Raw genomic sequence first — 144179 nt, forward strand, 5'->3', positions numbered from 1 at the left:
TGGTAGATCAGGGAAACATTATTGTCATTTATACCTTGATCTCAGGATGGCAATGGACAAAGTCCCCCATTCTATTTCTTTAGGTAAAGTGGAGACATGTGGGCTATTTAAATAGAACAGTTTAATGAAGCTGATTGAATATCCATACCCAAAGAGTAGCCATTACTGAGCTGATATCATCTTGGAAAAAGTCTCTATTAGAATGTTTCAGGAAACGCTGCTCCATCCTATACAGTTTAGAATTTTTATCAATGATTTTGATATAAATCTAGATGGCAAACTTGTCAAACTTTTGAATAAATTAGGAGGGATAGCCAACATTCTGGAAGACAAAATCAGAGTCCAAAAAGACTACTAGGGGCTAGGACATTGGAACAAATCTAAACATTTCAAAAGCAATAGGGATAAATGTAAGTCCAGAGGGTCATTGATCTTAAGCTTTTGGGGACATCAAATAGACCAACTCCTTTATTTTATAGATGAGGAAAATGATGTTTAGAAAGGTTAAGTGACTTAACCAAGATAATAGTAGGATAACTGGGGTCAATTCAAATTATCTGATTCCAAACATGGCTCATTCTATCATAATGACAACTTGCACTTGGATTCCAAAGGCAAACTTCACAAATACAAAAAGGGAAAACCTGTATAAATAGCAATTTGCCTTTAAAAAGAGCTGTGAGTTTGGGTGGGTTTCAAGGTCATATAAGACAATGGTGTGGTTTGATAGCCAAAAAAAAAAAAAAAAAAACCCAAAAACCATCCTACTTTAGGCTTACTTAAGAGAAAAGGAGTAGAATGCTTCCTGCTGGGGTTGTTACTCTCCAGACTCTCTGTCAATCTCATTACTTAGTCTGATTCAGATGCCTTCAAAGCTCTCAGTTCCACTCCTGCCTACCCAATCTCAGTTTCAGTGTTGTTTTCTTAAGACATAAGAGTCATGTCCAGAGAAAATGCCAATTAGTCACAAATCAAGTGTCATTTCTGGATTTGTTATTTATTTTCTTTGTAGAACTTCCTCCTACCTCTTTAAGCAATACTTTCTCAGAGACTAGCCTAGTACAAAATTCCCAAAAATAATTCCCAACCACCAATCCCTCAGGCATAACTCATTGGTCAAAACTCTCAGATATGATTAGCTGTCATACTGTCAAATAATCCCTTTGGCGTTAATGTTAGTGACTTTAATTGTACACTCTCCCAACTCTTTCACATTTCTACCCAATATTCTTCAAATATCCTCTGCTCCCAATATTAGAATACCTTTACAGAACCTTTCATGTTTTAATATAAGACAAGACCATTTAGCTGCCTCAGATCCTTATCAATATTCATCTGGGACCACAGGAATCTAACCCTGTGGAGATGGAGCCTGACAATTGCCTTTCCAAGGTGCTATGACCCCAGCTACCAATGACAAAGAATGGAAAATTCTTGCCAACAAAGTTCCTGGCCCCATCAAATGGGAACTAATATGATTTATCAGTGGAAATGGCTTTTAAAAAGAGCATTACCATCTCCTTCACAGCTCCCTAAGGATCATAGAACTTTGCTATCTGACTTAGAGCACTGAACCTGGAAGCAGGAAGAAGTGTTCAAATCTGACCTCAGGTCCTTATTAGTTGTATGACAAGCCACTTATCCTCTACCAGCCTCAATTTCCTCATCTGTAAAATGGATATAATAGCATGTCCCTCATAGGGTAGTTATGAAGATAAAATTCAGTATTTGTAAAACACTTTGCAAAGCTTAAAGTTCTGTATAAATGCTGCTTATTGTCTGAATTGCATCTGAAGGCTTCCATATATGTTTTCTCCTCCCGAGACTTAAAACTCAAGAGCAAAGATAGTTTTGCTTTTCTATTTGTAGGGAACAGTGCTTTGCCAATAGTAAGTACTTAATAAATGATTCATTCATTCCTTTTCATATTTTTAGATTTATTCATGTGTACCAATATTAATATATAAATATTAATGCAAACAATACATGTACCGCATTGTAGCAACACTGCTACATTGGATTAATATGCTGTGCTTAAACAACACCATAGCACAGCAACAGGCAATTTCAAATCATGAACACAGTGCCAGTGACTTTCTCATGTATCAAAATATTGTGAGGAATTAACTGAGTGAAGACTAAGAGTCTAATCCTCATTCTAAATCCTCCTAGCAATGGGAAAAAAGGCCAGTGGGAGTGGGGAGGGGGGATTGGTTCAGGGGCTTCTGCATTTTGGCTATTTAATTTGGTGTTTTACAATTTATGCTTTGCACTTTCTTTACTGACAAACACTTTGTCAAATGGGAGATACCCTTTCTTGGTAGAATATAATAAACTTCTTTTTGCTTTTCTTATTCTGAGGGTCTGATTTTTTTGTGGTTTGTCCCCCACAGTTTTGGGATGCGTTATGAGATAGTTCCTGTCCTTGAGGGGTATCTCCTGTACAGAATTCTTGGGGAGATGCCATCCAGAGAATTCTCTAGAGGTCCTTGGACTTGGCCCAAGAACTCCTGCTCCAATCAGATAAACCCCAGAAGAGAAACTCTTGAAGAAAGCAAAAAGAGAAGTGGGCTAGCAAAGGTAAAGGATTAATTCACCCAAGGAGATAAGCCAGCTGAGAAAAATTTGAAAGCAATCCTGTGACCCAAGTAAAGCCTAAAATTGGTGAAGGGAGGAGTCTCTGCCAAGAACTGGTAAAATATCTGAGTGACTGGGATTGAGATTGGGAGAATTTAGGCAGTTGAGGCTCCCATTTCCTTTTGATATTGGAGAAAATCCTAGATGGTTCAAGTCCATAAGGATTCTCCTATTTCTCTTTGGTAAGGTCAGGTGAATCCTCGAGAGGATAAGATACTGTGAATCATGGGAAAGGAGCAATCTAAAGTAGCTGGCTCTAAGGAGCTGTATAGTATACCTGAAGATAGCCCTGTGGATAATAGACTTGAGAACTGGGAGTAAGTATCAAACAGGGAATGACAAAAAGAAAATGATGAAATACTGTTGTTTGATTTGGGCAGGCACCCCACTCAGAAGAGATGTTTCTGGCCAAAGTACAGATCTTCCAAGGTCTGGGAGTGCCAAAAATTGAATCAGTATGTAAATTCAAAGGAGTCTATTAATTCTGAGGAGAGTGAATATGCCTTCTGGAACAATCTGTTTTGAAGGAGGAGGGAGAGGAGCCAGAAAAATTCTATCCTTGGGACTCCCCTCTCAGTACTGCCTCCTCCCTATGCCCCCCAGCCAGCCACCAACAGGAATTGGTAAGATCAGGTGAGCTTCAGAACTCCCCTCTTTGATTCCACCCTAGGGAGGAGCTGAAGAAAAGGAGCTCAATTGATTTAAAATCATTAACTATTTCCTCTCCTCCTGGCCTTCTTCAGAGGGAACATAAGCAAATATTAGAGGATCAACAAAATTTTCCACTCTCCACAAAGATTAGCTTGTTAACTTGTTTCAATTGTGAATTAGAAGGGCATATGAAGAGGGACTGCCCACAGGGGAAGAGGGAACAAAAGGTCTACTCCCCCATGGAAAAGGAGAAGTGTTGTCAGGGGCTCATTGAAAGAACCCACCCAGAGTCCTTCTTGATAAATTAAAGGGTGGGATGAAAGAGGAATTGGTTTTCTGGATAGATACCAGGGCTAGCTACTAGATCCTCTGTAACTCAATTGCCCTGGGGATCCAGATTGTCCAAAGAAACGCTCCATTTCAGGTGTAAAGAGAAAATTGGTTTTACTAAAGCTAATCTGTTAGGAAGAGATTTAATTACCAAATTGTCAATCCATTTGATACCATAAGGAAATCAGATTATACCAATTAGAAGAATGTTGTTATTGAGAAAGGAGGAAAAAAAAAATAGAATCAATCCTGAGGTTTGGGTTTGGCCCCATAATAGAGACCAAGCAAATATAATCCCCATAAAAATTAGATTGAAGGACCCAAATATGGTGATTAGGGTCAGAAAATACCCCATTCCTTTGGAAGGAAAAAGAGAACTACAACCAATAATCCAAGAATTAGTAAAGATGGATTATCAGAACTCTACATATCTCCCTTTAATACTCCAATATTACCAGTTAAGAAGGGAGACAAATCCTATAGGCTGGTGCAGGATTTCAGGGAATTTGATAAAATAGTCCTCCTTTCTCATCCAGTAGTGCCATATCCATATAAAATAATAAGAAAGATTGGCATCCCAGAGAAGTGAAAAGATGATAAAATTTTTCTAGGAACTTTGCTGAAAATTACAAGAATTTCCAAGCCTGGGTCCCCAGTCAAGGAAAATTTGCTGATCATAGAGCGCATGATGAGCCAGACAAGCCTTCTCCCAGGAGCTTGGGGTGTCCCAACTATAGGATAGAGTAAAAAAAAAAAAAATTGGGGGGGGCTTATTGTGTCAAAGAGGGAAATCAAGGCAGGAGTGGCCAGACACTCTCTGTATGGGCCATCAAATGTTGAGGTTGGGAAGGAACCCCAAAAGGTTGGGGGTCACAGATCACTGTGTCGCAAAAGAATTTGCAGGCTTGAACCTATATCCTACATGGATACCCTACAATTATTATGTGGGTAATAGATTCTTTCCAGCAAGAAAATAGGAGGTAGTCAAGAGGTGAAGTTTATTGTAATTGTAATGCCAATTGAAGTAGGCTAAAGTCCACAGATTTTAGCAAGAAACCTGAAGCAAGGAGACATGTTTATGCAGTTCATATCATTGATATGCTAATTTTATCACCTAGAGGCAGAACCAAGGAGTGGTCTCAAAAATTTGGTTATCACTGACCAACAGACAGTAATGTTTGTAGGACTATTTTAAGACTAGAATTCTTAAAATCATTGACAATCAGATTGTTAGAACAATAATCTTAAGATAACTACTATATCTTCCCTAAAGCCTAAGGGAAGAAATATTATTCTATATTATAAACTGACTACCTCCTGTTTTCTTGCTGGAAAGTATCTCTTACCCACTTAATAATTGTAGGATATCCATTCCAAAATTATTCTGGCAAATTCACTCATAATGCTTCTTCACCACCTTCCTTGAAGCTTCTTCATAACCTCCTGAGAACTAACATTTCTAGTGGTAGATCTGTTTCCTCCAGACTCCAAGCTATGAACTTCCAACTATTTGCTCATCCTGAATATCATTGGCTAACTGATTCTGACACTCAGCACCCTCTGAATACTGCTACTGCCATCTCCAAGTCAGGTGCCACCCCCTCAGTCTGGACCCAATTAGGCAGGGACAGTTCTATACCCCTTATCAGCATGAAGTAGCTCCAGAAGATAAGAACTCTGTCCCTTTGTCCCAAATGAATTTGGGCAGCAAATTGCTTGAGAGAGGAAACGGTGTAATATAGCTTCCAGGGAAGATAGCAATCATTTTAAGGTTCTCTGATCTTAGGGGCTTCTGTTCTAACAATCTGTCAGTGATTCTACAACTTCTAGCTTTGGAATCTGTGATCCTGAGGCCCTCTGATTTAAGAATGCTATTGTTCTGTCAATGATTATAAAAGTCCTCTGGTCTAGGAATATAATAATATTTCTTCCCTTAGACTTTAGGGAAGATATATTAGTAATTCTGAGACTATTGTTCTAACAATCTGTCTGTTAGTGATTTCAAATCTTCTGGCTTTAGAATAGTACTAGAGACATTACTCTCTGTGGGTCAATGATAACCAAATTCTTGAGACCACTCCTTGGTTCCACCTCTAGACCATAAAATTAGCATATCAATAATATGAACTGCATAAATGTGTCTCCTTGCTTCAGGTTCCTTGCCAAAATCTGTGAACTTTAGCCTGCTTCAACTGCTGTTATAATTACAATAAACTTTGCCCCCTGACTTGGATATGGGTTCAAGTCTGCAAATTCTTTTGAGACACCTCGAAAGACCATTCTGCAACCCCCAACCTTTTGGGATCCCTTTCCAACATCAAAACTACTGCTCAGACTTTTAGATCTTATTGAAACAAATTATTCCCATATATGGGATAGCAGAGAAGATAAACTTGGACCAGAAGCTCATTTTACCTCTAAGGTTTTCTAGTCCCTGGCAAAGGCCCTGAGTATTACCTGGGAGTTTCATACCCCTTGGCACTCTCCTTTCTCAGATAAGACAGAATGAGCCAGGAGATCAAGAGGCAACTCACTAAATTAGCCTTAGAATGCTTCCTCTGGCCTTTCTCAGAATTAGAATAAAATCCTGGAAGGATATTAGATTATCCATTTATGAACTCCTCTTTGAACATCCTTATCTGGGAAGAGGAGAAGGAAACTGGGACCCCATATTTGACAGTAGAGGCAAATTTCTCAGTTATTATGTGTGTTCTCTGGTAAAACATTTGACTGTGTTGCAGAATAAAGGGCTGATTGCTCAGAGTCCACCAGTAGGATTTCCTGTACACAAACTTCGTCTGGGGTACGGACAGGAAAGAAAAATTTTCCTCCCTCCTAGAAAGAATCTTTCTAAGTCTTGCTGATGTCAGACACAGCTTGTGAGGAACAAGGAGAAGGGCTGGACTTGCCACACTCAGACTAAGGAATCAATTACCATTCCCAAAGAGTAGACTGTGGATTCCAATCATCTCAATGACTTTCCACTTGATGGATACATGATCTGTCTTTTTCTTTTAGCATTTCTGTGTTGCTGACTTTAGTGATAGACATTTTTACTCTAATTACTGGGAATACAAGTGATTGGGGTGATAGGTGGCCCCAGATAGTAGTTAGGGATAAAGGAGGTCCAATTAGACAAGGATGGACCCCAGTGAGAAAAGGGACATGTCTAAAGGGATTGGAGACTGAGAACAAGCTGGTTGAGGAAATGTATCAGGACTCTTCAAAAAATAAATAAAGGCAACAGGACTGTGTGGAATTAACTGAATGAAGACACTGTCATGGGACTATAACCTTAAAGTATAATTGTAACTTGACACTTTATAATAATAAATAGAGCTATGGCTAGAAGTTGCAGGTGTTGTCCCCTCCTGTTTTCTACCACTTCTAAATTAGCATTTAAGTACTTCTTTTAAAAAAGATGGCAGCTTTAAATTCTATATCTGCTTGTATATCAGTTCTCTAAGGAAACTTAAATTAAGAATTTATTATTATTGACTTATATTCTTTTGTTTCTGGGTTAGATTACTGCAATTAGAATGTAAGCCTGGACTCCCTCTGGAGGATTGGGGCCTTCTGTGTTTAAGCTATTTAATCTGATTTTTTTAGTAATCTATACTTTATACTTCCTTCACTGACAACACCTTGTAAGATGGGAGATGCCCTTTCTCCCGAGATCATAATAAATCCCTTTTTGCTTTTTTTTTCTTTTTTTTAACTCAGTCTCTGATTGTTTCTATGGATGATATGGTCTCACACAGGAGAGATGTATGGTTCTCTAGAGAGAATGTTCTGATTTGGCACATTAAGATTTCACTATATGTTTCCTTGGTAGGTTAGTTTACTTTTTGACAAAGAGAAGCCAATATTTATAATAGCTTTGGATTTTTATAATGTAATGCAGAGTTCAACTATTGTATATTTGTAAAGGATTCTTCTCATTAGTAGAAAGATTAATAACTTGAAGCAGCTTTGCTTGATGAGGGCAGAGTTGACAGGAGCTTAGGAGAGAGATGTTCTTGCAGCCTTGAGACAAGACACATTCAAATTTAGGCTATCTTCAGAGAGAGAGAGAGAGAGAGAGAGAGAGAGAGAGAGACCTAGACAGAAGAAAAGGACTGGAAAGCAGCAGAATTATGGAGAAGCTGGTGCCCTGACATGTCCATTTGGAATTCAAATGATGATTGCCTCAGGCAGCAAAATAAGTGGCAGGAAATTTCTTTGACTTTGAAAGTTTAAGACATATTTGGCTGTGGTCATTTTTGTTTCAGAGAGTTTCTCTTCCCAGTCAGGAAAATATATTTTGTTTCCATTTTTCTCTTTATAATAGGGAAGACATTTTCTTTTTGAGGTATATATAATTTTGTTTCTCCCTAGTTGTATCTTGGAATTGCTTTCTTATTGTAATTTTTTTTATTTTTTTTTTATTTTAATTTCTATGGAGCTAAAATGAGAATATCCAGAGGAGTTTCATATTATTCCTAGCTAAATTAGGATGAAAATATTGTTATAACATTGTTAAATTTACACATATCCTTTAAACATGTTTAATATATATATTATATGATATATATGATATATATTATATATATATATGTGTGTGTGTGTGTGTGTGTGTGTGTGTATATATATATATATATATATATTATATATATATATATATATATGTATAGAGAGAGAGAGAGAGAGAGAGAGAGAGAGAGAGAGGATTACTTACCATCTAGGAGAAGGGGTGGGGGGAAGGAGGGGAAAATTTGGAACACAAGGTTTTGCAAGGATCATTGTTGAAAAATTATCCATGCATAGTTTTGTCAATGAAAAGCTTTAATAAAAAAATTGTTAAATTTATTGAAATTTTCTCTCTTGATTTGCTTTTCTTTTTATCTTTAGTTTGTAGCAGCTCTTGGCAAATCGGTACTTAATAGATTCTTGTTAATGTAATTTGAAAAATTTGAACTCTACTTGTGTATAACAATTTCAATATTGTGTGAAACAGTATCTTTCACAAAAACAATCAGAGTAAGAAAAATCAAAAAGGGGATTTATTAAGATCTGGAGAGAAAGGGCTTCTTCCATCTGACAAGGTGTTTGTCAGCAAAGTTCAAAGCATAACTTCTAAATACAAGATGACATATCCTAAAGGTAGAAATCCCCAAAGCTCCTCTCCTCCCAAAACTGGTCTTTTTTCCAGCTGGAGTCCAAGCTTATGTTCTAATCACAGAAATCTAAACAAAAGAATACAATTGGATAATAATAAACTCTTAATTTAAGTTTCCCTAGAGAAGTGATATACAAGCAGATATAGAATTCAAAGTCATCACCGTCTAAAAGATGTACTTAAAGGCTAATTAAGGGAGAGTGAAAAAATAGGAAGGGACAGTGCCTGCAACTTTTAGCTATAGCTCCATATTATTATTATAAAGTCACAATTAAAGTACAGTTTAAGGCTATATTCCCATGAGAGCATCTTCACTCAGTTAATTTATCACAATCCCTCTACTTTTTATTTATTAACCTTTTAAGACCTCTCACACCATTCTTGATACATTTCCTCAAGGACCTTGTTCTCAGTCTTCAATCTCTCTGAACCTGGTTTGTCCTTTTTCTCTCTCAACACTCCATCCAAGTTGCTCAATCTTTACAAACTGGGGTTCTGTACCACCTACTCACATGGAAGCCATTTATCTCCCCAACCATTTATGTGCCCACCAATTAGAATAAAAATGTCTATTACTAGAGTAGGCAACAATGGAAATGCTAAAACACAAACTTCCTACACATATTCTCAAGGTTCAAGTATCCATCCAATGATAAGTCACCAGAATGGTTTTAAATGGGACCAGGTGAAGATTTCTCAAAAAGTCTATGAGATGGAGTGGGTTAAATTTCTAGGGCTAAATTTCAGGAAGTCATAAGATCCCTATTCTCAGAGGGCTATAGGGCAAAAGAAGTAAAACCCTATGTCTAAACTTTAGGAAGTTTAGTGTCCCACAGAAAGTAGACAGCAGTGCTGACCATTGGTCAATGGTTACTTCCTTTTCAATCCATTCAATGAACCCAAGTCTTTTGCTATTTGATCAATTCAATATTTCCAGCTCGCCAGGCCAGTCAATACTGAGAGCTGGAAGCTGAAAGATTCTATGCTCAGCTGGTGTGTTTGGAACTCTCCTTGCAAGGACCAAATAAATGTTTCCAGTTTGTATCTGAAGATGCTTCTGAGTAGTCAATTTGGGCAAAGGGGTCTAGAACCCCATCCCACACAGTTGGAATCCACAGTGTACTCCGCAGGAATGGTAACTGGTCCCTTAGTCCAAGTGCTGTGTCTAACATTAGCAGATGTGGTCCTTTCCAGGAGGGAGTGAATTTTTCCTCTTTCCCCATTTGTACCCAGGCTGAAATGTTTGTACAGAAAACCCTAGTGGTGGAGTCTGATCAATCAGCCTTTTATTCTGCAACATAGTCAAATGTTTTTACCAGAGAATACACATAATTACTGAGAAATGTGCCTCTATTGTCAAATATGGAGTCCCAGTTTCCCTCTCCTCTTTTCAGATAGGGATGTCCAAATTGGAGTTCATAAACAGATAATCCAATCTCCCTCCCTCCAGGCTTTGGTTCCAATTCTGAGAAAGGCCAGAGGAAGGCATTCTAAGGCTAATTTAGTGAGTTGCCTCTTGATCTCCTAGTTCATTCTGTCCACCTTACCCAAGGAAGGAGAATACCAAGGGATATGAAATTTCCAGGTAAACCCAAGGCCTTTGTTAGAGACTAAATCCTCTCCAATATCCCATATATGGGAATAATTTATTTCATTAAGATCTGACTAACAGTCTGAGCAGTAGTTTAGATCACTGGGAAGGTCTCTACCCATGACCTCAGATGGTCTATTGTGACAATCAAGTATCTGATCTGAGACAATCCATCAAAGGCAGCTCAATAAAGTCCATCTGAAAAGGTCTGATTCCTAGGGCCTTTCTCCTGATGGTTTCTGGAACAGGGCAGACTTATTTGTTCTTCAAGAAATAAGGTAACCGTCCAATAGGTAGTATGTAAGAGTATACAGGCCAGGAGATACAGGGTTAAACTGTATTATACAAGTTTTGGACATCCCAATGATTGCCTTATAGTAAAATCTGCCTCACAATTGCCTTATTCAGCACTTCCCCATCATCAGGGAGGTACCATTTACCATTATAGTCTTCCTGGGTCCCAACTCTCTTCTTCTTACAAAGGTGGAATGGCTAGACTTGGGGGAAATGGGGGGAGGGGAGGTAGAAATCAAGACCAGAAGGGAGTCAGCCCATTCAGGTTCCTCATTCCTTGCCTCCTCATCTACCAGACTGTTTCTTCTAGCCACAAAGGACTGACCAGGCTGATGTCCATTCACATGCACAATGGCAATGGTCTCAGGCAGTGAGGTTTTTCAAGAGCAGAGTGGGCTAATTCCTTACCCTTATTATTGACCATACACCTTTCTTCCCAAATTTTCCAAATAAATGCAACACTCCCTACGTATACTTAGTATCAATATTTCCTTTCTTCTTTTCCAAAAATTTCAGGGCTTGATTGAAAGCATGTTTATTTCCCTCATTAATTAGGTGCCCCAAGTATCTTTTTGAGACTCTGAGTCCTTTCCTCCCTAGGTCGTTTAGCAAATCAATGGAGGCTTCAGGAATCTCCTTTTTTTGCAACATATAGCAAAATCTGGGGAAGCTCTAAATTTTCCCAAAACAGTTTCTAGTACTTGTCCAAACATTAGGAGATTCAGTATATTCCTGCGGTAGAAGATATAGCTTATACTATTGTTTTCTTCCAGTATTGGGGCCTTCCCATTCAAAGGCAAAAATATCACTGCATTCAGGATCCAGTGGACAAGTCCAGAGGACTTCTTTTAAGTCAACACTAAACTACTTATAAGTTTCTAAAATCTTTCTTATTGTTTTATATGGATATAGTATTACTAGATGAGAAAAGAGGATTATTTTATCAATTTCCCTCAAATCCTGCACTAACCCATAAGATGTCTCCCTTCTTAACTGGTAGTACTAGGGTGTTAAAGGGAGATATGCAGAGTTCTTTACTAATCCTTGGATTTCTGATTGTAGTCCTCTTTTTCCCTCCAAAGGAAAGGGGTATTGTCTGACTTTAACCACCATATTTGGGTCCTTCAATCTAATTTTTATGGAGATTATATTTACTTGGTCCCTATTATGGAACAGAGCCCAAACTTATTTTCTTTCTCCTTTCTCAATAACGACATTCTTCTAACTGGTATAATCTGAGTCCCCTATGATATCAATTGGATTGACAATTTGGTAATTAAATCTCTTCCTAACAGATTAACCTCAGTAAGAGGTACAATACAATTCTCTCCTTTTACACCTGAAATGAACAGTTTCTTTGGACAATCTGGATCCCCAGGGCAATTGAGTTACAGAGGATTTAGTAGCTAGCCCTGATATCTATCCAGAAAACCAATTCCTCTTTCATCCCACCCTTTAATTTATCAAGGGCTCTGGGTGGGTTCTTTGAATGAGCTCCTGACAACACTTCTTTTCCATGAGGGGGCAGATCTTTTGTTTCCTCTTCCCCTGTGGGCAGACCTTCTTCATATGCTCTCCTAAACCACAATTGAAACAAGTTAACAAGCTAATGTATGTGGAGAGTGGAAAGTTTTGTTGATCCTTTAATATTTGCGTAAATTCCCTCTGAAACTGGCAAGAAGGAGAGGAAATAGTTAATGTTTTAAATCAATTGAACTCCTCTTCTTCAGCTCCTCCCTGGGGTGGAATCAAGAAGGGGAGTTCTGAAGCTTTAGGAGTTGGTGGCTGGCTTGGGGGGGCATAAGGAGGAGGCAGTACTGAGAGAGGGTCCCAAGGATAGAATTTCTCTGGCTCCTCTCCCTCTTCCTTTGATGCGGTTTGAGTGATCTCAATTCCTGGTGATCTAGAGGTTAGTGGCAATAAGAGTTGTTAAGAATACCCTTTAATTTGGCTGCAGGTTTAGAGTGAAAAAAATCATTCATTCCCGAATTATGAGTTGTAAAATGTTGGATAGAAATCAGTTTACCAAGAGACTGACTTCTATAGTGGAAGATCTATTGGGAAATGGAGTTTTGCAGTGAGAATGCTTTCTCAGTGGATGGAAGGCCCTGGTAGCTGAGTGAGCTACCTAGGTCCATCTGCAAAGACCTTGGTGGAGGGAAGCTGTTATATTGGGTATCTTTAGTGGGGGCTGGGAGAGACCAAGCAGATCAGATTAGGTGGAGTGCTGGGACAGCTCAGATCAGGATTCCTCAGTTGAATGAGAATTTAGAATTTCTAGGAGAGTTGATTGTTTTATCCTGAAAGGTTTGGGCTCTGTCTGGACTCCTTGGAGCCTGGGAGATCCTGATCAAAGGATACACAATCTCAGAGTGATAATATTAAAGGGAACAATTCCCCTCCCCCTTCACCTTCAAAACAGGTTCCCCCAGAAGGCTGCATATTCACTCTCCTCAGAATTAATAGACTCCTTTGAATTTACAGACTGATTCAAATTTTGGCACACCCAGACCTTGGAAGATCTGTACTTTGGCCAGAAACATCTCCTCTGAGTGGGGTGCCTGCCCAAACCAAACTATAGTATTTCATCACTTTCTTTTTGTTATTCCCCTTTTGATACTTTCTCCCAGATCTCAAGTCTATTATCCACAGAGCTATCTTCAGGTATACTGTACAGCTTCTTAGAGCCAGTTACTTTAGATTGTTCCTTTCCCATGATTCACAGTATGTTTAGCCTCTTTAATGGAGGTCTCACCTGATCTTACCAAAGGGAAATAGGAGAATCCTTATGGGCTCAAACCACATAGGATTTTTTCCTATATCAAAGAGAAATGGGAGCCTCAACTGCCTAAATTACCCCAAACTCAATCGAAGTCACCAAGATACCTTACCAATTTTTAGCAGAGTCTCTCCTCCCCTGACCAATTTGTGGCAGTTTCTCCTCTCCTCACTAGTTTTTGGCTTTATCTGGGTTATATGACTGATTTCAAACTTTTGTCAGCTGGTTTATGGCCTGGGGTGAATTAATCCTCTACCTTTGCTAGCTCACTTCTGTTTTTGCTTTCTCCGAGTGTTTCTCTTCTGAGGTTTACTTTATTGGAGTACTGAGTCAAGTCCAAGGACTACCAGAAAACTCCGAAGGGCACCTGGCCAAGAATTCTGTACAGTAACACCCCTCATGAACAGGAAATATCCCAGAATGAGCCCCCAAACTGTGTGGGATAGTATAATGCATGAAAACAATCAGAAACTCTGAGTAAGAAAAAGCAAAAAGGTAGCTCCAAGAAAGGGTATCTCCCATCTGACCAGGTGTTTGTTAGTGAAGAAAGTGCAAAGCATAAACTATTAAAACACCAGATTAAATAGTCTAAAGATAGAATGCCTCTCCCACCCCCCATAACCCTACTACCCCAGGCTGGCCTTTTCTTTCATTGTTTGGTGGAGTCCAGGTTTACATTCTAATCACAAGTCAGTAATAATGAACTCTTAATTTAAGTGGCAGGTTTGTGATTTGAATCCTGTCCAGTCAATGAGTCAATAATCCTTTCTAAGCACTTATTATATGTCAGACACTGTTCTATATCCTAGTGTGTGTTTTCTACAATAGCACAAAACTATCATCATCATCAACAACAACAATAGCAGCAGCAGCTGTAGCATCCCTGAAGATACCCATTAGTATCCAGCGAATCAAAACTATCCCATATTTAAAAATCAAGTCTTAGATTCTTCCCAGCTATGAGATAAGCTTGGTCACCAGGGAGTGAAGTTATTTATGGATAATTCAACACAGCCAGCTCTCATCACAGCTGAGAAACTGACTAGGGGAGCCCCAAAATAGTAAAACTCCTTGAAGGACAGGTTCTCCTTGAATCCTAGTCTCTGTAAAAGAGTCTGAGAGACAGGAACTCAGCACTCACAACTGAGTCCCATTGAATTAAAGAGATTCATTCAGTTCTATACAATTCCAGCTCAAACTCCACCCACTAACCCCATGAGCAGGCCTTGGCTTATAGCCAATTTTAAACTCACTCCTCAAAGAGGAACTGACATGCCAAGGAAATGCCATGCCAAGGAAACCTCTGCCCACTGGAATGGTATTCTCTTTCAGTGTTACCTTCTCTTTATCCTCACCTATTTCCCTAATGAGACTTTATACCTCTCTGTCAGGATTTCTTTACTAGAAACTTTACTTCTCTGCCAGGACTCTTCCACTACTTTACTCCCCTGTTAGGACCTTGCCACTAAGGAATTCAGGCTTTCTATTCATACTTAACAAAGGCTGACTTCCTAATGTGAATAATAAAATCATTGTTATCAGTCTAGCTTTTCTCCTTTATGGAGGACATCTGCACTTCCAGAAGGGGGTTCCTGTAAAGGGCTGAAACTCTGAATAGGTGCACTGGAATCAGACAAACGAGCACTTACCAAATTATTATCTATTGGACAATACTCTATTAACATATGCTTGGAAAATGGCCTTTTCCACTATTCTCTGCTGGCTCAGTTTTTTGGTGTATTCAGATAATCGTAGGAAGGATTAGGGGGTGGAGTAAGACTAGCCAGAGTCACTTTGGAGGAGGATGACGAGAAGGAAGGTTGGTGGAGAGCTTGTGACAGTTTTGTCCATCTCTTTTATTTCTCCCCCTAAAGATCAAGGACTTTTGATATCCTGACTCCGGCTGATTCTGAGGCCTCTAGGAAGCTAACCTGGACTTTACAGTTTGGTGCCCAACATGTGAACCAAGGATCCTAATTTCACTGAAAAAGTCCCCGGTGACCAGGAAATAGGGTGAGTATTTTAATAGACAAACAGGGAACTTACTTTGTTAAGAGCTAAACTAGTAACTCTCATTTTCTAGCTGAAATGGGGCAGATATTAGGAAAAGATTCTCTTCTACCCCCAACTCCACCCCAAAGGAGATCTACAGGAAGCATACTCAGACTGATAAAGACAGTGGCTTGGGAGCAGATTGATGGACTAGTGGATACATTAGAATGTACATCCCCTTAATTCTTCAAGGAAGAAGAAATAGAGGCAGATAATTGGAAACTAGTAAGAGATCAACTATGTGAATATTATAATGATAATGGTCCTGATTCACTTTCCAAAAAAACATTCTATATATACAATATAATACAATTGGCCAATTTTACACATGGGTCTCCATTAAAGATAACCAGACTATTAAATAGTTGGCTATGGATTCTTGAAGAAAAGGTTTCTAAAGTCCAACTTTACTTTAAAAGGACCAACTATCTTTATAGATGCATCCAAACATAATATTTGTGCTCTATACTCTCATGACTTAACTATAAAGAGAGTAGTCAGAACTCCTTTTCAGGCCACTCAGCAGAATGAATTGCATGCAATCCTTCTAGCTCTTACTTGTTATCCAGGAGATATAAATATAATATCTGATTCAGTCTATTCAGTAGGTGTGGTACAAAGAATTGCCACAGCCCAAATAAAATTTGTAGCTTCCAATATGTATTAGCTCTTCAAGGAACTTCAAGAGCAAGTGAGAAAGCATCCAGGTAAGTTTTATATCTTGCATGTCCACTCTCATAGTAGACTTCCAGGTCCTATTTTTGATGGTAATTCAAAGGCAGATAACCTTCTAACCATGTTGGCCAATATTCCTTTATTTCAGGAAGTCCAAGAATCTCATTCTAAATATCATCAGGCTGCTCGAGTTTTACTTTTACAATTTGGAATAACAAGAGAGGAAGCTAGAAGCATAGTAAAAACCTGTACAGCTTGCCTTTCTTTCCACACTCCTATGCTCCCTCCAAGGAAGAACCCTCATTGTTTGAGACCCAATGAAATTTGGCAAATGGATATGACCCATTATAAATCTTTTGGTCATCTGTCTTTTATCCATGTTGTGGTAGACACTTATACAGGATTCACTTTTGCAATACCAGCAGCAAAAGAAACAGCCTGAGTGGTCACTGAATTCCTTATACAAGCATTTGCAATTATGGGTGTGCAATAAAAACAGGCAAAGGGCCTGCATATACTTCCAAACATTTGCACACTTTTGTACACAGTATAAGATTTTACACACCAGTGGCATAACTTTTAATCTTCAGGGTCAGGCAATAGCAGAGAGGAGAAACAGAGACATTAAGATGCTCCTCCAAAAACAAAAGAAAGGAGAAACCACGGGTAACCCTAGAGAACTTCTAAATGTAGCTGTTTATACTATTAACTTCTTCATTTTTGACAAAGATGCACGGGTTCCAGCAGACAGGTTTTATAATCCACTGGAAGAGCAATGTCCAGTGCGAGCAGCTCCACTATCTTTAGATAATCGCCAGGGGTATGAAAAGATCCAGAAAGTGGTGAATGGAAGGGACCAGATAGATTAACTGCTTGGGGGAGAGGGTTTGCTTACATCTCTACAAGTGGAGAAGGAATCAGATGGGTGCCAACCAGCCGTATTCGCCTTGTCCATTGAAGAGAGATGGAGCAGACCCTTGAAATGAAGGAGAAGACCCAAAAAACATTGGGTGGTTCCGTCACTGACTGTGCCCACCACTGAAAGAGCATGGCAGTTATGGCATTTGACTCATGGACATCAAAAATTGTTGGACTTTAAAGCCTTCAGGAATCATTGGAATTCCTGAGAGATGAAAAGATTGTTGTAGGACCTCAAAACCCTCAGGAATCATTGGATTCTCTGAGACATGATAAGACTGTTGTATGATTTGAAAACTCTCAGGAATCACTGGATTTTCTGAGAAATGATAAGACTGTTGCAGGACTTCAAAATCTGCAGGAATCATTGGATTCCCTAACACATAAAAAGACTGTTGCAGGACTTCAAAAACTTGCAGGGATCATTGGATTCACTGACATATGAAGCATTGGACAATAGATTGGTTTTAGACTATTTCTTGGCTGCTGAAGGAGGTGTATGTATGATTGTTGTTTACATACCCTCCTTCTAGGACTTCTGGAAATCTTTTACAACACTATGTTGATTTATATTGTTTTTTACATCACTACTTGCATGTACAATTCATGTTTATTACACCACATTGAGCCAGCACCATCTGTGGGGAGAGTCATCACTAAAAGCCTGTGCTTTATTGCTATGTGCTTGTGTAATACCTCCCATGCTGATGGGTTTGTGCATACCTGTTTCTAGTAAGACCCTTCAGCCCAGAAACCCACTAACAATATCTGGCTTGACTCCCCACCTCCCTTTGGTGTTTGTCACCTCTCTTCCTGAGAAGTCAGGGGGGGTGTGATCACCTCCTTTTTGGGGTTCTCACCTCCCTGAGAAGTCAGGGATGGTGTGACCACCTGTGTTCTAAAACAAAAGAAAACAGGAGATGTGAAGGGTTGAAACTAAGTGCACTGGAATCAGACAACTGAGTACTTAAGGCTAATTATCTATTGGACGATACTATATTAGCATATGCTTGGAAAAATAGCCCTTCTCATTATTCTGTGTTGGCTCAATCTTTTGGTGTATACACATAATTGTAGGAGGGATTAGGGGGTGGAGTAAGACAAATCAGAGTCACTTTGGAGAAGGACAACGAGAGGGGAGGTTGATAGAGAGTTTGTGGCAGTTTTGTCCATCCCCCTCACTTCTCTCCCAAAAGACCAAGGACTTTTGCTTATCCCGACTCCAGCTGATTCTGAGGCCTCCAGGAAGCTAATCCGGACTTCACAGGTTCCCACAATTTCCGACTTTGCGCCAAATCCCAAGGGATTTAGGGGAACCAAACTTTTTCATTTGGTTCCTCGAACCCCAAACCTGCCACTAGCTTTATCTTTTAATTCCCTGACCATCAGGAACCCTAATCTCATCATTTTGGTTCCCTGAACCTAAGCTCATCAAAACCAGCTCATAATTGATATCCTTCCCAGAGTAAGTCAGCAGAAACAGTGCTTACATTCATATTCCAGTGGAAGAGATCCAGAGGCACTGACTTTTGAACTCCAGGGCACCAGAGAACTTGTAGCACCAGTAGCTAGAAAGCATTGCTTAAGGTCCATTGTAAGCACACTAATCCATCCACACCTGTTAAAGATTTTTTCTCTCCAATTCCCTATGTTGTTTTTAATTCCCACTGACTGCATGGGGTAAAGGATCTTTCTAACTAGCCAAGTATTAGGTCCTAGGAAGATTGCTTCCCCAAGTTTTGTGACTAGTGAAAAGTAGCAGGTCACAACTAGCAGACTTCTCCCACTTCAGTAAATGTAGGGACTCATAAATTAAAAAACAAACAAACAAACAAACATAAAATATAAAATATAACTCTTAATTTGCTGGATTGAAATATTTTCCAAGGAAGTCAGAGAGCAAGGTCAATTCCATGGGAGGTGCCTCAGTAACACAAACCAAGAATCCCTTTGATGATCCCTGTACACTAATTACTATTTTCGTTATATTTTAAGGTCAGCAAACCACTTCAACTTTATTTTATTATTGAATCATTTTTCAATTGTGTCCAACTCTTCCTGACCCCATTTGGAGTTTCTTGACAAAGATACTGGAATGGTTTTGCTGAGGTCGGGAAAGGACCTTAAAACTTTGGGGGTCATAGACCAGTGTCTCAAAAGAATTTGTAGACTTGAACCCATATCCAAGTCAAGGGGGAACGTTTATTGTAATTGTAATGCCAATTGAAACAGGCTAGAGTCCACAGATTTTAGCAAAGAAATAGAAGCAAGGAAACACATTTATCCAGTTCATATCATTGATATGCTAATTTTATGGCCTAGAGGTGGAACTAAGTATTTGGTCTCAAAAATTTGGTTATCATTGACCAACAGACAGTAATGTTTATAGGATTATTCTAAGGCCAGAAAACTTGAAATCACCGACAGACAGATTGTTAGAACAATAGTCTCAAAATCACTAATATATCTTAGGGAAGATAAGTCTAAGGGAAGAAATATTATTATATTCCTGGCCAGAGGACTTTTATAATCATAGTCAGAACAATAACATTCTTAGATTAGAAGCCTTCAGGATCACAGATTCCAAAGCCAGATGATTTAGAATCACTGAAAGATTATTAGAACAGAAGCCCCTTAATATCAGGGACCTAACATTATTGCTCTCTCCCCTAGAAGTTATATTACATCATTTCCTCTCTCAAGCAATTTGTACCCCAAATTCATTTGGGACAAAAAAAATAGAGAGCTCATTTTCTGGAGCTGCTTCATGCTGATAAGAGGTATAGAACTGTCCCTGCCTAATTGGGTCCAGACTGAGAGGGAGGCACCTGACTTGGAGATGGCAGCAGCAGTATTCAGAGGATGCTGAGTGTCAGAATTAATTAGCCAATGATATTCAGGGTGAGCAAATAGTTGGAAGTTCATAGATTGGAGTCTGAAGGAAACAAATTTACCAATAAAAATGCTAGTTCTCAGGAGGTTATGAAGAAACTTTAAGATAGGTGGTGAAGAAGCATTATGAGTGAATTTGCCAGAATAATTTTGGAATGATATCCTACAATTATTAATTGGATAAGAGATCCTTTCCAGCAAGAAAACAGGAGGTAGTCAGGTTAAAGTGATTCCCCTGCGGGGAGGTAGCTTGAACAAGTGGGATGGCATCCAGGATGGAGATGGTGACATTTGGGAATGGGACCTTTGCAAATAATGTATCAGGTTGCATATGTTGGCTGCCTTGAGGATGCTGATGGCCACCCAACAACTCTGAATGCCCCCACTGCCCACAGGGTTCCCTAGCCTGACTAAAGACTAATTGTGGGGACCCACAGAGTGACACCAGGAGAGAAAATACTAGGAGCAAAGTTCTCATCCTTGGAGTGTTGTTAAAGGTACACTCTGGAACCTTTCTGGAAAAAAAACAAGAAAGAAAGAAAGCTTGAATGAGGGAGAAAAGGACACAGGCAATTTCACCCTTCTCTGCCCAGTATGTTTCCAGTATTTCCAGGGGACCTGTGGAAGAGTAGTTTCAAGTCCTATATGGGTTCACAGAAATATTCAGGAATGTCTGAGGGAGAAGAAGTAATAGGAGGAATACTTTTAATTCCAGAAACATGAGTCCAGTTGGGGGAAACCTTCAAGTTTAACTGAAGTTGGAGTAGTCAGAATGACCTTTTATGGTCCTCCCTAATGGGAGATTCTTCGCCCAATTCTCTCAAGTCTCCTGGAACAGTTTTAAAAGATCTAGCTTAAGGGTGTAATTCGTTAATCTTAAGTAGGCTTGATCTCTTTTAGCAAAAACCTCTTAGCCTTTTCAGTCTTACAAAGGAAGACTTTTACCCAATTAATAAAGGTGCAACAAAAAGCAAAAGCAGTTTGAAGCCCCCTGGGAGGAGGTCTATGTGTAAAATCTATCTGTTAGTTCTCTGGATATATCCTTCCTCCAGACGGGCTTCAGGATAGGAAGGCAGGGTTGACAGCCCTTTCAGAATTTACTTGGGCATAACCTGGGCAGATCTGACAGATCTTTTTAATAGTTTCTCCTAGCTTGTGATCACTGAAGATAGGTTTCACAAGGGATTGGAGAGCATTTTTCCCAAGTGGGTAGCTTGTCAGTAGGGAACTTCTTTTTAGAGGCCAAAAAGAAGTTCCCTACTGATTTGTCTCTGGGATTAGAAGATGGCCTGAGGGTGTTTGAAACCACCCAAAGGGGAAAAGGGTATATCCCCTTTTTTTTTTTTTTTTTTTTTTTTTTTTTTTTAGCAAAGGGCCTGTTCCTGAGAGCTACATGAAGGTGTGTAAGCATCAGGGAGCTGGGAAATTAAAGGCTCTTTTTGGTAAGGCTCAAATGGACTAAGTAGCATGGACTGCTGAATCTGCAAGTTTGTTCTCCTTGACCTGAAGTAAATCCCTTTCTGATGTTCTTTACAAAACGTAACAGAAACCTCTCTAGATTTGTGGACAGCTTGCAATAATTGTAGAATTTCCCTTGCATATTTAATAGGAGAATTCTTTCCTGTCAAAAATTCCCTTTCTTTTCCTATAGCCCCATGAGAATGCAAAATATGAAAAGCATAATTTGGAGTCTGTATAGATGTTCATTCTCATTGCTTTCCCCAGTTCCAAAGCCCTAGTAAGGGCAATTAGTTCAGCTTTTGGGGCAGAAGTCCCAGGGGACAGTGGCTTAGCCTCTAAGGTGCTATTGAGGGTCACTACAGAATAACGTGCTTTCCTTTACCCATTTTCAAGAAAACTCAACCCATCTATAAACCATTCATCATCTGGGTTCTCAAAAGGAATTTCCCTCAAATTAGGTCGACTGGAGTAGACAGAATCTAAAGCTTCCTCACAATTGTGAATAAAGTCACCTGATTGAGTGTTGTCAGGGAGCAGGATGGCAGAATTAAGGGTGTGTACATCCGGAGAGTCAGGTTGGGGGCATCTAGCAGGAGAGCCTCCCACTAGCAAGCCACTGATGAAATTTGGTTTCCAAAATGTTCTGAACCTGATGGGGAGTTAGAACTCCAATGGTTGGCCTAGGGTGAGCTTAGAGGCTTCCTCAATTATAAGAAAGGTTGTGGTAGCTAGCTGTAAGGCAGGAGGGTCACCCCTAAAACACCAAGTTTCTTTGAGAAGTAAGCAAGGGGTCTGGGATAGGGTTCCAGTGACCCTAGTCAAGTCGAGACCCCTAGGACCTGGCCCTGCCTTCCATCAGTGTACAGTGTAAAAGGCTTCACATAGTGCTCAGGCCGGGCAAGAGATTAGTTTAGCTTTCAGGATCATGATTATAATAGCATCAGAACAGGCCCTTTAGGTTTCAGCCTAAGAGCACATACATGACAGGATAGCTCATCCTTAGTTTTGTTTGACATGCCCAGAAAATCATTTTTCTTTTGTGAACTAGGAAAAGAGTTAAGGTGCCAGTTTTCACTGACAGGGTCCTCAAAAGTCTGACTCTAGATAACTCAAAAGCAGGCTGTTTGAAGCCAAAGTTTTCAAAGTAGTAGCAAACTGAGTTTCTGTTTTCCCAAAGTTCCCAAACTCTTCTGTTAAAACTATCAGTGCAAATAGATTACAATTTACATATCCCTTTAGGGCTCTAATTAGAGTTCCTTTAAAATTGATTTTACTGTCAAATCTCAAACAAATTTCCAAATTACTTTACACACACATAGAAAGTATTTATTTGTTGATCACTTTTAAAAAATACCCATAAAATTATCAAATATAAAGCAATTATAGCCAATAAAGCAGTTAACATGCATATAGCATGTTTTAGGCTAAGCACGTTTGCAATCATGTGATCTTCACAACAATTATTATTTCTCTTTACAAATTAGAAAACTGGGCAGAGATAAAATAATTTGTCATAGATTACACAGCTAACACATACCCACAGTTGAAACAGAGAATAGTTGTCTTACCAAATGCAGAGACTGACTGGCTTTCTCACCTCACACTGCCATGTGGGGTACTGCCAGGGTTGTCCGGATTCTTCCCAGGCAGTTGCTAGACAGAACCTACTGAAGGTTGGGGTGATGTGCCAGGATCTCCCTTTGATGGTAGTTTCAGGTGCCAGTGCTCAGGAAATGCTGACCATTGGTCCTAACCCTACTCTCCCAGAACTGGGTTGGGGAGGTGTTTGGTCAAGGTTATGAGGGGTGTCCAGCACGGCTTATCCTGTTTCTATAGGTGAGGCAGAATTTGAGTTTCCCTAGAATTCCTTAGCATTCTCTTTTCTTAATCTGTTCTGAGATGAGAAAAGTTCACAAACAGAGGGACTTGAGCTATATTGATCTTGTTAGCAATCCTCACAACTGAATGCACTCAGGATTCAGGGGAGTGGAGTGGAGAGTCCCTTAATACCTTCTGGATTGCTTTCCCAAAGGAGCAGAAGGTACCTACAGCACTTCATCTTTTCTGACATCCCAAAAATGAAAAGGTGACAAAGGTTCCCTAGGAACGTTGCTAAAAATTGTAAGAATTTCCAAGTCTGGGCATTTAAGGAAAATTTGCTGAACGTGGAGCTCATGACAACCCAGACAAGACTTCTCCTAGTGACTTGGGGTGTCTCAGTGATAGGATTTAGGGAGAAAAAATGGGGGTTACCTTGTCAAGGTAAGGGGAGACCAGACTCTCCCCATACTGGGCCACCAAATGCTGAGGTTGGGAAGCCAACCCAAAAAGTTGGGGTCATAGACCAGTGTTGCAAGGTATTTCAAAATAATTTGCAGGCTTGAACTCATATTCAAGTCAAAGGGCAAAATTTATTGTAATTGTAACACTTGAAGCAGACTAAAGTCCACAGATTTTAACAGGAACCTGAAGCAAGGAGACACATTTATACAGTTCGTGTGATTGATATGCTAATTTTATGACCTAGAGGTAGAACCAAGGCGTGTTCTCAAGAATTTAGTTATCACTGACCAACAGACAGTGATATTTGTAGGATTACTCTAAATATTATTATATCCCTAGGCTAGAGGACTTTTATAATCATTGACAGAACAATAGCATTCTTAGATCAGAAGGCCTCAGATCACATATTTCAAAGTGAGAACATTTAGAATCACAGACAAATTGTTAGGACAGAAGCCCCCTAAGGTCAGGAGACCTTAAAATTATTGCTGTCTCTCCTAGAATAGTTTTATTACATCAGTTTGTCATTTTCTCCTCCAGCTTCAATAAATACTATTTCATTTGAGTCTCACTAATACACTATGAAATAAGTGCCACTGTTGTTAGTATCTGCATTTTACAGCTAAGGAAGAATGGTGGGGCTCTGAGATTAAGTCATTTGCCCACAGTCACAGCTGCTATAGGAAGTGGCCCAAGGTGAGATTCAAACCAAACATTTCTTATCTTCTACTTCAGCGTTCTTTAGTTCTTATTGTTCAGATACTTTTCAGATTTGTCCAATTCTTCATGACCCCATTTGGGGTTTCTTAGCAAAGATACTGGAGGGGCTTAACATTTTCTTCTCTAGTTCATTTTACAGATGAGGAACTGGAGGCAAAGAGGGTCAAGTGACTTACCCAGGGATCACCCAGCTAGTATCAGAGGTCTAGTTTGAACTCAGGTGTTCCTGGCTCCAGGTCCATCCAATTCTCCACTCAACTGTCCCAGCATTCCTTAGACCACTTCCTAAGGCCTCTCAGCTAACTATCCCTTCTCTCAATAAATGAATAAATCTAAATTAACTACTAACCTACATCTTCCCTTTACCTACACTTTCTTTCTCCTACCCCAGGCTTCTGAAAGTGATCTCCTGAAAGACTGAATCTACCTCCTTGAAACATGCTTCTGAAGGGATTCACAAGATCCAATTGTTTCCTTGAAAGCAAGTTTTGTCTTTTTTTTGAATGTCCACCTTTTTAGCACAATACCTAACACATAGTAGGCATTTAAAATAAATGCTAATTGACTGGCTTTTTGGTATAGACATGCAGTTTTGGATAAAATAGGCCCCTAGTTCTTGATCTTTCACAGACCTTTATTTGTTTCAGTTTTTCTAAATTTTGTTAGTATAAATGCAACCTCAATGGCCTAAAGTGCAAGTTAATCATAACATGATAATGCTGACATAATGCTTTAAAATTTTCAAAACACTTCACAAATATTAACTCTGGTGATCCTCTCAACAACCCTGTGAGGTAAGTGTTTAATAATAGATGAGAAAACTAAAGCAGGCAGAGTTTAAAAGTCTTCTCCAGGATCACAGTGATGAGGTTAGGGTTCCTGGTGATCAGGAAGTTAAATGATGAGGTTAGTAGCAGGTTTAGGGTTTGGGGAACCAAATGAAGAAGTTCCCCCCTCCTCCCCCTCAGATTGCTCTAGGATTTGGCGCAGGGTAAGGAGTTGTGGGAACCCTTTCTGGTGGCAAAGAGGTCCTTCATAAAGGAATTTACAAACCCGAAAAGCTAGACTGGCAAAAGAAGTTTATTATCGACATTGGGAAACCAGCCTTTGCTATGCATGAATAGAAACACTGAATTCCTTGGTGGCAAGATCCCGGCAGAGAAGTAAAGTTTCTAGCAGAGAAATCCCAACAGAGAGGTATAAAGTCTTGTTAAGGAAATAGGTGAGAAAAATAAAGAGAGTGTAACACTGAAAGAGAATATCATTTCAGCGGGTGGAGGGTTGCTGCTATACATGGCATGAAAAAGGTCCTCTGCAAGGATTAAGCCCCTTGGCTCATTTTATGGTAGAAGCTGGGGCAATTCTTGGGGCCTGGGTGCAGTCTGGGCTGGAATCAGAAGAGAAAATCTTGAAATTGAATGAGTGTCTCTGGGCTGATCTTCACCTCAATGGGAAGCTTAATCAGTAGTGAGTGTTTTCAATGGGGGTGGTGCCCATCTCTCAGGATAACAGAATTAAGCTGTTTCCCTTGGGTGGGGTCCTTTACAGAGGCCAGGATTAAAGAAGACTTTCTCCTTGAAGGAGTTTTCAGAGAGAGAGTTTCATGGTTCCCCCCTCGTCATTTCCCCCTCGTCAACATGAGAATTATTTGAGGAGGATTTGAATTCAGGACTTCTGTTTTTCTACACTTTGCTACTCCTCTAAGTGATATTGCAGTTTTCAAGCTGTGTAAGCATCCAGGATTTTCATCTTTTCAATTTTTTCCAAGTTTCCTAGAATAGAAAATACTGCATTAACAGAAACTAGTTCTGATCCTTTTGCTTAGAACTCCTGTAAGCCTTGTTGAGTCTAACGGTTATTATGAAACATTTCCTAACACTTTATTGTCATTCAAAAGATAATTCCAAAATCTGACCACATTTGATTCCAACATCTCTTCTCTGACTTTTGAAATCTCTTGAACTAATTGGACTTAGTAGGACTATCAGTCTATCTTCACTTGGTCAAGAAGCCTTTTTAAATACATAAAGAGATCATATGTATTTGAGCTGTTAAACTAGAGAATTGGTGATTAAAAGAACTCAGTTCTTATCTAATCTGATTTAATCTAATATAATATTCAATTAATTAATTAGCTAGATAGTTCAGCTAATAAAGCACTGACTTTAGGGTTAAGAAGACCTGAATTTAAATCCAAATAATTACATGACCTTGGGCAAGTCACTTAATTTTTACCTATCCTAGTTTCCTCATCTAAAAATTGGGAATAATATTAGCTCTTACTTCATAAGATTGGGAAGATTGATGAAATAGCACATCAAAGTACTCTGCAAACCATAATGAACTATATAAATATTAGTTACTATTATTATAATAGGTATCTAGGTAGTTTAGAGACCTAAATCTGGAGTAAGGAAGAATTAAGTTCAGACCCTGCCTTACATACTACTTGTATGACTCTGGGCAATTCATTTAATCTAAATTTGCCTCAGTTTTATTATCTATAAAAATGGAATAATAATATTAATAACTACCCCATAGGACTGTTGTGAGGAGCCACTGAAATCATGCCTATAAAGCTGTTTACAAACCTCCAAGTGCTATCTAAATGCTATTATCAATCCTGATTGTACATCAAGCTTGCTCGTGATATAGCGTACTTCCTTTTGACTTTAGATGGTTTCATTTTTTTTCCAGATACAAAATGGGGCATGATAATATCTTCCTACCATCCATCTCACTATGAAGAGAATTATCACTTCATCAGGCCTTGAAAATTATCTGAGATATCAGCTGAATCTAAGATGGCTTTTACATGCTAAATGCCTACCCTGTTTTAAGACCTGTATAGATGGTCCTGCTTTTTATAATTATAGTCTATATAACCCAGGAAACCAAAGAAAGAGCAAATGGTCTCATATTTGCAAGCAGAAAAATATTTATGCATAAATATTTATTGGTGGCAAAAATTCAAAATTAAAGTATATCCATCAATTGGCAAAAGGCTGAACAAATTATGGCATATGAATATAATGAAATATTATTGTGCTGTAAGAAATGATAACAGGGATAGGTTCAGAGAAACCTAAGAAAACTTGTATGGATTGACACAAAGGGGAATAAGCAGAATTAGAAGAACAATTATGCAATAACACTAACACTATAAAACAAACAACTTTAAACAATTTAAGAACACTAATCAACCGAATGATCGAGTATGATTCCAGAAAAATTCTGCCCACCTCTGGATAAAGACATAGCAGGTTAAAATAAAGAATGACACACCTCTTTGGACACTACCAGTATGAGGATTTGTTTGACTGTGTATATTTTTGAAGAGGGTGCTTTTTTTCTCTTTAAAAAAAAAAATAAAACAAAACAAAATAGTGTACCAGAAGGTAACAGAAGAAAAAAATAAATGTTTGATAATTGAAAAAAATATTCAAGAGGAATGTATAGCCTAAGAGAAGAAATATTACTTTTTTTCCCTCTTAAGTCTATTCCTTCTTCTAGCTTTACCATTTCTGTCATTCATCCAAGCAGCCATTTAGAATGGGATAATTTGGCATTGTTTTTACTTTTTCTTAACCTTCATCTATTTTACATTCAATCTTTTATTCATCTATGCTCAGTATACAAATACAAATTAGAACTCTAATATTCTATCTTTTATTAATCTATGCTCAGTATACAAATCTACTACTATAATACTTTAGGCCTGAAAAGAACTCAGGGATCATCTAGCTCAGTGCCATAATGTTACAGCAAAGAAAACTGAGACCTAAAAAGGTTAATATCAATGGCCAAGTATACCCAGTAATAGTTGTATGAAATAGAACTGGACTTAAAATAGCAAATTTGAGATTCCAAATCTAGCACTTTATTCACTGTGGCAGACTACCTATGTGATAGCTCTGCTTAAAGGCCTTCAATATTTTTCAACTGAATTGGAATATGCATTTGTCTTAATGTTTATGAATGAGAGGGAGAGAGAGAGAGATTTACTTTATTGCAAGATATCAATTTTAGGACAATCAATTATAAAAATAAGTCTTTGGATTTTCTCTTCCAAATAGATGTTTTGACTTTGACATTCATGCCTCAGGTGTAAGAGCCTGGAGCTTCCCCAGGCTGGCCAGAGATGTTTCAATAGAGCAGTTTTCCCAGACAGTAGCTTCTGTGATTATTTTCAGCTTCATTACATCATGGCTACATCCTTTTGCAAAGCCAGCTGCCTTCCTCCAAGGAAACCCCACAGTCAAGGGAAATTCCTCTTCCTCTGGATGGATGACAAAAAAATCTTTCTCTTCCCAAGCATGAACCTAGAGGAGAAAGAGTATATTGAAAAGTGAAGGTTCTTACGTGCTATAGATCATTGAAACTGATGTGCTTATGGGGAAAAATGATAACATGATATATCTCTGGAACAGGTTTGGGAACTGTGCATATTCACCCAAAGGCCATTAATATGCAAACCAGATGGAAAACTTTCCATATAAGAAAGCAGGCTACATTAGAATTTTTGATAAATAACCTAAAATCTTATTATTAAATCACATGAACAACTTCTGTATTTTAAGAGGACATAAAGATAATATCATTCCTCTAAAAGTATATTGAAGCATGCAATGAAGTTCTTTGAATTAGCCAGAAATCTTGCTAATGCAAAGTGTCTAAATGGAGCCAACAACCTCGTATTAAAGTCATTTTCTTAAAAAATTGTTTTTCTTGATGAATAACCCCAATCTATTTCCCAAATTAAAGTATCCCAGGGATAATTATCTGTTTTTAGTATACTAAAAATTATGTAAACTATGTAAGCAACAATGTGGCCAAGGGCAACTCATCTTATCATCCTAAATTTCAATTTCTTTGCCTGTAAAATGGGAATAATATCCATGAAACCTATTTCACAGGTTGTTGAAAGCCTCCAAATGTACTCATACATATAAATATTAGTTCTTAATATAGTTTTTGAAGGCATTGACAAAAGTACCTATTGACAGCTATTGGCAAGTAAACAAACTTAAAACAAAACAATTATTCAGAATCAATCAATAAGCTTTTTTTCCCTTAAGACCTCTTACTATTCACCAGGCACTCTACTCGACTCTGAGTATATATTACTATAAAAATGGGACTAATTCTGCCTTTTAAGAGCTTAAGTCTAAAACTTTTTTTTAGAAATGACAATAAAATAATACTATTTTTGATGTATATAATGGGAACAGGGAACAGATCCATGATCTCATTGGTGCAAAGAATTCCTTGTAAAGAAATATTCTTTTATCAATGAAGATAAACCCTTCTCTGTAACTTAGTTTTAGAGAGTAAGGAATTGAGGAAGCAAAGAAGGAAGGAAGGAAGGAAAGAAGGAAGGAAGGAAGGAAAGAAGGAAGGAAGGAAGGAAAGAAGGAAGGAAGGATTTATTAAGCACCTATGTTCTGGAAACTGTTCCAAATGCTTTACAAATATTTTCTTATTTGACCATACAATAAACCTGGAAAGCAGGGTGCTTCTAGAGTTATTCCAATTGTCTAGTGTCACGCAGGTAGTTTGTGTCAAAAAAAGAACTCAAAGCAGTTCCTTGCTCCAAAGTCTACATATTTACTATATACTGCTACTTCTATAAAATGCTGCCTGAACACTCTCTTTACAGTTTTCTACCTCTTTGTGGTACACATTTAATCTCAAAGACACATAATAAAAAATCCTTCATTTAAAAAAAAAAATCAGCCTTTTTATCATTATTCTAGAAGTAAGGGGTCAACAGATAATTTTTTTGTGTGATTATATTATATAGTCATAAGATTAGATTCTAATTAGTATCTAATAATAAATCCTCTAATTAAGACCAAATAATTAATCCTTTGATTAGCTGGTCTAGATGCCCTTGATTTTCTTTTTCAGGTCTCAATCTATGATCCTTCCTCAAGTTTATTCACACTACAAATTCAAATTCTCATTTTCTTTGGGATGGAACCAATGACCATTATTTTATATAATTATAAACTCAACTAGTATGATTTCAAGTATATGTGACTACTTCATGATATTCGTTTACACCAATCAGGATCTTACTATAGGTAACCAACAAGCAGATGTGATATTATATGACCCATAAGTTCTTTTATGTTACTCACTCATCAATAAAAGGTAACTCCATTTTATAGCATCTCTATTCCCTATTTCCTATCATATTCATTTCCACACTTAAAAAATGGTCTCCTTTCCCAAGAATTTTGGAAACCTTTACAACTATTGTAACTTTTTTAGTATGTAGACCAATTGTAAGGGGATTAATGAGTTGTTTTCTTCAAGGCCCACCTAAAGATACAATGTTCACAAGGAGTCAGGAAAAGGAAATTCAGGAATGTACTTGAAAAAGATCTTGTATGGGTATTCAGATTTTGCTTAACCCCCAATTCCAAAAATAGTCTAATCTTTGAATTTCTGAATTTTTAAAAATCTCTCTTGAAGATTTGAATAGGCTACATATTCTCACAGCTCACTTTGGAAACTATGGGCTAGAAAACTGTGATGATACTCTAATCCAACAAATATGCATGCTAGGAACATCAAGTTAAACTTGTTATGACCTTGTCTAGCAAGAAGGCTCTTAAAGGAGGTAATGGATATATAAAAGCTGATGTATTAAAAGTCTTTTTATGGCTGAGATCACAAAAGCCTCATCCATTTTCATTTTGTATTTTTTAATAGAGTCCATGATCATTTATTTAACTATAATTTATTAATTACTTGCTACATGCAAGACCTTGGACCTCATTTATCTATTCATCCATTGAGTAAGTACAAAAATGAAACATGACATAGTTCTTGTCTGGAAGAGCTGATATTCTATTGGGGCAACGAAGGAAATACATTATGTCCTGACTTTTTAAAAACTGAAATCATAGCAATGAAATTAGAGAATGCATAATTTTTCTGAAAGCTCATTTAATGTTAAGGTTTTGTAAGATTTCTTCTATTGAAAAAGTTATATAACAACCTAAAGTTGCCATTTCCAATGGTGGTAAATAAAATGAATGCATATAACCAGAATTTATACAGAGCTTTAAGGTTTGCAAGGTGCTTTAAAATATCTCATTTTATTCTCACAATAACTCTCAGAGGTAGATGCTTTTATTATGCCCATTTTACAAATGAAGAAACTGAGTTAAATAGAGGTTAAGTTTCTTACCTAGGACCATACAGCTAGTAAGTGTTTGAGGCTGGATTTCAACTCAGACTGTCCTAACTCCAAACTAAAATTCTGTCCACTTTGTCATACTCAGTAAGAACTCATTGTTCATGGCTATTTCATTATATGCTAATTACAGGATGTACATACCAATTTTTCTCTCAGCATCCAGCACTATTTTCTCCACCCTATTCTCTAATAATAACAAGCTATATTTTATAGAATATTTGAAAATTTACTAAGCACTTTTCCTGACAAAAGCTTTATGATAAAGATCTCATAAATATTGTGACCCATTCTCTTCTCCTCCCTCCCTCTCACGCAGATTCATTTCTATATGAGAAAACTGGGGTTCATGAAAGATGTGATTGAAAAAAGGCAAATGGGCTCAAATGTCTACCAGGATTGGAATCCAAGTCTTCATAAATCTAAGACCAGCATTTTTCCTACTGTATCATATTATTTTTTTTTTAATTTTTACTAAAGCTTTTTATTTACAAAACATATGCAAAGTAAACACTGTCTAGCTGTGTGACCCTGGGCAAGTCACTTAACCCCAATTGCCTCAGCAAAAAAAAAAAAAAAAAAAAAAAAAAAAAAACATATGCATGGGTAATTTTTCAACACTGACCCTTGCAAAGCTTTCTGTTCCAAATTATCCCCTCCTTTCCCCACCCCCTCCCTAGATGGCAGGTAGTCCAATATATGTTGAACCATATTACTTTTAAAAGAAGAAACTGATTCTGAAAGATAATAAATGTTCAAGGGTATGTGACTGGGAGGCAAATAGAAGACTGAGAATTTTAATTTAGTTAATAAACATTTATTAAGCATTTACTGCTTGCCATTCACTATATTAAGCTAAAAATAGAAAGACAAAATATAATCCTTGGCCTCAAGAAGTTCAAATAGTCATAATGTCAGTTGTTTACCTCGGAGAGACAACATGCAAACATCTATGTCCAGATAAGCTATATGCAGGATAATTTGATCTCCTTTTATAATACGGTTCAGACTTTCCCAATTAGCTTTATTTTTCATCAATTGTTCTGCTTGGTTTGGACTATAGGACATTTTATCCCCATCCACAAGTGGTGATTTCCCCTCCTTTCAGCTTCCTTTAGCACCTTGTCTTCTTCTACCAGATTGTAAACCTCTTGGCTGGAACTATGCTTTTCTTATTTGTAACTCCAGCATTTAGCATATTGTCTTACATGTAATAAGTGCTTAATGTTTATTGACTGACTAGAGGTAATCAACAGAAGGAAAGCTGTGAAATTGAGGAAAATCAGAAAAAAAAAATTCTGTGAAAGGTGAGATTTAAGCTGGAAAGGAAACCTTGAAAATCAAGAGACTCAATGTATAGAGACTTGGCGGCAATTCAGAAAGATCGGGGTTCAAATGTAGTCTCAAACACTTCCTACTTATATGATCCTGAGAATGATTGCTATTTACTTCAGACTGCTTGGTACTAAATATTTGTGATGATGATGAGAATGATGAAAATAATGATGATGATGATAAGTGAGAATAGGAAGTAGTCAGTGAAAATTCAGAGAAAGGAGATGAAATATCTTGCACCTATTTTGACCACTAGACAGTGAATTCTCATGAAGATAGGGACTATCATTTACTAGGTCAAATATAGTATAATAGTAATAATGAAATGAAATTAGATAATAGAGCATTTAAGTTGAATCCAAGGAAATACATGTAAATTTTAATTATGCTATAGAGATGTATCCCAGCTTTTCTGCTTATAACTTGGGCAAATTACTTTTTTGGGCAGCTTCCTCCTCTGTAAAATTATATGCTTAGACTTGGAGGACCACTAATGTCCCTTCCAGCTTCAGGGTAGGATTTAATGATATCTAACCCCTTAATTTACCCAGGAGAAAAATAAGGTCCAAAGAGCCAAACGGACTCATCTGAAGCCAAACAGCTAATTACTAGCAAAGCTATTATCTGCTCTCTCTATGTAGAGCTCTTTTCACTACAGCAATGGCCCACTGAGGATGCTAAACATTGATCAATAGTATTATCCACAGTAACTAATGTTTACACAATCCCTGAAATGTCCAATGCTCCTTATATATTTTGCCTCATTTAATCTTCACAATAAACCCGAGAGGTACCAATAACTTAATAAGTGGGGTCTTTTACTAATAGGGAAGCTTTTTTTTTTTTTTTTTTTTTTTTTTTTTTACTAAAAACAGGGACTTGGAGGGTTAATATGACAGAACTGAGAGGCCAATGAGTTCTACCCTTTCATTTCATTGACGAGAAAACTGAGGTCTGGAGAGGGCGTGTGATTTGCATCAGATCATCATATAGATAATAAAAGACAAAGGCCGCATTCGAACCCACGTCTTCCAATGCCAACTCCTGAATGCACCCTTTCCATGGGACCACCTTGCTTCGCCCCGGTTGCCTTTGGATTCGTGCGCTACATCGGCACCTTCGCCCAGTGCCTACTGTATACAGTTCTTGCGGCTGCAGCCCTGCCTCCAGTTCTCTGACACTCTTTTCTTGGCCACGCCCACCACGCCGTGGGGAGTTGGGGGAGGTGGGGCTGGGTGGTGCCGGGCCCGCGGTGATTGGCAGATGCCTGAGCAGGGGCGGGGATGTGAAGGGAGCCGAGAGGCGGGGGACTGTGGCGGGGGCTGCTGCTCGGAGCGGAGCCGGCCACGCGCAGGGTGAGGAGGGAGCTCCCGGGTGGACGTGCGCGAGCTGGCCTGGGGAGTCGCGAGTGGGTGAGTGATGTAGGTTCCTTCCCACCCTTCCTCTTCACTCGGACCAGGAGAGCGAACACTTGCCCTCTCCCTTCTTTCGACTCCCAGGAACGGAGGGAGGGAGGAGGCATCATCTCCTGGGCTAGCGTGTCCTGCCCAGGGGATGGAGGACACTTATTGATCCCGGGCGACACCGCGCCTTTGCACTTCTCTAGGCAGCTGTTGCCCTGCCTGCTTCTCTGCTCCACACCCCGTAGTACCCAGCACTCATCTCTGCGTCCCACCGCCCCAGAAGGACTCTTTCCCCTTGCTCTTAATCCCCTTCCCTCTTTGACATCCACCCCAACCTCCATCTTCTCCATTGCCCCTTTAGACTATGAATTTATCGCTACAGCGCAGACGCTGCCTTTTCTTGGAGGGGTGATGGTGGTAAGGAAAACCTTCCGGGGGAGACAGGTGCCCCCCTAGTGCCGGGACTCCCCGGCTACCCTACTACTGAGTTTCCCCTAGTGTGCCGGTACGGGGGAGGGGAGTCCAGGTGACCCTTGGGCGGGGCAAAAGAAAGACCTAACACATATGTAACCCACGCCCCCCGGGGAATTGCACGTGGATTGTACACTTGGCTCACCTGGGCGTCCTGCCTTGCCCCACCTTTTTGTTGGGGAAGGACCAGGTTTTGGAGAAAAGGCTTCCTCAGTCTTTTGAACCTGGAACTGAGTGATTTATTGGATTTCTGGTCAAAGCTTGGACATGGAACACCCTGTCATCCCATTTATCGCCAACAACTTCCCGAGATGCTTCCCCCTTCCTCCCCCGCTAAAGATAAGCAAACCTAGGTGGTAGAGAGGTGAAGGTGAGAGGAAAACCTCTCAAACTCCATCAACCCTTATCCATGTGGAAGCCACTTTGTTTCATTTTTAGTAAACTATTAACTATATGCCGGTCGTTAACACACAAACACGTTTATTGTAGCTGTTGCTAATGAATACAGAAGTTCCCGTGAGAAGCAGATCTCCCGACTCTCCTGGCCCCTCCTCTGCTGTCATCTCCAGAATATTATTCTATAGGTTATGGAGTTCAGGCTGGAATCATTTGCTTTATCGAATACAGTTGACTGTTGAACAGTATTTGAGGGACCAGTTGATCTTTAGTGTCTTTTGTGTTTGTTCTTAATGACATGAATATAATTCACTGTTGTCAAAGGACAAATAAATAATTTTTTTGAAATTAGAACTGCTTTGGTTTTACCTTTGTGTATTTAGTGCCTAGCCCTGTGTTTCATTGAATATTAGGTGACTTTCAAAGGTCTGTTGTATTAAGTTTTATTGACTGATAAATACAGTAGGATGATTTAAAAATCAGCAAAGAAAACTAAGCTTAGATTTTAGGAGGTGAAATGAACATTGAGATTGGATGATTAATATAATTTTGTTGTGTTTACTCAGGAAAGCAGCTGGTGTGGATTGTTTTAGATTTGTGGACATTTAATAGCCAAGGATTTGAATTCTAGTTCTTTTTCAACATAATTTCGTACACTGTGTGTGTGAAGCTGGCATGGAAGGGAGGGGGGAATGAAGATATATATAACCAGTTCCTTATTCTCAATAAGTTTAAACACCGCTTATTATGATTGTATAATAAGAATTCCCCTCATGAAGCAGTTTGATCATAATAAAGAATAGTGACATTTCTTCTTTTCTTGGTCGGTGGGGAATAGAGAATTTGGAACACAAAATAAAAATAAATTTAAAAAAGAATATCTAGTTCTGTAGCATCATCAAGAGAGTGTCATTGGGGGAGACATAGATGGATCATTGTAATAGGAAATAATTTACAATGATTGAAAGTGCTTGACAATTCCCCAATTGTCCAGGAGCCTGATTTTCTCCTCTTATTTGATTTTTTGACCCAACTCATTGTCTATGAACTGCCCATAGCCAAAATAGAGTATGAAGCCAGTGGCTAGGACTTCCCCCCCACTCAGGGACCCTATATTTATTTAGTATATGTTTTGCATTTTCTCATATGTAGACACATCGTTTCCCCTCAAGGAATGTAAAGCTGGGGCTAGTTTGTTTTTGTGTTTGTATCCTCACTGTGATTGCTACATAGTAAACATTTGTTAATGCTAGAGAGAGGGGAGGGGAGAGAGAAAGGGAGGAAAAGGGAAAAGGGGGGAGGGAGGGAAGGAGAGGGAGAAAGAGGGAGGGAGGAGAAGGGGAGGAAAGGAGAGAAGGAGGGAGGGAGGAAGGGGGAGAGAGAGAGAGAGAGAGAGAGAGAGGAGAGAGAGAGAGAGAGAGAGAGAGAGAGAGAGAGAGAGAGAGAGAGAGAGAGAGAAAGAAACAGGAAGAATGAATGAGAAAATGTTTCTTAAGTGCTCTCTGTGTACCAAGCACTGATGATAACAAGTAGAAAAGATGAAATAGTGTCTTCTGTCAATGAACTGACACTGTAATTGTGGGAGAAGAACATAAAAGTTCACCTGCAGAGCACATTGCAAAGGCTAGAGGTTGTATGTGAATTCCTATAGTGATGGATTAATGTAACAAACTGGCTGTGCAGCTTTGTGTTATATTTGGATAGTAATCTCTGGGGGAAAGAAATCACTTCACTTCTGTCTCAGTTTCCTAAGTTAAGATAGTGTTTGCATCCACCTTCTAGGGTTATTGTTAGGATAAAATGAGATTATATTTATAAATGCCTGGCAGATCTCAAAGTGGTATAAGTGCTATTGTTATTATTAATCCATTTTTCAAAACCTTTCTATGGTTTCACCTTTGCCTTTTTTTCCATCTGTGCCCCAAAGTTCTTTTCTTTCACTTATCCTTTGGGATTATGCTCTCTTAATTTTTTCTTCTTTTTCTTGCCTATTGATCATTTTACTCTTATTCCTTCCCTTCTGCTTAAAGATATATGCAAAATTCCCCTCAGTTAAAAAAAAAATATTTCCCTTAACTTGTGGTTCATCTCATTTCACCTTTTCACTGCCAAATTTCAAGAATGTTGGGTTCAATCATTAGCTTCACTTTTCTCACCACCAACAACCATACTCAGGCTCCAGACTCCACCATTCTATTGTTTTCACCTCGTTGATCACCAAATTCACTGGTCTTTTCTCAGTGTTTTTTCTTGACAACTCTGAATCACTCATGAAGCTGTCTACTACCTCCTTCATTCTATGAATGGTTGGTTTGCCTAGCTTTAAAAAAAAAAAACCAAAAAACTATTCCTTCTTTTTTCTCTGTCTCCATCAATGCCTTCTCTTCTTCCTCCTTTCCCAGAATCCTGTTCTAGAAATCTAATTCTCTTCTTTCTTCTTATTCTTTACCACCTGTCCCTAAACTTACTCCTTTGCAAGGCTCATCTGCTGTCACGGATTTAAATGTGACCTCTTTGGATCATGCCCAAATCTCTATTTCCTTCTCCAATCCCTCATGAGTTGCAAAGACACATTTCTGACAATATCTCCATTTCTCTGCCAGAATCTAACTCAAAATATCTCAAACTGAAATCATCTTTTCCCCAAAACTTGTTCCTCTTCCTTACTTCCTCATAATCTATTAATGGTGCCAGCATTCTGCCACTCACACTTGAAACCTCAGACTCCTCTTTTATTATTTCTCTTCCTGCTTCTAGTTGATCTATCAAATGGTAGCAATTTTACTTTGTAGCGTTTCTGAACTATCTTGCAATGCCTCCGATTTTGTTAGCTCAGAACCTTGGTACCTCTCTACTAGACTTTTGCAATATTCATTCTTCAATACTCAAATATAATTTCCCCATTTTATCCATTATATACATTACTACCAGATTAGCTTTTCTAATGCCACAAATGGATCCAATCTTCATATAATAAAAACTTATTTATATGCAGTACAGTTTTAAATATGCCTTCATGTGATATAATTTGGCATAGACAATATCTGTAAGCTAGGTCAAAGAAAGTTGTATTGCTCCTGTTGTACAAATGAGGAAACTGAAGCCCAGGCAGCAGTAATTTCCTTAAGGTCAGGCAGGTAAATCTAGGATTCTAACTCAAGTTCATCTGACAAATTCAGGTTCTTTCACTATTTAACAAAATTCAATAAACTTTTATTAACTTCTGCTTTGATCATAAAGAAAGCAGGAAACTGAGGGAAAATTTTACAGCAAGTTTCTCTGATTAAGGCTTCATTCCTCAAGTATTCAGAAAAGTGAGTTCAAATTTATAAAAATTCAAGTCATTACCCAATTGATAAATGATCAAAGGATATGAACAGGCAGTTTTCAGAAGAATTCAAAGATGTCTATAGTTATGTAAAAATGCATTGATTAGAGAAATACAAATTAAAATAACTCTGAGGTTGGCTAATATGACAGAAAAGGAAAAGAACAAATTCTGGGGAGAGGTGGAAAAAAATGGAGACGCTTATGTAATATTGGTGGAATTATGAATTAATCTAACCATTCTAGAGAGCAGTTTAGAACTGTGCTCAAAAGGCTATAAAACTGTATACCCTGTGATCCAGCAATACCTACTATTGGGTCTGTATTCCAGAGAGAATAAAGAAAAAGAAAGTTTGTATGTGTACGACACAATAATAGCAGCTCTTTTTATGGTGGCCAAAAAAATTAGGAAATTGAAGGAATGCCCATTGTTGGAGCTGAACAAGTTGTAATATATAGTTGTGATGAAATTCTATTGTCATATAAGAATTGATGAATAGAATGGTTTCAGAAAAATTGGGGAAGATATATATGAACTGAAGCAAAGTGAAGTGAGCAGAATCAGAAGAATATTGTAGACAGTAAGAACAATATTGTTTCATGATTAACTGTGAATTATTTAGTTATCCTCAACAATACAGTGATCTAGAACAATTACAAAGGAATTATGTTTTAAAAAAAAACATTTCATCTCCAGAAAAAGCACTGATGGAGCCAAATCAAAGCATACTTTTTTTTTTTTTGGCTTGCTTTCTTTTTCTTTTTAGGGACAATAGGTAGGTCTGTGTTTTCTTTTGTAATATTGCTAATATGGAAATATGTTTTATATGATTGCATGTGTGTAATTTAGATCAAATTGCCTGCCTTCTCAAGAAGGGGGGAAGGAAAAGAGAAAGGAGGGAACTTGGAACTCAAAAATTTTTAAATGAATGCTAAAAATCAATGTGATTGGGAAAAAAATTAATTAATTAAAAACAACCTTCCTGCTTTGTATGAGGCACTGAGAATACAAAGAAATAGTCTCTGACTTTAAGGAGCCTAAATGGCAAAGGGAGAGGGGAAGAGATTTGTAAGTTATGCAGGGAAATGCAAGGTCATTTGGGGGATGAGAAAATACAAACAACTGAGAGGGGGCATCAGAACATAGTTTGGCAGAAGGAAACAGCTGTAGTTTAAAAGAAGGTCCAGATTCTAAGAGGCAGAGGAAAGGAGAATGAAAAGAGATGGGAGCTTGGGGAACAGCTGCTAGCAGACTTGCTTGCCTTCCATTTCAAGTGTATGATAAGCAATGATAAGGAATTAATCTGGAAAGGTAACTTGGTACCTGATTATGAAGGGTCTTAAATATCAGATTGAGGACACATATTCATCACATAATAGGGAGTCAGTGAAGGTTTTTGAGCAAGTGAGCCACATGGTCAGCCTTGTACTTTAGAAAAAATTAATTTGGTGGCTATGCATAGGATAGTATAGGATAGATTAGAGAGGGGAGAAAGCAAAAGAAGGAAGGTTTCTCCTCAAAACCTGGAATCTAAAATCTTTGGCAAATTCTACTATCTTGGCTAAGTCTAAGACTTCCTCACCTTTTTTGTGTCAGGATTTTCTTTGGCAATTTGCTGAAGCCTGTAGATACTTCAAAATAATGTTTTCTTGCTTATATTCATAATTGAAGGCAATGCTAAATTTCATTTAGAGCTTAGTAGAAATAAATGTGTAAAATTTCCCCATTCAAATTGTGGATCCCCTGAAATCTCTCTGTGTTCTGCAGATCTCACGTTAAGAAATCATGCTCTAACCTGAGTTTCTAGTCATATCTTATCTTACTCTTATTAGTGCCCTGTTTTGCTCTAAGCAGATTTGCTTGGCTAGATTTGAAATCAGAGAATATCGGTCCAGCTCCTAGTTGTATTACTTGTGGATCTCTGTAGTAGTTGTAATAAGTCATTTCCATTTTATGGGCTTCTCTCCCCATGTAAAACAGGAAGAGAAAAGATGTTGGACTGCCATGCTGTCTAAAGATCCTTCCAGTGCTAAGTCTATAATGTAAGAATTTGTTTTCTATGTGTTTTACTTGTACTTTTCTGCCTTCAATTCCTATCTTCTCCCCTTTCTTTCTGTTGTTCTGTGACTCTCTCTGTCTTTCCATCTTTGCCTCTATCTCTGTCTCTGTTTCTGTGTCTTTCTTTCTCTCCCTTTGAAGGTCCATTTCAAACACTACCTTTTTATTCTAGGCATGCTTCACTGATGGCAGCTCTAAACCCCAAGTAATAAGAAATAAATGAATAACAAGGCAATTCCAATAGACTTGGGATGGAAAGTGCCATCTGCACCAGAGGAATGACACTGAATGTAGATCAAAGCATAGTATTTTTACTTTTGTTGTTGTTTGCTTGCTTGCTTGTTTTTTCTTTCTCATTTTTTTTCCTTTTTGATCTGATTTTTCTTGTGCAGCATGATGAATATGGAAATATATTTAGAAGAATTGCACATATTTAATCTATATCAGATTGCTTACTGTTGGGGTGGGAAGAAGAACAAAAATTTGGAACAAAAGGTTTTGCAAAGATGAATGTCAAACTGCCTTTTCATGTATTTGGGAAAATAAAATACTATTAAAATTTAAAAAAATAAAGGAATAAGAATGAGTGAATTGGTTCAGTTCTGCTTATGACATAATGCTCCCTGTGTGACCCTGGACAAGTCCTTAACTTCCTACAGTTGGTGGTAAGAGAGGTGTCAAACTCACAACAGCCTGAAGCCTGAACCAGATTACAATGTAGTTGGGAACACAAAACTAATTCTGAGGTACAAAACAGATAATGTTTGTTGATGCTTTTCCACATCACCAGGGATCCAGCAGGGATTACTTTCTATTTGAGTTTGGCAAATAGTTCTGTTCTAAACCAGTGAAATCAAGGTCCTTAGACTTACATAAATGGCAGCTAGTGTTTAAATATGTTAAAATATTCTTATGTCAGATTGAGTTTCATTTGAATCCTAGTATGAGGGCAGCCAGATAGCACAGTGGATAGATCATTGACCTAAGAGCTAGAAAGACTCATCTCCCTGATCTCAAATCTGGCCTCAATCCAGGGTTACTGTTTGCCTCAATTTTCTTATTAGCTGGAGAAGGAAATAGACTCCAGTATCTTTGCCAAGAAAACCCCAAATAAGGTCATGAAGATACAGAGATGACAAATAAGTGAACAACAGGAGGCAGGAAACTACAGTAGAAATTAAAATCAACAAACAGCAAACAATAGCAACAACAACAAAAAGTTGAATTTGGTTTAAAAGAACCTGGATTCAATTTTTTTGACTCTAAAATTCACTCTATGACTATATGTCAGAATCCTTATTTCTTTGCTCTGCTCTTTTCTCTTCAAGATGCAAGAATTGGACTAAATCACTAATGGAATAAATCTGTGATACTAGGTGTACTTCTGGAGGAAGACTATGACATCTGGAATGTGATGCCATTACATGCAAGTGAATTGTGTTGAAATGAAGGAAGGTTGTACAAGGTCACTGCCTCACTTTCCCCTGGTCCATCTGGGTCCAGTATAAGGAAGAGATTAATTTTACACACATATACACCCACCCCTTTGTATTGATTAGTATTTGTATATGTTGATATTGATGGTTCCCTCATCCAACTGATGACAGATAACCCTCTGGGACAGGTCGTTGGATCACATAATTAGGCTCTAGAAAGATGTTGGTAAGCAGGAATGATGGATGGGCTGCATCTAACAAAATACAGATTTAATAAGCATAAATGTAAAATCCTGCATTTAGTTTCCAAAAAGAGAATAAAAATTCCTAAGTATAGAATGGGGGAGGAGAGAGAAAGGCCTCGAGCAATACAGCCAAGCATCTTAGCTCAGCATTTCACTTGTAGTCATTATCCCAGAGACAGTGGGATCTTTTAGACCAGATAATTGATATGGTCAGATCTGTGCATTCTGGAGGAAAAACAACTAGGTTTAAGAGACTGGGAGTTCAACGAATCTGAATTCTGATGTAGTTGCAAAAATAAAAAAGTGAAATTAATCTTAGGCTACATTAAGGAAAAAATAACATTCAGAACAATTGTATTCTTGCCTGCTTAGAAGACTACATCTGGAACATTTTTTGGGTATCATATTTTTCAGTCATATTCACGAGCTAAAATTTATCTGAAAGAGTGTACCTCCTTCAAGGGATCCCCTTCAGAGGTCCTCAAGACAACCTTATTATTTTTCTTCTAAACATACTTCCACAATTATCATGCTGCACCAAAAAAAAAAAAAAAATCAAATCAAAAAGGAAAAAAAATGAGGAAGAAAAAAAAGCAAGCAAACAACAACAAAAAGGTGAAAATATTATGTTGTGATCCACATTCTGTCCCCATAGTCTTTTCTGGATGCAGATGACTCTTTCCATCACAAGTCTATTGAAATAAGACAGCCTTATTATGTAAGTAGTGATGAAAGAGCTAAATGTAGGAAAATGTAAAGAGCAAAACGTAGGAGAAAAAAAATCACAAATTTTTAGAACTGAAATGAACTTTGGGTGTCATCCCAGGCTGCTACATGGCTTAATGGATCAAGTGCCTGACTTGAAGTCATAAAAAAACAACTCCAAGCCAACCCTAGATACTTACTTACTCTTTGATCTCTAGACAAGTTATTTCACTTTGCTCATCTCTAAAATAAAATTAATATAGTAACTTCTTACTATCTAGGATGTGAGTATCAAATTTTGCAAGTTTCCAAGTACTACTTAAATACTAGTTCTCATTAAATGCAAAATATATGCAGAGCGATTTCTGTTGATGAGGAAGCAGCAGCAAGGGGAAGATCAGGACAGAGCTCTCTAAGGAGGTGACATTTGATGTGAGCTTTGAATGAGTTTAGGTTTTTTTCCCATCCTAGACCCATTCAATTAAATTCCATTCTTTGAATAGATAGACCCCAGGACAGCCTGTTCAAATGTACAGAGGCCAGAAATAGATCACCAATGGGGAAGAGCTTTTTGTCTGGAACAAAAAGTACATCAGGCAAAGTAATAAGTAATGTTTAATTAGCCTGGGAAAGAAAATGTATTGGAAATAGCTTGCAAAAGGTTTAATTGCTCAACAGAAGAGTTTGTGAGGCAATAGAGACCCACAGATATTTCTTAAGCGAAGTGACATTTCTTAAAGGAAGGGGCATTTCTTAAGGAGTGACATGGTTGTACTTATGCTTTAAAATATGGAAGAGGAAGAATATGGATTCAGCATGACCATCTGTTTATAGGCTAGAGGTAATGAGTACCTATATGATGGTGGTGGCTGTTTGAGGGAAGAGAAAAGAATGGAGGTTGGATCTGATTGTGATTGTTGTTTGTTCTTCATTCTGGAGGAGGACTGTGACATCTGGAACGTGATGCCATTACATGCAAGTGAATTGTATTGAAATGAGGGAAGGCTGTACAAGGTCACTGCCTCACTTTCCCCTGGGTCCATCTGGGTCCAGTGGCCGGATATAGATTAGGAAGACTGGAGATGGTCTTGGATGCATTGAAAGATCTGGGCCTTTTTAAAGCTAAAGTCTTCAACAGGTTTCAGTTTGACTGAGGCCATATCCATTTAGTGATTAAGGCTAAGTAAAAGTTGAGGCAAAGAATGGCCTCTTTCACCTAATCAAAATAAATAAATAAATGAAAATCTAAATAAATAAATAAGTAAGGGAAGAGAAGACTCTCAGGATTTCTGGCCAAAACAGAAATGACTGCTGTTTGCATTCCCTATGAGTCAATCAGGACCCAAACAATGACCTCTACTATGACTGAAGGAATGGGGGATGTTTAGTGTGAGAGAAGAAATTTACTAATGACATGAGAGTAATCTTCAAATACTTGAAAGGATATCTTGTGGAATAAAGACTAAATATATTCAGAGCAGACCATGATGGTAGAATTAGGACCAATAAGTGGAAGCTAGAGTGAGGCAGATTTTTATTTTTATTAGGAAAAATATATCCCAAGCATCAGAGTTATTTTAAAAAGAAATGGAAAAGGCTGCTTTGTGAGATAGGAAGTGCCTATGTTACCCTTCCCTAGATATCCTTGGATTGTCTGGATATTGTACAGATGATTCACTTTGGCTGTAGACTGAACGATGTTAAAGGTTCCTTCTGACTTCAAATTCCTTATTGTGCTTTCTAATTATTTCTATTTGTGGCTTCTTTCCCTTTATTAGATTGTAAGCTCTTTGAGAACAGGCACTGTTTTAATGTATTTCTAACACCTGGTGTAGGATCTGGCACATAGTAAATATTTAGTAAGTTCTTATTGAATTTATTTTGATAACTAAAATTCAACTTCTCCCTAAATGATAGTTGAGGATCCCAGCACCATCTCATTTACCAACCTCATCAGGCTCACCAGGTTCCAATCCTTATTGTGATGATTGGAGTTGGTAGGAGTTGACATTAGATCCTGCAGGAATTAGAATTTTCTCTTCTTGTCTCTTGATATCTGTCAGAAGTCCCACAATGACCTTACTTCCCTAGAAGTGTCTGAGACTCAGAAAGGTGACTTGCCTATCTATGGTTACAGAACTGGCAAGTTTTAGAGTAGGGAGAAGTTAGTTTTGAAATATTAAGGGGTAAGTGATAAGGACCTGGGGGAAAAAATCTATTTGGATTTGATTTAGTGAGCTTTATGAGAGCAGATATTTCTACTTTTGTTGGAGGAACTTGTCATTCTCTCAGTTCTCCTTTTAAGTTTTGATGCCCTATCACAATCCTGACACAGTTGTTGACTGTTAATAAATAATAAGCGTGTCTCCTATTCACCCCACTGCATTTATTTCAAAACTGGAGAAAATCCTTTGGCATCTCTCCAAGATTTTTTTCTGAAGGAATGCCTCATCAAATGTTAAATGTTAAATGTTAAAATGTTAAAATGAATGTTAAAAGATTATGCCTTTCGATTTATAGATTGGGAAATTGAGACCTGAAGAGGGGACTTACAATGAGAAGTGAGTCTAGCATACATGTCTCCTAATTTCCAGTTCCAGTTCACATATACAGGATGCCACAATGCTCAGGTGCTTCCTAGCTTAGTATTAGAGAACCTTAAGTGTCACTTTGCTTTTTTGGCCATGGGTAACTCATGTCTATGATGTAGCCTGAGAACATTCATTCTGTAGATTACTCTGCTCCTGCTTTTGTCTCCAGCCTTAGACTTAAAATTTCTTATTGATTCTCCCGCTCTTCCTACTCTGCTCACACCCAGAGGCGAATCTAGTTATGGGAGTTGTTGCTCCCCAAGCCCCCACTCACTTTAATTCCATGCAACTCAACAATTCAGGAAGCACTTATTAAAAACAAAGACATTCTCCTGGGTACCATAGATAAAAATATGAAAAACAAAGAAAGATTTCCTGCTCTCAAGGAGTATCCATTTTTAAAGAATCATACTATCTCTGAAATGAGTTGTAGAAATGTAAATTCACAACTAGACGGGGCCTTAGGCATCACCTAGCCCCCCTTCATCCTTTTATAAAAAAGGAAACTGAGACCCTAAAAAATAAAATGACTTGACCATTCCCAGGGAGTAAGCAATAAAGCTAGAATACAAGCTCAGGTCCTTTTATTTCAAATCCGGACCTGGTTCCATGCTATTTCATAAATATGCACACATTAGACAACAATATATTAGAACACAATGAAGTACATAGGTCAAAAAGAGAAGGCTGAGACATCAAGAAGGGAAGGCTTATTCCCTTATCAGGGAAGTCTTTGTAAAGTAGTCGCAACTGAGATGGGTTTCTAAAGAAAAGAAGGAATCCGAAAGAAAAGAAGATCAGAAAGAGCAAGACCCAGAACAGTGACTAGTTTTGTTTGTCAGAAGCACAGTGTATGAAGGGGGGAGTAATGGGAGATGTGTTGGGGGTGGGGAAGCATTCCACTTTTCCATTTTCAAGACCAGGAATTCCATTTTAACACCAGGAATTCAATTTTAGAATGTCTCTGTTTCTTTGTAAACAAATAGCACTTCTAATCCATATTGTGTGCTTTCTTTTACCTCAGTTCTTGATCACTGATAACAAGACAGACCAGCAGAGTCCACCTTGTATCAAACTAACAGACTAGCAGATAACATGTGTCCTAAAACTTGCATAAATACATACACATGCATATAGAGATGTGTATGTATATGTGTGTGTGTATATATACATACACACACAAACACATACCTACAACCCAGCCCCCCAAGCCTTGTGATTTATTAATCCAGGATAACTCCTAAAGTATCTTCTTGTTCTATATCTACAATCTTAAAAAGGATGAAAAAGCATTTATTAAGTATATATATATGTATGTATGTATGTGTGTATATATATATATATGTATGTATGTATATATATATAATATATATATATATATATATATATATATCATATATATATATATCAGGCACTGTGCACTGGAGATACAAATTCAAGCCAGAAAAATAGTCCCTTGTCCGTGTACCTTGGAATAGGTAAAGATAACATAACATAGCAGGAAACCCGCTCCTTAGAGAAACAGTTACCAATCTTCTATGTTCCATAATGGGAAGGACAGTTGAAATAATAAGGGAGAGTGGGGGCAGGAGAGAATATAAACATTTATTAAACACCTACTGTGTTCTAGGTGCCATGATACGTACTTTTCAAATGTCATTTGATCTTCACCAGAATCCTATGACATGGATGTTGTTATGATCCCCATTTCACAGTTGAGGAAATTGGGACAGTCAGAAGTTCAATGACTTGTTTAAAACCATACAGCTTGTAACTATCTGAAATGGGATTTGAAATACTGAAACACAATTAAAGTGAGATATAATATACTATCTAGCTGTTATAATAAATTCCTTGAGGTCAGGGATTATGTATTCCCAGTTTTGTTCATTGACTGGTACTTAATAAATGCTTATGCAGTTGATCTCTCTCCATCAAGTTTTTTTTTTTTTTCCACTCAATCATCCTGGCTGTCAAATTAGTCTTAATTTGTCACTGATTTGTCACTTGTCACTAATTTGACTAATTTGTCACCACCAGTTCAGTAGTTTCTCATCATTTCTAAAATCAAATATAAAATCTTATACTTGGCACTCAGAGCTATTCACAACTGGTCCCCTCTCCCATCTTTTCAGTCTTCTGACTCTCCCCAAAGCTACCCCATAAGTAACACTGACCTCCTTGCTGTTTTTGTAACAAAACCCTTCATCTCCCACCTGTGGGCATTTGCCCTGGCTGTGAATGCTCTCCGGATCCCTGGCTCCCTTCAAGTTCCAGTTAAAGTCCTATCCCTGATTCCTTTTAATGCTAATACCTTCCTATATTGATTATTTTAATTTTTCTCATATATATATTATTTATAAATAGTTATTTTTCTTATGTGTTCCCCCAATAGCCCAAGCTCCTCAAAAGCAAAGATTGTCTTTTGACTTTCTTTGTATCCCCAGCACTTAGCACAGTGTCTGACATATAATGCATTCTTAATACTGTAATCAGGAATATCTGAGTTCCCATGTGGCCTTAGACACTGTGGCAAGTCACTTAATCCTCAGTCTCCTCATCTGTAAAATGAGCTGCGTTAGGAAATGACAGACCACTCCAATATCTTTGCCAAGATAATCCCAATTTGGGTCACAAAGAGTCACAACAAAATGCTTATTGATTGTTGTTTCACTGCTAACTTTCCCCTCCAGAGGCCCCTGTGCTGCTTCTTTCCCCCCTCTCAACTTCTCTCATGTTCCTATTGACTTAACTATTGAGAACCTAATTCGATCACTCAGTAGATAAAGGCAGGACTTTCTAAACCACTGTGCAGATAGAGATCTAGCCCATCCCCTTAGAGGGAGGAGAGGATGGTCCCTAGAATCTGGCTGTTAAATTCAGGGAAGGAGGGGAAGAAGAGCTTAAGATTCAGAAGGAAATGCTAATGGGATCAGCTGAAACTGTTTTTGCATTGTTCAGTTTTATTCTCACGTCCTGTTTTTTGCTGGAGCCTTTTTTAAGACTAGTAATAGTTTTTCAGCAACTATTGTGTCTGGAGTAATTGATCTGAACAAGCTGACCTATATCTCTTCCCCTCAAAGTCTGGCTCCCAGAAATAGCTTGTCTGTTCCTGCTTTTACTGTCTCCCTACCCGCTCACTTCTCCATCTCTTAAAATTAAGATTTGACTACAGCACTCTAAGCTATTCTGTCTTAGGCCACCACAAATCTTTCAACTGCTAAATCATATAGACTTTTCTGGTCTCATCCTCTTTTAACTAGATTGGATATTCATGATCATCTTTTTTTCTCTGGGACACTCTCATTTGTTCCTCAGAACAATTTTATGAAGTAGGTACTCGAGGATTAATGGATTCATGGATAGAGGGATGGATGGACAGATGGATAGATGGATGAAGATGCGTGGATGAATGGATAAAATATTTATCAAGCACTTACTATATAATGAAGGAAGTAGCTAGGTGGCTCAGAGGATAGAGCTAGGTCTGGAGACAAGAAGATGTAAGTTCAAATTCGGTCTCAGACATTCACTAGCTATATGACCCTGGGTAAGCTATTTAACCTCTATTTCCCTTGATGCATTGAAGAAAGATATGCAAACCACACCATGATCTCTGGCAAGAAAGCCTTATGCACCACACAGTCCACAGGATTACAAAGAATCAGAAATCACTAAATGACTAAACAATAGCAACACTACATACTGAATACTGTATAAAGCACTAATGATACAAATACAAGCAACTATTTCCTCCTGTGAGCTCCTTCCTTCCTACCTACCTACCTCCTACAAGCTCACAATCCAATGGGGAAAGATGACTATTCAATTCAATTCAATTGAATAAATATTTATTAAGCAGCTCTTATGTTCTAGGAACTATTTTAAGTTCTAGGAATACAAGAGGAAGGAAGGAAGGAAGGAAGAAAGGGAGGGAGGGAAGAAAGAAAGAAGGAAAGGAGGAAGGAAGAAATAAAAGGGAGGGTGAGAGGGAAGGAAAGAAAGAAGGAAGAAGGAGGAGGAGGAGGAAGGTAGGGAAGGAAGGAAGAAAGGTCCCTGCTCTTCAGGAGCTTGCAATCTAATGGAGCTCATACAAAAGGAAGCTGCAGTAAGTTTGATTTCAGCAAGTATCTGGCATATTAGGGATTATGTTCCATGGAGTTATAACTAAGTGGATCTGGAAATATAGGTGGAGAGTTAGATGCCTACCCTCTATAAAGGAAAGTTTTGGTAGTAATGCTTTATCTCCTTGTCCTTTAATAAGAACAAAGAAGAACCTGAAGGAGTTGGGAAAATGCTAAGTCTTCAAAGCTCAGTTGGTTATTGTTGAGTCATTTTAGTCATGTTTGATTTTTTCCTGACCTGATTCTTGACCTGACCTGGTTTTCTTGCCAAAGATATTGGACAGGTTTTCCATTTCCTTCTGTAGCTCATTTTACAGTTGAGGAAACTGAGGGAAATAGGTTCATTGACTTGCCCAGGGTCACTTGCCCAGTTAATAAATATCTGAGGTCAAATGTGAACTCAGGAAGATGAGTTTTTCTGACTCTAAGCCCCATGTTCCATCTGCTTCTGCCTTAGGGTATGTGTATATATTTTAAGTTGTGTGTGTGTGTGTGTATCTGTGTATTTTAAGTTCTATTAGTTTATCTGGGAGAAGTATCATGTTCCCTAGAGTTCAAACTAAGAAGAACTACAAATACACTGTGGAGAGTTTCAACATATTGAGGGTGGCCATAATTACAAGTCATCCCTGTTATCACCCTGTTAGAGATGAAGAAAGTAAGAAATGAAGTTTAAGAACTTGCTTAGAACCATATAACTCCTGTAATAGCAAGAATTTGAACCCAAGTCTACTTGATTTCCAATCCATCCTCCTATCTTCTATGGCAAACAAAAGAAGCATGGAATTATTATTTTACTTTTTAATTTTCACAATGTACTTGCATATCTTTATCAAAATATCAATTATTATATTCTAGTCCTGTCATAAAAGTAATTTTTAAAAAATGACTACTGTATAACCTGAGAGACTAAATATCATACAGACCACAAAATAGCACCATTTACATCATAGATTTAGAATGGGAAAGAAAGTTAAAGGCCATACAGGAGAACTTTGATTACACAGTTAAGGAAACTGAGACCCTGTAAAGTTAATTGTTGTTGAGTCATTTTTCTGTTCTCTGACTTTATGTGACCACATTTCCTTCTCCAGCATATTTTACAGATGAGGAAATGGAGGCAAATAGGGTCAAGTGACTTGACCAGGGTCACCCAGCTAGTAAGTGTCTGAAAAACTAGATTGAAGTCAGGGAGTGGACACTTCTTGATTCCAGATCTGGCATTCTCTCTATTGCAAAACTGTTTGCCAAGATTGAGAAGATAAGGGATAAAGACAGAATTTGAGCCCAGGATGTCTGTTTACAAAAGCACAGCTAAAGTCCTTCCCATGTCTGGGCACTGAGAGGTTAAGTGCTCAGGGATTACTCAAGTGCTTAACACAGTGCTTGGCATATAATAGGTGCTTATTAAAGGTTGTTGCTTGATTGAACACAGGTCTTCCAATTTTGAAGCTGTCTATCCACTACACTAGGCTACTTCTTATTAGGTGCCCTTATGCCTCAGTTATCATGAGAAATAGTTCACAGATTGTGTACTTTGGGGCAGGACTGTTGTTTTCTCATCCTGAAATTAACTTGGCACATTTGTGTTCAGCTGCTGCAAGAGTTTAGGACTAAGGGTATATGATGTGATTAGGCAGGTGGGCAGCTGGGGAGATGCCCACAATTAAGGCTTTTCAAGGGTAGCCAGCATTTATAGTGGCAAAGGCTATTCTGTCATGGGAGCTCTCCTTTCTGCCTCTCACAAACAGCATTATTGACAAGAAGGCAAGTTACAAGTGTTTGTGTGGTCCCAAGTGGACATTCCAAAGCAAAATTTGAAATAGCCAGTGTCTTCCTTTCATAATGAGTGTCTGCACATGCTAGAGATTGTCAAGACAAGTGTTGAAGAAAAAAAAATACTGTTATTTCTCTGTTTTGGTCACAGTTCTATCATAAACAATGTACTCATTGAGCATTATTCTAAAGTCAACTATTGTACTCCCTGGAGAAAAAGGCTTAAATTAGTAGAGGCCATGAATGCTTTTGGATATATCCCTAACACAAGACATTTTGAAGTTACTTTTATTATTATTATTTGTGAGGCAATTGAAATTAAGTAACTTGTCCAGGGTTACACAATTATGAAGTACTGTGTCTGAGGATATATATATATATTTTTTTAATATTTTATTTTATTTTATAATAACTTTATATTGACAGAATCCATGCCAGGGTAATTTTTTTTTTTTTTTACAACATTATCCCTTGCACTCGCTTCTGTTCCGATTTTTCCCCTCCCTCCCTCCACCCCCTCCCCTAGATGGCAAGCAGTCCTATATATGTTAGATATGTTGCAGTATATCCTAGATACAATATATGTTTGCAGAACCAAACAGTTCTCTTGTTGCACAAGGAGAATTGGATTCAGAAGGTAAAAACAACTCGGAAAGAAAAACAAAAATGCAAATAGTTCACATTCGTTTCCCAGTGTTCTTTCTTTGGGTGTAGCTGCTTCTGTCCATCATTTATCAATTGAAACTGAGTTAGGTCTCTTTGTCAAAGAAATCCACTTCCATCAGAATACGTCCTCATACAATATCAAAGTTGTCAAAGTGTACAATGATTTCCTGGTTCTGCTCATTTCACTTAGCATCAGTTCATGTAAGTCTCTCCAAGCCTCTCTGTATTCATCCTGCTGGTCATTTCTTACAGAACAATAATATTCCATAACATTCATATACCACAATTTACCCAGCCATTCTCCAATTGATGGGCATCCATTCAATTTCCAGTTTCTAGCCACTACAAACAGGGCTGCCACAAACATTTTGACACATACAGGTCCCTTTCCCTTCTTTAGTATTTCTTTGGGATATAAGCCCAATAGAAACATTGCTGGATCAAAGGGTATGCACAATTTGATAACTTTTTGGGCATAATTCCAGATTGCTCTCCAGAATGGTTGGATTCGTTCACAACTCCACCACAATGCATCAGTGTCCCAGTTTTTCCGCATCCCCTCCAACATTCATCATTATTTTTTCCTGTCATCTTAGCCAATCTGATAGGTGTGTAGTGGTATCTCAGAGTTGTCTTAATTTGCATTTCTCTGATCAATAATGATTTGGAACACTCTTTCATATGAATGGTAATAGTTTCAATTTCATCATCTGAAAATTGTTCATATCCTTTGACCATTTATCTGAGGATATATTTGAAGTCAATTCCTTCTGACTCCAGCGCCAGTGCTCTGTCCACTGTATCATTTAGTTGCCTCTTTGGAGTTACTTTTTAAAAAATTATAGCTTTTTATTTTCAAAATATATACATGGATAATTTTTGACATTCACCCCTACAAATTTTTTTTTTCCCTCCCTTCCTCCTTTCCCCCAGTTGGCAAGTGATCCAGTATATGTTGAACATGTGCAATTCCTCTATACATATTTCTACAAATATCATTTTGCACAAGAAAAATCAAATCCAAAAGAAAAAAATGAGAAAGAAAACAAAATGCAAGCAAACAACAATAAAAAGAGTGAGAAATACTACATCGTGGTACACATTCAGTTCCCACTGTCCTTTCCCTGGGTACAGATGAGTTTTAAAGTTACTTTTTATCCAAGAATACTGAACCAGAAAAATGTTATAATATGATAAAACACATTACTCCTAGTAATGAAATAATAGTCACTTAATCTTTCCTGAATATTCCCTGGAGAAAAACAATGTATCCCTCTTTGACCCCTTCCAGAGTAATCAAAGGGACTTCCTTCCTCCCCCTAATGTAAATTTCTTCTGATCAAAATTAGTGCCTTAAGTGGGCCCTGTCATCCTTTAAGGGGATGGGGAAGGCCAAGATCATACCCTATACCGGAGATATTCCCCTTTAAACTTGCTTATCCATTTCCATTTTCTGGACCTGGTCTTTCTTCTTGACCTTTTACTCACCTTCCTAAAATTCAATTTAACAAACATTTATTAAAAGAAAGAGGTTTTGACCTGAGAGGAAGAATTTTATCAGAGGTTATTATTTCCTAAAAAAAATTAAGTCCTGATTAAATTTCTTCCTTGTAGGTAACTGTATTATTGGATTCATTATTTCAAAAAAATATTATTCAACTGAAAAAGAAGAGATGTTTTTATTGTGCTTCCACATAAGAAAGGATTAATTCAACAAGCATTTATTGGGTTTTCGATATATACCTAGTCCTAGGACACAAAAGTGAATTAAAAAACAGTCCCTTTTTCACTTTTTCAAAGAACAATCTGTTAGGGAGATCAGAGGCACACACAAAAACCATCCTACAAGGAAAACTTTGGAGCAGGAAATGCTAAAAAACAATGTTGTGAGGGTTTAAAGAAAAGGACTATTCAGATAGATAGGACAGTGGATTTTTGCTAGACTTGGGAGCCAGGTAAATCAAATCCATCCTCTATGTCCCAGCTTCTTAAACGGTGGGTCTCGACTCCATTAGGAGTCTCATAACTGATTATAGGATCATGAAATTATGATTTATTATTAGTAAAGGATTATTTATCTGTTTCATATACTCACCTATAAAATTTCTTGGGAAGAAAAGGATTATGAGTGGAAAAAGTTTAAATAACTGTGTCACACTAGCTATAATTATATCCTATTAAGAGAATCAGACTCAAAATCTGGTCATTCAGCTCGTTCTCAATTCTGAGGATCCTCAGTTATTTTTATTTCCCACTAGGACTATTTGTCTATCCAATATTCCTCTGTACCACCTAGCCACTATAAGCAGGAGAAATAGGTTTAGACTACCTCCAGGAGCTCAGCTTTCTGATCTAGCAAATAAGTGTCAGGGATGGGAACTGAGCTTTTCCATCTCCAAGCTTAGCATTCTCTCCCTTGGCACACTGCCTGTCTATTAACATATCTTTCTACAAGGATATGGCTGCTGTTTCAGCTACTAAATGAGGTTCTCTGTTTTTTAGATGCCCTTTGGAGAAAGACTGAAGCAAATGGCCCTTTGGCAGAGGGAGGGAGAGATTAACTGAACAGTAGTTTGAATTGAAGCCAAACTCTCATTTCAGTGGCACTGACCTGTTTCGCCTCTCAAGAGACTCCTTTTCTTTCTTGTTTTGCTCCCTGCCCTTCCTTTGAGCTTGCAGGTTACTAATTGTATGAAAGCTCCTACCTCGAGCCAAATGCTGGTTTCAGCTTCCCAGTCTTTCCTGGCCATTCATTTGGAAGGTGTAGGAATGGGTGAAATCCCATTGGACTGAACTCTCCAGTAATGATTGGATTGCATCAAGGTTAGAATGGTTAGTTGTAACATCTGTTGGGCTGTGCAAATGTGTTGGGCAGAAAGTTGGCAAGTTTGCAGAAGTTAAAAGTCATTTCTTCTAAATGTGGAGACAATGATGAACTATTCATACAGTAGCTGTCATGGAAACGCTATTTAGAATGCATTTATTTAACTCACAGACATGCTTAAAATTTTTTGACTTAAAAAAGAGGAGGAATAAAAATCCCAGAACCTGGATAGGAAAAGGAACTTTGAATTCATTATTTTTCAGGGTAAATAATAGGCCAAGAGAATTGCCTTGCCTAAATTCATAATTTAGTATATAGAGGAAAAAGACTAATTGTAGAAAACTTGCATTTATATCCTTTGCTCTGTTTCCCTCCTCCTTCCCTCCCTCCCTTCTTCTCTCCTTCCCTCCTTCCCTCCTTTTTTCCCTTCTTCTCTCCCTCTCTCTCTTCTCCTTCCCTCTCTTCCTTCCTCCCTCCCTTCCTCCCTCCTTCTTTTCTTTCCTTCCTTTCTTCCTTCTTCCTTCCTTTTTTTTTTTTTTTTTTAATGTAGGTAAGGTTAAGTGACTTTCTCAGGATCATATAGCTAATAAGTATCTCAGGGTGTATTTGAACTCAGATCCTAAGAATGTTCTATCCACTGCACTATCTATTGTGCCCCACCCCCATTCCTTTTTCTTATGAGGTAAGTATATCCCTCAACTTCTGGGCTTCAATTTCACATATACACATATACACACACATAAAATATTTCTATATGTACTTCTATTTATCAAATTTTTTTCCTCTGGATTCAAATAGCATCTTCCTTCATATGTCCTTTGTAGATAAAGTACCTAAAAAAAACCCTCTGTTCTCTGGATGAAGGATCAGCTATAGATGGTAAAAGCTAGCAGACATTTTCTCAGTATCTCTCTAAGCACTTTAGATGCTTATTTACATGCATGATTGTTTCCCACTTAGTTACATTCCTTAGGATTTCCCCATCATGCTACCCCATTATCCTGCACCCCCCAATATCCCATTAGCCTTTGTACATACACCTCACCAGTACCTTTTTTCCCCTTAAAACCTATACGATTGGAGAACTCTCTAAATCTCCACTTAATGCCCAAACTAGCATCTCTTCATTTCTTTATGCTGCTTTGGATTTCTCTGTGTGCCTTTTTAGCTTCTCTTGAATTAGATTAGATTATAAACTCTTTGAAGTCAGGGACTTTTCTTTTTTTCTACATTTGTATCCCCAAATTTTAATGCAGTGTCTGGCATATAGTAGCCACTTAATTGGTGTTTACTTAGTATCTCATTTGATCTTCACAACAATTCTGTCACAATAGTCCTGTGAGGGAGATACTGCATAGGAATATTTCCCTATACTAGATAGGGAAGCTAAGAGTAGGAGTCTTTGAGTCTACTCATGGCCACCCAGATCTTAAGCTTTAGAGATACCATTCCAGTGCATGTTTCTTGCTCCCCCCATTTACATTTCCCCAGAACTAAAGGCAGAGATGGAAGAGGTTTCAGGAAGAGCACTTCAAGCACATTTTCACTGCTCGGATACTTGTGAGACTGAGAGGAAAGGCTGATCGACAGGCTTGAAATAGAAAGCAGAACCTGCAGAGAAGTTGGGAAATCTAAACAAATGTGATGGGCGGGAATCATAGAGGTGGCAGGATTCTGGGACTTGCTGGTAATCACAATATTCATGCTTTTCTTTTTTCAGGTGAAGGAACTGATGTTGAGAAGTGAAATCATAAGCCTCCAGTCATTAAGCTGATCGGTGACAGAATCAGAATTCTAGCTCAGCTCTCCTGGCTCCAAATACCAGTTCTACGATTTATTGCTGTTTAACATTGGGTAAGTCACTTTTCTGGACTTCAGCCTCTTTATCCATGTAACACTCTATTATAGCAATTAGCTTCCTTTAGTCCCAGGGCACCCTTCTGCCTATAAAATTGGAGATTTAAACTAGAATCTAGATAATGTCTAGCTCTAAATTCCATGAACTTGTTCCATGTTAGACACTACTGGGATAACCCTTCATTCCCTTTAATTTTGGAAATTAAAAGTCTCCATTTCATTCTTGGTTCTTCCTCAAAAAGACAGATTCCTGAAATGAGCAGAACCAGGAGATCGTTATACACAACAACAAAAAGACTATACAATGATCAATTCTGATGGATGTGGCTCTCTTCAACATTGAGATGTTCCAGTTCCAGTTGTTCAGTGCTGAAGAGAGCCATTTACACCCAAAGAGAGGACCATGGGAATTGAGTGTAGACCACAACATAAAATTCTCACTCTTTCTGTTGTTGTTTGCTTGCATTTTGTTTTCTTTCCCAGTTTTTTTTTTCCTTCTCGATCCGATTTTTCTTGTGCAGCAAGATAACTATATATATGGATACATGTATTGGATTTAACATATATCAACATATTTTTAAAAAGGCACTTTCCTCTAATTTAAAAATGTTAGAATCAAATAATTTCAATAAGCACATATTAAGCACTTACAGTATGCTAGGCACTGTACCAAATGCAAAATAATGTGCTATAAAGGCTTTGGGTATAAGGGAATGCATGAAACTTAGTGTATAGAAGGGTATAGCAGAAATACTTGGGAGTCAGGCACTGGAGTCAATCTTAGCTCTGTCACTCACCTGCAATCGGTGACCTATTTGCAGTTTTCAATTGGTCAACCAGCACATATGCCTTACATATAATATCAGTATGTGATAGATATTACATTAACATAATTATATATGGTGTTATATAAAATAAATATAAAACATATATGTAGTTGCTGAGCCTTAAAGGTAGAATTCCCAAAATCAAAAGCAGAAAGAGAATACTTTGTATCAGGAACAGCAAATGACTTTCCTGGTCTGCCTTTAAGAAGCCACCAATGAGGCTCAGATTCCTTGAGTCAACCCCATTAAAGTAAAGTCTTCGATCAAGAACAAAGCTCCTTTTTTAGTGGGGAACTTGAGGTTCAGTTAGTATTAACTACATAATTTGGTTCAGATTCCCTTCTTATACCCACAATTGAGTAGGAAATGCACTCTTTTTGAACAATCTGTCTTTTACTATAACTATCTTACTCTCTCCTCTACTGGACTTAAATCAATCTTAAAAGATTCAAAGGTATTGAGGAAATGTTTATAGAGAGAAAATGGTATAGCAAACTTTTTTTTTTCCCTCCCTAACCAAAAGCTTAATCTGAAAGGGACCTAACTACGTAAGCACAGGAACTGAAACTCTTTCAAAATCTTTATAACTGGAAAAAAAATAAGACTGTGTTTGAATTTTTGAATACCATGGAGTCTTCTTCCTCTAGGGACTTGCCTTGAGGAAGTGAAGGTCTGAAACTGAGCTGTGTCAAAGGGTGTTCTTGGTAGACATAGTTTACCCCTCCCTACTCCTGTGTTTATCATTTCCTTCAACTTGCTGTAATATTACTTTAATTTCTGTCATTCTATTGAAACTGCTCTTCAAAGTCACTGTTAACTTCTTAATCCTCAAATCCAAAAGTATTTTCTGGTTATCCTTTCTCCATGATAAGTCTGTAGCTTTTGGTGCTTAATAAATAACTCATTTCACTTAATATTCTCTTTTCACTTAACTTTCCCAACTCTTCTCTCTTTGTTCTCCTCCCCATTGACTGCTCTTAATAAGTGCTCCCTTCCTTTTAAACATGGATATTCCCCCAAGCTCTGTCCTTGGTCCCTTTCCCTTCTTTCTTAATAATCTGACCTTCATCAGCCCCTAAAGGTCATTTCTATGCAGATGACTTCCAAATCTTTATTTCTAACCCCTAATTCTTTCTGAGTTGTGAATCCACATTTCTGTCATCTGATCATTTTCATTTCTTTGTCTTAAAGTGAACACGGCCAAAGCTGAGTGAATACAGGTCCTTCTAAAGACTTCTCACTTTCTATTAATGGATTCAGTCAGTTGGCTGCACTTTAGATTTCAAAGTCATCTCTAATTCTTTTCTCTTTCTTCTTTTCTAATTAATAACCAAGTGCTGGTATTTTTTCTCCTTAGACTTTTTCTCCTCTCTGTTATCACTGTAGTTTCTACCCTTATTTTATACACATGCAAATTTGTATGTCTCTATGTGTCTCTCTGTGTCCCTGTGTCTGTATTTGTCTCTGTTTCTCTCCATCTCTCTTTATCTCTATCTCTCTCTGTTTCTGTCTCTTTGTCTCCCTGTGTCTCTGTGTCTACTTCTCCCTCTTTCCCTTCCTCTCTCCCTCCTCTCTTTCTCCCTCTTTCTCTCCCCTCTCTCTCCCTCCTTCCCTCCTCTTTCTCTGTGTCTCTGTTTCTGTCTCTGTCTCTTCTTTCTCTCCCTCATTCTTCCCCCCTCCCTCTCTGTCTGTCTCTGAAGGGGAGATGTCTGTGTATGTATGTATGTATTTCACTACAGGTTATTGCAGTAGAGGAGACAAATAGTGATAGATAGATAGATAGATAGATAGATGCATAGCATAGCATAGCATCTTCTATAATAACCTGTACTGGAAAGTGACTTAGATGGATGTGTTGAGCCCAGGGTTCAAATCTTGCCTCTTAAGTTTACTAATAATATGGTTTTAGTCAAGTCGCTTCTCATTTCCAAACTTGTTTCACAGAGCAAACAGCAAGGTTATATATGCTTTGTCAACTTTAAAGAGTGATTTAAATGTTACCTATTGTTTAACCTAACCATTTTCCCAGGTTCTAGTCAATGAACACGTATGAGTCACTTATTATATGCCAGACATTGTACTAAGTCCTGGGGATACAAAAAGAGACAAAAGGCAGTCTTTGGCTTCATGGAGCTCACACTCTAATGGAGAAGACAACATGCAAACAAATAAATATCAATAGAAAATGATCAACAGAGGGAAGGCACTAGAATTAAGAGCGGTTAGGGAAAGTTTCCAGGAAAAAAAAGGGATTTTAGTTGGGACTTAAAAGAAGCCAGAGAAGCTATAGATAGAGATAAGAAGGGAGATCATTCAATACTTGGGAGATAGCCAGAGAAAATACCTGGATTGGAGAGATGGGGGATCTTGTTTCAGGAAGAGGCTGGAGGCCAGTGACACTGGCTGAAGATATAAAGGGGAGTAAGGTATAAAGAAGATTAAAAAGGTATTAGTGGACTAGATTGTGAAATGCTTTGAATGTTAAACAGAACATTTTATGTTTGATCCTGGATTTATGGGGAGCCTCAGGAGTTTATTAAATAGAGGAGTAAGAGTTGGACTTGTGCTTTAGGAAAGTCACTTCAGTGACATCCAAACTGCCTTCCAGTCCCAGTTATTTTTTTCACTGTTTCTAGATTCATTTTCCTCATTCTAAGGATTGTAATGTGATTCCTCTATTCGTATGAAGGCAGTAGCAATAATTATAATATTTAGGGCTTTAAGATTTACAAAATGATCTCACAAGTTTTGTTATTAAATTCTCAAACAACTTGATAGCTAGGTTAATAGCTATAAAAAGCACAGGTACTTTTTAAAAATTATTTTGTTTCTAAAAAGTTTTATTGAAGCTTAGAAAAAAGTCATACCAATTTTCAAATATATACTTTCTTTGCAACATAGTTGGGAAGAGCTGTTCAAAATCAGCTAAGAAATTACTGGGATTGACAATAGATGCAGCATTCTACCTCCATAATTTATTCTCCTTCCTCATTAACCCCATCCCAGTTTTCCAATGGAAGGAATGAAGTATCTTTCCTTATCTCCTCCTAAAAACCTTATTCTTTTGAATAAAAGCTTTTAGTTTTGTCTTGTAGTCATTATGTTTATGTTTTTTTGAGATTCTACTCAATTCAGTCCACATCAGTTTATGTGAATTGGCATTCATGACTCCCTTTCTTACAGAACAATAATAACCCATTGTATTCATATACACTCATGGTTTGGTTAGGTATCAGTTGGGATAATGCTATTCCCCTTTTGCAGATAAGGAAAACTGAGACTCAGAGTCATTTATTTAGCTAGTAAGTAGCCAGGCTGGGATCGGAATCCAGGTATTCTATGTAAAGTCCATTTTGAGGGGAATAGTCATATCAAACTGATTTCATTTTCTCTTTCTCAACTTCCATTTCCTGAGAAGAATTTGCTTTGTGTTAAATAGATGCTTGTTGGCTTTTTGACTACTAAGCTGATAGGCCTGGGATTTAAATGCTGGAGATAAGAACTGTTAAACATAAGAGGTGTTATTCTAGTAAACTAGCTTAAGTGTAATTGGAAAATGTTTTAAAAAATAAGTAAAAATACAATAAAGTATAGATAATGCAAATTTGGGTTTTTTTTAATCATTATGTGGCCAGCAGTGACCCCTTTTATATTTGATTGTTCGCTTGGATTTTATAAGAATGTCTTATCCAGCATCTTACCATGTTTTTTAGGACAACATGGAGAGAGGTTGGTTAGATCCCAACTTCTTAAATTGTGGTTTGTGACCCCATGTAGGATCTCATAACTGAATGTAGGGGCCAAGAAATTATGAATTATTATCAGTAAATGTTTGATTGTCGACTTATTTTATATGCCTATGTACTTGAGGTTGCATAAAAATTTCTCAGATGAATAGGAGCTGCAAGTGGGAAAAGTTTAAGAAATCGCAGGCTAGATGATGGTACAATTAGGTTTTGGGTTTATATGAAGGGCGAATCCCTAAAGTAGTCATTAATGACTCTGGGTCAATTTGGAAGATCTTCAGTGGAGTGCCAAGGGATCTGAATTTGACCTTAATAATATTTTAACATTATTATCAGTGACTTAGATAAAGGCATAGATGCCATGCATCTTAAATTTACAGATGGTGACAGGGTAAGAGACATAACTAGCACTGGCTGATAGTTAGGATTCAAAAATAAAATCTTGAAATATCAGAACATAATAAAAACCTGAGCTTCTTTCCCTGACACTTAGTTGTATGGTCCTGGACATAATGTCTCTACCTCAATTTCCCCATCTGTAAAATATGGATAATAATACTATCTACCCCACAGAGTTATTGGGAGGGTAAAATGTGGTGATTTATAAATCACATTTCAAACTTTAACTTAACATAAATTTGAACTATAATTGCTGCTATTATTAATATGATGAAATTGAATGAGGATAAATAAAAATACCTGGTGTTGAAAAGTTTTTGAGTCCTTATGAACAAGTCTGGGAGAAGTAGCATTAGATAACAGGGTTTTTTTTTTTTTTTTCTGGAAAAACAAGAACAAAATTTGATCATATTGGTGGATTACAAGGGCAGTAGGTCAGTATATATATATATATGCAGGCCCTGAACATGATACTATGAAAAGAGCGCAGGAGATGTGGGTTGCGGTTGTGTCAGTACTTAGCTCTCCTGTATTACTACTTAACCTCTAGAATTTCCTTTCCTCCTTTATGAAATCATGGGGCAGAGTTGGACTGGGTAATCTCCAAGGTACTTTACAGCCCAAAAATCTGTAATTTTGTAAAAATTTCCCCTGTGGGCCCACTCTTCCAATGTTCATTCCTCTCAGTTTCAGGTCTCCAGAGGGTGGCTGCTATTAATGTAAACTAAGCAATTCGTCATCTTTAAACCAATTGTTATGTTCCTTTTTTTTTTTTCCTGAAGCAATTGGGGTTAAGTGACTTATTGAGGATCACACAGCTACAAAGTATTAAGCGTCTCAGGCTAGATTTGAACTCAGATCCTCCTGACTTCAGGGCCAGTGTATGTTCCAATTGAAAAAAAAAAAAAAAAAAAGGAGAAGGTAAAGAAGGATGATGTCTTCAAACTTTAGATTGATGGATTTTGATTACTGCCCAAATTCTAGAACCTAATATTAGAGTGCTGGTTTGTAAACATTTATAAAGGGAATCAAACAGGAAGTTTGATCAAGGACAAGTTGTCTTGTCAGGTTAATCCATTTTTTTCTTTTGTCAGGACTAATATTAGACTTATAGGTCAGGGGAATGTAGAGACACAATGTGTTTAGATTTTCATGAAAGTGTTTATTAGTTTCTCATAGACTAAATGTCAGTATATAGGCCTTCATTTTCATGGTCTGTTTTCAAATGCTGTTATTGGCACCCATTATTACTCTGCCAATTTAGGATTTGCCCAGTCTGAATCTTTGATCTACATAGTTTTTTATTCTACAAGTTCAGGCTCAGTTGACTCTTAGACACCCAGTAGGTCTTCTGATTTTGTAGGCTTTCTGTTGAGATTATGCCTAGAGTTCTGTATCAGTCCTTTAGCTAACTGATTATCACTCCATCCTTCATTTCAAGAGAGGAGAGGATAAAAAGAATACCCAGTTCCATGAAAGGCTTTTCCATTATCCTGAAAGAAGAATAATCTCTGAAAGTCTGCTTACAAAATTTATAAAGAGCCATAGCTTTTCTACATAAACCAAACTCATATAGGACAATTCAGGATTGGAGAAGCCAAATAAAAGTGAGGACTGATCCTGGAGAGACCAGTGATCATGATTCCATTCTGTGTGGAAAATGTTGAAGGTGGGCATTAAGATGAATGTGAAGATATGATTGAATGAATGAAGCCAAGAACTGTACTAAATATGGGATACAATTAAACAAAGGAAAGGGTATCTCTGCTCTCTGGGATCTTATATTCAAGTGAAGAATCTTCTCCCCCCGCCCCTTTTCTTTCTTTCTCTCCCTCCTTCTCTCTCATTCTCTCTCTCTCTCTCATTTTCTCTCTCTCTCTCTCATTCTCTCTCTCTCTCTCTCTCTCTCTCTCTCTCTCTCTCTCTCTCTCTCTCTCTCTCTCTCTCTCTCTCCTCTTCCCTTCTTCCCCTGCCTTTCTTTAGTCTTGTTCTCTCTGTCCCTCTCCCTCCCTCCTTCCCTTTTTCCTCTCCTTTCCCCTCTGGTACCTGTCTTTATGCATATACACAGCATTCAGAATTTCACCATTTACTGTAACAGATGATGTGGTTCAGGCTGATGGAGTACCTGTGTTTTCTTGGTTCACTTTCCAGGGATGTATACATTGACAATATGAGAATGACATACACATTGCCAGAGCTAGCTCAGTATTAGGGAGGTTCCAAAAAGAGTGTGTGAGAGGAGAGATATTAGACTATCAAACTGAAGGTCTACAGAGCCATTACTCTGACCTCACTGTTATATGTCTGTGAAATCTGGACGGTGTACCAGTGCCATGCCAGGGAATAGAATCACCTCTATTTGAACTGTCTAAGATCACCTGGCAAGAGAAGATATCAGACACTGAGGTTCTTTCTCAAACTAAACTGCCAAGCATTCCAACTCTTCTGCAGAGAGCACAGCTCCATTGGGCTGGTCACATTGTTTGAATGCCAAATGGAAGCTTATCAAAAAGATTGTTTTATGGAGAACTCACATATGGCAAGTATTCATAAGATAGAAAAAGTGATACAGGTCTCTCGTACTTTAGAACTGATTGTATGACATGGTAGACACTAGCACAGGACTGCCCAGCATGGCGTGCCCTCATCAGAGAAGGTGCTGGGTTCTCTGAGCAAGGCAGAATCAAATTAGCTCAGGAGAAACATAGGATATACAAAGTTAGAGAAGCCCCCCAAATGTTTATAGGGACTATTTCTGTCCAATCGTGGCAGAGCAGTCTGAGCTCATATTGGTCTGATCAGTCAGTTGGTTACACTGCAATGCAACTCTAACAGAGTGATGTCATTTTTGGTCCTCTTCAAGAACTAAGGACAACAACCAACCAGCCATATCTATAAACATATATGTATATATTAAATTATATACTATATGTACTATTATAGAAGGGAATATTTTATATGTATTCTAATATATTATGTAAACTATATAATATGTATCTATATTCTCTCTGTTATGATACATATGGGAGTAGTGATCTAAGAGCTAAGATCAAAATCACTTTGATTTGAAAAGTACCAGTATGGTGAATGGTTCCATTTTTTGGAATCTATTTATACAGTTAGAGGAGCAATATTAGAGTTGATTCAGTCATGGTACCTGAATTTGGGGTGGGGTGGGAATACTTTGACTAGCAAGATAGTTGGTAAGAGGGTTGGAGAATGAGTGAAGCATGACTAGGTTTTGGTAATTCTGGTGAAGTACAAATATGGTTCTATTGTGTAGTGTTAGTGTCTGACTTGCAGGGAAAAGGGAACCAGGTGATCTCTAAGCTTCCTCTGACAGTAATGTTTTATGTTCTGTAATGTATAGTTATCAATAGATTTTTGTCATTTTGTTTTTGTTGGTTAAATTGTACCCTCCGTACTTGATACCCTCTTCTTTACCTTTGCCTTCAAGAATTCCTAGCTTTGTTAAAACTCAGTTCAAATGTCATCTCTTACATGCATTCTTTTTTTATTAATACTTCTGTCTTTCCCCCAGCTTCTACTTACTTAGAAAATATTAACTTGTATTTACTTTGTCTTTGTTTTATATTTAGTTCCATGTATACATGTTGTTTATACTGTAAGCTCCTTGAGGGCAGAAACTGTTTAATTTTTGTCTTTGTATCTATACTGCCTAGCATACAGTAAGTGTTTAATAAGTGCTTATTGATTAATCTATTTGATGTTTGTTTCCTTCATAAAGGACAATCACTTGCTTTTTCATGGAGTAGGAGGCTGAACTAGATGATTTCCTACCTTTTTTTCCAGTTGAGAAATTCTGAACAGCAATAATAACTCAACAAACATTTATTAAGTACTTACTGTATGTCAGGCACTGTTCTAAGTTATTTAGGATGTAACAAAATGCAAAAACCTGCTCTCCAGAAGCTCTCATTCTAATGGAGCAGACACTATGCAAACAATTGCTCATATACAATATGCACGAGAGATGGAAGGTAATATAATTTTTGAATGATTGTGACAGATAACCATTGGTCCACCTGAATACCACAACCTTGAACTTATGTTTTGATTTCTTGGCAGATTGGCTCACAGGCCCCCACAGAGCTGCTGATCAGGATGGACGAAGAGCTCCTGCCCAATTCACATGTGCTCATCAGTGGCAATAAATCAATTCTGAAGTAGGTGCTTCTTTTTTCCTCTGGGGAAGGGTAATGAAACAGGACTTCCTTGGTTCTCCTTTTTTCTAATTGCTTTATTCCATTCATTGGGAAGAGGATGATTCAAGTTGTATCTTCTATCATTGGCTAATTTTAGGAATTGTCTATAAGTGAGGGAGGGTTAGATAATAGATTGGAAGCAAGAAAAGTTCAGTTTACATTTCATCTCTGCTGTTTGCTAATTCTGTGACCCAGGGCCAGTCACTTAAACTCTTACTGTTCAGTTTCCCTATATTATAAAGTGAGGAAGGGGGTAACTAGAACCCACTGAAGATCCTTTCTGATCCTGAGCTTCTTAAGTATATAAACACCATACCAATTACACCAGTCTACTCTAAGAAAGCCACTGTGATTGCCACTGAAGAACTGAAAAATCATGTGATGAATGCTTTGCTTCACTAAACTGCTCTCTCTGATTTTAGTGAACTCTTCTTTCCCAATCCTACCATTCCATCCTACTATTGTTAATTCTTTTTTACCCATCAGTAGAGTGTATGTATACATGGATGCGCCCAGAGTCCTCTTTACTGGGGAAAAATATATTAATAATGTAAGCTGGATAGTGTGTGGATAGAATTTAGGTGATGATAGCAGTTGTTTCCAGTTCTCAAGACTGTCCTGTTGAATTATCTTGTGTTTATATAATGTTTAGGACTTTCTCAAAGCATTTAGATCTGTTATCCCATTTGATCCCATGAAGCAGCAAGGCTAATCTTGGTAGCCTCATTTTACAAATTTCTTCTATGACATAGAAAATGTTAACTTCTCCATCCCTATACAGCAAATTATTTATGACTAGTTTCCTGATTTTTAGGCCAGTATTGCATTCTTCATGGCACAAGTCTAAATTTATGTTTTTCACCCCTGCAGATCAGAACTCTTATCTCTGCTAAAAACATACAATTGTTATTATGAAGGAAGAAGCTTCCAGTTGAGACATCGAGAGGTAAGATTTTGGTTTAACTTAAAAAAGAGTTTGAGATAAGGAAGCAAAGTTGCCCTGAGAAAATCCAAACATTTTGACTAAGGCCTTGCTTGGAATCAGCTCTAAGCTGGACTGAGGAAGAGAGTCATTACAATTGGAGATCAGGTTGTATTTTCAGTCATATCATATGTTCCTGATTCACCCCAGCATCTCCACTATTGTTATTATGTTTAATTAAACTCTCAGGGACTCATAACAAAATAAAACTGGAAAATATCTCTACCAGTGATTATTCAACTGAGGTCTGTACTTTCAAAAATATAATTCATTTTGTTTCACTAAAATTGGTTTTCTACGTGATCTTGTATATTTTATTTTGTGTATTTAAAAATGTGATTCTGAGAAGGGCTACAAAAGTCTCTCTAGTGGAGTACGTGAAATAAAATAGGTTAAGGGCCTCTATCCAGCCTTACCCTCTCATCTTATAGATAAGGAAACTAAGCTATCAGTTTGAATACTCTCCCAAGAGCATGTGACCAGAGTTACAACAGTGCTTTGAGAAGTTTAAAAGCAGTTCAAATCATCTTGGAGAGAATATCCTTAGAGGGGAAGAGATTTCCCAAGAAGGAAACCTGTGGCTTAAAGAGGATGTTGGAAAGGAAAGGGTGGAGGAAGGAGAAGCATCCAGAGTGATTCATATTTTTCTCTTAGAACCAGCTGATCTTTTTTTTTTTTTTTTTTTGTAATTTTTATTTTCCCCAGTTACATATAAAAAACAACATTTTATTTTGGTTACACATGTACATTCTTTTATAGAACATATTTCCTTATGAATCATATTGAGAGAGAAAAGTCAGAACAAAAGGGAAAAACCATGAGAAAAAAAAAAAAAAAACAAAGAAAAAGAAAAAAAAATGAACATGTTATGTGTTGATTTCAATTCAGTCTCCATATTTCTCTCTCTGGATGTGGATGGCATTTTCCATTCAAAGTTTATTGGGATTGCGTTGGATCACTGAACCACTGAGAAGAATCAAGTCTGTCATACTAGATCATCACACAATCTTGCTATTGCTGTGTACAATGTTGCCTGATTCTGTTTGTTTTATTCAGCATCAGTTTGTGTAAATCTTCTAAAATCAGTCCATTCGTCTTTTTAATAGAAAAATAATATACCACTACTTTCATATATCATAACTTATTCAACCATTCCTCAATTGATGACTCTCTACTCATTTTCCAATTCTTTGCTACCACAAAAAGAACTGCTACAAACATTTTTGTGTATGTAGGTCCTTTTTCCTCTTTTATGATTTTTTTTTTGGAGGTAGACTCAGTAGGATTACTGCTGGATCAAAGAGTATACACAGTTTTATAGTCCTTTAGGCACATTTCCTAATTTCTCTCTAGAATGGTTGGATCATTTCACAACTCCACCAACAATGTATTAGTGTTCCCGTTTTCCCCTATTCCCTCCAACATTTATCATTATTCTTTCCTGTCACTTTAGCCAATTTGAGATGTAAGAAGTGCCTCAGAGTGGTTTTAATTTGCATTTTTCCAATCAGTAGTGACTTAGAGCATTTTTTTCATATGATTATAGATGGCTTTAATTTCTTCATCTGAAAATTGTCTTGAATCAACTGATCTCACCAATATACTTTTACCTCCTAATTACTTTCCTGAGTCATTGCAATAGCCATCCTATTCCAAGAGTAATTCATATTTTCCATCTTCTTCAAAATAAGAGGTTTAAGGGCAACTGCTGGAATAAAAAATATTTATTGTATATCTACTATGTGTAAAATATAAATATTTCAATCTGTAACAGGATTTAAGTATATATATATATGTATATATATATATATATATATATATATATATAGAGAGAGAGAGAGAGAGAGAGAGAGAGAGAGAGAGAGAGAGAGAATATGAATATGAATGAATATTGGTGTAAGATCTAGACTAGGGAGTCTTCACCTTTTTTGTTTCATGGACTTCAGATTCATACTTTGTGGATTACATGTGTAATAGAGAGAAATACTCTGTATCTTTGAGATTAGTGAAAATTAAAATGATTTTTCCCCTCTCTCCAAGTTCATGATCCCTTTGAGAACTATCCATATTGTCCTTCTGGGTATATAGATTTCAAATTAAGAATTCCTTATCTGTACCTGTGATCAGGGAAGACTACTAGATAGGGAAATTCTCTAGCAGTGTATGTTAGCACTTTCTCTTTAATTTATAGTCTTAAGAGATTTACTCAGGGAATGAGAAACTTTGCAAGGTTCTCAACTTGCAAAGAGTCACACAATGAGTTTATATCTGAGGCCAAATTGAATCCAAATCTTCCTGGCTTTAAGACCAGTTCTCCTTTCATTACATCATGTCATATCTGATTCATATAATAAGAATGTTCATGGTAATATTATTTTTTATTTTTATTAACCTATATTTATATAGTGCTTTTCAATTGAGAAAGAACTTTCCTTACAATGTTTCTGGATGTCTGTTGATAGAAACATTATTATTCTCATTTTACAAATGAGACACTGAAGTTGAAAGAGTTTAAATTCTCCGAATCAGTCCTGTTAGCTACAGAATGAGTTCTCATTCCCAGATATTCTGACTGAAGGTCAGTAACTATTCTCATACATGATGCTTCCATCAGTAATTAGCATCTCCCTTATCCCTCAGGATTTCTGAAGTATAAATGTCTCTTTATAACCCAATTATTGTTTGTCCTTCATTCTGAAAGAAGATCATTACATCAGAGAGGTGATGACATGACATGAACGTGAATTGGATTTAAGTCAGTGTTGTGTGTGCAAAGTCACCTCCCTCACTTTCTCCTCCAGAGCCATCTGAGACCAGTAGTTGGATATAGATCAGGATGACTGGAGATAGTCTCAGATGCAGTGGGAGAACTTGACATTTTTAAATTAAGGTTTTTAACTAAAGCAATGCCCATTCAGTGATTAAGACTAGGTAAGAATTGTAGCAGAGAATGGCCTCTTTGACCTAATTAAAAAAAAAAAAAAAAAGAAAAATAATCTAAGAGGGGAAGACCCTCAGGTTTTCTGGGTAAAGCCAGAAACAATTCCTATTTACATTTACTCAGAGGCAATCAGGGCCTAAATTATGACCAAATGGAGCTTGGCCTGGAACTTCTTGCTGGCCAGTCATTGAGAGGCAGAGTGATTTAGATTTAAGGCAGGATCCTTAAAAAGAAAGAAATCTAATTGGTAAACCCCAATGTATTTTGGGAGTTTTCAGCAATCAAAAAAAATTGCATTCCTTTGGGCAGTGCATCCACATATGATATCCTATGTGGACAGAAGGAAAGAAAGAGACAGAGATGGAAAGAGAAAGAGACAGAGAGGCACAGAGCTGTGTAAAGTCACCAATCTCACTTTCTCTTCCAAAGCCATCTGGCAGGCTCTACTGGGAAGACAACAGATGACACTTTTGGAGCTTTCTCTGAGAGCTCTGATTATCCAGCCTTTTGTAGGTCTTTTTGCCTGTAGCTGTACACTATCTCTGATAGCAAATGTCACTTGTTCTGTGCTGCTGACTGAATTCTTCCCTTTTGGTTACTGAAGAGTTGGTCCCCCTCTCTGAATATGATGATTTTTTTTTTAAGCAGCAAGGGCACAGTGTTCTAAAATAACATCTATTTCTAGCACAGGCTTCTGATCCATCCAACAGATGCTTATTTAGTTGGACATTTATTCTTCGAGACACTATCTATTCACTATGTGTATAATGCTGGAATATTTAAGAATACATGGTTTGCATTACAGAAATAGAAGTTTAGGTCTAGGGAGTAAATAACCTGCCCAAAGACTCTTTTTTTCTCTTTTTTTCTTATTTTAAAATACAATATTAATAATTAACAATATCTGTTACATTATAATTAATATATTAATACAATTACTAATGATATCAATAGAATAATAATAAAATGAAAATACTTTATTTTTCCCAATTATATGTAAAAACAGTTTTGTAATTTTTTTTGAATTTTAAGTTCCAAATTCTTTCCCTTTTCCCCCATTGAGAAAGCAAGCAATTTGACATAGATTATATATGTGTAGTCATGTAATACATATTTCCATGTGTAAATTATTCTGTGAAAGAAAATAGATAAAAAACTCCAAGAAAAATAAAGAAAATAAAGAAAAAGTATCTTTGATCTGCATTTAGGTTCTACAAGTTCTTTTTCTACAGAATTGTCTTAGAGCATTGTATTGTTGAGAATATCTGAGGTATTCATTGTAGATCATCATATGATATCGCTATTACTATATATAATGTTCACCTGTTTCTGCTCATTTCACTTTGTATCAGTCATGTAAGCCTTTTCATGCTTTTCTGAGAACATCCTACTCATCATTTCTTAAAGTAGAATACTACTCCATCACAATCATATACAGCAATTTGTTCAACCATTTTCCAGTTGATGGACATCCTCTCAGTTTCCAATTCTTTGCCCCCACTAAAAGGATCCTACAAATATTTTTATGCAAGAAGCTCCTTTACTTTTATGTATATATATAACTCTTTGGATACAGACCTAGTGGTGGTGTGTTTGGTAGGTATGGTTTTATACCCTTTTGGGCATAGTTCCAAATTATTCTCCAGAATGGTTGAATCAGTATACAATTTCACCAATAGTATATCCCTATTTTAATTTTCCCACTTTCATTTTCCTTTTCTGTCATATTAGCTAATCTGACAGGTATGAGATAGTAGCTTAGAGTTGTTTTAATTTGCATTTTTATCAATAGTGATTTAAAGCATTTTTTAAAGAATATAGCTAGCTTTGATTACTTTGAAAACTACTTGTTCATATCCTCTTACCATTTATCAATTGAGAAATGGCTAAGTTCATCTTAGTTTTCTGTTTGAGAAATAAAGTTAATATCAGAAACCCACTGTGAAAATATTTTTTTCACAATAATTATTACCAGCTATATATATCCCTCTATCCTATTTTCCCTGTTTTTCTCTTCTCTTCTCTTCTCTTCTCTTCTCTTCTCTTCTCTTCTCTTCTCTTCTCTTCTCTTCTCTTCTCTTCTCTTCTCTTCTCTTCTCTTTTCTCTCTTCCTTCCTCCTCTTCTCTCCCTCTCTCCCTTCTTCATTTATCCTGCCCATTTGCAAAAGCTCTTTTTTCCTGTTATTTCCCCTTCCCTTCCTACTTTTTTGTATAAGAATAGATTTCTACACCCATCTATTTAGTATTCCTTCTTTGAGCCAATTCTAATGAGAGTTTAGTTCATGTATTTCCTTCTTCACTTCCTTCATTTTCCCCTCCAATGTAAAATTTTTTCAGACCTCTTTTTTATATCTGAGAATTTATCCCATTCTACCTTTCCTTTTCCCCTTCTTCCAGTTCGTTCTTCTTTCTCATCTCTTAATTCAATTTTTTTTTTTACCATAAGTTTCAACTCACATCCCTGTTTTCTATCTATGCATACTCCTAATTCCCCTAATAATGGGGAAGTTTTTAGGAGTTATATCAGTTTCCCATGTAGAACTTTATTGACTCCCTTATGATTTATCTTTCCCATTTACCTTATTATGCTCCTTTTGCATCATGCATTTGAAAGTCAAATTTTTCATTCAGCTCTTTTTTTTTTAAATCAGGAATGCTTGAAAGCCCTCTATTTCATTGAATATCCATTCCTTCCTTGAATAATTATGGGGAATTCTTGGTTGTAATCCTAGCTTTTTTGCCCTCTAGAATATTGTATTCCAAGCTCTCTTATCCTTTAATATCGAAGTTGCTAAAACCATTATCCAGTTGATGAATGGTCAAAGGATAGGAACAGACAGTTTTCTGATGAAGAAATTGAAATCATTTCTAGTCATATCAAAAAATGTTCTAAATCACTATTGATCAGAGAAATGCAAATTAGGAGAGTTATGAGGTACTACTATACACTTCTCAGATTGGCTAGATGACAGGAAAAGATGATAAGTGTGCAAGTGGAGATGGGAAAACTCAGACACTAATACATTGTTGATGGAGTTGTGAATTGATCCAACTATTCTGGAGAATAATATGGAACTATGTTCAAAGTGCTATTAAACTGAGCATACTGTTTGATCCAACAGTGTCTCTACTGGGCTTATATCCCAAAGAGATCATAATGGAAGGAAAGGGACCTACATGTATAAAAATGTTTATGGCAGCCCTTTTTGTGGACGCCAATCAGTTGGAGAATGGCTAAATAAGTTGTGGCATATGAATACTATGGAATATTATAGTTTTATAAAAAATGATGAGCAGGGTGACTTCAGAGAGATCTGGAGAGACTTACATGAACTAATGCTGAGTGAAGCAAGTAGAACCAAGAGAACATTTTTTGTTGTTGTTTGCTTGCTTTTTATTTTCTTTCTCATTTAAAAAAATTTTTGATCTGATTTTTCTTGTGCAACATGATAATTGTGAAAATATGTATAGAAAAGTTGCACATGTTTAACATAGATTGGATTATTTGCTATCTTAGAGAGAGAGGGAGAAAAAACTTAGAACATAGGTTTTGCAGGGGTGAGTTTTGAAAACTGTCTACATATATTTTGAAAATAAAAAGCTAAAATATATATATATATATATATATAGTGTTATCCTACTTTGGCTCCACTATATTTTAATTTTTCTCCTTGATCTTTGAGATCTGGAATTTGACTATTAAATTATTCCTGGGAGTTTTCATTTTAGGATCTTTCTGGAACTGATCAGTATATTCTTTCAATATCTGATCTAATCTAGAAGAGTAGTGCAGTTGTCCTTGACAATTTCTTGAAAGATGATTTTTAGGCTCTTTTTTTGATCATGAGCTTCAGATAGTCTAATAATTTTTTAAAATTATCTCTTCTAGACTTATTTTCCAGGTCAGTTGTTTTTTAATTAGATATTTCAAATTTTCTGCTGTTTTTTCCATTAAAAAAAATTTAATTGTTTATTGATGTTTCATTAAACCATTAACTTCTACTTGCCTAATTCTAACTTTTAAGGAATTATTTTCTTCAGTGAGCTTTTTTCCTTCAGTACTTCCTTTTCCATTAGATAAATTCTACTTTTTTATGGAGTTCTTCTCTTCAGTGAATTTTTAAATTTTTTTTTCTATTTGTCCAATTCTACTTTTTAAGGCAATTTTCTCTTCAATTAATTTTTGTGCCTCTTTTATCTTTTTTTTTTTTTTTTTTTTAGTGTCTCTTCTACTTTATTTTTAAAATACTTTTTGAACTCTTCCATGGCTTGAGGCTGAATTTTTTTTTTTTTTTGGAGGTTTGGATACCAGAATTTTGACTTTGTCTTCTTAGTATGTGTTTTTATCTTCATTGTAATTTTATTCGGTCAAAGCTTTTTCTTTTTTCCTTTTTTTCCTGTTGAGTGCTTATTTTTCCAGTCTATTTCTCATTTTTCAACTCAGTACTAAAGTGGGGCCCTGCTTTCCAAATGGAGGGGACACTGTTCCAAGCTCCAGATTTTTTGTATAGTTGTTTTCAGATATTAATTCTAGAAATCTATGTTTTGGGCTCTTCCAAGATAGTATGATCAGGGAGAGGTGTGTTTACTACTCTTGCACTGTGCACTTTTTTGTGAATGACCACAAGGATTTTTTCAATCCTGGAACTGGAGCAGGGTCTTTCTACTTCTCAAGCACTGTTGTGTTAATGCTCTTCCCAGCACTAAGACTAAGATTAAGGACTGGTTCCCAGATCCAACTTTAGTCAATGCATCAGAGTCCTGCCCCTAGTGCCGGCAAAGGGATGTCTGTAAATCACCTTCCTATCCATCATCTGATCCTCTTGCCATTTGTAGGCTGAGAGGTCTGGAAATTGGCACTACACTCACTGATTCAGTTTTCCCAATGCCTGTTTTTAGTTTGCTAGGACCCAGTCTATGCTGGCACAGCCTGCACTAGACTATGCTCCTCTCTCACCCTGATACCTTTCCTGATAATTTTCTAAATTGTCTTGGACTAGAAAGTTGTTTCACTCTATCTTTTTGTTGTTTTTGCTACTTTAGAATTTGTTTACAGCCAGGGCTTTTGGAGGAATTTGGGGAGAGCTTAGGTGAGGTTAATTCTGCCATTTTGGCTTACTTCTCAAAGATAATAAAGATAATTGTTATCTTTGAATCTCTCCATATGTACCCAGTATAGTACATTGTATGCATTAAGCCTCCAAGAACTGTCAAATGGATTGAGTGAACAGATGAAATCTTCAAGGAATTTTCAATATGAACAAGCTACAGAGAGTCAAATTTAGGTTCATTCTAAGGTAGAACCTGCTAGGTCCTTATCATCAGGCCTTCAAAAAATAATAAAATAGGCTGCATTGTGACTTAGTGATTTAAGCATCACCGGAGGTATTCAAGAAGAGTCTGGATGATTATTTGTTTGAATTCCATAGTTGGATGAATGATCTATCATCTCTATACTCTTTTTTTTCTGTCTTACCCATCTGTCATATATTATGAATTACAGGAGTGGAGTTCCCATTTCCCTACTTTAGGATTTTATTTATGAAGGAAAGGAACCACCTGGGTGATCTTAGTCAAGTTACTCATATTCTCTGAACTCAATTACTCATCTGTAAAATGAGGGGGTTGTGGTCTCTTAACTTTTTTGATCATGTATGTCTATTGATAATTTTTTTTAGCATGAACTCCTTCTATTTGTACATTGATTTAAAAGTTGTATGTACATCTATACTAACATATATGTATATAGATCATAAACATGCACAAAATTCATACATCCTGAAAGGATGAGGTAAAGATTAAATTAAAATGTTTTTAAAATATTTTATTTTTATTCATTAGTGGAACAAAAACTTCTACTTTGAATAAAATGTTACTATTGTTTAGTCATGTCCAGTTCTCCATGACCCCATGGACCATAGCATACCAGGCCTTTTCTCCACTATCCCTCAAAGTTTGTCCAAGCTCATATTCATTGCTTCCATGAGACTTTATATCTATCTCATCTTATGCCATTCCCTTTTCCTTTTGCTTTCAATCTTTCCTAACATCAGAGTCTTTTCTAATGAGACTTATCTTCTCATCATGTGGCCAAAGTATTTAAGCTTCAGCTTCAGTAATTGACTTTCTAATGAATACTCGCCATTAATTTCTTTAAGAATTGACTGATTTGACCTTCTTGCTAACTGAGATGACTTTAAAAAATTTTCTCTAGCACAATTCAAAACTGTCAATTCTGTGGGCTCTGCCTGTCTAATAATTCAACCCTCCCCACAGCCACACATTATTACTAGAAAAACCATGGCTTTGCATATACAAACTTTTTCTTTTTTTTTTCCTTTCTTTCTTTCTTTTTTCTTTTTTTTTTTTGTTGTTGTGTTTAAGAGCAATGTTATTGAATAGTCATCATTTTCAAAAAAAATCCCTCGGGATGTCCAGAATATAATAAAATCCTTGAAAAGAATAATTTCTTATTGGTAATCAGTTAATAAATTTAATCAAAGCAGCTAATCAAGTAGATTAATATCTAAAGATACCTTTAGTGAAAGATACAACATACAACATAATAATGGACTGCAAATATCAGCTTTTCAGCAAAAGTCATATTTCTGTATGTGTAGTATTCCTCCATATGATGCAAAAAAAAAAAAAGTAATTTATCATTGCGCTTAAATCAGGCAAAAGTTTTCAATATAAATAAATTCCTTAAAAAAAACAAAAAAAAAAAAAAAAAAACTATTCATGATGTGGTTCTGTTGACTGGAGCTTATGCCTGAATTTCTCCTCCATGGTTGAATATTTTAATTGTGGTTTTGTATTAATATGAAAGACAGCAAAAAAGCTAGTTTGACTAGAAAAAAGCATGCAGAAAGGAAAGTATTATGTAATAAGGTTGTATAAAATGGTCTTATGAAGGGTTACAGAGGCCTTTAAATGTCAAAGAGAGTAGTGAATCATTCAATAAACATTTATTAAGTGCCTAGAATGCTCAGGAACTATGCTAAGTGCTGGAAAAGGTGAAGAGTGATGACATTGAGCTAGGGTGATAACTTTTTGAGTGGGAAGGAGAGAAGATGCAAGGGATGCTATGGAATTGGAAATGACAAGTCTTAGCGATTGCTTCATTATGTGGGATAAGTGAAAGTGAGAAATTATGGGTAACAACTGATTGATTTAAAAAATGTTAGCTAAAGAAGGTCAGAAGAGGCAATGATTGAGGGATGGATAAGAGAGATAAAAAGATTTGTGAAGCACATTGTAATTCATCCATATCTGCTCATCCTGGGGGACTTCCTCTGTGCCACCCAAAATGAAAGCAGGGAAGGAGTCAATTGTAGTCATGGCACTTCAAACACTCAATAAAGAGCACCTACCTTGGTGGCAGGTGATCAGGGGAGAAAGTGGTGAGTATTCTGGTTTAGGGTTAGGGGGAGATTTGACTTATCTGGATCTAATGGGGAAGTATGGGAAGTCATCATAGAAAATAAGCTCTTTGAGGGCATGGACAGTTTAGCAAACCATTCCAGTGTTTTTGCCAAGAAAACCCCAAATGGAGTGATACAAAGTTAGACTCTACTGAAATGACTCAAGAACAAAACCATCTAATTGTGGAACATCAAATTTATTTGTATACTGGGGCCCTTGAGCAATATTTCTCCGAAACTTCTTTCCTACCATTCTTCTTATATTCATGGACTTGTACTTGCTTAACTATCATTCACTGCCTCCTCCCCATGTGTTAGGTCTGTGAGGCCATTTCCAGGTCTTCCTTGAACATATTCTCTCTCATTAAAATCTATGTCTCTGCTCATTGTCTGAACAGTAATAGACTTAGAAATGAGTGGCAGTGGATGTTGTTCCCTGGTGAATGCAAGTTGTGAACAACAGAATCCCATTACATACTGTGGGTGAGTTAGGAATTATGGCCTGATGACTATTGTTATGGCCTGGTGGACCCAGAATCGTCCTGACAAAGTGTCCTGGCTGTTTCCTGTATTGTGTTAGCTTCCCTTCTCCCTGAATCAGCTTCCAAACTCTCTCTCTCTCTTTTTTCTGTCTGTCTATTTGCCTGTCTCTGTCTCTCTATTTCTGTCTGATTTATTATTATCTCTGTGTGTATGTGTGTGTCTCTCTGTCTTTCTCTCTGTAGCGCTCTGGCTCTGTTGCTCCCCGTGTGCCTCTCTTGCTCCATCTGTCTGTCTCTCTCTGTCTCTGTCTCTTTCTTTGCCAATTTCTTTTCTGATTTTGCTTCGTTCTCTGGGAAAACAGCTTATATTTGGTTTTGTGCCAGAGATTTAGAACAAAGGCTGTGAGAGGTAGAGAGAATCCTTCAACTCCCTCATTTTATAGCAACCTTGAATGTGCAGAAGATGAGGGATTTATTTGCCCCCAAAAGTATTGGATACAGCTGCTATTCATTTATAAGAGGGATTATTAAATTTGGAGTATGAGCATTTACACCTTGGAAATCAGCAAACACTACAAATCAGTACTTGATTTATTGTTTTGGTGATTGCCTAGATTTAAGAAAGCATTGGAGAAAATGTTATATTGCCAGAGTAAAATTTACAAGTCTACTTTGAGTATTCCCTCTCTCCCCACAGATACTTTGGAGAGACAATTGTTCAACATTTATAAATAAGCACACCCTTGGCCCTGAATTATAATGGAGAGTTGGGGAGACTTCCTGAGGTAGGGAAATAGGGGTGGCAGTGGGGGATAACACACTGCAGGGGTAGTTCCCCATAAGCTAATGTCTTAGCTCTTTTCACTTTTTTTTTTTTTTGATCCAGATCTATTATTTCTTTTGTGTAGGAAACTTCCCTTGTGCTGGTATCAGCAATTTATGTGCTGCTTAGATTCTCACAAAGGTCCCCTAGGTTAAGTAGTTTGCCTAGGGCACACTCATAATTTGTGTTAATTTAGACATACTGTCTTCCTGACGCTACTTAATCTGTTTGTAATTCATTTTGAATTGGATTTTAACTCTTTGTGTTCCCATTTGGGGTTTTCTTGGCAAAGATACTGGAGTAGTTTTGCCATTTCCTTCTCTAGCTGATTTTACAGATGGGACAACTGAGACAAACAGGATTAAGTGATAGTCAATAAGTGTCAGAGGCTCAGATTTGAACTCCTGGCCTGGCCCTGAGTCACCTAGCTGCCCCTTAATTTATACTTGGTATCAATTATTAATTTTACTTACTTATATATGAAAGACTATGGCAAAACTTCATTAGTGAATTAATTTATTTAGGGGTAGGAAGTTGAAAAGACAAAAAAAGAAACAGCTCTGGAGTTGGAGTCAGGAGGAGCTGAGTATTTTAGTATGAAAGGACTTTCTCCTACCTTAGCCTGCCACCTGCTGGCCTCAGACTCACAATGTTACTCTACTGAATGAGAGTAACAGATACAGTAACTTCAGTATATCAGCTACTTCCTCTCCTTTTTTCTACTGTGGGTTTCTTTTACACACAATAACAATAATAAATAATATTAAATGCAATATTGTGTATAATTAAAAGAAATATAACGTAATCACCAGGTATGACCTATTGGCTAGAATTATCCATCAAAAGCTTACCTTCCTTCCTAAACCAACAGTGGAAAAAATCTAAATGTATCAAATGTAGTCCTCATAATAGCCTGGAGAATTCAACCATTAGACTATTCAACCCCATACTATTATGTACCAAACAGTGAACCATGATCACCTGCACAGAACACTGAGCCATAAAACTAAGAGCATTTTAAATAGTGTCACCATGGCAAATACTTATCAATTCCAAAGCACCTGGAATTGGAAAGAGACCTAACAGAAGATCTGAAAAAGTATGGACCCAGGCAGAGGTTGAGATGCATTGGCATTGTACCAAGGACTCCTTCTCAGAATGACATTTTAGATGAATAAAATTCAATACATAGAATGATAAAGGAAACTAAAAATTAGTTAAAATAAACATGTAAATTTTTTTTCTAAGTTCATAGACCCCCTGAAATCTATCCATAGACTTCCTGGGGATTGCCATAGATCCTCAAGTTAAGAACCCCTGATATATATACTAGATGAATTTTACATAGCCATTGTAGAGAGATTGTTCCCATAATGATTCCATAAGGGAACTATCATATATATGCCTTTGACATGTGACCTCTGGACCATGGTATTTCTATAACACCATTCCTCAGGCAGTGGAAAGCAATTCATGAACACAAAATCAATGACTAATTGAAATTTAGGCCAGGAAGGGAAGTTAGAGGTCACACTCTCCCATTTCTTCTTGTGTTTGAAGAAGGGGGTGGGGAAAACACTGCTCATATTCAGCTTTTCTGAGCAAAGGCAAAGAGCAGCAAACTGACATTTCTGAGGTCAGTGTGTGCCCTGGAAGCCGGGTCTAATGTCTCACTCCACTGTCAGGCCATGTGATTATTGCATTTCATTGGTTAATCACAGTAGTGCATTAATAGCAAGCTAATTATTATGGGCACTAGCTAGCCTTGACTGAGTAAAAAAGGAATCATGGAAGATTATAAACTCAGTATGATTCAATAATGTGATGTGGCCACTAAAAAAAAAAAGTTAATTAAGGGAAGTAGAGCTAGAGGAGGAAATGGAAGAGATAGCCCTACTTTACTGTGCTTTGGTCAGACCAAATTTGCATCACTGTGCCCAGTTCTAGGTGCTATATTTTTAAAAAGCTGCATTAGCTTATGTTACATGAGAATTGTTTGAAAAACAATCATGATTACTGGTGGGGGGAGGGGAACAGGCCTAAGGGGTACATGATAATTACCTGCATATATCTACAGGATCAATTTCATTCTTTGTGGCTCCAGAGCACATATCTAGAACTGATAAATACAGATTTGCAAGAAGACATTTCAATTTAGGATAAGAAAAAGAATGATACTATAATTATTGAAAACATGAGAGGAAGTATGGCCTAGGAAAACCTGGATCTGGACCCTATCTCTGACTAGGAGTTCCTTGAGAGCAAAGCTAGGAACTATCTTTTGCCTCTGAGTCCCCAACATTTAGTATGCTACCTGACACATAGCATATTCTCTCTCTCTCTCTCTCTCTCTCTCTCTCTCTCTCTCTCTCTCTCTCTCTCTCTCTCTCTCTCTCTCTCTCTCTCTCCCTCTCCCTCTTCCTCTTCCTCTCCCTCTCCCTCTCCCTCTCCCTCTCCCTCTCCCTCTCTCTCTTTCTTTTTTTATTAAAGCTTTTTATTTTCAAAACATATGCATGGATAATTTTTCAACATTGACCCTTATAAAATCTTGTGTTCCAAATTTCCCCCTTCTTTCCCCTGCTCCCTCTTCTAGATGGCAAGTAATCCAACATATGTTAAACATATTAAAATAGATGTTAAATCCAATATATGTTTATATTGTATATTCTTAATAAATATTTATTGACTATATTATATTTAATCTACATTTTACTGTATTTTAATTTATTTTGCTAAATATTTCCCAATACATTTTAGGCTGGTTCAAACTACACTCATAAGTGTGGGGGACTTAAACTGCATTTTTGACCCCTCTCTTCTAGACAGCCCCCTGTCTTGGTAGACAAGAATTGTATTCAGCCAGAAATTTTCTATACCAATAAAATTACAGATCTAGTTCCTATTCCTGTCTCTAAGAAAATATTCCCTAACAGGTAGAACTGTCCACAAATGAGATAGGGTTTTTCACCACATGGGTTTAGAGAATCTGTTTTTAAAAGTAGAGTTGAAGAGAATGCTTGCTTCAGAGAGGGATAAGACATAGATGACCTCTAAGGTCCCTTCCATTTTTAGAGTACATTTTATACAACATTCCATCTAAGGGGAGAAGACATGGTGATGCTTGGGTAGGCTAGAATAAGAGTAGGGAATCTTTTCTTCCCTCTTTCCCTTTTCATTTTTTCCCCCAAATTCTCAGTAAGATTCCTCTGAATGGAAGTTCCAGGAGGTTGAACAAGATGTCAGTAAAATAATTATAGAACAGATGCTTTATTTTCAAAACTGATCTCAGTATTCACTCTCTCCTGCACCCAAGGTTTTATGCAAGTATGTTAGGCTCTAGGACCAGATAAAAACTAGAGCTATGATTTCATCAGTATCAATAACTTTCTGAAGAAACTATCCATACAGGTGGGCATCTTTTCTACAGCTAATAACCTCTCAATGCTGTGGGCAACTCTTTAAGATCAAGTACCTTGTAGGAGAGTCACATAAACATGTATCAGGGTTGGGACTTAAACCTGAGTGGGATCTTGATCCACTGTAACCACACTGCCCTCCCAGAAAAGAGACAAATGGAAATAAGACACGGACCCTAGTTTTCAAAGGTTTGCACTGTCCCCTTATTCTCCCATATCTCTTCTCAGGGGAGTTCCCCCCACATTAAGGGATCATGACAACAGAGTAGGAAAACCTTATGTTGATTGGTATAATTCATGTTATACCATATTATAGGGCACTGGCTTATGACTGGTAGAGCAGTTATTCCTAGAGTTCATTCTGACAACTTCAGGAAATATTGATCACTGGGTCACGGTACAAGGAAAAGGACTCAATAATGATTAAGAATTCTGGAGTTATTAAATTTGTGTTTTATGCCAAACTGCCATCAAGACTTAATTTAAAAGCCATCTCCTTCACGAGGCCTTCTCTGATTCCCTCATCTATTATTGCCTGATTTACCCCACCAACCCTTGGGTTTTTGTTGTTTATATCTGTGTATGTATCTATATGTATATGTGTATACATATAATATGTAAACATTATTATGTAACATGTACACAATACATATATGTGATGTATATATTTGTACATACATATATACATACATCTTTCATCTGTGAGTTTGTACCATCCTAGTAGAATGTTAGCTCAGGGAAGGGACTTTCTCATTTCTATATTTCTCTTTCCTATGACTAACCCAGTACTTCTCACATAGCAAATGCTAACTAAATGCTTACTAATTGATCAGTTGCCAGTAGTTTGGGCTCTGATGAGATTTATTTCTAGAGCTCCCTAATTATTTGTGAAAAAAAAAATTAACAGTTCTCAGCATTTAATTATGTTAATATCTATAGTCATATGACTTATATAAAGCCCCACATTTTATTCACATCTTGGATAAAGCCAAAGAGATGTGGTTTAACAGTCCAGAACAACTGTCCCCTCCCTCTTAGATTTCTCATCTGGCCTGTGTCTCTTAACAAAACCTAAGATACTGTCACCTCATTTTCCCCGTCTATTAGCACAGTAGCTACACTTAAGATATACTGTTACCATTGATATTTATCCAAATGGAAAGTTTATCCTACCCACTTCAAGTACTTAATCAAAACAAGTATGTAGCTCTTAATGGAAAAATTCTCCCCTTCAGTAAAATTCCTTAGTTTCGCATGGATTGTGAGACATTACAAGAGCAAAGACAAGATATATGTCCTTCTCTTTAAGATAGGAAACCAATAATGTAAGAAAACACCGTAACAAAAAGTTATTTACAGAAGACTTTATTTGTGGGGTCACAGTTCATAAATGACTGGGAGATTTGAGTTCAAAACCCGGGGTATCCTGTCCTGGTGAGAATTGCTGGAATACCTCAGGGCAGCATTCAGCATAGAGGGCTGAGTTCTTTTCTCCTTGCCCCACTCACTGGACAGTTTTGTTAAGGGACCCCCAGGGATCTTTGCTTCACAGGCTCTGACTCGACGCGGGACCCTGGACTTTCCAGTTTCATTCTGTTTATGCAGACATGAAGGGTCAGTGGATAAGCCAGTCCTCCTTAGGGTGTCCTTCCAGCTCTGTCTTTTTGGTTGGGATTCCCCAAAAAGCCAGTCAAGGGGGTCGATGTTATTGCCCAGAGTCAGTGTCGAATGCTGGCCACTGAAGTGGGCAGTGATGTCCTGCATGGGTGAGGTTGGGCTTGACTTCTCACTGTGTGAAGCTGAAGTTGAATCATTGAAGGTCTTTCCTCTGAGCCTGCATGGCTTTCGCAGTCTATTGTAAGGGAGACGTTGGGCCCCATCAAGTACAGAAGTGGGCTGGGCTAGCTGACAGATGGACTTCACATAATCATCGAGGCTCTGTGAGGAGAGAAGATCACTCTGCAGCTCATCTTTGGCCTGGGTGTTTCCCAGCATCATCATCTCTGAGTTCTCACTTATGGTTGGCAGGAGAGCCACTGAAATCAGAAGCCTGGATCTCATACCTTGATATAAGAAAAAAAAAAATCACCCATTAGTTATGTAATTAATTCATGGGGACTCCCAGAGACTGACATGCAAACAATTTTCATTACCATTTGGCAATTTAGAGATATCAGTTGCAAATCAATGATCTTGACAACTCTCTGTTTCAGGAGAGATGAAGGGTGAGCAATGAGCATTTAGTAGGGCTTTCTTACACTAACTAGACATTGATGGTGCTTTTGGTAGACAATAATCAGAGCATTTATGCCCAGCACTTTTTGATTCACAAAATACATTGCATATATTATCATTTAATTCACTGAACAACATTGTGAGATAGGTGCTGCTCATTTTACAGATAGGTAAATTGTGACAGAGATTACTGACTGTCATACAACTAGTTAGTGTCAGAGCCAGAATTTAAATTAAAGCTTAGAGCCTAGAACACTATTGGATACATCATCTGTTTTTGAGTCCTGCCTCAGACATTTACTAGTTTAAGAACCTGAAGAAGTCACTTCATGGATCTTAGAGGCCCCTTTCTAAGAGTTCTCAGTCTGTGATCCATACTGCAGTTAGCCTAATATCTATTTGAAATGAAGAAAAAGAAAGAAAGAAAGAGAAGAGAGGAAGAAAGAGAGAGAGCAAAATAGAGAGAAAGAAAAAGGAAAGAAAAAAAAAAAGAAAGCTTCATAGTTTTCCTTTTCTGAAGCTAGACACTTTGGAGGTCCAGAGAGGCACATAACTGTCCCTGCTTTCTACCCAACGATAACTAGGCTTTGAACTCCAAGTTTCCATGCTAAAATCAGAATGCAAGGATGTTAAAGACAGACTATCTTGTTACCCAGTGGTTGAAATTTCCCTAGCTACTCTAACTGATCTTTGAGCCATTGAAAGCAATTAAAAAAAAAAAAATTAAAACACACACACATTAAACACACACCAACCCAAGGTGCACACAGTCTGTGCTCTCACCTGCAGTTGCAGAGACTGGGCTGTGAAGTTCTATCACGGGTTGCCTACACACGGTGGCTTCTGGAGAACCCAAAGGGAATCCTCTTCCCTGGCTGACCTGGATCTGACACGCAGAAAGCAGAGGAGAAAGGCAAGGTCTCTTCGGGGGCTTAGAGCTGGAGCTGGAGCTGCCTGCTGGTCCAGGAGCTCTCTGGCCAATCTGGGCCTCCCAGCAGCTTCTTATACCATCCCTTGCCATAGATAACTGTCAGCTGTGCTCTAAAAATAGCAGCACTCAGGAAGGCTCTCAGAGGAAAAACAGGCTGGAACTGGGCAGGGTTTGGTCCTTTCACTAACCTCTCAGTAAATGTTTGTCTTTCAGATTCATTTCCCCAGTGATTCAGCCATTGTTTATCTTACAGTAATGAGGGTGGGGGTGGGGCGGTAAAGAGAAGGCAAAGCTTTGTGGGCCCTTGGCTCCTGCTGCATGGCTTGCCTGGGCCCTAATGGAGCAAAGGGCTCATGAAAGCTTTTCCGCCTTAAGCTAAAAACTGATTTCCATTGTTCCCTCAAACTACTTTCCCACAGAAACAAAACTATTCTAAGGCCAGTTTCCAAGACAAGCCCCCCTTCACCCTGCACCTGTCAGGTGGTTAGGGGACACAGACTTTGGTAGCTTGCACAGGTTGGATGCCTGCTGGGGTGTCAGGACCAGGGATCAGAAGGATAGGACAGAGGTTCCAGCTTGTATTAGGGAATCCTGGAATCAATTCTTGCTTTTTAAACTTTTTATTACAGCCTTTTATTTTCAAAACATATGCATGGATAGTTTTTCAACATTGATTCTTGCAAAATCTTTGCTCAAAATTTCCCCCTTCTTTCCTCCCACCCCCACCCCAGATGGCAAGTAATCCAATATATGCTAAATATATTAAAATATATATATGTTAGATCCAATATATGTTTGCATATTTATACAGTTATCATGTTGCACGAAAAAAAAATCAGATCAAAAAGGGAAAAAATGAGAAATAAAACAAAGTACAAAAAAACAACAAAAAGAATGAAAATGCTATGTTGTGATTCACACTCAGTTCCCACAGTCCTTTCTCTGGGTGTAGAAGGCTCTCTTCATCATAAGATCATTGGAACTAGTTTGAATTATCTCATTGTTGGGAAGAATTCCATCCATCAGAATTAATCATTGTATAATCTTGCTGTTGCCATGTATAGTGAGCTCCTAGTCCTCCTACTCATTTCACTCAACATCAGTTCATGTAAATCTCTCCAGGCCTCTCTGAAATCATCCTGCTGATCTTTTCTTACAGAACAATAATATTCCATTATATTTATAAACCATAACTTATTCAGTCATTCTCCAGTTGATGGGCATCTACTCCATTTCCAGTTTATTGCCTCAGTTCTTATTTTTAAAGATTGCTCTTTTCTCTCAAACTTTGCATTTCACAGGGTAGAGATTCTATAGAATTTGAGTTAAAGTTCCCTTTATAAGGAAGAGATCTAGCATTTTTTAAGTCTACTATATACTGGATACTGTGCTAAGTATTTTACAGATATTATCTTAATCCTGATTAGGTGATATGATTAATTTTAAACTTAAAAATACTGAGGCAAACAGAAGTGAAGTAAATTGTCCAGGCTCACACAATTAAATGTCTGAGATCACATTTGAACTTTGGTCTTCCCAACTCAGACCTGGAACTCTATCCATTGCACCATCTACCTAGCTGCCAAAGGGCTCTCTAGCCTGTACGTGACCAAATAGTCCTCTCTGACAAATAATAGTAATGAGGTTGGCAGAGAAAGACTGAAATATTGATGGAATTACTCCCTGGAGCAAAAAGGAAAGGGTACTGATGGAGATCAGTTCAATCTGATAGTCCCAGCTACTGTGGAAGTCATGGGCAGCCCTATTCTGCTATGTTCAGTCAGAAATCTGAGTTATGTCAAAACTCCTAAATAAAATTTCCTCTCCAAATCTGTCCATGGCTCACACTATCTTTGCTGAACCTCATTGGATCAATCCATTACAATGTTCTGCCTCATGATGTCTTTCCCCTCCCTACCTTCCTCCCCTGGTATCTCTCTTCTTATCCCTCACTATGTCACATGGTGTCTTTCTTCTTAAAATTACCTAACTTTTTAAAAGTGCTAAATCTCTTTTGGAATTTAGCCTACCAGTCAGTGATATCCTCCCACCTTATTCAATATTTCCTTTCTCCTTGTTAATTGTGAGTTCCACTAAGAAACTTCTCTTTTCCTTTGCTAATGGTTAAAAGTCCTTTCTTTAGTAACTATATGCTCTACCAACTCTGTTTCATATTTATCCCTCTTGGTGTCTATTATATCTCTTCATTTTGTCTGTAATCTCTTCTAAATAAATGTACCTTTTGTCAAAGAGAATGACCATTGTGAATTCTTCATATAACTGAACCTCAACATTTGATGACTCGATGAAACTAAATGAATCGAGATAATATAAAAGGGAGAATAGAAAGGAGAAGATCCCAGACATGGGGGATAGCCATTGTGCAAAGGCCTAGAAATGGGAACTAGGGCTCTGTGTATTAGAGAATCAGAGACACATCTTTCCAACCACATATTTAATCTTGGAGAGTGAAGACTTTGATCTAGGAGGATGGAGAAGGTGTACATGTACATAAAGTTAACTTATTTTCTCCTTCCCAGGTGAAGAAAGGAAGACTCTAACGTGTTTCAGGCTACACCCCAACTCTTTAAGAAAACAAAATGAATAATTCTATTCTTAAATCCAAACTTTTTCTTGAATGTTGTGCCCTGAGCTAGAATACACATTAACACCTGATTTTAAGCCTTTGGCAAAATCTGATTTTCAGGAGACACCTCAGTCACGTCATCCATGCTGTATTGTTGTTCCATGATATCCCTTGTCCAAGGCTTCCCATTAGTCTGTCATCAAGCTTACTATTGACTTTGTATTTCAAGTATATTCAGTACTAGGCATTCAAGGTTCAGGATGTTAGCAGCCAGAAAACTCTTTTGTTCTTTAAAAAAAAAAATATCTGGAGCAGAAATTTGTAAATAAGGAAACAGAAATTCTGAATTATCTCCTAGTCTTTTATTGACTCTCCATAATGTGTCTTTGTGGTGTTTTTCTAAAATGAGTGATGCTGTAGTCCTTGACTAGACCACATCTGTATTGTTGTTTTGGGAGAGTAGGGTACAAAGTTGGGAGACAGATGAAATATAGTTGGCAGAGTACTGTGAAAGAACTGTCAGAACATTCAGGAACAATGGGAGTTTGTGACATGAGGAAACTACAGTTGTCTTAGCCTGAAAAACAAGTAGGAGTGGAAGAGGGGCATGAGGCCAGATGGAGAAAGAGACAAATGATAGAATAGCAGTCCTCTAGATTTGGAAGATTTGCTTTTATCTTAAAGGATGGAACTAAAACCAATAGCTAGAACTAGCAATGAGGCAAATCTGGGCACAGAATTAGGATGTTCCTAGTCATTCAAGCTGTTTTTTTTTTTTTTTTTAATGACATTTTTTTCTTGGTAACGGAATGAATTTCCTGTGACTAGAAGTTTTCAAGGATGAAAATCATGGCCATTTATCAGAAATACTGTAGAGAGGGGATTCTTTTTTCAGGCAGAGAATAGCTAGACTTTAGTCAAAAGATTATACTTGGGTCCTGCGTAACCACTTTTCTTAGAGGGTTCCTTAAGAGGAGAAAGGTATTTAGTAAGTACTTCACTTAATCAGGAACAAGATCCAGGAGTGAGCATGATCCTATCACTCCTGGATCTTGTTCCTGATTAAGTGAAGTGAGCATATGAAAAATTCATGTTTTGCCTCATCTATCAATTTACATAGGACATCTTTCTACAAGTTTATGCTAGACTTAGCTATCTGACTCACAGATTAGAGAACTGGATGAATGAAACATAAAAGCTTATTAATGAGGACAAATGGAAAGTTGCCCCCTCTCCCCCACAAAAAAAAAAAAAAAAAAAGATGTACTGTTTCCAATTGACTCATTCGAGGTTTTATTTGCTTGTTTGTCTTACACTATGTTAAAGAAAATAAAATCAATCAATAATCATTTATTATATCAGGCATTGGTATTACACATCCAAAAGTAAGCGGTCCCTTCTTATTATTTATCTTATGTTCTACCAGGTCAGAGAAAGTATTAGGGCTTTTGCTTTAATGTGGATGGGACTCTAGATAGTAATATGATGAGTGAGTTTCAAGTCATTTATTCCAAACAATAACTAAAAACAATACTCTTCTACACCATCCCCAACAAATGATTATTCAGACTTTTACTTGAAAAAAAAAAGTTTTTTACTTGAAAATAATCAACTTATTTTTTAAGACAGCCTGTTGTGCTAACAGATGGATGAATGGATGGATGAACAGATGGATGGAAAGATATATGCTTGATAGATAGAACATTGATTAAGATTTATTATGTGCCAAGTACTGTACTAAGCACTGGACATAAAAAATACATTGGGAGAAAAAGAGACATTCTCCACCCACAAGGAGTTCACATTTTAATGGGAGAAGACAACACATAAAAGAGAACTGGAAAAGTCAGGAGAAAAGCTGGGAGAAAAACAAATGTAGATAACCTAGGCTCTTCCTGAAATAGTGGTCTTTGTAGGAACTCACCAGTCAGTGGAGAAATCCCAAAGAAGAGGTATCTACAGTGTTAGAAGACTAGACCTAAAGAAGGAAAAGACTAGATAGCTCTAATTTTTAATATTAACTTAAGCCTTTTATTTTTTGCAACTTCTACCCATTTCTTCATTGCCTTTGAAACAAAACAGAAATTTAATCTTTCTCCTATGTGACAGCCTTTCAGATATGTGAAAATAATTTCTGTCCCCCTCTCCACTCTTCGGGCTAAACATCCCTAAATTTTTCAACTACTTTTTGGTCAGGATGATATTCTCCACTATTCTAGTATATCTCTCTAGGTCACCAATGTCCTTCTGAAAATGACAAAATATTCATATGTAGTCTAATTAGAACAAAATATACCTGTACTATTATTTCCCTAGCCTGTGTTGTGCCTTTTTAAATTTCACCTAAGATTATGTTAGGTTTTATGATTGCCATATCACATGGTTGACTTACTGACCATAGGGCCTCCAATGCACTCTTGTTCCCAGCTCCTTGTCATCAGTACATCTGTCAAATATACCATTTAGACCTGTATCCACGTCATAGATAAAAATGTTAAATAGCATAGGGCCAAGCAGAACTTCCTGAAATCTTTATTGGAAACTTTCCAAGTAGACATGGAATTATTAATGATCACCCTTTGGATTTGGCTATTCGACTATCTCTGAATCTTTCTAATTGCACTCTTGTGCAGACCATATTACTCCATAGCATGAGAAGCTTTTGACAAATGCTTTTCTGAAATCTGAATAAATTATATATAAACTATTTACAATATTTCTTTGATCAGTAAGTTTAAAAGCTCTCACACAAAAGGAGAAATAAGTTTAGATTGATATGACCTATTCTTGATGAGTTATTCTGGGATTGATTCATCACTGCTTCTTTTTCTTAGATATTCATTAGCATTAATATGTTCTAGGATTTTATCAGGAATGTTGAACTCCCTCATTGAGTTTTTGACTTTTCTCTTTCAGATTTTTGGAAATGGATTTAACATTTGCCCATCTCCTGTCCCATAGCATCAATTCCATTCTAAATCTTTTGGATATCACTAACAATGGCTTGGCAGTCACATCTGCCATTTATTTCACTTTTCTTAAATTTAATCTGAACTAGATAACTTTTAATTCATCAAGGGCTTGAAAATAATTGATAGTGTTAACCTCTTAGCCCTAATATTTAAATCTTTGGTTCTTTTCTGAATTAATTGCTAATTTGATTGCAAATTCATCTTAAATGGAAGGGACAAAAGTTTATCTCTCAGGTAGACTGAAAGCAGTTTTGATGCTTGTATAAGATTTTTGATTGAGCTACAAAGGACATGTAAATAAAAAAGAAAACCTAGAATTAAATCCCAGTTTTGATATAGAGTGTTCTGAGACTTGGCTGCTTGATGAAGGTTAGGCTAGCTGATTTCAAAGTCCCTTTTAACTCTAAATCCAATGGTTGGTTAGGTCCAAATTATAAAGGACCTAAAATGTTATTCAGATGATACTGTCCCATCTGTGTATCTTTGTACTAATTGGTCTCCATTTCTATAATACTTTCCCAGTCTTTCATGTCTACCTCTAAGAATCCTTTTTTCCACTTCAAAACTCTACTCAAGTGATACCTTCTACCTTTGTATTGAACCTGGAGGAGAAATTTTTTTACACACTTATTTTCACTAATATTTAAAATTTAGCATTTCCTTCCATTCTGAATGTAGGTACTAGCTGTAATTTTGAAAAGGGAGTTTGTAACTGTCATCATATTGCCAAAGGGGTTCAGGACACAAAAAAGATTGATTTAATCTTGTCCTTACTTTTTTTACAATTAAGGAAACTGAAGCCCTAAAAAGTGAGATGAAGTACTTGGCTATGGGTCTAGAGCTTAGTAATAAAAGTAGCATGAGCTTCTACCACCAGTCTTCTGTGTTCAGTTTCTACTACACCATACCACACCACCTCCCTTCCTTTACAACAATAGTAGAATATCAATATTCAGTAGTTTCTTAATTGCTATTTGATCATTTCCTTTATTGAGAAAATTCCTTGAAAATGAGACTAGTAAATAGAACAGAATGTGTATGGAGGAAGGGTGGGGTAAGATAGATTGAACAGAATAACTAATGTTCTTGGAATTTTAGATGGTAATTGTGCACTCATGAAATGCCTTCTAAGTTTCCTAATTTTGATCTTTTTTGGAAAGATGAATTAAGTCAATTCAGGGCCAGCTAGCCTGACTCATACCAAATGAAAAGTTAGTTGCCCTATAAAGGAAATTTCTAAGAGACCTAGTTAATTAATGAAGAAATATTCAGTCCTTCTAACTTACCCCTAAAAGGTTTATTACAGTTTGTAGACACTTTTTTTTTTTTTTTTTTTTTTACCCTTTTGGGGATAGTGTGTCTAAGGAAGGGAGGAAGGTGGTAAATGACTAAGTGAAGGGAACAGAATTTATTTTTTTTAAAAATCTTACACTTCACCTATAAAATTAGAAATTAATTTATCTTTGGAAATATCATACTAAGAAATATTCTTCCTATCTCCTGATAGAGAAGTGATAGACTCAAAAGTGCAAATTGAGGCTTTTTGTGTGTGTATGTCTCTGAATGTGTATCTATGTGTGTGTGTGCACACGTGTGTAAATTATGACTAATGAGAGATTTTGATTTGTTTAACTGTGTATTTGTAACAGGACTTTTTTTTTTCCTTTTCTCAAAATGGGAGTGGGGAGAGGAGGGAAAGAGTAAATTAGTTAGATGTACTTTTGGGGGATGGGGGGAATTAATTTTAAAAAAATCTTTATAAAAAAAGAAAATCTCATTATAAAATCTGACAGTAAGGTAGCTCTGGGAGCCTGCTGGTTGATTCATTATCATTCTGGTGCTTTAGTGACCTATTTTTTAAAAATGATACTTAAGGACTCCTTCAACTTAGTAAATGTTGAAATTGAATTATTCACCCTGCTACATCAGGGCAGAGGCATAGATACTTAGTAATCCAGGAATGCTTTGGTTGGAGGATAGAGATTGATTCAGGCACACATACTAATACACAGTTACTCCCATCCTCTTGGGTCTTGTCCTGACACCTTTTCATGTTTGATCTTGCTTTTAGTCTGACTTATGGGGGATGGGTGGGGTAATCTACTTGCAGTTAACTGAGTTGACCATACATAGGAAATAGAAGTCAGCTTAAAATCCATTAATAGTAACTCATTAGAGAAGTCGTATGGTCGGAAGGGGAAGTTTCTGGGCATGTGGGTAGATACACTTCTACCTTGAGACTTCTATTTCCTCACGGCCCAGGCTGTACGTGACTGACTATACCTCGGCTGTGTTCCTGAATTAATTCTGACTCATCAGATTCATTCCCTACTACTGCTTTTTTCTGGCCAAGTCAGGGTGGGATGAGATGTAAAAGTGCACGGCTCACATTTCCTTTTGCTAGGTTCTCTCATCACGTACCAAATGTCATGTAGCACGTGGAGATGGGTGGGTCCTGAGACCAATCTTTAAGTTGGGTAAGGCTAGCCTTGAGTATCTCCATGTTTTGTTCCCCCACATCCTACTTCAGGAAGAAGGAGAGCTGATCATTGAAGGGTTACTCAACATATCCTGGGGATTGAGGCGACCCATCAGGCTCCAGATGCAGGATGATAATGAGAGAATCCACCTCTCTACAGCTCCATGGAAGAAAGATCTATCTACTGTAAGCCAGTAAGTGGCCCAATGGAGAGGGAGCTCCCCAAGGTGATCCATGTGACCTTCCCTTGCTAAACTAGACATTCATCCAGCCTTTTTATGGAGGCCAGAGTAGAGATAAGAGAAAAAAACTCAGAGAAGTCAAAAGAAATTAACAGAGAATATTAAGAATGCTCAAAAAATTCATGGTTTAGCTGAGGTCAAAGAAAGACCTTTACTCATTTCAATTCAGCAAGCATCTATCATGTTCTTCCTATGTGGCACTGTACCAAGCACTGGAGATTCAGGGACTGCATGCTCTCGGGCACCTCATAATCACCTCCATATTGATTCTTAGTCTCCTTAAGTGATCTCCTTAAGTTACTTGCCCAGAATCTATGTAGACAAATGGTAATGAAGATCAAGGACAGGTTTTAAAACCAGGTCCTTGATTTGAAATTCAGTAGTGTAGTTCTGCTCTGCCATTCTGCCCCGTCTTGAGACATGGCCAGAAGTCTCTTCCTCTCTTTAATCCTCAATTTTCCATCTATAAAATAGAAATAAGAATATATCACTTACTTCATAATATGACAATAATGAGCATTGATTAAGCACCTAATGTATGCCAGGGACAAAATGAAAGAAAATAAATAGTCCCTACTTTTATATCCTATAGGAGGAGACAACATTCATGCATAGAAGTATGGTGTAAAATGTAAGCATTTAACTGTTGCCTCCTCTCCTTTCCTTTGTCCCTGATATGAAAGAATATCTAGCTCAGTCCCTTTGGAAATGAGAAACTCTTTTCTGACAACAGAAAGCATCAAATGTGATGACTGTCTTTTCAGAAAGGGACTTCACCAGGATGCCAAGGAGACCATTGAGGAATCAAGCTCTCATGCTGTGGTGAACTCAGAAAGCTCTGATACCTACTCAAGTAAGTAGGGTTCCTCCTGTGGGCATGGTCCAATCAAGGAAAGGGCAGAGAGGTGAAAATCCTATAAATTATTGTGATTTTCAATCAACTTTTTAAGTACTCACCAAGCATTATGTGTGATAATGTGATAACAAAATGAAAATAAATAATTCCTACCCTCAAAGTCTATCACTGGAAATAGCACATAGATATAGAAGTAGATACAAAAAATATATATACAAGCTATATATGAGATCATGGAGGGAGGAAACACAAACTACTGGGTTCAGGAAACGTCTCATAGAGGAATCATCCAACTAAGCTTTGAAGTAAATTAAGGATTCTAAAAGATAGAGATAGAAAGGAAGTATGTTCCAGATATGGCAAATGCATGAAGATTAGATGTTGTGAGAGATAGTAAGTAGATTGATTTGGCTGGTCCTAGAATACATAAAGAAGAATAATCAATACGTGTTTAGCATATGCTTACTATGTGCCAGACGGGCACTGTACCAAGCTCTGGTGATACAAAGGAAAGTCAAAATATTCTTTGTCCTCAAGCAGCTTACTTTGTAAAGTGGGAGATGCATGCATATAAATAGATCCATTTAAGATACATACACAGTAACTAGAAGGAAATTTGTAACAAAACTGGAAATGGAGGTTGGAGCCAGGTTGTGAAGGGCTTTAAATGCCAAACAGAAGAGTTTATCAGTCTGAACTAAGGCACCAGGCTAGATGGTAGTCTAATCAATCAATACCCTAATCAAGCCACTTGGAATCTCATTTTCTGTTATTTGACCTGTAGGATCTCTCCAAATAGTGTTTTCTTTTCAATTTGTATTTTCTTGTACAGCACCCACTAAAGGTCACTCAGTAAATATCAATAATTTTCTAAGCAGAAATCTTACAATATCTACTGGATGAGGTATTCTAATTAATCACAAATTATTTCTTCTTCTTTTATTTTCTATACATCCTAATCTATCTACTTGAACATAGGAACAACAGAACTAGTGCCCTAATTTCTTGCACAAAAAAATTATTAAATTTAATTTGAGTAATAAAAACAGGGAGTTAATAATTCCATATACACAAATTCTTAATGTTGTTCTGTTCATGAATTCAATCAAATATCATCTCATTAATTGCATTGTCATCTATTGGCCCACCCAAACTGTCATGTTTTTTGTTCCCCCCACCATCAGCAGATCTTATAAATGGTGAAGAGGAGACACCACAGCTCATGCGGACAAAAAGTGATGCAAGTTGCATGATTCAACGAAGATCAAAATGCCGCACGCTGGGAGAAGCTCAGAAGATAAAGCGGCATAGATTTTCAATCAATGGGCATTTCTATAACCACAAGGTAATCTCTCAGGATTAGCACTTCTTGTGGTGCATTTAGCCCATTTACATTACAGATTTACATTACAGATTGGGTTCAGCATCTGAACCCAAGAAAAGATAGTCAGGTTACTGTATAATTTGTGCTCATAGGTGTAAGGAGTATGATGTTTTGGGGTTTTTTGTTTGTTTGTTTTGTTTTTTTTTACACTATGTGTAGATTTTAGGATTGAAAAGAATGTTTACTCGAATTCCCTCCCTAGTATCTGAGCCCTTTCTTCAGCAGTCCTAACATGTGGTTAGTCACACCCTACTCCTGAAGTTCTTTTCATGAGCAATATTGTTAGAAAATTCTTCGTTTTGAACCAAAATCAACCTCTCTGAAAATTTGATACATTACTTCTAAATCTCTCCTTTATAGCTGTTAAAAATGGGCCCGATCCCTGTTCTACCTGTTGCCTACTCTTTTATTTCAATGGACTTGTGAGCTCACTGATTTGGGTATTTCTTCCATTAATGCATGTTGGTGCAATTGTGTATTTTTGTTCATGTTGTCCCATAAATCCTCTTTACAGACTTTTTCTCCCCTAATCTTCCTCATCTTGTTGTTCCCAGTATACTAGAGGCTTTCTCACAGTCTTAGACCTCTTCTTGCAGACTCATCCAGCTTCCTTTCATAAAATATGGTGCCTGGAACTTACACCAAAACTGTGGTCATGGTAGAGCACAGTGCATTTGGCAAACTCCTGTGTTGTAGATATCATGCTTCTGCTGATGCAACTGAAAATATGACTTGGTTATTTTGGCCAAGTCACACTTATTTGTGTACTGTATTAAAAATGCTAATTCCTTTATGTACAACTAATCAAACTATATTTTTCCTTTTGTGCTATGCAGTTGATTTTTGTAGTCCACTTGCACAATTATTTGACACTTCATCATCCTGTTATGATCTTTTGAACCCTGATTCAACCATCCACTACATCAGATTTCAGGCCTCCTGCATGAGTTATCAAGTATGCCTTTTATGATTCCAAGTCATTGATGAAAATGTGACGTGGAGGTGGCAATGACAAGGTCATACCATAGTGCTCTAGATACCTCTGTCAAGGATGACAAGAAATTCCCCTTCTCAGGATAGGTAATGACTTGTAGGGGATATTGTATAAAGGGGACTCTAGTTTGGGCACAGCTTGAACTAGTTGTCCCCTAAAGACTAGATCTGACATTCTATGATCCATTAGCAAAATTCAGTGTACTGTGTCATTCAACCAGGTCTAAATCTACCTAACTGTGCTGTTGCCCAACCTGCACCACTTCATTTTGTTGATAAAAATACTACAATTTTGTCATATGTTTTTCTTGAATGCAAATTTGCCTCAACAGATTTCTTATATCTCTTGGCCTACTAACCTTGTCAAAAAAGGAAATGTAGTTTGTCTACCATAGCTTATTTCCAGTGATCTCACACTGGCTCCTAAAAAGGTATAGGTAGTATAGTGATGATTATATTGATGGACTGATTGAGAGCATCTAGGCTTAAAGCCAGCTCTTCTCTTCACAGATTGCGTGGCATTGGGCAGGCCACTCTACAGTTCTTTCTTTTTTTTTCTTTATTTGCAAGGAGGGAAATGAGACATTAAGTTGGACAAATCTACCTTCTTTCTCTTAAAAATGTATTTTCAATCTTAGAGTACTTTTCCTGTTCTCTAAGATTCCTTAGTGATCATGAACAGAAATTTAGCTTTCATTATAGAAAGTTCTTGCAGTAACCTGGGATATCATTAATAAGAATGAGGGAATAGAAGTTTATTCCCAGGGCCTTTGGTCTTTTCTTTCTATCAAAGTCATTATTTATCTTGGACTGCCATTTTCAATCTGAAGATTGTTTTCTTAGCATAGCATGTTAGAAGAGTTTAAGAGCTGATCTAGTCCAATCCCCACATTTTATTAATGTGGAGACCTCTCCCCAAGCCTGTGTACCAAAAGGATTAAATTCAGCAAAATCCAGTAGCTACTCTGTACAATTCCAGACCAATGGAGATATCATGGCAAGGGAACTTGCCTCTGAGTCAGATAAACTTGACCTTTGACATATCCAGGGTGTATGATTCTAGGCAAATAACTAAAGGTCCCCAAGGTACACCTTTTTCTTGAGACTATAAATTACAGAACAAGTTTTGACCTACTTGGTAGAAGGAATTTCCTAAATTAATGAAGTCTGGCCTTTTCAAATCAGCACTAGATGAAAGTAACAGTAGGTGTTGACCATTTCCTCTCCTCTTGGTTATCCATTATCAAAGACCTAGTGACTTCACCCAAATCTGTCCTTCCCCTGGTTTTTATTTTTTAATTTTATTTTGTTGTTGGCACCTACCTTCTAAACTTTCCCATTGAAACATTTAAGCATTTTGTGTATATGTGCAGCCCACCAAAGGAATGAATGTATGTTGCAGGGTCTCATTGGGGACCACTTATCCTTCTCTTCCCCATCCCCTTCCTTTCCTTACCTCTAGTTTTCTCAAAGGATCAAATTCCTTTCTAATTGATGTCATTTCCTGTTAATTATTCCATATTATTTATCTATTTGAGCTTTAAGATTTTGCATTTCTCCTCACCCTGGTCTAGGAAACAATCAGGAAATAGTCCTACTTATCAATTCTTTGTTCTTTTGTTTCACTTTGAAGACCCTGTCCCACCCATCTACCCAATACCAATAATGGATTGAAATATTAACCCTTTCCTAATGCTCTGTGCCCAAAAGCTCTTCCTTTGTCCCACCCGACCTACCCCATGCCAATTAAGGATTGGAATATTAACCCACAATTAATATTATGTCCAAAAGGTCTTCCTTTATCCCACTCCCACCCATACCAAATAAGTATTGAAATAGTAACACCCTTTCCTAATACTCTGTGTCCAAAAGATCTTCCTTTGTCCTACCCCACTTACCCATACCAATTAAAGATTGAAATAGTAACCCTTTCCTTAATATTGTGTCCAAAAGGTCTTCCTTTGTCTACCCCATACCAATTAAGGATCGAAAGAGTAACCCTTTCCTAATGCTGTGTCCAAAAGGTCTTCTTTTGTCCTACCCCACCTACCTCATACCAATTAAGGATTGAAACAGTAACCCTTTCTTAATACTCTGTGTCCAAAAGGTCTTCCTTCTAATCCCAATATTTATCCTTAGAATTTTCCATAAACCTTAAATTATTCTTATCATTAGTCTTTTTGTAACCTTTATAGTTCATTCTGACTTGACCTTGCTTTTCTGTTGTTGGAGTTCAAAGGAGATCCCCAAAAGGTTGGAGTTCCAGACTGGTCTCATAAAGTGTCTCAAAAGAATTTTCAGACTCATATCCATCTCTAAGACAGGGAGTGACGTTTATTATAGTTATAAAGCTAATTAAGATGGGCTAAATTCCAAAAGAATTTAATAAAGGACCAAGAACAAGAAGGTAAATTAAAGGGAAAAGATAGAAAGATCAGGTGTTTCATGTCATTGATATATTAATTTTTATGGCATAGAGGTAGAATTGAGGAGTAATCTTAGAGATGGTATTGGGGAGTATTGAATTCTAGGGCTTAGAAGTGGAGTTGCACCCCATTATTGAATGATATGATTTAGATTTTCTCAGAAACTTTGTTACTAACAGATTGTTATCTGACAGCCAGCATCATTTGTGGAACTACAGTGCTCTCAAGGCCAAATGGCCTTAGGGTTAAGGTCAAATAGCCTTAGGGTTTTTGCTATATCCTCCCTAGGAGCTATATTATATCACTATCCTCTTCAGTTCAGGGAGCTTCTTGTGTGGGCACATTGGATTCTTAAAACTTTATCTTTTCTTACTCTTTAGGCATATTCTCAACTCTGTCTTGATAATTTAATTCTGGAAATAACCTTAACCCACCCACCTCTATTATAATCTCTTATCTTATTTCTGGATTCTTTTGAAACTCCCTTTATTAAATTCTAAACCATGTTCATCTAGTTTCTTTGATCATAATGGATTCTAGAATAATGTTATTACATTCTTCCAGGTATCCAATTCTTTATTTCAACCGAATTATTTATTCTCATTATTCAGTGGTCCTAGTTTTTCCATTTGTCTCTTGAAAGATGGTATTATCATCAAGTCAGGATTTTTTCTTATATTCTCCTTTTAAAAGAAAACTTTATCTGGTAGATGCCATAGTAATTGAAATTCTTTATTTTGATACCTTGGTGATCTGAATCCGAAATTCCTCTACTTTCTGCACTGGCCCCATTGCTTTAATCTTCTCTCATATTCTATCTTCTATTTCATTCAGACATTCTTCACTGTGTTTTACTTCTCCTGTCTGTGGATGACTATTAGATTTGTAAGTTCTCACACTAAGAGTTGACTTGCTATCTCCCCCCCACCCTAACTCGCACAGCTTCCTTTGAATAAAGAAAACACTCTCATTTCTATATTTTTTAATAAATACCATCTTACCAAATCAAATGCTTTCTATGTGGTGATATTTGCCAGCTTGCATATTAAAATCTTACTCTCAATTTGCTGATTATACATTTTCTGCATGCTGGCATATAGATGTCTGAGGCTGTAAGTCTAATATTCTCTCTTCCCTGTTACTTTCCCATAATTTACTATATTCCTCTCCCATGGAGATTCTGTCACTCTTTGCAATGTTAGTTTCAGGTCTTATTTGACTGGAAATATTTCTCCCTTTACCACCATTTTCTATATGTCCTTTTTGATCAGATGAACAATTTCTTCTCAGTCTTTGATAGTTTTATTCCATAGAAAGAGCTAGTAATAATAACTAATAGCTAGCATTTATATGATGCTTTTAGGATTGAAAAATACTTTATAAATATTATCATATTTGATCCTCACAACAACCTTAGGAGGTAAATGTAATTATTATCTTCATTTTATAGATGAATGTGTGGGACAGTGAACACTAATCCAAAAGAATCCAAACAGACATTTCTTAGAGTCAGAGTAGAAAACAGTTTATTCAGGTTCTGCAGAAAAAAAAAAGATGTCACCTCTATTAGCATGGTCTAATGGAGCAAGGCAAAGGAAAGGCAACAGAGAATGTTTTTTTATACCCTAAAACAATTGGGCCTGAGCTGTCCCGAATATCAAGGCTCACAATCTGTAATCTCTCAGGGTACAAGAACAGGGAGACTATTGATTACAATGTGCTTTGTGCAAGATTAAGCAAGGATATAAGCAAGGGAGGTTTTCTGGGAACTGTAGTTCCCAAACTAGGGGTCACTTTTCTGAGAAGGGTTCACATTCTCTCCATTCTGTTTTTGAAGAAACTGGCAGATAAGTGATTTGCCCAGGATCTCACAGCTAATAAGTGTCAATAAATTTGAGTTTAGTATTCTCTGATTCCAGTTTGAGTATGCTAACCACTGTGCCACTTAAGCAGCATAGAGACAGTTTGGTGTTGAAATAAAGAGTTTTGACTTCAGAAAAGAAAGGGCTCAAATCTAACCTCTAACCCTAACTGCCTGCCTACTTGCAGGAACATTATATAACCTCTGAGGCTCAGTTCTATTTTCTGTAAAATGAGCATGACACTATCTATTGTGCCCACTCAGTATTTTTGGAAAGATCAAGTGAGATATAATATATCTAAATCAAGTACTTTACATTAATTAAAGAACTATATTAATATGAGCTATCACCTCTGATTGTATGATTATGTCTGTAACATAGAGATTAAGAATTTAAAGGGACATTGGGACACATCCTATTCTTCTATATGGTTTTAACCAGCTTTTCATTGCTATATCATTATTTCTCTTCTAAAATCCCAATTTCTAATTGAAATGTGTTTTTAGAAGATCACTTGTGTTTCCCCCTACCCCCACCTCAAATCTGTCACTTTTCTATTGAGGACTTAATATTTCCCAGAACAAATTTTTGGTTTTCTCTTATAGACCCCATTTGTTCCTACATAAATCAATAAAATAGTGCTCAACAGAAATAAATTCTTTTATGCTCACTTTTATACTATAGAAGCACATATCCAGCTGACTTAAGTCATATTTAGAAAGGTCCACATCCCTCAGCAGTGATAACCAGAGCCAACACCATCTTATACTCTTCTTATAGAAAATACCTATGGATCCTTTCTAAGAATCCATGGAATATTATGCAATAATTCTTTGTCCCACCATCTAAAGCCATACATTGTATTTTGAGATTCAGGCTTTTAATATACCTTCAGTGTTTCAGAAGGTGCTATTCCCTTTTTTCTGGTTTCACATTCTTCTACCCACCAACCTGTTGATACTGGGTTAATTCTCCAATACCTTCTCTAAATATTTTTTTCTTCTTAGTTTTTCTTTCTTTCTTTTTCTTTTTTTGATTCATTTCTTCCTTTCTGTCAGATAATTGTTCATTTAATTTGCTACAGAAATGTCCTTCATCTCCATGTGCTTTCTGTTCTAGTGGGTCATTCAGTTTGCATTTTATATTGTATTTGCCTTTGCTTCCAAGCAGGATCACAAACAGAGCCTTCCTTTAAGTCACTGGAACAGGTCCTTCTGTTCCTTAACTTTTATTTCTTTAAGTTTCAAGTACTTTGAGTCCCAAACCCTCATTGTTTTATTAGTTTCCTCTCCCATATCTATGATGAACACTAAATTGATTTATAATTGAAGTGATTATTTTATATGGGGTTGCTGTAGGAACCAAGTTGATTATTTGTTTGAATGACATCCTAGTCATCCACCATTCCCCTTTCTATAAATTAAACAGATTAGATTGAGACATGTTGCACTGACCTTCTAAGATTGCATAATTTGGTCAACAGAAAACTACAAAAAGGAAGCAACTGGAACTATAAATAGAATGAAATTACTGGAGATAAGGACATACATGAAGGCTGTTTCAAATGTTGCAGCAAAAATTGCTTGTGAAGATGTTTCCAGTTTAAACAGCTGTCCCATCTTCTTCAAAGAGCCAAAGAGCTTACCTGAGGAGTTTATGTCTAGCACCTAGAGGTAGAGTGGAGTGGAATGGAATCAGGGAGACCTGAGACCATATTCTGCCTCAAGCACTTCCTAATAGTGTGAGCCTGGGCAAGTCATTTAACTTATGTTTACCTGAATTTCTTCAAATGTAAAATGGGGATAAGTGTAGCATTTACCTCCATAGAGTTTTTGTGAGGTTCAATTAATATGAAATTTGTAAAGCACTTTGGAAGCTTTAAAACACCATTATCAATTTTTTGTTGGTTAATCATTTTTCAGTCATGTCTGACTTTTGGGGTTTTGTAGACAAAGATACTAGGGTTGTTTGCCATTTCCTTCTCCACCTTATTTTTATAGATTAGGAGACTGAGGCAAACAGAGTTAAATAATGTGGCCAGGGTCATATAGCTGGGAAGTGTCTGGGACCAGATTTAAACCCTGATTAGGCCTGGAACTCTAATTCACTGCATCTCCTAATTGCTCCTGTATAAATGCTAGTTATTGTTAGAAGATTCAGTTAACTAGTATGTATTTATTGAATGTTCTGGGCCCTAGGAAGGGCAATAGCCTAAGAGGCCAGTCACTTTGGGGTACATTTATTTGTATACATATGTGCGAAGAGCTTAACTCCTGAACAGAGACAGTGATTTTCAGCTATTTAGGCAGTGTCCTATTGATTGAGATTCAGTTCTAGGGGAAAAATCAGATATGAGTTAGTCTCAGGAACTCTGGGGATTCCACATCCATTTATTTCAGCCCCAGCAGAATTCCTTAGGCCATAGTTTCAAGGACCTAGCACTGTCTCTCTAAATAGAAAATGAGGCTCAAGACTCTTGGATTGACAAAGACTGTCCTAAATCTCCTTTCTAATTCCATCATCTTTCAGGATTGTGATGAATTTATCCCAGCCTGGCAATGGAATAATGCCTGTGCCTCAGTCTCAGTTTGAATTCTGTTGCTGATACTCACTATAGGTTCTTAATCCCTGATGATGATGTCAGAAGACAATATATTCTTATGTTCTCATCCATTATGTTTGATGTCCGGAACAAGGTGTAATATTATTGATTTATCTAATCTTGAGTATCGTGACAAGAAAAATGTCTTCTTAGCAATTCAGTATTCAGCTTGCCATCTGTCAAAGTGGTTCATCATATGGAGTCAAGTGAAAGCAAGAGAAGAAGCAGGATATTGTGTGACCCAGTGGTCAATTTGATGAGAGTACAGGATGGGCAGCAATATACATCAATGAAGGGGAAACATTCACATTGATGTGATCAGTAATTAATTCAAGGTGAAAGATAGTTACAATGGAGCCTAATTTTACAGAGAATAGATTACTGCATATTACAGATTCACTTATGAAATAGAGATCAATTCTTCCAGCTTGCTTCCAGGTAAACTTTTCTAAGACATTGAACTAGAATTTTGGAGAGTTAGAATGAGTGCTAGTTCCCCCAAGAGAATTGTGTATACCATTACAAAGGCCTCTTTCTCACCTTGTTTTGCACCTAGACATTAGTTCCCATTAGCAGGGAGACAAAAGTGTATCTGGAGCATAGCAATAGGTAGGTTTCGTCAGGCTTTTAAACTAGAGACCACTCTTGAGTTGACATTCTTGGAAGATGCAGCCTGTTTTGATCAGCTTTATTTAGTGATTTTTCTCAGAATGGTATTGGAACCTGCTTTCGCTCACGCAGAGATATTTCCAAACACTATTTTTATCACAGGAAAGGTGATTTAATTTCCGGAACAGGCAAAGGTTTATGACTTATCCTATTGCCTTGACCTTACTGCTAGATTCAGCTATGTGCCTCTTAGAATGAAGCACTTCCTAGCCCAGAATGGGAAGCCTGCCACATCAGTTTTGACAGCATTTATATCAGTATCAGTCCTAAAGTTAGATAGGAAAAGATCAACATGAAAGCAACAATAATCACAACATGTTTGATGCCAAAGACCTTTCTTACAAAGCAGAATAATCCTACAGCTTCACTGCTTGGGAAGAGCTGTTTCATTTTCAGTGTTTTGATCTAATGTGTTAATGCCTTGTTTTTGAACAGTGCCTCCCCCCATCCCCAATTTTATTGGTTTTCATTTCATTTTTAATTTTTTAAATTAAATTCCATCATTTCAATCAATAAAAATTCATTTCTTTGCTCCTCACTCCCTGCAAGTCTTTCTTAAGAAAACAAAACAAAACAAAACATGTGTAGTTAAGCTAAACAAATTTCTATTATTACCATGTCTAAAAAATAAATATATTTCATAAATATATTTTATTCTTCTCTCTAAGCCTATCACTTCTCTGTCAGGATATATGTACCCTGCTTTATTGTGGGTTTTCTGAAATATTGTTTGTTATTAAATATCATTTGTTGTTGCATTATTCAGAATTTTAAAGTCTTTCAAAATCATTTGTCTCTGGTAATATTATTGTTGTATAAATTGTTTGTTGGTTCTTCTCATTTCATTCTACATCAATTTTTCTGACACCATTCATTTCATTGCTCCTTGGCACATAATTATATCACATTCATATATCATAACACATTTAGCCATTCCTCAATTGATGAGCAGTTCATCAGATTCCAGTTTCCCCCTCCACCCAGAAACTTTGTTTACAAAAAATATGCCTTAGCTTTCTTCAGTTCCTCCAATTGATTCTTTACACAAAAGAGACTATAAGCCATTGATCTGGGCCACCACATTCACACTGTAAATGTGTAAATGCTTGGCCTGGTTCTCCAGACTTCTTATACTTTATTCCCCTTTGTGCATTCTTAGTTATTGCTAACCTAGTTATACCCTAGAATTTATCTTAGAATTTTCTGCCTTACAGAAGCTATCCCTGCCACATGAAATATCTTTTCTCTTTGAAAACTCTCCCTCTTTTACACTTCATGCAATTGCTTTCTCTTATGAGATGCCTTTTCCTATTCCTCTTGTTTTAAATGTTGTTACCTTTCTCAAATGATTTCCATTTGCTCATCTGTGTAAATGTTATATCTCCCCCAGAGCTTAATACCATGCTATATTTAGGAGCTGCATAGTAAGTGAATTTTGTTTGGAAAAGATGTAATTGACAGAGGCAAAGTGACTTTGTCTCAGAATCCTAGAATTTTAGATCTTGAAAAAATGAGTTCAATAACTTTCTAGTCCAGACCTAAAAATGAATCTTTTACACTAAACAAGTGAATTTTTAGCTTTGATAGTGGCAAGGATAAGAAGAAAATGCTTCGCACAATTTCTGTCACATAGTAGGTGCTAAATAAATGGTTGTGGATTTGACAGCTTGAATTCTAGGACTTCTGATATTTAGCCTTGGATCTTTCTTAGGGCTGATGGAGAGAAATGAAGGACAACAGGAAGTGAGACTATTAAGAGCATTCATCTATGAAAGTGGATTAGACTTTTAGCTTTAGATCCGGAAGATCAAGGTCCAGATGTAGTTTAACCTTTGATATCTAGAGCTCAAGAAAATCACTTCTTCCTGATAGGCAGATAAACAGGGCCTCTCAGTGAATACTCTAGAGAAGTCAGTCTTCTAAAACATGTCACTATATAACTAAGACTTTTAATAAAATTGAAAATCTGACCCACAGCATTTATTTTAGGCTGCTGAAGCTGTTCCAAATGCAAAAGGTACCTACCATTGGTATTCAATGAATGGGAAAAAAGAAGAGAAAAGAATAAAGCATTTATATAACACTTTTTATGGACCAGGCACAGTGTTAAGTACTTTAACAATATTATATCACTTGATTTTCAGAAGAATACTGTGAAGTAAATGCTATTACTTCCCATTTTATAACTGAGGAATGTGAAGCAAGGATTAAATGACTTGTTCAAAATCACCCAGCTAAGTCAGGGTTTAAGGCTAGATTTGTATTCAGAACTTCCTAACTCCAAAATGGTACTTTGTCCACTGTACCATCTTTCTGCCTTTTTAAAAAGAAAAAGAAAAAAGTCACTTGAGGAAATGTTGGTGAAGTTGCTTGGTAATCCTTTTTTTAAATTGTAGTAAATTTATTTATTTATTGATACATATTGCTTTTTGAAACATATTGGGAGAGAAAAATTAGAGCAAAAGGGAAAAAAACATGAGAGAGAAAAAAAAAAAAACAGGAAAAAGAAGTGAACCTAGCATGTGTTGATTTATATTCAGTCTTCTTAGTTCTTTTTCTGTCCAAAGTCTATTGGGATTGCTTTGGATCACTGAATCATTGAGAAGAACCAAGTCTTTCTGTAGTTGATCATCGCACATTTCTTGCTGTTATTGTTTACAATGTATTCCTGGTTCTTCCCATTTCACTCATCATCAGTTCATGTAAATCTTTACAGGGCTTTCTATAATCAGCTTGTTTATTTTTTATAGAACAATAATATTCCACTATCTTCATATTCCCCAATTCATGATTCTCCATATGATGAACCACTTTGACACCACAAAAAGAGCTGCTACAAACATTTTTGCACATATAGGTTCATTTCCCTACTTTATGATTTCCTTGGGATATAGACCCAATAATGGCACTGCTGGGTCAAAGGGTATGCACAATTTGATAGCTCTTTGAGCCTAGTTCCAGATTGCTCTCCAGAATAGTTGGGTCAGTTCACAACTCCACCAATAGTGCATTAGTGTTTGCTGGACAATCCTGATGAAGCGATTGTATGAAATGCTGGAGATGGATATGTATTCTTCACTAGGAATTTGGGTCATCAAGTCAAGTAATGTTGGTGAAATGATTAGGGACTGTCCTCCTTCTGTTTGCATCCCCATTGCCTAATATAGTATCTGACACAAAGCAAGAGCTTAATAAATGCTTTTCCATTCCTTTCCATGCTTCGTTCTGAAGCATTTTTATTAGAATCATGGATACTTGAGGACAATCTCTAGTGTTTTCCCCATGCAGAGGGGATAGACTAAATCAAACAATTGCTTTTATGCAAATTAGGCTTAGCACTGGTAAGAGATTTCTTTAGTATTGTTAGTATTGAAACTCTTTTAGAGTACAAGAGTGATTCTAAAAGCATATGGAGCTGCAGGTGAGGAAGGGTCTTTTTCAGGGTAGTTTCTAGTCCTGGAACCTGGAACAATAAGTGGTTAAGTGATGTGTCAGAAGCTAGACTTGAATGCAGTTCTTACTGAGACTAAAGCTGGCACTCTCCATTGTCACTACTTTCCCTATCCTGATTTTCTAATAGGATGAAAGATTTAATATAAATTCAGGAGGGAGGCTAGCATGGCAATTGTGGTCTAGGCTAAGTGGCAGATGGCCATAGGTGTTCCACGTGAAAAGTGGATAGGACTCTTAAGTTTTCTTTCCAGGTGCCAGAGATGTCCATGGTAGAGCAGTGTGCTCAAGACAAGCTAATACTGTGATAGGAGCGTGCTCTATCTAATCAGCACTTCTTGTTTCTCTCAGACTTCAGTGTTTACTCCTGCCTATGGCTCCGTGACCAATGTGAGAGTCAACAGCACCATGACAACTGTCCAAGTGCTCACCCTGCTTCTAAACAAATTTAGGGTAAGTCAGCCTGGAGAAGACATCATTCACATGTTCTGAGGGGGTAGAACCTAAGGACCCCTATGGAAGTCCTGGGTCTGTGTAGACATACACTTGTTAGGACTTACAAGATTCTATAACCCAGAGATTATTTGAGTGATAGACATCTGATTTCTTTAAGGACAGGAATCAGCAAACTTCAATCTGAGGCTGGATCCCACTGCCTATGAACTAAGAATGATTGTGTATTTTAAAATACAATAAAAGGTTATTTTAAAAATGGAAAAGCCATTCTTAGCTCACTGTATAAATACAGATGATGGACTGCATTTGGTCATTGAGCTCCAGTTCTCCCACCTCTGTTTTAGGAGGAGAAAAGTCAAATTATGTAGAATAATGCTAAGGATAGTTTATATATTGGTAGGTTATACAAGAGGAAAGGCACATCCTATACTTTTAATAAGTTCATTTGGCCACATTTAAAAGATGCATATGTCTAAGATCTTAGAATTTATATTATAAAGGACAAAAAAGCAGAAAAAAAAAAAAAGAAATGAATAAGATACTGATCTCTGCCCTTGAGGAGGCAATATTTTACAATGGAAAAAGTCCTAGCTCTGGAGTCAGACATCTTGATTTAATTCCAGTCACTACCTGAGTGCCCATGGACACTAGACTTAGAAGGATCTGATTTTATATTCCTGCAGCAGACACTTATTAGTAGCTTTGTGACCCTGGCCATATTTCTTAATTTATCTATGCCTTTGTAAAATGAGTAGTTTGGATTTTGTCAGTCAACATTTATTAAGTTCCTACTATGTTCCTGTCATTGTGCTAAGCACTGGAGATACAAAGAAAGGCAAAAATAGTCCTTGCCTTCAAGGAGCACATATTCTAAGGCAGGAGATATCATATAAATAATTATATTACATACCTATATATATGGCATAAATACATATGGATACATATGCATATGTGCATAAATATATATAAATGTACATATATGCACACATATTTGCAATATCATATATACAAATACATACATGTGTGCATGTGTGTGTGTTTATATGCATATGCAATCCAAGACACTAGCAGATAGGGGTACTAGGGAAATCCTGCCGAAAGTGGAATTTCAGTTCATTCTTGAATCTAAACAATTCCAAAGGAAGAAAAGAATTCTGTGAATGAGGACAGCTATTTCAAAGGCACAGAAGGGGAACTGGAATATTTTGTACAAAGAATAGTAAATGGCCCTCTGAGTTTACTTGTGATTGATTTAGTTCTATGTATGTTATCACATGATTAGTAGGCCTCTGAAGTCTGAGTCTATACCCATGATCCTCCAAGCTCACAATATGGTAGAGGAATCAGGATCACCACATAGATTCATATGATATAATGCAGAATGAGATGAGGGCTCCACAAAAGATTAAAAAAAAGAACACACAGAGAAAAAAAGAAAGATCATTTCTGTTTGGAAGAGATAAGATATGGTAGAAATGGGAGAAATGGCATCTGAATAATAACTAGGTAGTATATCAATAGGAATTTCAGTAGGAGTTTAGGAAAAGCAGATTCCATGTGGAAGGATAGCATAAGTAAACTCAAGGAAGTTGCAAAGAATAGGTTATAGACCAGGGACTGTATAAAATTAAAACTATAAATAAATAGCTTATGGAATACATTGAATGTCAGACTAAGCAGTTTGGAATTCAGATATCATATATATATATAGTATGATCTTAGAAAACTCACTCTAGGCATGATATATGGATCTGATGGATTGGAAAGGTCAGATCAGTTGGGAATTTGTTGCAGTACTTTAGGTGAGAGGTAATGAGGAGCTGATCTTGGGGATAAGAGTGGGGAGCTATAAGAATCAAAAGAAAGAGTAGAGATGAAAGAGACTAGATCACCTGAAAACTTAGTAATTGCTTGGATATTGGGAACCATGGAGAAGGGATGTAATATTCTTCTCTAAAATATAATATTCTCTGAGAACAGTTCAAATAATCACTTCAAATGTGGACAGGAGTTAAAGTCCAAATCCTTTATTGTCTCTTTCCAAGTCTTGTATCCTTCCTTGGGCCCGGTTAGCTTTCTTAGAGGCCTATCTCTCTCCTTGGTTCTGAGAGCTCCTGCTGCTAGTCCTTTGCTTCTGCCAGATTCAACCTCCAGCCAGCACAAAGGTAGAAGATGGAATGAATCTGTCTCCTCCTCCAAGAGCTTCTAGTGGGCTTCTGTGTCTGGCCCTGAGAGCTTCTTGCTTATATGCTGTACACTGAATATACACCAATCATTATATCACTAGGGAACCATTATTTGTTGTAGGATTAAATCAATGCTAAACAAGATTTCACCACTGTCTCCTCAATTCCACTTAGTATCTTGTTTCAAGTTCTGGCCCATAATTTCTCCTTGTAGGATCAGATCAATCATACTAAACCATGCTAAATTAGATAATTATTGTCTCTATCAATTCCACTGTCTTGGCACCTTGTAAGAATCCTAACAGAGAGAAATAAAAAGATGATTTTCATTTTTTGCTTGGGTGACAAAGAGAATAGTGGGTCATTAATAGAAATATTTGTGTTAGAAGAAGAAACAGATATGGCAAGGACCAAGGTGATAAGTGAGATTCAGACATATTGAGTCCAATACTGTGATGAGACACCTCTAAGTCTTAGTACTAATATATTATTCTGAATGTTGCAGGTTGAAAATGGCCCTAGTGAGTTTGCACTCTATGTAGTTCATGAATCAGGAGGTAAGTTTTAAGCATTCCTTCTGAATGGTAACATTTGGATTTGGGAAATTTGGGGGGATTCTGATAAAATTATGTTTTTGGCACAAAGTAGGTGCTTTATATATATACTTATTCATTGAACTATTTGGCATAAATAGAGAGAAGGAAATAAACATTTATTACATATTTATTATGTGCTAGGTACTTTACTGCTCATAGGAAGCACAGTGATGAGTTGGGTGAAAGATACTCAGGCTCCTGAATCCCACAGGCAAAGGTCTCAGTGGCTGTGAATCTATGGCACTCAGCCAAAGAGAAGGCCAGCTTTCGTTGATCACTACCAGTGAATAATGGTAACAACAAGCGTTCACATCTATAAAGAACATTATTCATCAAAAAAGGCACATATCAGTGGATGATGGGCCTCAGGAAGTCCTGAGTTCAAATCCTCCTATAAACACTTATTATCTTTGTAACTCTGGCCCTAGTCAAATCTTAGCTTCTCAGATCCCTCATCTATAAAGATACAAAGATATCTATATGCCTATATAGATATAAAAATATATTATTATGGAATAATAACAATGGCCTTTGGCCCACTAGATAGTTCTAAGGCTCAAAGGGTATAATAGATGTTAAGCATTAGATAAGTGTGAGTAAAGATGATGATAAAAATGGGCAGAATCAGGATTATTTTTATTATTTATGTTATTATGTATAATAATTTTAGACCAGCTGGTGTGATCCTGATCAATTCACTTAGCCCTATGTGCCCAAAGCACATAGGATTTAATCTACCAAGCCATATCCACATTGGAAGAAGTTCCTACACCTAGAATGAATTAGTGTTGTGGAGGCTGAGAGGAGTAGTATTTATTTTTTTGTAGGAATTATAGGAATTATACACTTATTCTGTAGTATTTTTACACTTTTAGATCTCATTCTAAATAAAAAAATATTTTTGTTGTCTTTTGTGGTCCATGTAACCTCATTATATTCTTTTTTTCAAAAATTGATTTTATTTCAAACTTAAATATAAAAGAATAAAGAAAAATAGAAAAAGGAAAAAAGGCAGAAAAATAAAAAAAGATTACCATGTACACAGGAGAACATAAGAAAATTTAAAATATGAAACAATAAATTACCATTCTAAGAAAGCATGTATATATAAATACCATACATTGTATCCAAAACTGTCCATCTATTTTTCTTTTCTTTGCTTCCTTGTAGATTCTTTTGTTTTATGTTTTGCTTAATATATTCTTTTTTTCTTTTTATCTCCACCCCATAACTTTCCCCAAAAAGGCTACAATTAAATGTGAATATACACACATATATACACACATATCCATAGATAAACACATATAAAACATATATGCATACACATATACAAACATACTCATATATTCATATATACATATATTTTGTATATAAAGCATATGTATATATGTTATATACATAAATATCTATAATCATGTACATATATATGTATATATTCATAAACATCCACGTAAGACTGTACAATGCTTATTTATTCTGTTTCTCTGAAGGTATATACCATCATCCTTGGTAATTCCAAGTCTTTTCATATTTTTCTAAATTCACTGACTTATATCCTAGACCACAGAAATACTCCAATTTTATACTATCCAGTTATTTTAAATTGTTGTCTTATTACATTTCAATTTTGAATCTAGATTGAACTGAGCTAGACCTAGCCTGGAATAAAACAAATATTAGCAGCTCTAAATTTGTATTCATTGACAAAGCACAATAGGAAATGAGCAAGAGGGGCTCACGGCGGGTGTGACTTGAATTTACAAAGTGCATAGATAAGAGAATGGCTTAGTTTTCTGCTCAATATTCAGAGAAAATCTTGAGAACACAAATTTTCCTTTTTAATAGAGAAAGCAGAAGTCAGAGAAGAGCTGGGTATGTGTGAGTTTTCCCCTTGCTACTTCCTATTGTATAAATTAGGACAAGTAAGGGAATCTCTTTCCATCCATTTCCTCATCTGTAATATGAACAAGCTAAATCTCTTCCATTTCTTCCTATAGGAAGATATCTGTGCTTTCAATTGCTCTTCCACTAATGAGGATGGATTCACACTGAGCCTCTTAGCACTCTCTAGCCCAGTCTCCCACATGACAAATCTGTATTGGCCAAGTCCAAATGCACTTCTCATTTGGCTTATCAAGTCAAACATGTCACTTGTTGCCTGGAAGTGGGTGATTATTGTTCATTATTGGTCCTTTGGAATTATGATTGGTCATGGTGTTGATAAGAGATCTTAAGTCTTTCCTCTTTCTTAAATTTCCCTAAATTTTCCTATATATAATCCTGTTATTGCTTCAGCTCACTTCCCTGTAAATCAATTCACATAAGTCTTTCAGGTTGCTTTGAAATCCTTTTTTTTTTTTTTTTTAGCCATTTCTTAAAGCACAGAAAAATATTTCATTATATTTAACGACCATATTTTGTTCAGCCATTCACTAATTGATGGTCATTCATTCCCTTAGTTTCTAGTCCTTTGCCACCACAAAAACTGCTGCTATAAATAGTTTTATTCATATGGTTCTTTTTATTTTTGGGGGGGTATAGTCCTTATGCTGATTTTCTGGCTTTAAAGGGTACTCACAGTTTAGTCATTTTGGGGACCAGGTCCAATTTATTACTAGAATAGATGGACCAATTCAGTTTCACCAACAGAGGATAAATGTGACTATTTTAACCCAGCCCCATCAATATTTGTCATGTAAAGAAGAGAATGTTTTTCAAAACAAAATGAGACAGCTGGATCTTATTTACCTTCCTCCAGAACGGACAAAACTAAAAGACTGTGAATATCCACTTATTTCAAGAATCCTACATGGTCCATGTGAGAAAATCGCCAAAATATTTCTGATGGAAACAGACTTGGGAGAAGAAGTTCCTTATGATGTAAGTGGGAATCAAGGTCATAGATACTATGGAGCATATGTGTTTTTTAAAGGAAGAATACTTAGCATCTAAGCTAAGTAGGGATAGCTGAGCAAAGCAGATAAAAAAATCCTTCATTTCTTCTCATTTATTTTGACTGGTACCCCACTAAACCTTTGCAAAGTCCCATCAGCCAGAATAGACTCAGATCTATGGCCACTCCACCCATATTACCTGTAATAAACCAGCTAGCTTATGTAGCTGTGTTCACCCTCCACTCCTCATCCCCACCTCCAAGAAATGGCATAACAAAGAAACCAGGTAAGGGGGAAATTGCCATTATGTCACTTTTTCCCCTGCATGGTGGTAAAAAGCTTCTTGGAAATAAAAAGTTTTCTTGTGTGTGTCTTTTGGACAATCCCGAAAAAATATTTTAACTAAGAGCTTAATCTCAAGGTCAAGATAGCTCTCATTAGAGCCCAGTCTTTCTGGTTCCCAGCCAAATGATTAGCAAATCTCCAAAATTACCAGTGGGAAAAAAGATTAGCTAATTGTAGATCCCACAGAGTCTATTCCCATGACAGAATTGTTTAAATGTTGCATATCTCCCTTTCACCCCACCACCTCCATTACTTTCTGAGTGCTATTTCAAGTTCAATTCTCATTGTTCAGGAGAATGGGATTTGAACCACTCCCCCTGAGAGAACTCAGTGTGAGTGTATTTCACTATTGAATGCTTTTCCTAATCTTCAGTTTAATATTTCCTCTAATGGAGAATAGCTCCTCTGAAAATAATAATGGGACCTTGTTATTTCTGCACTCACTGTTTAGCTTCTATTAGTTGATACCTAAGGATTTTTATCATGGGCAGGGCTGGGGAATAGCATTTATAAAGATCAGAGATGTCTTGTTGCTTGGGAATGCCAATGAAACCATATTTGAAAAACAAAAAATAAATAAAATTAAAGAATATTTTACAAAAATATTAAATCTTCTTGGATCTTCTAGGTCGCTCAGTACATTAAGTTTGAAATGCCGGTGCTGGACAGTTTTGTTGAAAAATTAAAAGAAGAGGAGGAAAGAGAAATAATCAAACTGACTCTGAAGTAAGCAGCTCCAAAGAATCCACATAGTAGCTATCCATCAGGGTCACCACATGGATAGCAGAGAGAGCATCCCCCATTAGGATGGCAAGGATGCTTTTCTCTTCTCTTCTCTCTCTCTGGCTAAAGAGTCTTTAAGTTAATTTCAGTAAATCCAGTTTCCCAGTTGCTCCACACTCATGTTCCATGGCATTTTTGTGTGGCTGCTGTGACATTTCATTTATTTTTAGTTGGAAAGTAGTCTTGAGATCTCCCATCTATGTGGTACAAGGGAAACAGAGGATACTGAAAATGTCCTCAAAGTCACAGAGACAGAAAGTCCTATGTCTCTCAGTAGTCCCATTATAAACTCTCAGTGTGATAAAGTGAAAGGTGGTCTTGAAATGTCCAAAGAGATTTATGGGGGGGAAGAGGGAAGTGGGATAAGAATTCTTGTGAGGTGTTGGCTAGGCCCCAGGAAGATATTTTTAAATAACAGAAAGAAGCTAGTCAAGTGATGAAATTTGATTGCACCAAATGGTGTTTTTAGATTTTTGGAGGGGGAAGTAATGAGGTACTAGCTGCCTACTCTCAGGTACTTTGCAATTATTTGGTTCTATTTAATTACAGATGTGATCAGGAAGAACTATTCAAAGTTTGGTGAGATGAGATCATTGAAATAAATCTCAGCTCTACTTGCCCAGAAGAGGAAGGGCAGGTAGCAGCCATTCTTGGGGAATATTCAGTTCTTTTTATTGTTCATGTAAACAGAATAAGCCTAGAGTCCCTAATGAGCTTTGTGTTTCTGAACCATCTTCACTTGGACCCAGGCTCCTTGGATAAAGTAATCAGTTTGGCCTTAATGAGCTGGATTGACGTACCTTTAATGCCCTTTCCAACTCTAAAATTCTGAGTTTATGCTCATTTTACATGAAAAAACTCATGTTTTTTTTTAAAAAAAATGTACAATGACTTGCATATGGTAGTGACTTAAAAAAATAATCTATCCATTTGATCTTAAATCTCTTTCCAACCATGTAATAGAAAAAGAAAATAGCATTTCCTCCTGGTTTACAAAATTGAGATGAGAAATCACCAATTATAGGAGGTGAATAGTTTTGAAATTCATACCATCTGATTTAACCCTAAATAAAATTATCAATAGCCGACTACAAAAAAAAAAAAAAAAAAAAAAAGAAAAAAAAAGAAATTCATACCATCTGGGGGAAATGCCCCATCTTTTCATCATTGTTTACTTGAGAAAAATAGTACAGCCTTTAAAAGAAAAATACAGCAAAAACTCAACATTCCTGAGCTCATCACTGGCTCCCTTTTGACTCTGATGAAGCAGCTTCCAGAAAAATGAGGGTGCTGTAAGAGAAGAGAAGAGTTCAGAGAATTGAAGGCACAGCCTAAGCCAAGACAAGGCTTGTGAATGTTTGAAAGTGGGCTCATGGGCCACATGCCCTACCATGATAACAAAGCATCCGGGCTTTCCCTGGGTAAAGATCCCACATTCACTATTACATTGACTATTTAGTCAAACCCTGGGTGAGATCTGTCGTTGTGTTTCCCATAAGGTTCCGCACTCTCCGCTTGATGATGTTGCAGCGCCTGGCACAGTTGACAGATCCAGAAGAGCTGGTATAGCATCTGGTTTCCAGAATGACCAGGGATAGCAATTTCGGGTTATGGAAAAGTCTACAGGATGCAAGCATCTGAAGCCAATCAGCTGTGATTCTTTGATACTCGCCCTCTAATTGCCACTTAACCAGCTACCCAGAACAACTGGGGGATAGACACACTATTTATCTGTGCAGCACTAACACCTTATCTTTTGCTATTAACTATCTCTGGAGTTGTTCCCTCTGGGGTTGGTCTGACCAGATCAGACCTTAGGGAAAGAGAACTTTCAGGTAAGGTACCTACAGCTGGCATCTTTCTTTTGCAAGAAGATTCCTCAGAGTTTAGCACAACCCCCTTGATTGCCTGGTAGTAGTGTAGGAGTAGGAAATGTGGCATGGGTGAGGAGGAGTAATGGGAGTTGTAGTTTACTTCTAGCTCCCATTCTTGCCATCTTCCTAGTGGCAAGTCCCTAAAGAGCTAGTATGTAAGGTTGGTCCATCTGGTCTCTGCCTTTTCTAATATCTCTGAATAACTCAAACCCACTGTTCCTTTTGTCACCAGAAAGGGGTAGTATGTACATCACACAATTTGTGTTCTCTCCTATTACTTCTATGAATTCACCATAACTCACACAGTGTGAGTGTGCTACTGTGCTGGAAAACACCAACCTCAGTAGTGATTGACAAAGTCAATTTTGAAATACTGTTATTTGTAACAATGTCCATTTCACTATGGTTTGGCCTTGGCTATTGGGCTGTTGTGAATATTTTCAGTGCAAACCTGAAAATCAAAGTCACTTAAATTCTCCTCTTTCACTTTCCCCTTCCCCTGCCCTCCCCCTCCCTCCCCCCATGAAAAAAAGTCATTCTTATAGATGTTCATTCCAGTCCTTGCTCTTTACAAAAGCAGTGCAATTGGTGGAATGTATATTGGGCAACTCATGAAGGGAACACTGCCAGCTTCTTTTGGCTACTTCTAAAAGAGTATTATCACTCTGTTAGCATGGTGTATATCCAAGGGAAGGAGTTTATACAATATTCCCAGGTAACCCTAAGACAAAATACTAAATGAGAATGGTGTCTGAGAGGTGCAAAACAAAGTGGTCCTAGTGATACCCAGGGGCATGGAACTACTATTTCTACCTCGGAAAAAGTGAGTCTAATACTTATCAATTCCTTCAAACTGACATTTAAGTCATTAGTGCTTGAATTGGGAGAAAAGGGCTTCAAGTTCCCAGGAGACACGAAGATGAAGAAATCTTGTATTTTTCGGCTAAGGAAAAATTCTAGGAATGAAGTGGCCTTTGCAAAAATATGCAGTTTCAGGGAACAGTCACTGGAAATGCTTGGTCAAAACAGAACCAAACCTATAGCCTAGATTCTCCTTTTGGACCAGAATCTCATGACTTAATTCCCCAGCTATTTGCCCTTTCTCCTAATAAATGGATAATAAATTTGGTGTAAATGGATTTCTGAGAGCTCCAAAATCAGTAAGCATTTGTTTAGCGCTTAATGATCATAATTGTCTTCTTTGGACCCCTAAGCCAAGATCTGCTGAAACTCAATGGGCCTGACAATGTCCTTAAGGGTTTAAAGAGAAATCTGCACGTGCTTTAAAATTTTCTAAACTGTTAATTTCTTTCTTCTAAAGCAGATTAAGTACCTAATCTGAAAGTTATAATCTAAGGAAATTAGTTGCCTGGGTCAATGAGATATTAAATTACTTGTCTAGGCTCCCATAAAGAATACATGCTAGTGTTAGAACTTGAATTCAGCTTTTCTTTCTTCTGGGTCAGCATCATCATTGCCTCTCTGTGAACACTTATAACATAAAAATTCTACTTCTGTGTCTGTGCTACTTTCTTTCTCTACAAGTTTGAGTATTTGAATATAACTGTTTACTACACATATACAAATAAAGCTTCAATATTTTTCTATAACCGTTTTTATTCTTTCTTGTCAGACTTAGATCAGCCACAGGGTTTTCTTACAAGTGGAGTATATTGGATAATACTACAGTTGCTGTGATGTGGAACCTGGTAATAGTGGGTAGTGAGAGGACTCAGTCCTGTGAGTTTCCCAGCATATCTCACATATTTCACCTCAGTCCCATTATACTATACTTTTGTTTTGCCTCTCCTTGAAAGGCAGATGCAATCATTGTTTAGAGCATTGGTTTTGTAGAGAATTTTTGTGGTCAGGTACCAGTAATAAACTGCCTTTAGAAAGTTTAAGCTTGTGCTAGGAAGAACAATTTTTGCTAGCTGCCATTTATTAGTAGGTCCAACACTTCTGTGTGAACCTGACTATGCTAGCATAAGACAATTAATGAAAACTGGCACTGTGGGAATTTATATCACTTAATCTACATCTGGGGTCATCCATGTCCTATTTATCTTTGCATCTCTACCAGTGCTTGGCACAATAATGTGCACTTAGCAGATGCTTAATGAATGAATACTTAGAACCTATAAGAGCTTCTGTGAATAGAAGAGAAAGCCAAGGTCATTGTTAATTGACAAAGACTGGGTTTCATTTGTTATTTGCCAGAGTTAATCTCCGATTTCATTTGTTCAGTTCTATAAGAGTGCCTCATCTTGAAGTGCAGGTAGTCCTTGGTCCTCAAAATCTCTGTTAATTGGACACAAGCTATCTGCCACACATTCACTGAATGGTGGGCATATGTTAAATTTCCTACATGCCTATATGTCAAGCACTATTTTAAATCCCAGTGCTATTTTGTACAAAAACACAAAACAAAAACAACAAAAAACTGTGGTAAGCAATGGATAAGATAGAGAGTTTAATAAGTGAGTGTTCCTGCCCTCAGAAAGGTACAATTAATCATAATGACATTTTACAGAATGTCCTAAAAGTCTTAGTGTAGCTTGAAGCTATTAAAGAGATAGGTAAGCTTGTTATTACTGTTCTCATTTTACAGGTGGAAAAACTAAGACTGAGAGAATTTCAGTGATTTGCCAAATTTCCCTTAGTAAGAATTGGAGGAGAGATTCCAATCAAGATCTTCCTGGCTTTAAATCTAACATTTTATCCCCAATGTTATTCTTCTTGTTTCTTAAAGAGAAACTCATCTGTATATGAATATACATCTATTATTCATTCACATTTATACAATGTTGTAATAGGTAGCGAGTGCTCAGTCCTTGGTACCAGGTAACACCAAAGTATTTTATCTTATCCTGCTGTACAGATAGCAACTAAATGAACACACAGACAAATCAGTTCCTTACAGATCATATGCAATAGTGCAGTTCAACAGATATTTATTTAGCATCTATTGAATGCAGTGTTGAGAGAGATACAGAGTTTGGACACAACAGTCCTTTCCTTGATGAATCCCTAGTCTAAACGAGGGATATTACATTCACAAATAATCACAATTTACAGAGTAATGTCCTAGATAAGTAATAGTCTAATACAGTGGCAAGCCTTCACCACAATTAAACTTTATGTTCATTTGTTCATTTATTTTAAATAAATACTACACATTATGTTCAGAGTTGTCTATCTTTTCTTAGACTTTATTTTTGAAGAAAATAAAATTACTGCAATATTCATGTACTATCATCAACATGGGTGAAAAAGCATTAAGTGCTTACTATGTGCCAAACACAATACTAGGAATACAAATAGGAAGAAAAAATTGAGACTATCTCTGCTCTCCAAAAATCCATACTGTAGTTACGGGAAACACACAAAAGAAAGTTGAGTAGGAGAGCTGATGGAAAATACTGGGAAGACCAACAATTCAGCATGGCAAGGCCCAGAAATCCAAAGGCTGTCTAAGTAGGTTAGATAATAATTGGACTACAGGGCAGATGATAAGGTCTGGAGGATATTAAAATATATTAGCAAGGCCTAGTTGTATGCCATCTTATAGGAAGGAATGGAGTTACTGACTCCCATCTCATTCAAGCCCTATGAGCAGTCAAGCATCTCAAGCAAAGGGACCAGAACCAGGATGGAGGTAGGTCTTCCTGCTGCAGGGCTATCTGGAATGACTTCTAGAGGGCAGTCTGGGGCAGAAGGAAGAAATAAAAGAAAGGAGAAAGGAAGAGTAGAGTGCTTTCATCTTGGTTAGAGTAATTCAAAAGGAACAAAATAGGTACAACCAAATCCATTTGCTTCTCTGTCAGATGAGGGAATTCAACTAGAAGATCTAGATTTTATTCAGGGGTCCTCAAACTATGGCCTGCGGGCCAGATGTGGCAGCTGAGGACGATTACCTCCCCCTCGCCCAGGGCTATGAAGTTTCTTTGTTTAAAGGCACACAAAACAAAGTTTTTGTTTTTACTATAGTCTGTTCCTTCAACAGTCTGAGGGACAGTGAACTGGCCCCCTATTTAAAAAGTTTGAGGACCCCTGAATTTAAAATCTAGCTCTAAATCTGTCCTGGGAATTCTACCAGGTAAGCATCCCTAGTTGCTTCTGGGATTTAGGTTGCCTCACCATGTTGGAAGTTATCTTTCTTTCTAAAATGTGGTAGAAGAAAGGAGAAGTTACAGACACAAATTTAGTTGTGAGTTAAGAAAATAACTTCCTTATGAGCAACAGTATCTAAAAGTTGTATAAATTGATTCAAGAGGTGGCGGATTTTGTCTTACAGCAAGGCTAAATGACTGTATAACAGTTTTGTTTTGGAAGATTCCTGTTTAGGTATAGTCTGGATCAGATGATCTCTTGAAATGCTTCCAATTCTGAGATTTTTAAATGCTGGGAATACAATATTCCTGATATGGCCTGATGAGGGCAGAGTACAGCGGGTCCAGTACATTATAGAGTACAGTACATTTCCTGTATTTTGCTGATTGTTGGCAAAAGCTCATTGCCTGTCACCTCCACTGTTCTGGACAAAATGTTTTTATGAGCGCAGACTAAAAGCACATTAGCTTGTTTTGAGCTTGTAACCCTCTAAAGGAAGGTGTGAATCAGCTGATTTCTAACAGGAGGCCAACTTTTGAAATTTTGGAAGATGAACAAGAAAGGGAGTTTGTTAAAAAGTATTGGGGGGTTATTCTACTTATTATTCCTCACAACCAAAATTGCCTGCTACCTTACAGTTATTGCCACCTTTGGAGACTGGCAAATTCTGCAGTATTCTAAGACCACCTACGATTGACCGATCTGAAGATGCAACTATTTCAGATCTTTTTGGCCATGTGAATAGCCAAAATCAATGCTGATATCAGACGCTATCCGTGGTCTTGGACTTTGATGTATTTTGAAAGGCATCTTTTCCTCAAAGCATACACGCACAATCTATATTCTTCATTACTTCATTTGTAAGTGGAAATCTTGAATCAATATAGTAAAATGGAAAGAGTCATGGATATTGAATCAAAGGGATCTGGGTTTGAATCCTGGTTGTTAGTTTTAGTCCCTGACCTTGGGAAAGCCTCTATTCTCTGGGTTACTCATCTAGGAAACAAAAGGATGAACTAGATCAATGGTTTTCAAAGAGTGAAACCAGGTATTTTTGGAGGTCCCAAAGACCCTTTCAGGGAGCTTGTAAGATCAAAACTATGTTCATAATAGTACTAAGATGTTTAAATTTAAAATACTTTAATTATCAATAGATATGACCCATAAATAAAAAACTCTTCCGGTGGGAGGGTTCTTGACCATTTTTAAGAGTGTAAAATGGTTCTGAGACCAAAAATTAAAAACTACTAAACTAAATGAACTCTAAAGTGTCTTTCAATCATGTATATACTGACAAATGTTTAACAGCCAGCTTTTCCTAAAGGAAAAAAAATGCATTCAGGGCACATTTTTAAGTATAGTCTGCATTTTCAACATTATCACTTTCTTAAATCTAGATAATCAACAAAACAACAAATCAAACTTGATCATAGCATTTGTCAGTTTCCCAGGTATAAATGATCACTCTGAAAATCTAATTGACTTGTTTGCTTGTTTCCTTCCTTCCTCTTTCCCTCCCTCCCTTCCTTTCTCCTTCCCTCGTTCTCTTTCTCTGTCTTCATTTCTTTCTCTTTTTTTACACTTATTCATTCTATCTATCATCTACCTTTGTATCCATCTATATGTCTGTCTATCTACATATCTATCAACTGATGGACAGCTCTTTGAGAGCCAGAATGAATTGGTTCCAGTACTTTCCTACTTTCACCTCTAACCTGTTGATCCTATTTAGCTTGAAGAGATCCTAAAATGACTCATAAATATTTTGGAATATTTATTTCCTGTGTTCTGGAGACAAAAAATGCTAGCTATCAATGCATTTTATAAACATCATTGATCTTAGAAGCTGCTTCCTTAATTCATGAGATTTAGAATGATTCAATCTTACTGGATAAGTTAGACCTTAGCTTGACCCATTCTCTAAAAGCCTAATTTGGTTCAGTCAAGTACTTCTTCATGAACTTGACATACAAAAATTCCACAATATGTCATTTGAGAAATCCCCCAAGTAAAAGCGGTAAAGCCCTATTAAGCAATGCCTCTAAAATAAACAGCAGGGTCCTTACCACACTGCTGATTCCTTGTGTGAAATTAAAATCCCTAAAGAGTAACTGATAGTGCCTTGAGATATATACTTTCAGTAACACTGGAAATTTATTAAGTATATGCCTGGGTCCTACAAATTTTTAGATGTCCAGCAGGCTTTGTCTCTCACTCCCTTCAAAATATAAAGATAATATTTCAAAGTATGAATACCTAATAGGGGGATAACTTTTCTAGCTCCTTTTAAGTGTGACTTTTCTTCTATTCAATGCTTTTTACTCTGATCTTCATGGGAATAGTTTACTTATCAAACCTGCTTTAGGAAGAAAAAAAGGGGAATTGGATATGAACTTTCCTCAGAAGGTTACTCTGGTTCATTTTCAAATCCTTTCCTCACCAAATATTTCAGGTTCATTGGGTCTAGATACTCACATTTACCTACCTACCTATATAAACACATATATGTGTATGCATATATATGTACATATATACATATATTTTATATATGCATATATCATATCTTTTGTTACTTGAAAATTCCAATTTAATGTCAAAGTTTCCTATTATAATAGAATATGTCAGTTTTCCTATATATGTTACTAACTATAGTTTCTTTCTTGATTATATTTACTCCCCATCCCTTGTCTTAAGAACAAGTTTCTTTCAAAAATAAGGCCAAGTTAGAAAGCAAACAAATTCTTAGATTAGAAAAACAGATTCATGTCTCCCTTGAGGGAGCAGCAAGGACAAAAGGGAAATAGAATGAAAATATGTGTTACCATCTCCATTTTCAGATCCTAGGCACAGAACTATTTTAGTATGTTGGTGTTCTCAGCTACTCTATGACTTTTTCTACTTGGACCATCATTTCCACTTTCTCCCCATTGGTAACCTGAACTTTGTCCCATATCCCATGGATATGATGTTTTGCCAGGATCACCAATACTTCCTAGCCTCCTCCACATCATGCTGTAGTGTGTAACTCCTATTTCCTTTCTGAATTTCTTACTCCATTAGAATGTAAGCTCCTTGAAGGCAAGGGATTATTCTTGTTCTCTTGTGTTTGTATTCCCTGTACTTAACTAGGGCCTGGAACAGACAAATACTTAATAAATGCTCTACCTATCTACCTGATACTTTGTCTCTGTCTCTGATTCTGTGTATGTGTGTGTGTGTGTGTGTGTGTGTGTCTGTGCGGGCGCGCGCGTTTGTATCTTTCTTTCCTTTCTCTCTCTCTCTCCCTGTCTTTGTCTCTCTGTGTGTCTCTCTTTCCCTCCTTCCTTCTTTCCCTCCTTTCTTCCCTCCCTCTCCTCCTCCTTCTCCCTCTTCCTCTCCTTCCCTCCTTTTTTCTCTCTCCTTCTCCTTCCTTCCTTTCTTCCCTCCCCTCATCCCTCCTTCCATCTCTCCTTCTCTCTCAGTAGAGGGCTGAAACTAGTAAATTCAATGCACTAAGGTCAGGACTGCTGAGCACTTGAGGCTAACTACTGATTGGACAATACTCTATGGGCATATGCTTGGAAAATGGTCCTTTCCACTATCCGTGCCGGCTCAATGATTGGTGTATAGAGGATTGTAGGAGGGACTGGGTGTCTGTGGTAGATGAGGGAGAAGACGGTTGGGGAGAATCTGCTTCCATCCTATTCAATTCTGCGTCTAAGACCAAGAATAAAGATTAAGGACTTTTGCTTATCCTGACACCAGCTGATTATGGGGTGTCCTGGGTGCTAGCGCAGTCATTACATCTCTCTCTCTCTCTCTCTCTCTCTCTCACACACACACACACACACACACATACATACATACATACACACAGAGTAAATAAGCGTTTATTAAGTGCCTATTATGCGTGCCAAGAACTGTGCTAAGTGCTGGAGATTCAAAAAAGAATCACGTTCCTGTTCTCAAGGATCTCACAATCAATTGAGGGAGACAACAAGCAAACAAATATATAAAGCTATATACAGGATAAATTTTAAAAAAAAATTTAAAAGGCACTAAAATTGAGAGGGGTTGGGGTTTTCTTTAAAAGATGGAATTTTATTTGAATCTTGAAGCCATGAAATCCCAAAGGCAGAGAAATAATGTTAATTTATCTGAGCTGTGTGTCTTTTTTCCTTTCTCTCTGTCTGTCTATCTACCTACCTATCTGTCTATCTATCTGTCTGTCTATCAGAAGCAGCTAGCTGTTTCAGTGAATAGAATAGTTGGTTTGGAGTCAGGAAAATTTGAAACTAAATCTGGCCTCAGGCACTAGCTGTATGATACTGGGCAAGTTAATTAACTTTTTTGTCTCAGTTTCCTCATCTGTAAAATAGAGATAATAACAACCATTGCTTCACAGGAATGTTGTGAAAATCAAACATAATAAATGCTAAATTGCTTAGCAGAGTTCCGAGCACATAGTAGGTGTAATGTAATGTTTATCCACTCTCTCTACATCCTTTTTCTTTCCCTCTACCCTCTCTCTCTCTTTTTTCCTTCCCACACTCCTAAGTTTAATGCCCCGCTTATGCTGCAGCACTTTGTGTCCATGATGGCAGACCCAGATTGAGTTTATTGAGTCCTTCATAGAATTAGGAGGCAATGTCTTCAGATAAACACAGGAAATGTGTGGACGTAAAACTATACCAGGAATCGGGTTAAATGAAGTCAGATTTTTCCAAATGCTCCAAAGCAACCATTTGAAGGACAGATTTGCTTAGATTTCAAGGGAAGAGACATATTTAATCATTAAATTATTAAAAGTGAGTTTTTGATTAAACAGCTCGAGATGCTGTTGTTGCTACTAATATTTATATGGCACTTACTTTGTTCCAGGTCCTGTATAAAGTACTTTACAATTATTATCTCATTTGATCCTCACAGCAACTCTGTGAGATAGGTACTATAATTTCCCCCTCATCCCTCATTTTACAGATGAGAAAACTGAAGCAAATTTAGATTACATGAATTGTCCAAAGTCACACATATAGTGACTGAGATTGGATTTCAACTCAGATCTTCCTAAATCTAGACTCAGAGTGTGATCCATTGCACCATCTTGCTTATTATGGTGCCTAAAACACTTAGGTCCTTAATGAATGTTTGTTCTCTCCCTCATCCTCGCTATCCCACAACAGGTCTAGGGTTTATCATCAGAATGGTTACTGTGTTCGTAGGTATCATTGACATCTAAAGATAATACAGTTCTAGAAACATGAATCAAATTGATTACAAAGCAATCTATCTGAAGTCACTGTCAATTATGACAAGTCAAATATAGTGGAATTCAAAAGGAATAATAATTATTCACTTTTATATGATGTATTAACTTTTATAAAAATTTCCTTTAACTGACTCAGGGACAATTTTCAATCCTCCACCCCTCCCTTTTTAAGACAGGGGGAAACTGAGGCAGAGAGATTAAATGATTTGCTAAAAATCAATTAAATGACTAAATGACACAAATCAGTTAAATTAAATGATAGAGTGGGAACTCAAAACCAGATTCGCTGACTTCCATTCCTGTGCTTAACCCATGACATAATTCCAGAAAGCATTCCTAGATTGCCCTTTTGGGTCCCCTAGTACACATATGCATGTCCACACAGAGAGAGAGACACATGAGTGAAAGTCTCACATGGTGAAAATATTCCACACATGTGCTGGATAAAATTGTCCAGGCAGCTGCAGCAAGAAACATTGTGCAACCTTATCAAATGGATCATAGTTCAACCCCCACCTTTCTTGATGACTTTCAGTTTTAATTAGACAGGATGTTTTCCCTTATCCAAAAAGTAACAAAACATATACCTAATTAGATGGGAACAGAAGCTTCTATTTAGATACCATATATTTTGGGTCTCTGGGAAAGCCCAATTCTTTCCTCAGATACTGAATAGCAGTGTGAATGTAGGCAAATCATTTAAAGCCTCTGTGCCTCAATTCACCATCTGTAAAATAAAATGGTTAAACTCAAAGACCTATATGGTCTCTTTAGCTCTAAATCTGTGATTTTCTGTGTAATCCCAATAGACTTTGGATAGAAAATGTCACCTGCCTCCAGAAAAAGCTATGGAAATTGAATGTAAATCAACATATGCTATGTTCATTTCTTTTTTCTCTCATGGTTTTCCCCTTTTGTTCTGAGTTTTCTCTCCCAACTAGATTCAGAAAGCAATTTGTATCAAAAATAGATAGAAAGATAGAAATAAATAAATAAAATCTGGGATTCTAGTCCTAATATGGTCTCAACCCCCTTCCTTCTTTATTAGTCACATTCCATTCAGTCTCTTACCAAATAAGTCCCAACAATATTTCACTGTGGTGTGATGGAAAGAGAAAAGGAAATATCTTCATAAGATCTAGGTTCAAATTTTGATTTTAACATTAGATGTTATGGTCATCTCATTTTGTGATCGTCAGCAAATGCCTTGTCTTTTTAAATGCCCATTTCCTCATCATGTGAGCCAATGACCTTTATATTTTATTTTTTTGTTTGTTTTTATTTATTTTTTTTGCTAAGGCAATTGGGGATTAAGTGACTTGCCCAGGGTCACACAGCCGGGAAGTGTGAAGTGTCTGAGGCTAGATTTGAATTCAGGTCCTCCTGATTTCAGGGCTGGTGCTCTATCCACTGCACCACCTAGCTGTCCCACCAATAATCTTTTAAAGTTTATTAATCTTTTTAAAACCTTAGTGTACTATGACATGGTGGTTTTTTTTTTTTTTAAATATTATTGGATAAGGTTTTGTAAAAATGAATGTTAAAAACTATGTATTTTGAAAATAAAAAGTTATTATAAAAATAAAAAAATATTATTGAGCAATGTTGTCTTCATAAGAACAATAATCATGATATTGTCTTCATGGGGACAATAAACCATACACAATGTCACATACAATTTCTATGTGAATAGGAACTATTATTATTATAACAAGTGACATTGCTAGTGGGCAGAATTTTAAGGCAGGGCTACACCAAATCCTGGGGTGGGAATGTGAAGGGCTTCCTTTCCCAGAGAAGCCAAAGGAAACAGAAAGTAAGACCTGCGGCCTTTGGTGAACAGAACACATTGTGTGTCCCGGGATGCTTGATTCACACAATAAAAAAGCTCTTCTTGCACAAAGGTCAGAGGTTTGGACTGGAGACATGTGAGAGGTCACACAAGCACGGCTTCATCTCTTAATCACTTCCTCTTAAACAAAGCCCCCGAGACTGAAATAACACCAGCTCCGCTGCTTATGCAGCACTTTTCACGTTCAGAGGTGCTTCCCATCTTTTTTCTTTCTTTTTTTAAACTACTTCGCAGGAATAAATAGACCATAAGAAAGTTACATTGTCCTTTTGAAAAGAGAGCCCCCTTCCTTCGGGCCTCCATTTCCAGTGCTTGCTGCTCCACTAGTCGTAATAATAACTGAGCTTTATATAGTACATTAAGGTTTCAAAAACTCCTTATATTATCTCCTTTAATTCTCATAACCACCCTCTAGGTACTACAAATATTATTATTCAAATTTTATGGGAAGGAAATTCAGACAGATTAAGTGATTTACCGTGGTCATATAGACTAAAGCTTTTTAAACTGAGGAGGTCACATAACTGAATATGGGGATCATGAAAAATTTGGCCATAGTAAAAAGGTATCAAATGTTCTGCCAAAATTTAATTCTTTATAACAAGCACATCCCTCTCATTAGCATGCAAATTTGCTTTTGTCTTTAATAAATGGTAAAATTATAGATATAACAAAGATTTGTTTTAGAATAAATTTATGATTTAAGATCAGTACATATTTGATTTGTATATCTATTTTATATACCTATATAACCAGGAACAGGCAAAAATTTCTCATGTGAAAAGGGCACAAGTGGGAAAAGTTTAAGAAGTCCTGTATAGATAGTAAATATAAGAGACAGGGTTTGAACTTGGTTCTTTCCTGACTTGCCATTGCCATTGCACCATATAACTTTTCTTATGGTAAGGCTCTATAATTTCTTGGTCACAGAGTTAGCACCAAAATAGTCAAACACCCAGAGCTCTCCTGAACATGTCATTCCCATAGTTGTACAGTAGAAAGACCATTAAATTGGACCATAAAAAGAGTATGAATTCTGGCACTGAAACAACCCATGTGACTTTGATTAAGTCATTTAATTTATCTGGGGTTTACATGATGTGCCCTCTATCTCCCTATGTTTTGGCATATCCTTCAATTCTGGAATGTATTTCCTCCTCTACTCTTCCTTCTGATAGATGATTTCTCTTTTAAGATGAAAGTGAATTAGAGGTAACAAGTTGGCTCAGTGGATAAGCCCCAGCAATGAAATCAGGAGGATCTAAGTTCAAATTTCACCTCAGACACTTGACATTTACTAACTTGACATTACAAATTAAGGAACTTAACATTTACTAATTGACCTCAGGTAAACTACCTAATTCCAATTGCCCCTTCAAAATAATTTTCTGCATGAACTGTTTCCCTGATTACTCAACTGTTAAATAGTTTTAATTACATATATTGTTTATGTTTATTTTATATTTTTACTGTACATATAGATATATATGTATATATTGATAGAGAGGGCAGAACTGGAGACATATTGAGTAGTGTATAATGTATAGCTGAACTGGTCATTGAGTGTTTGAAGTAGAAAAAAATAAAGTTAAAAAGGTAGAGAAGTGCCAATTTGTGGATGACCTTGAATTTGAGGCCAATCAAGCATTGATGCAGTAAGTCATGGGGAGAACCTGTAGGTTTTTGAGGAGGTTAAGTGATATGACCAGATTCTTGCTTGGAATCAGGACTTGGACTCAAATCCTGGTTTCAAAATTACTAGCTGTGCGACTTTGGGCTAATCACTTAACTATACCCTCAGATTCTTCATTTGTAAAATGAGAGATTTGATGTATTGACCTCTAAGGTCCTTCTAGATATAAATCGGTGATCTATAAGCTCATACATAGAAATGAGGTAATTTAAGGAGGAAGAATGCACTGACATTTGACAAGATGAGAAGGGAGGAAGACTTCACAGAGAAAGCAGCATCTGGGTATCTTAAGAAAACATCAGAAGCAAATTAAGCCATTAGAGACACAAAGGGAAAATGAGAATCAGGATTCTCCAGGCGTCTGGAGGAAAGCCTTTGCTTAGAGGAGGGCTACTTAAACTTTTTCCATTCTCAATCCTTTTCACCTGAGAAATTTTTTCATGACCAAGGGTCATGGGACCATGGTATTATATGATCAAGTAATATAATATTACTTATTATACAGTAAGACAAGTATAAAACATGTACAAATCACACAGTTTCTGATAATAAATCATAATTTCATTAGCACCATATTCAGTTACAAGACTTCATTTGGGGTAGTTTAAGAAGTTGGGACTTTGAGAATGGAAGATGGATGACAAAAAATAAAGAAGCTGGAGAGGAAACAGTCAGAGATAGAAGGAAAACCAGGAGGAGGTAATGCCAATGTGTGAAGAATAGGAACTAAGAAAAAGCCATTGGATTTGGCAGTTAAGAGATTATTGGAAGCCTTTAAAACTTTTTTCCCCCTATTTATTCTGTCTCTATCTTATATCAGACACTTATATTAGATGTGTGACCCTGGGCAAATCACTTAACTCTGTTTACCTCAGTTCTCTCATTCACAAAATGAGCTGGAGGAAAAAAAATGACAAACATTCCCAGTATCTTTGCCAAAAAAGATCCAAGAGGGATCATGATGAGTCAGATATGATTGAAAATGACTGAGCATATCTTCTTAGTACAGAGTTATTTGTTTGTTGTCTCTCCCTTTACACTCTTCTCCATCCCTTAATTCAAAGGTAGGATTGCCTGAAGAATGGATAAGATTGATCCCAGAGGCAAGCAGAGAAGACTACTGTTAGGGACCAACTAAATTTTACAGTCCCATCCCTTGTAGAGGCCTTGGGTAACCTCACTTTATTGTATCCAATTAGAAAGCCAAATTATGATGTCAAAGCCCTGAGATTGCATTTTCTCTGTAAATTTGTTCATGGCTTACCCTATCTTTGCTAGACTCCTTTGGGTTAGTCTGCCATGGAGTTCATGGAGAGCAGAAACTTCAAAATGTAGGAAAAGGTCTTAACTTTTTTTGTGTCATGTCATAGACCCTTTTTGCAATCTGGCAAAGGCTGTGGACTCCAGATACTATTTTAAATTTATGAAATAAAATACATTCAAAGGAAACAGTGAAATTTAGTCATCAAAAATGTGTGTGTGTACATATGTGCGTGTATATTTGTGTTTGTGTGTATGAATTTATGTTTATGAACCATAAATAAAGAACCCTCGATCTAGAGAAGCAGCTAAGAAAGAAAAAAATCCACCATGGACCACAACTTGTAGAGATAACAAGGTCAAGGTCTAAGTTCCTCCCCTTCCCTTGCAAGGATGGCTAAGACAGCATGGGAAGGAGCAGCTAAGGAGCAGCCTATAGAGAGGTCCAGTACCGTGTGAAACACCAGGAACTTTTTTGTTCTCGACCCAATTCTGCCAAACCCATGCTGTGCGAGCTTTACTAATGCTCTCATTTAACACGCCCTGCAGCACTAGGAGGGCGGAGTTATTGGAACTCCGTTTGAGAAAGGAGGGAAACTGAGATAGTGTCGGGGCTGGATTTGAATGTCTTCCTGACTCCAGGTCCAGCGTCCTATCTACTGCACTTGTCTAAGCTGCGCTCTGTCCCAGACCTGGGACTCGGAGCCACAAGTTAGGAAGGTCAAGTCCAGGGTCAACTCGGGCACCGTCGGAGCTCCATGGGCCCCAGTGGGTTAAAACCATCGAGTCGAACCTCCCCGTGTCCTAGAGTGGACGCAGAGGAAGTCGTAGTGTGATTCGTTCTCCAAACTTCCGGAGAGAGGGGCGGGAGCCGTAGTTGGGCGCGTAGAAGTAGGCCGCTATAGCGGTGGCGGTAAGTGAGTGGGCCTCGCGGACCGACCCGCCTTGGCAGCGCTGTGCTCCCGCGGCTGCCTCCTCCGGGGGCGGTCGTTCCTCTGCCCGCAGGGTTGGGCCGAGTTCGAACTGGGCCTGGGGATCCGGGGGGCGGGACCAAGGCACCGCCCACTGATGTCCCGGGAGCCAGGCCCTGCGGGTGTTGTTGTTGAGGAGTGGGGAAACTGAGCCCTCGGCCCCTCTCTGTACCCCGCTGCATGTCCCCAGAAATCATTCCTAGAGCCGAGCATCCCTGGGGCGGGGGGCGGCTTCCATGAAGGGGGTGTTGGATCCATCAGTCTATCCAGGAGCATTTATGTCCCCTGTGTTGGGCTGGTGGGAAGCCCCCCAAAAAAGGAAAAAAAAAAAAAAAAAAAAAGGCTGTTAGTTTGTTCGGGAAAAGCAATAACCGTAATAGCAGCAGCAGTAACTAGAGTAGCAGTAACAATATAATGATAATAGTAACAGTAATAATAAAAGCAATAGCAACAATAAGAGTAATAGTCATACTAACAGTAACAATTATGGCAACAGTAATAATAGCAATATCAGTAACGGTAATGACAGTAAAAATACCAATAATAACTAAAAAAAGTAATAATAGAAAACAGTAATAATAGTATTTACAGTAACAATGCTAACAAAACCAGTAGCAATGGTAACAATAATAGCAATAATAGTAATAATAATTGCTATCATTTATATGGGACTTTAAGGTTTGCAAAGCACTTTGCAACTCACTACTGTCCTGGAGGATGGACATGATTATTCTAATTTTAGAAGAATTTCTCATTCAGGGAACCCTGAAGGCCAGAAGGAGGTATATGCAGCCTATAAATACTTTGAGGCTGGATTTGAACCCAGGCCTTGTAGACTAGTCCGTGGTGGAGCGCCTTTTCTACCGTTTTAGCTGGGGTCTTGGCTGACCAGTTAGAACTTAGCAGCGCTTTCTTGGGGAGAAATGGAGCTGGAGGAATGTTAATGAATATTGACTTTTGGTTGATCTCCATTCTGAGATCCTACAGCATGCACTAGTGTGATGGCCTGTGCTAACCTTGGTTGTCTTTGTGATAAATAAAGCTCACCAGCCTTATAAGGGTGTTGTGAGGAGAAAAGCAGGTAATGTTAAAAGTGAGGGCAAGGGAGTGCTCGAGTTAAATACCTTAGAACACTATAATTACTAACTCTTAATTGGTTTTATTTTGTAACACTTGAGGCAAACTTGAGTGTTTCAGAGCAGGTGTTCTTCTCCATTCTTGTGTCCTTGGAAGGATGTGTACAAAATAATGTTTTTAACTGCATAAAGTAAAATACAAGGGACTATAGAAGGAACTAAAAATTAGGAAAAATAAAGATGCAGATTTTTTCTCCCATTTCCAAGCTTATATAACATGTGAAGTTTTAATATGTGTATACATGTATATGTATATATGTATATACATATGTGTGTTCCTATAATCTGAAATATATTGACAAATGCCTTGATACCTCTGATTAAAAACAAACCCTGTTGTAGATTAAAAAAAAAAAATGAGCCCCTTCCAGATTCATTGATGGTTCAGCCCAAACTTTAGTTTTATTTGATCATTGTTAGTGAAGAACCATGGTGTGGTGGACACAGAAAGATGGCTTCAAAGACAGGCTTATCTGGGTTTAACAACCCTGCCTTTGCCATCCTGATTGGATGATGCTGGGAAATCCCTTGACCTTTCAGTGCTTCAGACAATTCTTGACTTGAAATTTGGATCAGGGACTGATTGATCATCACAGGAGCTCTCTACATTGAAGACAGGTGTCTAAGTGGTCCAAAAGAAATAATGTGATAGGAAGAATGTGAAAAAGGGAATGGATAATGTCATTACAGTAAGTAATCTCTTTTTTCTCAGTCTGCCCTTGGAGGCCTTCTTCATATTATTCTAGGTTTATTTTTTACTGGGCTACACACTTCACTTGCAATGACATTGAACATTGGATAATCTAGCTCTTCTCCCATCTCGCTCCCCAAACATGGATTTCTGTTGAATGTTTCTACGGCCCAGAACTTATTCTTGCTACATCTTCCATGAAATCTTCCTCTAGGAAAGGGATCTCTTACTTTCTCAAACTTTTCTTTCTTTGCATTTCTCCCTCTTCACATTCTAACTTTATTATACTCATTGTCTCTTAGTTCCTATCCCTCTGAGGAGATTGTAAGCCTTTTAAATTATTATCTCTCATTTTCTTTGTTTTCTCCATTCTTGGCATAGAGTAGGTACTTTAAATGCATGTTGAATTGCATTGCTGGCAGTTTCAGTGACAGCATTAAGTACTTGTCCTTGAGAAACTTTAACTTTATTTCAATAAATAGGTAAGTACACAAATGTTCATTTGAGGACAGAAGCATTCACTGCTGGAGAGACTAGGAAAAACTTTTTTACTCAAATAAGTAGTACTTAACTGAGGTGAACTTTGAAGGATACTGCGGATCTTTAGGGGCAGTGTTCATGAGGGAGGACAGTATATACTTAGGACTTTCACATTTTTAAAAAGGTGCTGGTAATGGATAGGGTAAATTGTCATTAGAATTATGCATCTGGAAACTGGAATAAGTAATGTATGATTTGATTTTCTTCTTCCAGCATTGTATTGTTTCAACTCACCCAGGAGAGTTCCCAGTTCCTATATATAGGGTATATATGAACAGGGAGAAGACCAATAATTTTATTCCACATAAAGTAAGTAATCACTTTAATCTCATCATTGGCAATGATTATGAAAACTACCAATTTGAACAGATTCAGGGCTTTTTTGAAAATATATAAAATAAAAGTTGTAAACTTCACATTTTGAGAGATTTTAAAACTTGACATCTTGAAGCTTCCAGATATTTTTAAATATTGATCTGATTTTAACCTTTTAAGTTTTATTACCATCATCATTACTACTGTTTCCCTTCTATTAAACTCATCAATCTTTTTATTCTAATTTGTTCCCATTGCCTTTTCCCTACTCAGTACTCCATTGAAGAACAAAGAATTATTTCAATAATTCCTTTCTTTCCCCAGGAAAGCTATCATGCATCAACTTTGTTTTGTTTTGAGAGGTATTATTTCTTTTCCTTGTGATCTTTTTTTTTACCTAGGGAAGAAAAAAATCCCACTTCTAACACTTTTCCAGAATGAAACCATTGTTATTAATTACCCTAATGTAATCAATATTTTAGATTTATAAAGTTGCCATTGTTGAGGTATAAAAAGTAAAAACAAGACTCTTTCTTAATTTAAACATTGTTGCATTTATTCCATCAAGTGAAGAAAAACCTAAACCTTAGATTGGAATTATGCAGGAATAAATAAATATTAGACTCCTGTTTATTACAACATGAATGAGTACTAGCAAATTTTGAGTATACTTTTATACTTATATCTTGAACTTTATACTTACAATAGTCTGTTCTCATTAAAAAATTACAGTTGCTTCTCTTTCAATGTAACTACACATTTTGCTATTCTATTTATTTGACATAATTAAATTTTATTCCTTATTTTCTTTTGTAAAGTTAATTTTTTTATTATGAATTGATCATTAACCCAAACATTACAATAAACAATTAAGAACAAAAAGAGAGAATTATAAATGAAATGACATTTCTATACTGTTTCTTTTTAATTTTTGTGACGGTATGTAGCACATGCTTTTGTCCCCTATTGAAGCCTTTTGTACTTTAAAAATTTTATTTGTACTTTAAAAAATCTATACCTTTTCCTATTTCCTTCCCAAAAGAAGCTACCCTATCTACAAATAAACTATGAATAAAGTTAGCAAAATCAAACTATCTATACTTTGCTTTAAAAAAAGGTATATCCTATTGTGTACCTTCTAGGCTATCATCTATATTAAAAAAAAATGGATGCTTGTTCCCTTATTGATGTTTGGATGTCATCATTGGTCACTGCATTGATGGATCTTGTTTCAACATTAACCTTTATATTATTTTTGTCATTGTATAAACTGTCCTGGTTCTGTACACTCTATGCTGATGTATATGTCTTCCCAAATGTCTATGAATTCTTCTTATTGTTTATGGCACAATAATTTTGTGCCATACCTAAATTCATTAATATCACAGTTTCTTTAATTACTCCCCAGATAGCAAGTATTCACTTGTTTTCAATCCTTTGTTAAAAAAAAAAAAACCAAAAGGAAAGTACTACTATAAGTATTTTTATACAGTTGAGTCATTTTTCTCTGTTTTTGGCTTCTTTTGTGGTGGAGTATAGTAATAGTATTTCTGTATAAAAAAGTATGTACAGTTTAATAACTTTTTGAATACACATACAAATTATTTTCTAGAATATTTGGACCAGTTCAGAACTCTTAGCAACAAATTTATTTTTCTTCCTGCATTTCTCCATTTACAAGTGCCCATGCAGAATAGAAAAAAGACAACTACAAATGCATTTAGGATTTTGATGTTGTGGTCCTCTTTAAAGTTTCAATATCTAGGACTTCTTCTAATATCAAGTAGTACAGCATTCACAATTTTTTTTTTTTTTGCACTTGTTGATGTCTGATATATTTTTCTTTCATCAAAGGTAGGGTTTGTTGTTCTCCTTGGACATTGAAGTAGGATTGGCTCACTCCATGGAATTCTTAAAGAAAAATCATTACTGGATTTATTATTTTATTATTAGTAGTAGTAATCACTATTATTATTATTATTGCTTTATTTCTTTCTGGCTGAGGAATTAACTAAGATCTGCATATTTTTTCCTTTAGAAAATTATGCTACAAAGAAAGTGAAACACCATTGGATCAAAGAGGAAAACAATAGAAAGTAGTCAGCAGGACTATTTTTAAAATCTCCAGGATGCAGTTAGGAAGAGCCAAAGGAAATGTTTCCCGAAGCACAAGCCAAGGAAAAACCTTTGAGAATCAATGTAAGACAGCACGGCAGCGGAAGAGATGGGGAATGACTTCCCGATTTGACACAGGTTTCAGTAGATTTAGAAACAGCCTAGAGGAGAAACCCTATAAATGTACTCAATGTGAGAAAAGTTTCAGTCAAAGTTCAACTCTTTTTCAGCACTTAAAAATTCACACTGGAGAAAAATCCCATAAATGTGCTGATTGTGGAAAAAGCTTCTTTCAGAGCTCAAATCTCATTCAGCACCGACGTGTCCATACTGGAGAAAAACCCTATAAATGTACTGAGTGTGGGGAAGGATTTAAACAGAGCTCAAATCTCATTCAGCATCAGAGAATTCACACTGGAGAAAAGCCCTATCAGTGTGATGAATGTGGCAGATGTTTCAGTCAGAGTTCCCATCTTATCCAGCATCAGAGAACCCACACAGGAGAGAAACCCTATCAGTGTATTGAATGTGGCAGGTGCTTTAGCCAGAGCTCTCACCTTAGTCAACATATGAAACTGCACAGAGAAGAGAGACCTCAAAAAATCCGTGGCAAAAATCCTAGGGCAAAAACTAGTTTAGTATCAGGTTGGAGAATTCATACAGGAAGGAAATCAGTATCTTTGCTGTGCTAAATAAAACAGATACACCATTTAGGCCTGCTTTAATAAAAATGAAAAAAAAAAAAAAACCCTACAATTCTTGTACCTGCCACAATCCTCCTTGCCACCACCCTTATTTCCTGTATCATTTCTTCTCCATCCTCTCCTACTTTCAACAGAAAATGATTTAAATGTTACTGGGATTTATTGTGAATTTGTTGGTATTTGGAGTGAAAGAATATGATTCCTCCTATCATTGTTCTTTGATTTAATGATTTTTCACCTGCAAATTCCCTTGTGGTGCTTTTAAGGTTTGATTCAATGAGAAGGAACAAGAATATGCTAGTAGTTGGTCATTGAGTTTTAGGATTGGTCAGACTTTGTATGAAGTAGAAGGGAAGAGGAGTTAATTCCACTCAAATAATTGATGGATTAGCTTTTGGGTTTTGGAACAAATGGGTTTTGTCCTTTTTGTGTTTGACATTTTTTCAAGTATTGGACTTGAAGAAGATTTGTTATAAAAACTGAAGAAGGAAGCAAAGATAGATTTAAGCTCATTAATCAGTGGAGAGCAATTTAATCCATTTAGGATTAAAAGTTTTCTGTTCACATTATTTTGATTTATCATTTATTAATACAAGAATATAATAGAACCTCTAATTCTCATCATCTCCTGAACTTTCCTATTCTCAGCAAAAGATATAATAGCTGAAATGAGATCTAGTGTTTTTAGGACTTGGGTATTTAAATTACTATAATAACAGTAATCATGCTTTCCCTTTTATTCAGAGGTAATACTATTAACTTACAAATTAGTAAGTCAGGTTCTTCTAGGAGTTTTGGTCTATTTATTCTGTTCATCCATACTCAATTCCCTGGATTCCTTCCTTGTGACCTTGAGATTGAATTTTCAAGATCCAGGGTTATGAATGTAGTTTGTATCCACTGAACAGAATGAAGATATACTGGCACACATAACTTTGGCATCAGTAACTTTGTGCTTTAAGGGAACCATGTGGATCATGAACTTTTGGTAAAAAGAAAATTATATTAAAAGATCTGACGTTCCTATCTGATCTCTTAACTATCTACTTGTGTGCTTGCTAATTAAAAATATTATTTGTAACAAGTGTCCCTGACTTTAACTTTGAGAACTTTAGAAATTTTGCTCTTTCAAAACAATCTTTTTCAACAATTGCAAAAAGCCAATAACTTAGTTTGGGTACAATTTAGCTTCTCCTTTGAAATAACCCTTTCCCCTCTCTTCCCCCTATTCCTGCTTTCTAAATCAATTAACATTTTAGAAGTCCAGGAAAACCTGTTTCTCAGCTTCTGAAGGAACAGTGTCATGTTTCAGACATCCTGGCCAAACTTAAGCTCAGGGTTTTGGTTCCTATTGGATGCCGAGATTCTCATAATTTTCTCTATCTTTTGTAATCATTTCAGATCTTACTGTGCTAATGATAGCTCTCCATATGAAATAAAGCAATATTTTGTACAATGTCATCTTTTGTTTTTCAAATGTTTGTTTTTCGCTTTCCAATTTCATCCATTTTTTGTTAATTCACCCTAGGATTCTTTGTTCTCTCCTACTTCTCAACTTTTTGAGTCTTTATGATTCCATCTCAAAACAAGGATAAATCCATGTTCTAGTTTGTTACTTTTTTCCTTGTCAGTGTTAAAGTGCCTCCTGAGAATTCTAAGGTTTATTGCTCTGAATATATTAGTCAATCTACAATCACTTGATTGTACTTGATTTCTAAGTACCTTTACTAAGATAAAGTAGGGAATCTCTAGTTCATTACTTCAAGGCTTTGTGTAGTTTTTGTGTATGTTCCCTTGATAGTAAATGGATTTAAAATTTCTGTGACCTCAACATTCATGACCCTGCCCCTATTTTGATAATTGGCTTCTCTAAACTTAGGTTGGTCGATGGACAGCACATAATCTATTTCTGGGTATGTACTCAGCCTTTTTATTTTGGTAGGTCCTACTAAAACATTTTTAAAATGAGATGTTGGATGGAGTTTAAGGAAGAAAATTATAGCTGTCTTAAATACAATAATGGAAAACAAAATTATTGGAAACTGAAAAATCTGGAAAGTTTTATCCATTCTCTTTAGGTACTATTTAACTTCAGGCATGCACAATGAATATGGAATTGTTCTTTGTTAGCATGCTTACTGAGAAGGTCTTTCATATACTATAGACTTTTAGGGTGCAGAATATCTTCTGAGATTTTGAGAACTTCGTAGTGTTTTGTTTCCCCCCACCCTGGAGTGCTGCCAACATCAAAAATTGCCCTTTATGATCCATCACTTAGGCATTTATGATATAGATGCATATGTCAAGATTCCTGGAGATAGTGAAGTTAGAGATCTATGGTGCAGTTAGTTTTCAGTAGAGTTATTCCTGAAAGAATAGCACAAGCTCTGAAAAATGAAGGTCATATTATTCCTGATGTTGGGTAGGGATGAAAGTAACGTGGTTAAAAACTAAAATCTCCAAACCAGTACTTCAGCATGGTATTGCACAGAATGCTAGCTTTAGGGTTGGGGCTCTGGCTTCCAGTCATGTTTGACTGCTATCTTTGAAATAGCCCGTAGACTTTGCTAAAAAATATCTTGGGAATTAGTCAAAATTTTACTCTCCTTTTACAAAACTAAGAGATTGATGTGCCAAAGATACAAAATCAAAAGTTTAGAACTACAAGGGGCTTAAGACTATCTAGTCTAATCCCCTTATTTTACAAATGAGGGAACTAAGGTGGTTGAAGGAATATTTTGCCCAAGTTCACATTGGCAGTAAGTGGCTTAACTGGAATTCTGACTGATCCCTGGATTACAAATTTAGTGCTTCTCTTCCCCTCCCCCCCACCTTTCACCACTTAGAAGACCATGGTTAGACACATCTCTATGGGATGACAGTTTTTTTTTTTTTAATCTGTAAAATGAATGCTGAAGTAGATGACTTTTCAGTGTCCCAATTCTAACTCTATGATTCTGTGATTTTATTGAATTATATATTTTTCTGGAGATTGCTTTGTTCCCTTACCAAATGTGTATGACCCCAAGCAACAATCAGGCATTTATTTAAATATCCATTTTTTGAGAAAAGGGATTGATTCTTCTCATGTCTCAAAGTCTCCATGATGCCCTGGCCTTCAAAGGGAAATGAATAGTCAAAAAAAAAAAAAAAAATGGTGCTGCTATATAAAATAATGAGGGTCTGATGTAGAAGTGTTAAGCTAAATGACTACAAATCTTTCATCAATTTTGTCAGATAATGTTTCCATTGGGTAAGATATGAAAATAGATTTACAAAGTCTCTTATTTGTACATTCTGTAGAAGCACCAAAAAAATCCTAATATCCCACTTGGAGATAGTTTATGATGGCAAAATTCTGTTTACCTTCTGCATAATTTTATTGCTGAATGCTTCCCCATCTCCATCCCCTTAATGAGAGTGCTAAGTACTAATCTTGCAATACTAAATATATTTTGTCTTTTCCCCTAGCCTATTGATAACTTGTTGATTGACTAATTTCCAAAGTGATACACATAATTCCTGTTTAAAAAAGTGTACGTTACATCTTGGATTCAGAGGATTAAAGAAAGTCTTTTAAATTAATATTCTAAGTGCAACTTTATTCCTAATATAGTTTTAGAGCTAGAAGGGATTTTAAATCAGTCCAATGTCCTCCACCAATTAATACATCTTAAATCTGTGTTGAGGGATACAAAGACAAAAACAAATGAAAACCAAAACCATTCCCTATATTAAAGGAGCTTACATTCAATGGAGTCCATAGGCTTTTGGGTTCACAAGAATAGGGGTTACAGAGTTCTTCAAGACCTACTCACCTCCCCATCCATGTCTCCCCTGAAGAGGGCTGGTTATTTTCCTCTCACCTTGAAAATTCCCTGGACATCTGAAAAACAGTAACAACTTAGGTATATTCTGTATTTAAATTTTCCCAAAGTGGGTACCAGGTTCTTACCTCCTATTCAAGCACTAAGTGTACAGTATAAGAATTGAGTAGGGACAAGCTTTATATCTTGTACCACAACAAATATTTGACATAAAGGATTTATAGAAATTCATGAACAAATGCAATATTCAATTATATCTCATTAGACTTTCCCTTTACTGGCCCAAATAAAGACACTTGAGAAGATTTTATTTAATGTTTGCATAATCATTGCACAAAAATTGTGCAAAACAATAATTTTGGCAAAGTTCAGTCCTGTTGCAGTTTTCCATTTTAGTTTTTTTTAGCTGAAGAGCTGAGATCCCTTTTCTTCAAATGGTCATGCTGTTGAAGAAATCTAAGAGATCTAGTGCCTGAACATGTGAACTGAAAAATGTAAATTTAAGAACTCTCAAACTTTCATGGAAAGTATTTTTAGAGTTTAAGGTGCTAGGTACTTAGAAAAAAACAAAAAGAGGGACAGCCTCAACCTTGAGGACAAGAAATTAATTTCCCATTTAGTATGTATTGGGGCAAGTGGGGAAAACAATTTTTTGCAGTACCTTCTTGGACCCTGTTCCCTTTTTTTTCTGTAGTCCAAAGGGAAAAGTACAGAAGGCTAAATGGGGGGATCAAGAAAAAGGTAAAATTTTGTTTTCAACTTCAGGCAAAATTTCGTCCTTTTTGAGTTTCAGTCAACATCCATCTTGGAAACAGAGCCAGTTACTTTTAACTAGCTAGCCATAAGCATAGGACCATGCTAAGCATTCTTGATGAACCTTTATTTCATTTTTTCCAGTTGAATATTTTTGTTTTGGGGAATCAAACATTGTCATTGAATACGCTGTTTCTTATCTCAATTTCTCCTATGGGGAAATTGCCTGGTTCTGTGATTTCTCTGGTGCTTTGTACAGTAAGAGTCCCAGCAAAATCCATGCAGCATAATTCTTAGACATTTCCTTTTAAGAAATTAGATGCTACACCACTTGGCGCATATATGTTTAATAGTGATATTGCTTCATTATCCACGCTACCCTTTAGCAAGATATAGTGCCCTTCCTTATCTCTTTTAATTAGATCAATTTTTGCTTTAGCTTGATCTAAGATCAGGATGGCTACCCCTGCTTTTTTGACTTCACCTGAAGCATAGTAGATTTTGCTCCAACCTTTTACCTTTAACCTGCAAGATATTTCCAAATTAAAGTTTTGTCAATCCAAATTTTCCATAACTGGTGGGCTTAGAGAGTATGTGCATTGCTACCCATGAAGCAATGAATAACATCAGCCATTATCCTCAGCAAACAAATAAACAAAGAAGTCTAGTGACAGATGAACTTCAACCCACCTCAATAGGAACTGGAGATCCACGGTGAATTGGGAGTCAAACTTTTACCTTTGGGGAGAAGCCAAACTGCCATGTGTGAAAAGTTCTCAGAAGCATATAAACGACCCAGACCATTTCACTAATAGTTCCCTATATTAAACAGAAATGGGGTTCCAAAGTTTCTCCAATGAATCATTCCCCTAACATTTTTATTTCTGAGACTCCTGGGAGATTAAGTACTTGCCCTTGGATACATATGGAGGGTATCTGATTTTGCCTGAACAATAAAATTCATACCTACTCTTTCCATTCCTACCTGGAAAGTAATCTGCATCTTTGTATTCTTCCAAAGTGACTGATAATGAGCCTTGGACAAAGTAAGTATTTAATAACTATTAGTAGAATGAATATTTATAAGAAAAAAAGTACATGTGGATTCTAGACCTCAATGGCTCTATGTCTTGAATTTGTACTGTACCAGAGAAATGAGGGAGTCTTAGAGAATTTCTTCTGGTGACAGCTTGTCTCATAGGAAAATATAGCTTGAAGATATATTCAGAAGTAAGAATATTCACATCTCCTAAGAAAGACAATGTGATGTCATGGAGAGGGCATTGAAGATAGAGTGAGGAGTACTGACTTTAAATCCTTTCTGAAACACTGGCATATATATATATATATATATATATATATATATATATATATATATATATATATATATATATATATAGTCATGAGCAAATCATTTGACTCAGATCATTTGTGTGTGTGTGTGTGTGTGTGTGTGTAAAATTATACTACTTAGCTTATAGTTATTTTGGAAAGTGCTTTGAAAACTAAGTACTATATCAATGTGTGTTATTTTATAGTCAGCAAGGATAGCATGGTAGATCTTGGCAGAGATCCTTATGGAAATTCAGTTATTTATTATGACTATTATGTTCCCCTGAGGAGATTAGACTAGCTTGAACTCTTTTTGATGAAGTCATTCTGATTCTTTGTAAGTTCTTTAACCATTTAAATGTATAGAAATCAATAATGTATTCTAGAATTTTGCCAGAAATTGAAATCAATAACCCTGGTCTATAGTATGCCAACTCTATCATTTTTTCATTATAATTCCCTTTAAAGTTAGGCCATTTCCCCCCTTTTCAATCCTAAAATTCTTGAGTTCTTGAAATCTGCACTAGTTGAGCATGAACTACCAAATTGAATGAAAGTTTGAGCATAAATTGGGATGGGTTGGAGAAGCCTATCAGCAGAAAATTGTTGATAACATATTCTACTCCCAACATCACTAAGTACTGATTATTATTTTTTTGTCACCAGCAACTCACCAAG

The 144179-nt window shown here is 36.9% G+C and overlaps 3 protein-coding genes across 5 annotated transcripts; 2 read left to right on the top strand and 1 right to left on the bottom strand.

The window, feature by feature from the left end:
* The first annotated feature begins 34304 nt into the window (after window positions 1-34304).
* RASSF4 (Ras association domain family member 4) lies at window positions 34305-118561 on the top strand. 3 transcript variants are annotated; one of them, XM_051982350.1, is made up of 12 exons: window positions 34305-34395; window positions 56727-56860; window positions 65925-66022; window positions 66932-67007; window positions 93385-93527; window positions 94340-94428; window positions 95616-95776; window positions 108169-108270; window positions 110965-111016; window positions 113814-113935; window positions 114923-115020; window positions 116577-118561. In XM_051982350.1, exons 3-12 carry the CDS (start codon window positions 65961-65963, stop codon window positions 116644-116646), a joined length of 975 nt encoding a protein of 324 aa, XP_051838310.1. In that variant the 5' UTR covers window positions 34305-34395; window positions 56727-56860; window positions 65925-65960; the 3' UTR covers window positions 116647-118561. The 3 variants fall into 3 exon arrangements, with proteins under 3 accessions (XP_051838310.1, XP_051838311.1, XP_051838312.1); XM_051982351.1 differs by having other exon boundaries at window positions 95619-95776; XM_051982352.1 differs by lacking the exon at window positions 114923-115020.
* Window positions 83479-85371, bottom strand: DEPP1 (DEPP autophagy regulator 1). The gene is made up of 2 exons (XM_051982353.1): window positions 85148-85371; window positions 83479-84192 (listed from the first exon to the last, which is right to left on the bottom strand). Exon 2 carries the CDS (start codon window positions 84188-84190, stop codon window positions 83507-83509), a length of 684 nt encoding a protein of 227 aa, XP_051838313.1. The 5' UTR covers window positions 84191-84192; window positions 85148-85371; the 3' UTR covers window positions 83479-83506.
* A 16109-nt stretch (window positions 118562-134670) lies between the features above and the next one.
* Window positions 134671-137633, top strand: ZNF22 (zinc finger protein 22). Its single transcript, XM_051982354.1, has 2 exons — window positions 134671-134764; window positions 136809-137633. The coding sequence occupies exon 2, from the start codon at window positions 136900-136902 to the stop codon at window positions 137575-137577; it is 678 nt and encodes a 225-aa protein (XP_051838314.1). The 5' UTR covers window positions 134671-134764; window positions 136809-136899; the 3' UTR covers window positions 137578-137633.
* The last annotated feature ends 6546 nt before the right edge of the window (window positions 137634-144179 follow it).

Source organism: Antechinus flavipes, chromosome 2 (assembly GCF_016432865.1).
Source record: "Antechinus flavipes isolate AdamAnt ecotype Samford, QLD, Australia chromosome 2, AdamAnt_v2, whole genome shotgun sequence".
Classification (NCBI taxonomy): Eukaryota; Metazoa; Chordata; class Mammalia; order Dasyuromorphia; family Dasyuridae; genus Antechinus; species Antechinus flavipes.

Coding starts and splice junctions, on each gene's coding strand:
- RASSF4 (XM_051982350.1), top strand. CDS start 65,961: ATGGACGAAGAGCTCCTGCCCAATTCACATGTGCTCATCAGTGGCAAT. Junction 67,008..93,384: donor TCCAGTTGAGACATCGAGAG/GTAAGATTTTGG, acceptor ATCCTACTTCAG/GAAGAAGGAGAGCTGATCAT. Junction 111,017..113,813: donor TGTAGTTCATGAATCAGGAG/GTAAGTTTTAAG, acceptor ACCTTCCTCCAG/AACGGACAAAACTAAAAGAC.
- DEPP1 (XM_051982353.1), bottom strand. CDS start 84,190: ATGAGATCCAGGCTTCTGATTTCAGTGGCTCTCCTGCCAACCATAAGT.
- ZNF22 (XM_051982354.1), top strand. CDS start 136,900: ATGCAGTTAGGAAGAGCCAAAGGAAATGTTTCCCGAAGCACAAGCCAA.